Genomic DNA, 144,179 nt, shown 5'->3' with positions numbered 1-144,179 from the left:
AATTATGAAGACAGTAAAAAGGTCAGTGGTTGGCAGAGGTGGGAGTGGGGAGAGGGATGAATAAGTGGAGCTCAGTGAAAATACTATATGATACTGCAACGGTGGGTACATGTCATTATATATTTGTCCAAACCATGGAACGTACAACACTGAGAGTGACCCCTAACGTAAATGATAAAGTTTGTGTGATTATGATGTGTCCATGTAGGTTCATCAGTTGTAATAAATGTGCCATTATGATATATGATGTTGTTACCGGAGAAGCTTGTGGCTGTATGGGGACTGGGGTCTATAGGAACTTGCTGTGAACCTAAAATTGCCCTAAAAATAAAGTTTACTAATTAATTTTTTTAATTATATACAAAGGGGAAGAGGAATACAGGCAAAAACAAAAAATCTCACACAATTATAGAATGGTTTCTGTAAATTTCAAGGCGGTACATAACAATTAAGCTTAGCAAACCAAACTTTAAGATATGTATTAAGCTGTACATAGCACCTACCACAAAAGGACTTACACATACATTACCACTATTTCCAAAAGATGCTTTTAACATCTTTTTTTCAATGTTACATGTTTTAGGCTGGGTGTGGTGGCTCACACCTGTACTCCCAGCACTTTGGGAGGCCAAGGCAGGTGGATCACCTGAGGTCAGGAGTTCGAGACCAGCCTGGCCAACATGGTGAAACCTTGTCTCTACTAAAAATACAAAACTTAGCCGGGCATGGTGGTGGGCGCCTGTAATCCCAGCTACTCAGGAGGCTGAGGCAGGCGAATCGCTTGAACCGGGAGGTGGAGGTTGCAGTGAGCCAAGACCACACCACTGCATTCTAGCCTGGGAAAGAGTGAGACTCCGTCTCAAAAAGAAAAAAAGAAAAAAAAAAAAGGTATATATTTTAATTATGTTAAGTTACTGTAAATGCCTAGCTGAAAGAATAAAATTTAATTACAGGTATTTCTAACGTTATGTATTTACGCAACATCATGTAGCTGGGAAACCTCAAATAACAACTTTTGCTAAAATAAAATTTTAAGTGGTATCAATAATTAAGAAATTATTAGGTTAGCCTTTATTAGTGTTGTCTACAAATTTTAAAAGGTGATAGATAAAATCTGGCAATTCCAATTCTATAAACCCAAATTTCAATTGTTCTTAGGACAAATTCTAAAATGATGTTACATTTTGCGACATCTTTGACAATGTGTAATATTTAGTAATATTCAATTTCCATTATAATCCAGTTAGGTTACAGTGAGACAACAGATTATAAACACATTTCCTACAAACTAACCTCCCCTGATGAAAATCAGGTACAATAAAAATCCCTTTCAATTTAGCATTATTAAGACATTCAAGCAAAAATCACACTATCATTTACATATGATAACCCTACTGTTGCGATGTCTAAACTTATCTTGGTAAGATTCAGAAGTTTCAAAATACCATGGAAGGCAGATTTGGAAGAGACCTACTTCCAAATAAGAGTTCTTATTCTCTAACTATATCTGGAATGCGACTTGTCTAAAAGTAAACTGAGCCCAAATTTAGGAAAAATATTTAATGCTCACAGACTATATATATGTATACATATGATAATGAAATATTTGCTACCACATTTAAGTATTCTTATATTATTTCTCCATCACTGAAATGTTTTATTGCTTAAAATTTCAGTAACTAAATAACTCGTATTCACAGGAGTACCTCATTGTCATGCTGCTTCTTTGAACGAATTTTGTTGCTTGTCAGTACAACTTTTTTCTCTTTCGTTTTACCAAAGAAATTATGTTTATGACAAAAACAAAAATATTCACCATGAGAATCTGATGGGAAAAAATAGAAACAGAAAAAAACAGAAACAAAACTATCTACTTCATTCCTGCTGGTGTGAGGGACTCTCACTTGTAAACCTTTTCTGTCTTTAGTTCTGGTGATAACTTTCCTAACACTCACCTACATTTGCTGTATCACTGGATATCATCTACTAGCTCCCCAGCCTGACAACTCAGGATTTAATTTATACTACTTTCTCCCAACTCCTTCCAATTTTTGATAGAAGAATTAAAAAGAATAAATCACCATTACCTTTGAAACTTAAATAAACGTAAAACCGTATTCATCCACCGGTTTTGTACAGCATCTGTGTTTCTCACCACATAAGGATGACCCTCTAATATGTTCCCTATTTCTAACTCACTTCTGCCTATTCTACCTTTACTTTTATACTGGCAAGGTCAATTTCATTTACTTTCTTGTTTTATCTATCAGTTGATTCTAAACGCTGAAAACCAATAAAGCAACATTTACAATATTTAAAAAAAAAAAAAAAAAACTGGGCCCAAACTATTAAGAGTATGAACCCACTTTGACCCTAAATCATTAAGGGTGAGAACCCACTTCTGAGTTCTCGCTAGCGCTCTTTTTTTGTTTTGGTTTGGTTTTTGTTTTAATAGAGATGGAGGCTATGTTGCCCAGGCTGGTCTCAAACTCCTAAACTCAAGCAATCCTCCCGCCTTGGCCACCCACAGCGCTGGGATTATAGACACGAGCCACTGCGCCCAGCCTCTGAGTTCTCTAATACCTTTTTTTTTTTTTTTTTTTTTTTTGTCTTTTGAGACGGAGTTTCGCTCTTGTTGCCCAGGCTGGAGTGCAATGGCGCGATCTCGGCTCACCACAACCTCCGCCTCCTGGGTTCAAGCGATTCTCCTGCCTCAGCCTCCCGAGTAGCTGGGATTACAGGCATGCGCCACCACGCCCGGCTACTAATTTTGTCTAATGCCTAACTTTAAAGAAAGAAAACTGGGCCAGGCGCCGTGGCTCACGCCTCTAATCCCAGCACTTTGGGAGGCCGAGGTGGGTGGATCACTTGAGGTCAGGAGTTTGAGACCAGCCTGGCCAACATGGTGAAACCCCATCTCTACTAAAAATACAAAAATTAGCTGGACACGGTGGCGGGCACCTGTAATCCCAGCTACTCGGGAGGCTGAGGCAGGAGAATTGCTTGAACCCAGAAGGTGGAGGTTGCAGTGAGCTGAGATCCCGCCACTGCACTCCAGCTTGGGTGACAGAGTGAGACTCCGTCTCCAAAAATAAAAAAATAAAGAAAACTGAATACCACACTATACAGTTAAGAATTTATAGACACACACACATTTTTTAAAAATGTCTGTCTGGATGAATCCAATACGCGATTTTTTAAGTGGTGTGTGCTTATCCAAGAGGACAAATTATACACAAATTCTGGCAGATTTTTTTCAGGATTTTCATTATTTTAACCTGACTGTTGCATTACATTAGGGAAAGATCACATGGCAGATGATAATAGGCATGGTGAAAATCTCCTCTCCATGGAAACCTGACAGGGTTTTAAGTAAATTTCTTCAAGCAAGATAAAGATTAAGAGATGTCATACTCAACACTCAATCATAACTGACAGTATGTTAGAAAGGTCTGAACATTTTGGCTTCAGAAAGAGTATAACAGACCCTTGACATTTCAAGGTGTAAGTTCCAAGATTTTTGCCCAAATTCAAAAGTATTCTTGAATAACTTTACCCAGGTTCCTGGTTTTCTTCAGAATTACACTTTCATCTTGTGCCAAAGATTTTTACACACATTTTCACACCCAAGTTATTAATCTTCTCAATAGTGTCCGCTCAATAATGGCCATTGTGTGTGTTTCCTAGGGCTGCCATAACAAAGTATCAATAACTGGGTGGCTTACACAACAGAAATGTGCTGTCTGGCAGTTCTGAAGGCTAGCAGTCCAAAGTCACAGGATCAGCAAAGTTGGTTCCTTCCGAGGATTATGAGAATCTGTTCCAGGCCTCTCACCTAGCTTCTGGTGGTTGCTGGCAATCTTTGGTATTCCTTGGCTTACAGAAGCATAATCCCAAGCTCTGCCTTAATCTTCACAGGTGTTCTCCCTGTGTGCATGTTATTTGTGTCCCAATTTCCCGGTTTTATAAAGGCATATTGGATTAAGATCCACCCTAATGAATTACATCTACTATGGCCTTATTTCTAAATGAGGATACATTAAGAGGTATTGAGGTTTAGGACTTCCATGTATGAATTTTAGGGGAACATAATTCATGCCATAGAAGCCATTTATCACATGATAAAAAGTTTGACAGCTCCCAACCACTACAACCATGTTTGGATAACTGCTGAATCTCCTATGCCTAAAACAGAACATGGTACACAGGAGTTCAATAAATATTTGTTGAATGAATGAGTGAATAAATGAATGAGACTGCAAGTGAGGGGGAAAAAAAAACTGTGGATGCTAAGAGGTTAGCCAAGCTAAATCATTAGCTGAATAATGCCTTCCTGCATGGAATTTAGCAGGAATTAAGATGATGTCTTGGCAAAATTACAAAATAACTCTATACTCCATGGACCTCTAAAAGTCACTCACAAATAGTAAAAATCACAAGTGTTAAAAATCACAAATGTCAAAACCCACAAAATCCAGCAACTTTTAAATAATTATCTCTTTCTTAAGGGAAAAATAATAAAGTATCAAAACTAGGGAAGCAAATTATTTGTTTAAGTAAGTTAAGGAATGCATTATTAGTGAGATTAAAGGCCATCAAATGAAAAAAATACCAGACACACATTAGAACACGGTCTATAGGCAATCCACTGCTCTAGCACTAAATCAGAGGTGATTCTAATTTTGCTATTTTAATAACTAAAGTTTTTTGTATAAGGTCCAAGATAAATTGTACTCTATAACAAAGTGGGTATAACAAGCTTCTATTCTTTTTACAATAACATTTTTCAACATAGCATCTCAATAGATAATACCTACATAACAAGAAATTGAAGGCATTCTTTCCTATTCCTCCTAATAATCTCATTCAAATCATATCACTATGAATTGCCTGGGTACTTGGCTTTAAAATATTGTATTACTGTAAGCTTGAAATTCAAGCTCTGGATAGGTCTACATTCATTTCAGCAGAAGCATCTTGAAATGCTGAATTATCATCTTCAATTTTCTTCAGTCATTTATTGCAGCTGCCAAACTGAAATGGTACACCTTAAAGGCAACACTAAACTGAAAAGCAAATAAGAATCTCTTAAATGTTTCATTTATAAAAGCTTATTTTTCCCCCATCAAATTTTGTATACTGTCTGAAATATATCACTTTACAAAACTGACATCTTGCATACAGTTATTCTGCTATGATAGATTTGCTAAACTTCAAGGCTAATTGTGGGGAGAGGGAGTAAAAACCAGCATCTCGTTTCAACCTTTTAAGAACAGATGACTAACACAGAGCTGGTGGCTTTCGGTTTCTAGCTGGGCAGGGAGTTGGGAGATATAAAGCTAAAAATTAAACCTCAATTGCCAATAGCTATCACTATAGCTCTCTCTTTTCTGAACACTTTACTAATCTTTCTGGCTGTGTTAAAAATTATGCCATAATCTCAGACTTCTTGAGGGAATAATAAAAAGTTATGCCATAAATAAGCACTTTAAAAAGGCACATCAAGTCAGAGGGTGGCTTTTCTAGAGTAGTCTATGGCTGTGCACCCACTTTGATAGGAAAATGAATATGAAAACCAAAAAACATTCAAATCATTTTCTTGAAAGCCCGCTAACAGGTAATATAATAGCAAATTATTCAAATGAAACAAATCTACAGAATTCCATTATAAAATCCTGTATACTTTCTGCCAACATAATTGTTAATGACAACTATAAAATGCTAATATATGAACAAAATATGGCTTGTATTTCCAAAACTGGAGAGTTTTAGATCAGAATATAGGGAAAGATAAATGTTTATATTTGTAAATTATGTTCACATCACATTGATATAAAATACGTTGCTACCAAGATCATTCAGGAAAACAGCCACTGAATTTATCTGAGCAGGTTTTCTAACTATGCTATGAAGGGAGAAAATGAGACATCAGTGCTTTTTCTTCCCTTTAGATACCAAATTTAGCTATTACATGAGGCTGAGTCACTGTTCACATCTTTCTCAGTTAATGTCACTTTGCAAAGCCAGAATTTCTGGTAACTTATTGAATAAAATTATAATTTAACTGTATGATAAACTGAGTGATTCCTAAAGTATCTTTTCCCCCAGTGACCTACTTAAGAAAAAAGTATTTACATTCAATACACTGTCCATTTTTGAAGTCTTTCCTACACTTCTGGTCAATTTTAAATACCTTATTTAGAAATAATGCCAATCCATTTCTAATCGCTAAGTAGAAGGATTTTTTAATCTACAGGGTATCTTAAAACTAATCAACCTGACATAACTTCCTAATTCCAGGAATGTAACATAATTCAAGCTTCAATTTTTCATTTAACATATTCTGTTTTACTAAAAGGATTTCCCACCTTACAACTATGAACAAGAAAAAATTTGTACTTAAAATAATATTAAAATGCAAGATCTCATTATTTAGTATAAGATTAATAGACTATAATTCTAATCTTAAAAATATCTAGATGCAACTTCTCCAACTTGTTAATTCCCAAAGAGATTAATAAAAGATGTAATTAACATCTAAACTTAGAGCAGACTATCATGTGGAACAAACTATGTTAACAATAACTGCACCATAGTCAAATAGATCACACACATCACCCTTTATGGTTCTGAATAAGGTTAATGAGCACAATTTGTCATAAATTTTCCCATAACTCCGAGAAACTGAATTGAATAAAAAGACTATTTTTTTCTTAACACCTTATAAAAATAGGATAAAGGCCGTAGTTATCGTCTTTGGAACCTTGCACCTAGCACTGTATCTGGCAATATAAATGTCATTAAGTATATTTGTCAAAAGAATAAACAAACAACAAACAAATAAGCAACCCAATGCACTACAGCCATTCAGCTCCTTATTATGTGCTAAGTATTTAAAATTATACATAATAAAATGGAATATACTCAAACTTTTATTTCTACCTAATAAACAATGAAAGAATTGCTCACTTAAAAGTTACACAATTTAACAGAATGTAGAGGTGCACTTTCATAAACCAATAACTTAGCTAAAACCAACAATGATTTTCTGCAATTGTATAACATTTTTCATTTAAGCTGTTTTTCTTTTATGAAATTAGAAAACATACAGAAATCCAAATACATTTCTTTGCAATAAATAACACAAAGACAGGTACACTACACTTGATCTTAACAGTAACACATTTCTCTCACGAAGAGGTTATTTTTAAAAATAGCTAGAAATTTGGAGACAAAGGCAAAAAAAAGGAGTAAAATAACTATAAATGTTCATTAATGTTCTTCCACTTCAAAAACTGTCTGATATCAGAGCCAGAAAAGACCTTCTGCGTCTATCAGTGACTTCCTCTTCATGTGTCATAGAAAGAGTTCAACATGCTTTACAAAATCCATTACATTTTAAGACCATTTCCAATATCTGCTATCATAAATCAAGAAATCCATTTATTCAAGGTTACTTATGGAGAATTAATCACACATAAAATTTTAACAACTCCTTTTTCAAAAATTAAAGTACTTTACTATACTTGGCATTCCTACACATAATGATATGGATTCAAACACTGAAAGCATTAAGGGCATGTAATTAAAATTCATAGGCTTAGACATTTAAAAAAAGGTTTACTATGTAGTACTCTCTGTAACTAATATTCCAGAAAAATAAACCACAATACAAACACAATGTAATCTCCTTTGGACTTCTCATCTGCTTAAGTGGCATTAGGTAACGTAAGAAGTTGTTCCAAAACACTTGTATGTACTTGATACAGCCTCAAAAACATGAAATAAAAAAAATCTGAAAAAAAATGAGATGAAAAGAACTGTGGACACCATGCATCAGGAACAAAAACTCAAGAATTTCTCTATTTGTGATGACTTCTAAAACCTATCTTCCTAATTTGGAAGGCAAATTTACTCAAAAGATAAAAATACACAGGTCAGTTATACAACATTTTCAGTCTTTATTGAGAGTACAGTCATCATGCCAAAATTCATCCATCAACATACAACCTTATTTCCCATCTAAAGTTAATGAGAATGTATTTTATTTTAAATGGGACATAGAGGCAACATGCCAAGAATTAAAGTACAACCATAAAGTTTTAGTTTCACACTTTGAGTATCAACAAAGCAGTAATTCCTAAAACCATGAAAACATGATAAAGTATCTATACAGAAAAAAATGAACATTTAAGTCATTTCATACTTTCTTAATATCATATAGTGAAAACAGATGTACCTATAATTTCAGCCTACAGATAGCATACTTCATAAGGTCATTATTCATTTAAAATAGTACAAATGTTTACAAAGAACATTTCACTTAAATTTCACAGCTGCTTATAAAATGGTACTTGCAAGACTGACCTATATAAAGAAATAAGAGTCTCATCAAAAGAGATGGTAAATTATAAATATATATCACAATGTTAAAATCCTCAGTGCAAATCAATAAAGATAATGATCTTTGGAGAGGAAGTATTTGGCTTTACATATTTACTGTGAATTTACATATTAGTAAGAAACACATTTAAACCTTGCCCTGCCACAGAATTATTTTGCGGGGGGGAAAAAAAGATGTACTTTTTGAATATGTGTACATCAAAACCAAAAAGTTAATTTTTACTTTTTCCTTTATTGGCAACTTTTGATGCATTTTTCGGTTTTGGTTCCCAGAGGGCATTTTTTACAAATCTTGAAGCTGCACCTCTGTCCAGCTTGCCAGCCTTTTTCTTGTCTGTTATTTCCTTGACTCTGTTCATATATACTCTGATTCTTTCCTTAAGGATAAAAAACAAAGGCAATAGATTTACTAAGCTATTCGCCACCACTGAATTTTATTATACTGTACACCTTGGTTAAATTCAACATATATGTATTTATTGCCTATTAAAGTGCATGGTGCTAGGAAATGCAAATGAATAGGATAAATATGCTCCCTGCTTGCCTGGAGTTCATAGTCGGAGGGTGGGGAAAGACAGATGTTAAAAAGTCATTTCAGAAGTCTTCTGTTTCCAAAGAGTTAGAATCACACTAAGACATTACTCCAGAAATAAACATCGAATTGAAAGTTTCTAGGTGGTTATACATTTTTGAAAAACACCATTAACATAAATCTACATATTAACTGCTTTGTATCTAAAGTAAAAAACCGGAGCTTTCATATACTTGCAAAATACAAACTAAATTCTCCTGAAATTTTTCTAAACAGGAAATACATGAGGTAGTACTTAACTATCTTTTCACATTACCATCTAGTGTAACAATTAGGGAGAATGAAAATACAAATTATTCAATTTTATAATTTTGGTAAGTACATGAAATTTTCTAATAAAATATAGAGTTCTAATCAGATTTTACAAGGTGAGAAACATAATATGTTGCTGTACCACTGTGAATCTTCTGAGACAATTAATCAGCATAAATGGCTACCTTACGCTTCAAATGGAGAAATAAAGTTGATGACAGCCATGAAACAGCAGAGTAAAAGACTGATCACTGCTTAAAAACAAGTTTTATTAAAACAACCAACATAGTTAATGCAGAATCTTAAAATGTTTTCATTGTGAAAGACTGGCAACTCTGCTCCACGCTCTCTAGTGACGCCCCATTTCTGTCTGAATAAAAAAGCACAGTGCTTATGATGGTGGATACTAGCTGCAGCACACACACACCAACCTGCCTTGGGGTCTTTGCCCTGCTTATTCCTCTGCCTAGAAGGATATTTCCTCAATTACCCATACGGCCACTTCCTCTCTTCCTTCCAGTCTACTCAAATGTTAACCTTGTCATTGAGGCCCTGACTTCAGCATTTAAAACTGCAGTCCTATCCAAGCACTCCAGTCCCCCTTACCCTACTCTTTTTCTTTGTTCCCATAACTTTCCAACATACTACATATTCATATATATTTCTTAATTGTTTACTTTATTATTTGTCTCCCTCCATTAGATACAGTCTGGTGTCTGCCACAAGGGCAGGGATCAGCATTACTCACAGAGGAATCATCTCTCACTTGGAAACAATGCCTAGCTCCCAGTAAGCACTCAAATATTTGTTGAATGAGTAAACTGACTTTTCCCATTTGTGATACATACGGCAAATAAGTTTCCTATCATACACTAAGTCTGTGATCAATTAGTAACATCTACACAAGGTCAGAAAAGGGGAACAGGTTCTGTAATCCCAGCACTTCGGGAGGCCGAGGCGGGCAGATCACGAGGTCAGGAGATCGAGACCATCCTGGCTAACATAGTGAAACCCCGTCTCTACTAAAAATACAAAAAATTAGCCGGGCGTGGTGGCACGTGCCTGTAATTCCAGCTACTCGGGAGGCTGAGGCAGGAGAATGGTGTGAACCCGGGAGGTGGAGCTTGCAGTGAGCCAAGATCACGACACTGCACTCCAGCCTGGGTGACAGAGCAAGACTCCATCTCAAAAAAAGAAAAAGAAAAGGGGAAGAGGTTTATGCATGCTTTTTATTCACCAACCCTTATCTACAATATGAATGTACTACTTCAAAAGTAGATTCTGAGGTAGAAAGAAAACAAATGACCTTGTCCTTTCACAAAGACTGTATCAAGTACTCCAAATAACTTCATGTTAATGGAAAAAAGAGAAATTGTATGTAAAGTCTATATTAGGAAGTTGAAAACAGATGATACAAGCCATCATTTTAAAGGTTTAAAGCCGTATCACTGGTCAAACCAAGATCTGCATATCATATTGCTTTATACTTTTGCTTTAAATATTTTTCACAATTGTTTTATTTAAAAACAAATTTATTTGCCCCCCCAAGAACTTTAAAATAAGGAAATGTCTTAGAATACATGTTGAAAAACTGAAGACAACAGATCTGGCTTACTCATTTTTAAAAAGTAAAGGACCAAGTGCTTTACTAAGTTGTAAATAACATACATATCAACTACCCTAAAACTTGAGAACAAGAATACAATGTCAAGTGTATTTCATATCTATATTTGCCTTGTATTTTATAAACACAAAGAATCAATTTATTAATATTCTTATTCATAAAACCAAGTCAAGAAGGTAACCTTAAGTTTGATTTCTAACTTTTCTCTTCAAATTGAATGATTTAATTTTTGAAGTCAGCAAAAACTCCAAGATACCAGACCTTATATACTGTACTTATACATCTAAATGGAATACAAAGACAAACCTAGAAGATTTATTACAGGTTGTAAATATGTCTAATGCAGAATTACTGGACAGTACACATACAGCTGGTGCCAAAAAAGCTTTTAGCTTTGTTGCTGAACTGGATTCTTTACTGCTGAGAAAATGAATTAACGGAGGAATTGAAAAGGTGGGAGGGAGAAACTTTCCCGTCTTTGCTAGTAAATCAACTAGAATATACTTTTAAGAACTGTACAGAAGTTTAAAAAAAAAAAAGTAGTTCTAGAGATAAACAGGATTTCAAGAATTTATAAGAAAAATAATATGTAAGTTATAAATAATTACTAGAATCGTAACATTTTCCCATTCCGAGATTTATATAATATATGGAATACCAATTATCTGAAAAAGGTAAGAGAAAAAAAACCCCAAAGATAATAAGGTCTGGCTCACTTTCATAATTTCAACTCGAATTCTGTTCTCCCTAATTTGTGTGACAAAGGTAGTGTGACAAACCTCAGGAATACAACAACAAACACATAAAATAAAAAGAAATTAAAATCTTACCAATTCCTGTTTTACTGGATGTTCCTTAGGATTAACTCCTTGGGTTGCCAAATAAACTACAAGAGAAAAATTTCATGGAATAAAATGGTGAATGTATTAATTTAAAACATTCCAATTAAACTAGTTATTCACAAAAAAGGAAAGTCCTACAAACAATTAAACTTTAAATTATTCAATTTCCATATAATACTAAATCTATGTGTGGCTCACTGGCATCCAGATTTAAAAATAAGTATCTATTAAAAGTGTTATGAAGTATAATTGTATATAAATTGTTAGCATTTTAAAAATAAATCATCTTTCACACAATAAGTAATTTGCTTTCTAATTAATTCCAAAGTAACACACATACCCCAAAACATTGAATTTAATGTGTATGCAGAAACCAAATCCACTTTTGCTTGTTCAAGTGGATCCAACTGTTAAAAAAGAAAGAGAGAGGGAAAGAGAGAAAGTGAGACAGAAAAAAAATACACAAACTTTGAACACCATCTGATAACATTTTAGACTTTTATCAAGTACAATGTATCAAAGAAGTTTTTTTCACTTCATATAATCCAATAACCAAATGATCTGAAAATAATTTGTAAAAAGAAGTTTTCTTAATGAGTGACTTTTGTCCACAAATTTTCACCTCAGGGTATCATCTTTAGTTAGACAAGGAAAGTGTATAACCCAAGAAAAATTCTTTTGAATTATTTTAATTTCGGGAGTTACGATCTGGGCTTTGTAAGTCAAAAGTAATTTATCAATATAAACATTGTACATGATGCATTTATGTATAAGAAGCAGGCTTAGGCAATACCAAAGACAGAAGAAACATAATGAGATTTGTTTTAGACTGTCAAAGTCAATTTACTGTTTTTGTCCTATGAGTTTCCAGAAACCCTGATAACATCATTGTAATACTTAAAAGGTCAAAGATAGAGTCTGTCAAAAAGAATACTGTGAGTGCTCCTTTTTTTTCCAAAACCAAGTTAAAAACATAGTTAGGAAGTATTTCCTAAGGCTGGAGTTTTGTTTTGTTTTGTTTCCCCCCTAAAAATATCCAAACACTAATAAAATTGAAATAAAGGGGAAAGGGGGCATAGGTCATTAATCTGTTTCTTCTTCCACATGTTTCATAAAATAGCATTCTGTTTTATGAAATTCATTTTTAGGAAATTACATTTTTAAAATACCTTCTGCAACAACTCATTTCTAGAAACAGACATCATGGTCTTCAGCATCTCATCCACAGCACCAATGGAATTCTCAAACGCTGACAAATACTCGTGAATTTCTACTGGATAGTCTTCATTAATTTCTTCACCTGCCATTATGGCTGACTGGAAAAAATTAAATTCTTTGAATTCGTATTAGAGACAGAGCTTGTTCTTTAGTTTACAACAAAAAAAATCAATAGGTCATATCATGTATTTCAAAGGCACTAGGAGTTAAAACCTGAAGACAAATCTTTTTAAAATTTAATTCTAGATTAACTACATCCCAATTTGTCCCCTTCTTAAGTTTCTTGGGGGGCTGTGGAAGAAGAACCAACTGAAGCCCACTAATGCTATGCACACCAAACCCTCAACATTTTTGTTTTGTTTTGTTTTGAGATGGGGTCTCCCTCTGTCGCCCAGGATAGTGCAATCACCACTCGCTGCAACTTCCGCCTGCTGGGCCCAAGCGATCCTCCCACCTCAGCCTCCTGGGTAGCTGGGACTACAGGCCCATTGCCACCATGCCCAGGTAATTTTTTTGTATTTTTAAAGAACTTTTACAGAACTAAAGACATGATGACCAAACATGAGATAGCAATAATCAAAATCCTACATTTTAAAAACTGTTGAATTAGCAAAGCAATTAAAGTTTGATAAATAGATCCCCTAATGATTGCTGAAGAAATGGTAAGCAAAGCACTTTTTTTAAAAAAACATGTATTTTAGTCCTTCTAAATATAGGTGTTGATCTAGGAGCATGTTATATTCAACTAAAAAAGTAAAAATCTTAGGTCTAAAATACGTATCACAGAAATCATTTTTCAAGCCTATATATATTTATATTCCTTAAGCTTCTTTAAAATATTAATAAGAAATCCAAAGAGTCTATAAATCATATAAAGCCCATAAGCAGAAAAGAGGAAACTTGGGGGAAATAAACAATGTGGTTTTCATTTGTGCTAGTGCATACTCTGACAGCCCATGCTTTAAAAATTCACCTATATCAATGTATTATTAAAGTATCTAAGTCCAAATTTTAGAAGCAATTCCAAGCCATAGGTAACATCTCTAGAATAAAAAAATTTTTTTTTGTATTAACAGAAATACCTCCTTTATCACATAGGTAAGGAGAACAGCATGAATGTGTATGACAGCAAATAGCATTGCAGAATGGAAGTAAAGAGACTTGGGCTTTCTGTCTTGATCACTGACTTTGTCACCTGAGATAAATCATTGAATCTCTCTTGGCCTCAAAGTCCTCATCCATAAAATAAGGCAGCTGGTCTAATGATCTGTAAAGTTCCTTATAGTCCTAAATGTTATGATTACTTTTAAGTTTGAAAAGTACTATTTAAATATTTAGTGACAACATATCAACATTTTTTCTGAATGAGTATATTCCACTGAGACATTTGGTTACATTAAAAAAATAAAGTGAAGTCTATCTATTACTACTTGAGTTGTGAAGTTACTATCCAACTACTGTACAACCAGCAATTAAGGCAATAAGAAAACAAAACTACACGGAAAAGAACTGTTTTCCAATTTCAAAAGGTTAACTGAAAATATGCATTTGCCGCTCATCCCTCCCCAAATCCCTACAATATGACAGATGAAATAGAAAACCATGAAAATAAAAATGCTGGAAACCAAGAAAAGGACAGATCTACCAGCATACTTCAACAGTAGAAGCTGTGTAAGCTAAAGAGCAAATTGGGCTGGACACGGTGGCTCACGCTATAATCCCAGCACTTTTGGGAGGCTGAGGCAGGCGGATCACCAGAGGTCAGGAGTTCGAGACCAGCCTGGCCAACATAGTGAAACCCCATCTCTACTAAAAATACAAAAATTAGCCAGGCGTGGTGGCGCACGCCTGTAATCCCAGCTACTTGGGAGTCTGAGGCAGGAGAACTGCTTGAACCTGGGAGGTGGAGGTTGCAGTGAGCCAAGATTGTGCCACTACACTTCAGCCTGGGCAACAGAGTTAGACTGTCTCTCAAAAAAAAAAAAAAAAAAAAGAGCAAATGGGATCAGACTGCAAACAGGAAACAAAGCCAAGAAACCTTACAAACAAAAGAGAATAAGAATTTAGAAATAACTCCAAGAACAGAGCCATAAGCGCTGAAAATAGCTAACCTAATCTCCAGATCTGTGAAAGGACAGCTCCAGCATTTATTGCCTAGATAAAGGTATAAGTATAGGGATATACTGCAAAGAAGACTTGGTTATTTTCTCACTTTATGTAGAATTTTGAACCAATAAATTTGAAAATGTAAATGAAAAGAATGATGTTCTTGGGAAGATATCAATTACCAAAACTAAAAAGAAGTACATAAACCATACAGATCATTAACCACAGAAAAAGAATTACACAGTAGCCAAAGACCTACCCTACAAAGAGGCTCTAGTCCTAGATTTTACAGGTAATTTCTTTCAAACCTTCAAGAAACAGTTAACTCCTATGGTATTTAGCTGTTTAAGAATACAGAGAAAGATGGAAAACCTTTTTTATAACATACACAAAAATAAACTCCAAATGAATTAAAAATGTAAACGTATAAACATATTAGATTATATCAAATATTTACATCATCTAAATGAAACCCAAATGCTATAAAAGGAAATGGCTGACAAACTTAACTACATAAAAACATTTTTGAAAAGTCATACATGGTAAAAGGATACCATAAGCAAAGTTAAAAGGCAAGAGACAGCCAGGAGAAAGTATCTGACAAAATATCACAAAGAATTAGACAGACTAAATAAACAGTTCCTAGAAAGCAGTAAAACAAATTAAAATAATGAAGATATCATCACCTATCAGACTGGCAATAATTTTAAAGATTAAGAATGTTCAGTGTTAGAAAGGGTATACACTGAAAGTGGAATATAAATTGGTACAGGTTTTTAAAATGCACATACCCTTTGACTCAGGAAATCCTTTTAAGAATCTAGCCTATAAAAATCCTTGCACATGTGCATATAAATTAAAATGTCCCCCTCAAACTTCTCTCTAAACTTCCTCCAGTTTGTCATGTATCAAACTGTCCCTCTGCTGGACTATTACCCATAAGTTTAAATGTTTTATTTCTCCATCTAAGAAAGAAACCAAAAAAAAAAAAAATTTCTTGACTTCATATCACCCCCCAGCTAAGGCCCCATTTTCTCTCTTTTACAACAAACTCCTCAAAAGAGGTGCTTATACTAACAGTCTCTAATTCCTTTCCTTCCATCCTTTCTCAAATCTCCTACAAACATACCTTACTTTTCTCTCAAAATTGCACTTGGCAAGGTCACCCACACTACCACATGGTTAAATTCAATGGTCAATTCTCAGTTCTCCTTGAGTGACACTGTTGACTCCCTTCTCTTGGTTTTCTCCGTTTCCTTTCTATCTCACTGGCTCCTTTCTTGGTCTCTTCGATGCATCCTTCTCACATCCTCAGCCCCTTAACCAAGTTTGAAGTGCCCAGAGGCTGTTCCTGACTCTCTTCTCTAATTTACTCCCAGGTGAACTGAGGGTTTTAAATTGCTTTAGTAAACTGAAGACTCCAACATTTGTTTCTCCAAACCTGACCTCTCCACTGAACTTCATATTTACATTTCCAGCTGCATACTCAATATCTCTGGTTGGATGTCTAATAAATTCTCAAACAGAACGTGCCCAAAGCCAAATTCCTAACCTTGCCTACTGCAGTTTTCATCATTTCATTTCACGGCAACTTCAACTTTCCAATTGTTCAGTCCCAAAATTTCAGAGTGATCCTTGACTACTCTCTCTCACTTCATCTTTAATACACACCCAGAATCTAGCCATGTCCTACCACCTCTACTGCTACTATCCTGGTCCAAACCACCAAACCACTATCCTGGTCCAAACCATGCCTGAATGCCCTCCTAAATAGCCTTCTTGCTTCTGGCCAAAGTCTATTATCAAGAATACAGAGAGACCATTCAAAATGTAAATAAGATTATGCCATGCTTCTGCTCAGAAACTTCCAAAGGCTTGCCACCTCATTCAACATAAGACAAAAATCCTTACAGTGGGCCTGGCATGGTGGCTCATGCCTGTAAACCCAGCACTTTGGGAGGCCAATGCAGGAGGACAGCTTGAGCCCAGGAGTTCGAGACCAACCTGAGCAACACGGCAAGACCCCATATCTATAATTAAAATACATATTTATAGGCTGGGTGCAGTGGCTTATGCCTGTAATCCCAGCACTCTGGGAGGTCAAGATGGAAGGACTGTTTGAGCCTAGGAGTTCAAGACCAACTTGGGCAACACAGCGAGACCCCAACTCTATTTTTAAAATCTAAAAATAATAAATATTTATCTTTTAAAAATCCTTACAGTGGGTTCAAAAAGCTCAACACAATCTGCCCTGACTCCCTGTCACCTTCTGTGACTTCATCTCCCACTCTCCCTTGCTTATTTCATTCCAGCCACATTGTTCTTCCCCCATGACATCAGGCACATGCCTACCTCCCTTTGGGCTTCTCTCCTTCCTAGAATACTCTATTCCTCTCTTCCTCCCTTACCAACACCTTCAGAGCTCATTATGTTACCTTCACCAGATCTCCACTCAAATGTCATCTATTGGTATCTCACTCTTAATCACCCCATTTTAAAATGCACACCCCTCTCCCTCACTCCCTATCTCCTCCCCAACTTACATTCCTCAATATCAACTAACATATATTTATTTGTTGCCGGTCTACCGCCAAAAGGCAACTGCATGGGAGCAGGAATTTTTGTGATCTGTTCACAAGCACTGCCTGACAGTCAATACATTTGTTGAAATAAACTATAACAAGATATTGGAAATAATCTAGATATTCATCGACAGGGAAACAGTTAAATGAATTACACCATATTCATCCTTGAGAATATTACATGTCTTCTAAAAATAAAGAAGTAAATCTATATATAGTGACACACAATGAGAAGGAAAAAGTCAGAGAACAGAGAACATTGTATATAACACATAATGTGCCTAATATATGCCATTTGGTTTTTTAAAAAAAAATTGTATATACATACATGTAGAAAAAGGTCTGGAAAGAGCATACAAAAAATAGACATTTTCTCTGAAAAGAGACAAGGATTAGGGAATAGGTTCAAAGCAGACTCATTTTTTTAACTCTTCATTCTTCATTGTTTACATTTCAAAAAGCACATATTAAATTTTTAATAAAAACACTTAAATAAAGGCACTTAATAAAGTATTTTGGCTCTTAACAAATACTGTATGTATTTTTAAAAAACACAAAAAGGTCTTTATTTAAATGTGAATTTTTTCATCAAATTTTCCTATTAGAAAATATTTCCTTTCTTCAGAAGAACATAGTAGAGATTTTTCCTGCAATTATTCCCTGTCCCTAAGCCCCAATAAACAAGCAGTTATTTATTGTTAGAACAGGTTAGGGTGAACACTGAAAGCAAGGTAGTAAGTAAGAATAACTGCCCTCATTAAATCTGAACTGAGCCACTTGCCTTTTCCCTAACTAAAAAAATAAAGGCAAGGGGGACTAAAAAATAAAGGCTCTTCTATTATGAGAAATTCCTCCTAATTCAATTGATTTCTACTAACATTTTATATAGGCAGTTGCTGAGTATTTATTCCTTCCACAGAAAAAGCGCAGAAATTTCCCTCTGTCCCCTTAGCTACTCTGACCCCATGATCAAGCAGTGACTCTACGTTATCAGCAGCAAACTCTTGAATAGCACTGATTATGTGCCAGGCACTACTCTAAGCATTCCACATGCACTTGTTCATCTAAACCTCACAGATGAATAAACTGAGCCAAATGAAGTTAAAGAACATGCCTAAAGTTGTACATGTTAAAATTTCCAAAGAAGAAAAGAACTCACCCAGCTCTGCTCCTCACCCTCCTCCCGGGTTCTATAGGTACTCCTTGCCCTTCCACATACTCCTTCTAAAACACTGGCTGCAGAGGTAGAGACAGACGGAGAGGGCATGAGAAAACTTGCTTCTCTTCACCACTCAGTAAGGTGTGGCTGAGACTGAGTACCTGGGTTGCGGGGATGCTGCCCAGTAACCCCAACAGATGTTACTGCCACTCAGTCCCTCCTCTCACTGGTTATACAGAAGCCAAAGTACCGATAGGAGAAAACAAGAGTGCATAGCATCACATACAGAACTGAAGTCATCAGCTACCTCTTTCCTTTAATTCTCCACTTCAGGGTGGCCAATCCAGGCAGAAACCTGAGAGGCACCCCAAATCCAATCAGTCCTGTCAATATGGCTCCCTTAATCTCCTTACACCACAAGCTTTCCTCTATTCTCACTGACTAGATTATTTGAACAGCCTTTGAGTAGTGTCCCTATTATCAATTTTTCTCCACTCCCAGTTTTAGAATATTACAAAATATGCTTTAAACAGTCTGGTCATGGTACTCCTCTGTTTAAAATTCTGCAACAGTTCCCTACCACATGGAAGACAGTTCTAAACCCCTCAGCATAGATGCAAGGCCCATTATGATGTGGCCCTTGCTTGTCTGCCTAACCTCATCTTTCATGGCTCCCCTCTTCCAATCCTAGAGCTGTGGCCATGATGGCAGTTTTCCAAATGTGCCATGCTCTCTCACTCTCAACTTTCACCTGTGTGATTCTCTAAGCCTGAAATGCCCTTCCAACTCCACGTTTTTCAAACGCTGCTTATCTTTAGAGGTAAAAAATAGGTTCCAGTTCGGCCAGTGAAGACTTCTATGCATGCTCTCCTTCTATGCTCTCTGTCTGGACAAATACAACAACTATAAGCTGTCATGTCACTTAAAACACTATCTCTTAATGTATTTTTATTTACTTGACTTCTCCTTTGACTATATACTCCTTGAGGGGCTGTGTCATATTCATGTTGTATCCCCAGTGGCTGACACACAAGGTGACTATAACTCTCAATTTGCCCAAGACAGTTCCACCTTATGCCTGTTGTTTCAGCTTGCCATCAACTCAGCTCCTTTCTTTCTCAGAAGTCCCAGTTTGAACAAAAAATTATATGGCTACCCTAAACAATGCAAGTTCTCTGACCCTTACTACCGCTTCCCATCCCATTTAGCTGGAGAACAGAAGCATCAGAGGAGTTACCCTTTGCACCAGTCAGGTTTCAACTAGAGAAGCAGAACCAGTAGGAGATATATATTAAGAGAGTTATGGCAAGAAACTGGTTTACATAGGGCAGGCTATCAAGGGAGGAACTCATGCTGGAACTCTTGGCAACTAGCTGAAATTGCTGTCTACAAGTGGAATTTCTTCTTTTTTGGCAGGGAAACCTCAGCTCTGCTTCTAAAGCCTTTCAACTGATTGAATCAGGCCCACCCAGATGATCTAGAATAATCTCCCTTACTTAATTGATTATGGATTTTAATCATAGCTTCAAAATACTTTCACAGCAACACCTACATTCATGTTTGACTGAATATCTGGGGGCTACAGCCAAACCAAGTTGAAACATTAAAAAGACAATCACAGCCAGGCACCACAGCTCACATCTGTAATTCCAACACTTTGGGAGACTGACAGGAGGATCACTTGAGCCCAGGAGTTCAAGATCAACCTGGGAAACACAGACAGACCCATCTCTAAAAAAAAAAAAATATTTTTAATTAGCTGGGCATGATGGCATACACCAGTAGTCCTAGCTACTCAGGAGGCTGAGGTGAGAGAATCACTTGAGTCTAGGAGTTCGAGGCTGCAGTAAGTTATGATTACACTACTGCACTCCAGCCTGGGCAACAGAGCAAGGCCCACATCCTTTCTTTTTTTTAAAAAAGAATAAGACTATTGCACTAAGATGCATTCCTAGCATCACAAATATTGTTGCTCTGGCAATACTTTCCCACAACAAGCTTGTTATTTTGATTATCAGGTTCCCAAGTAACAGAACTAGACTTCAAATTCTAGCTAACAAATGTAGAAGAAATGACAACTTAAAAAAGAATCACGACTGCAACGCCTAATGAAATTGTAGGTTTAGTCAATGACCACCAACAGATCACTAAAAGTAGGTTAAATGCACATATTATGTATGAACCTCCTGATGTGAGGCAATATAACATACACAGCACCATCTGCAAAGCATTCCCAACTCCCAAAAAAGCTGAATCTGAACAATTACGCCTACAGAGCTAACTTCCATTTTATAGGAAATACAAAGGATAGAGGAACAAATTACCACCACAAGAAAGCAAACAAATATGGAGTGAGAAATACAGTATTCTACAGGACAACTGACCAGGTTTCTATAACAAGTCAACGGCATGAAGCAAAAAAAAAAAAAGTGGGGGAAGAAAGACAGAGGAAGAAGAGATTTAAGAGATGTAACAACCAAATGAAATACACAGACCTTGTTTGGATCTTGATTCAAATAAACTAAGTGTAAAAAGATAGTTCTGTGAGAAAGAAATCTGAACATGGACAAAGTATTAGATGACACCAACAAATTATTGATAATTCTGTCATCTATGATAATAGCAATACAGTTATATAAGAAAATTTCCCTGTCTTTTGAGGATGCACACTGAAGTATAGAGGGGTAAAATTATGTAACATTTTGAATTTGCTTAAAAAAAAGTAGCCTCCACAAATTATTACAACTTTGAGAGCAAAGATAAGAACCTATGTACATTATTTCTATAGTGAAATTAGATGGCTAACTCACAAACTAGCTTTTAGAATACAACTCCGTTCATATATAGGAGAATAACTAAAGAGAAGGTGTCGTCTAGAATATTTAAGCAGCTCCATTACATCTCATTTCAATTCCAAATATAACTGGGGTGAGGGAGAGGAAGGTTACTGGGTGCTCACTACATCTGTGATAGTTGCTGAACATATAGTCTCAAATGAAGTTTGTATTACTAACATTTCCAACAAAAGGCTCACATTCTAGAGTGACTATTTATTTCAAGAGTATCACAAAAATCCTTTTTTTTTTTTTTTTTTTTTTTTTTTTGAGACAGATTCTTGCTCTCTCGCCCAAGCTGGAGTACAGTGGCTCAATCTCAGCTCAACGCGACCTCTGCCTCCCAAGTTCAAGCAATTCTCCTGCCTTTTACAGGTGCGTGCCACCATGCCCAGCTAATTTTTGTATTTTTTTAGGAGAGACGGGGTTTCACCATGTTGGCCAGGCTGTCTCAAAATCCTGACCTTGTGATCTGCCCACCTCAGCCTCCCAAAGTGCTGGGATTACAGGTGTGAGCCATCGAGCCCAGCAAATTCCCTTCTTTAAAAAAAAATCCTAATTTCTTGTATTTTTACCTGGCCCTTAAAAATGTAGGCAAAATAAACAAATAAACAAACACCCAAGACTAATGTCAAATAAAAAACTAAAAAAAGACATATGCAACACAGATTTTTTAAAGCCTCTATGAATCAATTTAACAATAACAAAAAAAGTACACACAACCCAAAAGAAAAATAAGAAAGAAAATCAACAGTTCACAAATAATCCAGATGACCAATAAGCAAAAGAAAGCTACTCAGCCTTACTGATAATTAAGGAAACATAAATCGCTAAAATACGATGCCATTTTCATCTGTCAAATAGGGAAAAATTAAAAAGATTAATAGTACTAAAATGGACAAAGGTGAGCTGAGAACAGCCTCCCATTCACTATTAGTCAGGGTATAAATTAGTTTAGCATTTTTGTGAGGTAATCTGCACTACGCTTCAAAATCACATATGTACACGTGCTCTGACCTAGCAATTTTATTTCTCAAAGTATATTTTAACGCAAGATAATGTTCAAGGACTTCCACTGCAATGATCTTTAAAACAGTAAACTTTAAAACAGAACAACCCACACATCCATTATTAGAACCTGGTTAAATAAATTATGATATGCCCACCTATTAAAATACTCTGCAGTAGTGAAAAGGTACGAGGTACAGCTTAGAAAGATTCCTAAGATATATTAAGTGAACAAAAGTTGAAGAACAGCATGTATAATACATCCTATTTATTTATTTATTTATTTGAGTCAAAGTTTCATTCTTGTTGCCCAGGCTGGAGTGCAGTGGTGCGATCTCAACTCACTGCAACCTCCCCTACTGGGTTCAAGTGATTCTCCTGCCTCAGCCTCCCAAGTAGCTGGGATTACAGGCGTCCACCACACCTCACTATTTTTTTTTTTTTTTTTTTTGTATTTTTAGTAGAGATGAGGTTTCACCATGTTGGCCAGGCTGGTCTCAAACTCCTGATCTCAGGTGATCTGCCTGCCTCAGCCTCCCACAGTGCTGGGATTAGAGGCGTGAGCCACCACGCCCAGCTCATCCCATTTATTTTGAAGAAAAAAAGATATATGAGTGTGGAGGCATATTTGTATGGTATATGCATGTAAGTTTTCTTAAAGGATCCAAAAGAAGCTGTTAACTGTGGTCACTTCTGGGAAACAAAAAGCAAGAAAGTGAGGAAGTACATTTTGTTACACTCTCTGAATTACAATTTTTAAAGAATAAAATATGTAACATATTATAATAATACTTAAGTTTATAAATAAAAACTTCAATCATCTCAAATTTTGAAATTTACTTTATTCTCAAACATACCAATAAAAATGTCATTTCCCCCTACTTAGCAGCAACAACTAAACCTATATTCTTTACCACTGTTACATTCAAAGAACCATATAAATGTGTTTTCTACACCTAAATTGTCTAGCCACCAGGCAGCTATTTTCCTCTATTCTCATGGTACAAAAGCCTCCTCTGGCGTGCTTGCTACATGGCCATACCTCCCAGTCAACTGGTTTAAAGATGCTTTTGCAAGTTCTCATCTTCTCTTTCTGCCCCCAGCCAACCATTCTAGCTCTAGGCCTACTGAACATTCATTCCTAACGAAATTCACAAAAGACATAAATTAATGCTACCCAACCTCAACAGGTCCTCTGTCAGTTGCCTGACAGTTCCTTTATTTATCCCTGATACCTCCTCAGCACTTATTGCAAAATGTCATGTAAATGAGTAATATTTACTGAGCATTTACCACATGCCAGACACTAAGGACTCTCTTATTCAATAGATATTTAATTAGCCTCTATGATAGGCAGCCCTGATACTTGGAAGATAATAGTAAGTAAAAACTTGCCTGCTCTGCACTTACTGTTTAGTGTGGATGATAGACATTAATCAAAGAATCACAGAAATATAAAATTACAACACTAATATGAAGAAATAAATCATGCTATGAGACTATAAACTAGTGTACATGACAATCTGAGGGAAGACAGAATGCTTCCTCAAGAAAGCACTCGATGACAGAGATGAATTAAGCAGACAAAAACTGTAGCGCGGGCGGAGAGAGTTCTCACAACTCTACGACTGGGCACTAATATTAGCTTCACTTTACAGATGGCACAACAGAAACAGGTCACAGGGCTGGTAAGTGGTAAAGCTCGGCAGAATGGAACTCAAATCGAATGGAGGAGGAACATCCCTCACAAATCCCATCAGTGGATTTGTGTGGGATGCTCTCTGGACAAAATCTTCAATACAACATATAAGGTTTGTTCCTCCCTGAAAATCTATTCCTCTAACCCTTCCAGCCTTAACTCCCATCTTTACCCTATTCCCCAACATCACACTCAACTTCTGTTCCTGTCACTACTCCACGTGACTAGAATCTCCAATTTCCTTAGCAACGTTCAGCAGGCCTGGAGCTACCGAACATGGGGCATTAGCAAGTGGCCACAGAGGAAAGAGGACTGACAAAAGCATCTTTAAAACAGCTAACTGGGAGATGTGACCATGAAGGAAGGGAACTGAGGTCCTGTCATAGTCCTTTCCCTCTACTTGGAATACCCGTGTTCCTCCGTTTTGCACTGCCATGCAGGAATACCTGAGGCTGGGTAATTTATAAAGAAAAGAGGTTAGATTTGGCTCCCAGTTCTGCAGGCTACACAAGAAGCATAGTGTCAGCATCTGCTTTTGGTGAGATAAAGGGGGAGCAGACATGTGACAGGGCAGGAGAAGTGGCAAGAGAAAGAGGAGCTTCCATGTTCTTTTAAACAACCGGCTCTAGGAGTGAACTAATAGAGTGAGAACTCAACTCATTACCTCAAGGACAAACCAAGACATTCAATCTGCCTCCATGACCCAAATATCTCCCACTAGGCCTACCTCCAACACTGGAAGTGACATTTCAACAAGAGATTTGGAGGAGACACACACCCAAATCATATCAACCTCCTCTTCATAACAGTCTCCATTTTCTTGGCCTAGTGAAACTTATCAATCCTTTAAAACCCACCTCAAATGCTCCCTCCTCTATAAAGGTGTCCATACCTCCCAAACAAAAGTGGTCTCTTCTTCCTCTTTGCTCCCAAGGTTCTCTGAATATAACTGTAATACAGTTATCACACTAGTGTGCAACTATCTGCTTGACTTAACATTATCACATATCTATCAATAACACTCCTTAAGTTCTTGATAAATCCAAAGGTGTCAATCTTCATTTCACCTGATCCATCAGCTGCACCTGACAAAACTGAACATACTACTCTACTGTAAATTCTACAACACCAGGCTCAAAATTGTCCTTGTCCCTCACTGGCTGCTCAGTCTGTCTCATTTGGTGGTTATTCCTCATTTTCCCAACTTGTTAATGTTAAAATGCCTAAGGACTCAGGCCTTGTGCCCCTTCTCTTTTCTGTCTACATTTACTCCTTTAACGACTGTCTCCGGTCTCACAACTTTAAATACCATCTGTTCACTGACAACTCCCAAACGTCTGTTTCCAGCAATGACCACTCTGAAGTCCATAATGAACATATTCAACTGCCTACTCAACATCTCCACTTAGATGACTAACAGACATCACAAACTTATCATGTCCTTAACTGAACCCCGAATCTTCCCACAAACCTGCCCCTCCCACAGTTTTCTACTTCTCAGTTAATGGCAATTCCCTTCTTCTAGTTGCTCAAGCCCCAAACTTTGACAATAACCTTATTCTCACAATTCACTTTCAATCTGTAAGCAATTCTGTTTGCTTTTCCTAGAAAATACATCTAAAATTAAACTGCTTCTCCACCTTCACTTCTTTCCAGCCAGTTAAGATGTTATCATCTCATCTGAACTACAACACCTCCGTGATTAGTCTCCTGGTTTTCACCTACCCCACCCCACAACAAACTGTTCTTAAACACAGCAGCCAGAGAAGATTCTATTAAAACGTGAGTCAGGCTGGGCGCAGTGACTGACGCCTGTAATTCCAGCACTTAAGGAGGCTGAGACAGGCGGATCACCTGAGGTCAGGAGTTCGAGACCAGCCTGGCCAACATGGTGAAACCCTAGCTCTACTAAAAATACAAAAAATTAGCTGGGCATGGCGACGGGTGCCTGTAATCCCAGCTACTCCGGAGGCTGAGGCAGGAGAATCGTTGGAACCCAGGAGGCGGAGGTTGCAGTGAGCCGAGATTGTGCCACTGCACTCCAGCCTGAGCAACAGAGTGAGACTCCGAAAGAAAAGAGGAGCGAGATGGGGTGGGGCAGGGCGGGCAAGGGCAGGGCAGGGCAGGAAATGAAACAAAAGAAAACAAAAGACAATAAAGTAAAATAAAGTAAAATAAAAATAAAATAAAACAAACCTGTCAGATCATGTCACTCCTCTGCTCCTACCTTTCCATTGGTTATTTACTCACTGGGCTATTGCTCAAGGCAAGATTCATGTCGAGGCACATTTTGAACTCCACATCACTAACATAATGTCTTGTCATGTATTAATTAGTTAGCAACTATTTGTTTACTAACTAAAACCAATCAGAGTAACCTAAGACCTAATTTTGGAAACTCTTAATATCAGATTACAGTTTGAGCTTACAGATACTAGAAAGTCACCACATGGATCCAAACAAACATACGATAATGTACATTCCAGGGCTCTTCCCATCTCTACACCAAATAATTATACACAGTTATGAACTAAGCCAAAGAACAAATCCAACATGATTGTTTTTTGGAATTTGAGAGCCATTTGCTGTTGTTGCACCAGAATTCTATTACTGTAATGAATTACTGTAATGACTTTTTCGCACTGCATTATCTTAGGAGAAAATAACAATGAAATGTACACACAAGTTCTCAATAAATATTGCTGTCTTGGGCAAACAGTGACTCCATGTTAGTGTTGTCTGTAACTCTCCTTCAGTCCCACAGTACAATTCCTGAGTAAATATAGACTTCTTCCTTTTCTAAAAAAATATATTAACATCTAAAAATAAATTTATCCCAAAGTCTAATAGGAGAGTATATAAATTACGAGGATATTGCTCAAGATTGAGATGAACAATTACATTAAATTAAATTTACTTCTATTCAAAGTTTAATTCAAAGCATTTCCAAAATTACAGCAATCAAGCAGCAAAATTACCTTCCAAAACATATGGAAGTTGATTATTACAATTATCTTATTTCTGAAATAACAGTATATAGGGTTGTTGCATAGATTAAATAAACTAGATAAAAGCCATTAGAACGGGGCCTGGCTCAGTTAGCACTCAATACATTAGATAGTATTTTACTAAAAGTGAAAATTATCAAATACTCTAATCCAGTGTGAACTATTTAGAGCCATGCTTGAAGGGTCAACTCTTTGGAAACAGTAGCTGAGATAATACATATGAAGAGCCATTTGAAAAGGTAAAAGCAGTTAAGAAAAAAATTACATTACTTTTGAACTGTGATACATACAACACAGCTAACTGAAGGCAGCTGTAGTTATATTTTGACTGAGAATTTTATTTTGAAAAACCGTTATTCACACTTGTCACTATCTTTCAACAAAACAATGAGTTCTATCATTTCCACCAAACACAAACATTTCTCTGTACTTCAATAGGGCTAATCTGTTGTTTTTGAATCAAAAATACAGGGTTAAATAACTAAAAGTATAACTGGATTGTTTGTAACACAAAGGATAAGTGCCTGAAGGGATGGATACCCCATTTTCCATGTGATTCTTACACATTGCATGCCTGTATCAAAACATCTCGTGTACCCCATAAATATATACACCTATGTACCCACAAAATTTTTAAATTTAATTTTTTAAAAAATCACGGTTAAGTCTTGGTTCAGTCTACCATCAGACAGTCCTAATAGGTTAATAAGTGGATAGCAAACATCTCATTGCGACAAATACATCTTTATCAAGCCAAAACTGAACTGTAGTCAGCAAACATGAGGACATTAAAGCTATTCTGAAACAAGTTTGAGTCACACTGAACTTATCCGGGTCATCAAGAAAAACTGCTCTCTTGGATTACCCACTACAGATTTCAGCTAAAGGTCGAAATTAGCCCACTATCTCAGATGAGCTAATACTGCAGCAGCAGGCAGTCTGTGAATGTGAATGATAAACGGAGCTAACACAGTAAAGTTACTCCCCTAGACGTTCCACTTTAGCCTCTCTCCCTAAGCAAGATTGAAAACAGCTGAAAATTGTGAAGACTTCAATGTTTTTTGATTTTTGTTTTTAATTTCTTCGTCTTCCAAGATTTAAGAAGGGGGTGGTTAACAAACGAAGAAAAAGAGAGAGACCGGAGCAAAAGAGAGAAATGAGGGGCCGGGATAAGCCAAAGCCTGCAAGCAGCCCCAAAACAAGCGGAAGTGGGGGACCTGCAACAATGCTGCCCCAACGAAGAGCTGTGAGAGACTGCATTCCTGGAAGGCTACGCAGCCAAACTCAGATTCTCTCAGTCTGCCCAGAGGATGACAGGGGAATCCCAGGAGAGGAAAAGCGGAGTTAAACAGGAGCAGGAGAAAAACTGAAACTACACCTTTCAAAAATACCTCACGGCCATCGACTCCACTCTCCCGGAAAGCGGTCGGGCAACGATGACGACAATGACGCGCCGGCTCTGCCCCCGCCACGAGCGGCGCTTGCCGATGATCTCATGCTGCTCGCCACGCCCCCTGCTCCTGCACTCTTCTCCAAAGGCAAATCTCATTTTGAGTAGCTCAGACCCATGTTGTGGGAGACGATTGCGGCGGCACTCGGAACCCTTGTCTACCTTTGTACCCGGCTAACACTTACCCCAAATACAGGTTGAGTGTATTTAACCAGGAAAAAAATCTTAGTTATCGAAACTTTGTTCGGGTTTTTACTTTCCCAGAAGCTTTTTTCAGGGCCTTCATTCTTTCTACCCTTTTATTGTCTGCCTCTAGATGAGCCTCTTAGAGCAGCTTCCCAGATTATCCATGGGGAAGAACAGGTTCTTTATTAGATTATCCATGGGGAAGAACGGGTTCTTTATTTTTCCAATCTGTCAGTAAAAGGTACTTCTATAAAATACAGTAAAAATGAATTAGTAGAAAAATGGGGAAAATATGTGCAAAATACAAGCCCAAATTTTTATTAGTTTCAAATAAATGTAAAATTGAATTTCAATGTATGCAATCAGAACAAACATAATAGAAAATAAAGGCATTAACAGAAACTGTACATACTGTTCATTGAAAGTGTAGTATAAGCGATTGAGCATTGTCTTAACATTTGTAACTTGTCATTCCACGGCTGTAATTTGATAAAAAGTTATGCATGAAACAGTTGTCCATATATTAAATGCATGTAAAAGCATTTTGAACAAGCATCATGTATGTAATATTTAAAGTTTTGGGGGAGGTTCCAAAATGGCCGAATAGGAACAGCTCCAGTCTACAGCTCCCAGCATGAGCAACGCAGAAGATGGGTGATTTCTGCATTTCCAACTGAGGTACCAGGTTCATCTCACTGGGGCTTCTCAGACACTGGGTGCAGCCCACAGAGCAGGGCAAGGCATGACCTCACCCAGGAAGCACAAGGGATCAGGGAATTCCCTTTCTTAGCAAAGGGAAGCCATGATAGACGGTACCTGGAAAATTGGGACACTCCCACCCTAATACTGTGCTTTTCCAATGGTCTTAGCAAACGGCACACCAGAAGATTACATCCCGTGACTGGCTCAGAGGGTCCCACGCCCACGGAGCCTGGCTCACTGCTACCACAGCAGTCTGAGATCAAACTGCAAGGCAGCAGCGAGGCTGGGGGAGGGGCGTCCGCCATTGCTGAGGCTTAAGTAGATAAACAAAGTGGCCAGGAAGCTTGAACTGGGTGGAGCCCATCGCAGCTCAAGGAGGCCTGCCTGCCTCTGTAGACCCCACCTCTGGGGGCAAGGCATAGCTGAACAAAAGGCAGCAGAAACTTCTGCAGACTTAAATGTCCCTGTCTGACAGCTTTGAAGAGAGTAGTGCTTCTCCCAGCACGGAGGTTGAGATCTGAGAACGGACAGACTGTCTCCTCAAGTGGGTCCCTGACCCCCGAGTAGCCTAACTGGGAGACACCTCCCAGTAGGGTCCAACTGACACCTCATACAGCTGGGTGCCCCTCTGAGATGAAGCTTCCAGAGGAAGGATCAGGCAGCAATATTTGCCATTCTGCAATATTTGCTGTTCTGCAGCCTCCGATGGTGACATCCAGGCAAACAGGGTCTGGAGTGGACCTCCAGCAAACTCCAACAGACCTGCAGCTGAGGGTCCTGACTGTTAGAAGGAAAACTAACAAAAAGAAAAGACATCCACACCAAAAACCCATCTGTACGTCACCATGATCAAAGACCAAAGGTAGATAAAACCACAAAGCTGGGGATAAATCAGAGCAGAAAAGCCAAAAATTCTAAAAATCAGAGCGCCTCTTCTCCTCCAAAGGAACGCAGCTCCTCACCAGCAACGGAACAAAGCTGGATGGAGAATGACTTTGACAAATTGAGAGAAGAAAGCTTCAGACGATTGGTAATAACAAACTTCTCCGAGCTAAAGGAGGATGTTTGAACCCATTACAAAGAAGCTAAAAACCTTAAAAAAGATTAGACGAATGGCTAACTAGAATAAACAGTGTAGAGAAGTCCTTAAATGACTGATGGAACTGAAAATCATGGCACGAGAAGAACGTGACGCATGCACAAGCTTCAGTAGCCGATTTGATCAAGTGGAAGAAAGAGTATCAGTTATTGAAGATCAAATGAATGAAATGAAGCAAGAAGATAAGTTTAGAGAAAAAAGAGTCAAAAGAAATGAACAAAGCCTCCAAGAAATATGAGACTTTGTGAAAAGACCAAATCTGCATCTGAATTGTGTACCTGAAAGTGACTGGGAGAATGGAACCAAGTTGGAAAACACTCTTCAGGATATCATCCAGGAGAACTTCCCCAACCTAGTGAAGCTGGCCAACATGCAAATTCAGGAAATACAGAGAACGTCACAAAGATACTCCTTGAGAAGAGCAACTCCAAGACACATAATTGTCAGATTCACCAAAGTTGAAATGAAGGAAAAAATGTTACGGGCAGCCAGAAAGGTCAGGTTACCCACAAAGGGAAGCCCATCAGAGTAACAGCTGATCTCTTGGCAGAAACTCTACAAGCCAGAAGAGAGTGGGGGCCAATATTCAACATTCTTAAAGGAAAGAATTTTCAACCCAGAATATCATATCCAGCCAAACTAAGCTTCATAAGTGAAGGAGAAATAAAATCCTTTACAGACAAACAAATGCTGAGAGATTTTGTCACCACCAGGCCTGCCTTACAAGAACTCCTGAAGGAAGCACTAAACATGGAAAGGAGCAACTGGTACCAGCCACTGCAAAAACATGCCAATTGTAAAGACCATCAATGCTAGGAAGAAACTGTATCAACTAACGAGCAAAATAACCAGCTAACATCATAATGACAGGATCAAATTCACACATAACAATATTAACCTGAAATGTAAATGGGCTAAATGCTCCAATTAAAAGACACAGACTGGCAGATTGGATAAAGAGTCAAGACCCATCAGTGTGCTGTATTCAGGAGACCCATCTCACATTCAGAGACACACATAGGCTAAAATAAAGGGCTGGAGGAAGATCTACCAAGCAAATGGAAAACAAAAAAAAGCAGGGGTTGCAATCCTAATCTCTGATAAACCAGACTTTAAACCAACAAAGATCAAAAGAGACAAAGAAGGCCATTACATAATGGTAAATGGATCAATTCAATAAGAAGAGCTAACTATACTAACTATACATGCACCCAATACAGGAGCACCCAGATTCATAAAGCAAGTCCTTAGAGACCTATAAAGAGACTTAGACTCCCACACAATAATAATGGGAGATTTTAACACCCCACTGTCAATATTAGACAGATCAATGAGACAGAAAGTTAACAAGGATATCCAGGAATTGAACTCAGCTCTGCACCAAGCGGACCTAGTAGACATCTACAGAAATCTCCACCCCAAATTAACAGAATATACATTCTTCTCAGCACCACATCACACTTATTCCAAAATTGACCACATAGTTAGAAGTAAAGCACTCCTCAGCAAATGTAAAAGAACAGAAATTATAACAAACTGTCTCTCAGGCCACAGCACAATCAAACTAGAACTCAGGATTAAGAGACTCACTCAAAACCACTTACCTACATGGAAACAGAACAACCTGCTCCTGAATGACTACTGAGTACATAACGAAATGAAGGCAGAAATAAAGATTTTCTTTGAAACCAATGAGAACAAAGACACAACATACCAGAATCTCTGGGACACATTTAAAGCAGTGTGTAGAGGGAAATTTATAGCACTAAATGCCCACAGGAGAAAGCAGGAAAGATCTAAAATTGACACCCTAACATCACAATTAAAAGAACTAGAGAAGCAAGAGCAAACACATTCAAAAGCTAGCAGAAGGCAAGAAATAACTAAGATCAGAGCAGAACTGAAGGAGATAGAGAAACAAAAAGCCCTTCAAAAAATCAATGAATCCAGGAGCTGGTTTTTTGAAAAGATCAACAAAACTGATAGGCCACTAGCAAGACTAATAAAGAAGAAAAGAGAGAAGAATCAAATAGACACAATAAAAAATGATAAAGGGGATATCACCACCGATCCCACAGAAATACAAACTACCATCAGAGAATACTATAAACATCTCTACGCAAATAAACTAGAAAATCTAGAAGAAATGGATAAATTCCTGGACAAATACACCCTCCCAAGACTAAACCAGGAAGAAGTTGAATCCCTGAATAGACCAATAACAGTTTCTGAAACTGAGGCAATAATAGCCAACCAAAAAAAGTCCAGGACCAGACGGATTCACAGCCAAATTCTACCAGAGGTACAAAGAGGAGCTGGTACCATTCCTTCTGAAACTATTCCTATCAATAGAAAAAGAGGGAATCTTCCTTAATTCATTTTATGAGGCCAGCATCATCCTGATACCAAAGGCTGGCAGAGACACAACAAAAAAAGAGAATTTTAGACCAATATCCCTGATGAACATTGATGCAAAAATCCTCAATAAAATACTGGCAAACCAGATCCAGCAGCACATTGAAAAGCTTATCCACCAGGATCAAGGTGGCTTCATCCCTGGGATGCAAGGATGGTTCAACATACACAAATCAGTAAATGTAATCCATCATATAAACAGAACCAAAGACAAAAACCACATGATTATCTCAACAGATGCAGAAAAGGCCTTCAACAAAATTCAACAACACTTCATGCTAAAAACTCTCAATAAACTAGGTATTGATGGGATGTATCTCAAAATAATAAGAGCTATTTATGACAAACCCACAGCCAATATCATACTGAATGGACAAAAACTCAAAGCATTCTCTTTGAAAACTGGCACAAGACAGGGATGCCATCTCTCACCACTCCTATTCAACATAGTGTTGGAAGTTCTGGCCAGGGCAATCAGGCAAGAGAAAGAAATAAAGGGTATTCAATTACGAAAATAGGAAGTCAAATTGTCTCTGTTTGCAGATGAAATGATTGTATATTTAGAAAACCCCATAGTCTCAGCCCAAAATCTCCTTAAGCTGATAAGCAACTTTAGCAAAGTCTCTGGATACAAAATCAATGTGCAAAAATCACAAGCATTCCTATACACCAATAACAGACAAACAGAGAGTCAAATCATGAGTGAACTCCCATTCACAATTGCTTCAAAGAGAATAAAATACCTAGGAATCCAACTTACAAGGGATGTGAAGGACCTCTTCAAGGAGAACTACAAACCACTGCTCAATGAAATAAAAGAGGATACAAACAAATGGAAGAATATTCCATGCTCATGGATAGGAAGAATCAATAATGTGAAAATGGCCATACTGCCCAAGGTAATTTATAGATTCAATGCCATCCCCATCAAGCTACCAATGACTTTCTTCACAGAATTGGAAAAAACTACTCTAAAGTTCATATGGAACCAAAAAAGAGCCCACATTGCCAAGACAATCCTAAGCCAAAAAAACAAAGCTGGAGGCATCACGCTACCTGACTTCAAACTATACTGCAAGGCTACAGTAACCAAAACAGCATGGTACTGGTACCAAAACAGATATATAGACCAATGGAACAGAATAGGGCCCCTAGAAATAATACCACACATCTACAACCATCCGATCTTTGACAAACCTGAGACAAACAAGAAATGGGGAAAGGATTCTCTATTTAATAAATGGTGCTGGGAAAACTGGCTAGCCATATGTAGAAAGCTGAAACTGGATCCCTTCCTTACACCGTCTACAAAAATTAATTCAAGATGGATTAAAGACTTAAATGTTAGACCTAAAACCATAAAAACCCTAGAAGAAAACCTAGGCAATACCATTCAGGCCATAGGCATGGGCAAGGACTTCATGACTAAAACACCAAAAGCAATGGCAACAAAAGCCAAAATTGACAAATGGGATCTAATTAAACTAAAGAGCTTCTGCACAGCAAAAGAAATTATCATCAGAGTGAACAGGCAACCTACAGAATGGGAGAAAAATTTTACAATCTACCCATCTGACAAAAGGCTACTATCCAGAATCTACAAAGAACTTAAACAAATTTACAAGAAAAAATGAAACAACCCCACCAAAAAGTGGGCAAAGGATATGAACAGACACTTCTCAAAAGAAGACATCTATGCAGCCAACAGACACATGAAAAAATGCTCATCATCACTGGCCATCAGAGAAATGCAAATCAAAACCACAATTAGATACCATCTCACAGCAGTTAGAATGGTGATAATTAAAAAGTCAGGAAACAACAGGTGCTGGAGAGGATGTGGAGAAATAGGAACACTTTCACACTGTTGGTGGGACTGTAAACTAGTCCAACCATTGTGGAAGACAGTGTGGCGATTCCTCAAGGATCTAGAACTAGAAATACCATTTGACCCAGCCATCCCATTACTGGGTATATACCCAAAGGATGATAAATCATGCTGCTATAAAGACACATGCACACGTATGTTTACTGCAGCACTATTCACAATAGCAAAGACTTGGAACCAACCCAAATGTCCGTCAATGATAGACTGGATTAAGAAAATGTGGCACATATACACCATGGAATACTATGCAGCCATAAGAGGATAGGTTCATGTCCTTTGTAGGGACATGGATGAAGCTGGAAACCATCATTCTGAGCAATCTATCACAAGGACAGAAAACCAAACACCGCATGTTCTCACTCATAGGTGGGAACTGAGCAATGAGAACACTTGGACACAGGGCAAGGAACATCACACACTGGGGCCTGTCGTGGGGTTGGGGGGCTGGGGGAGGGAAAGCATTAGGAGATATACCTAATGTAAATGACGAGTTAACAAATGCAGCACACCAACATGGCACAAGTATACCTATGTAACAAACCTGCATGTTGTGCACATGTACCCTAGAACTTAAAGTATAATAATAAAAAAAAAATAAAAAATAAAAATAAAGAAAGAAAGAAAGAAAAAATGTGGTCATATCTGTAGATCTTCTGATTGGCCTTAGATAAATATATATTAAAAACAAAAATTAAAAATATGCCCAAGATTTAAACTCAGAGTTATTAATTGTGGTTTTATTGATTAGGAAGAAAAATAGAGTGTTAAATGCAGTTTAATGATCTATAGAGTGGATGCCTTAATAAGCTATGGTTTCATCGATGAGAATCTATGCAGCCATTCATAATTATTAAAAGAAAATAGAACAGCATAAAAGAAAAATCCTATAGTATGTTGTTAAAGAAAAAGCAAGTTATAAAGTACAATGATTTCATTTTGTTTTTTTAAGCATAAATATATCAATGTAAAAAGGTATTTATATTTAATCCTCATCAAATGCTAGTTAAATTCCTGGTACTCTAATGAATGACAAAACTATAATTATATCAAGTGTTCACAGAAAATAAGGATTTACTGGAAAATTTTAAAAATGTACTACACTTGGAAAAAAAAGGAAGGCAAAGAGCTTTAAATTGCTAATTTGTTGGGAAAAATAATTAAGTTTTCACATTCATGTCACCATAAAAGAGAAAATATATTTCATGATTATGTTGAATAATACCTTTCAATTGTATGGTAACTAAACTATTTATTATATATTAAAATCAACACTGTTATTTTGGCTATTTACTTTTCAATTCTTAAAATCAGATAATAAAATGAAATATAAACTTCACAATAAAATTTCTAAAAGGCAAAAAAAAAAATAAAGTTTTTGAGTGGCAAATGAGCTCGTTCCTGATTACTGTATAGTTGGATTAAAGACAGCGCTTCTTGCAGAGCTTGCAGAGAATAGCATATATTTTAAATATCTCCTCTATTTTAACACTGTAGTAGGCACCAGTCTCCCATCACTACATTGATAGGAATAAAAGGAAACATTTTAAAGCTGTTTTAGCAAGCCAAGGATGTTCATTTTTAAATAAAATGAAACAAATCATGTCATATTTTCAGAATTCATATTTAGTCCTTCATCAGTTGCTATTTCCAACAATTTATCCTTTAAAGTTGTCATTACATTTAAATTGTATTTTGATAAAATAAATCAATTCCAGATTTTATACATTGTTAGGATCATGATTACTAAACTAAGCTGAAAATATCACAAATTTTAATGTAGTCCTACTGCACATGACTGGTACACAGTTCATACAACATGGGACTCACCATATGAGTTCAGCAACATCCAAACTAATTTTTGTCGTATTCAAGATAACCGGTTCACTGATCACCATTGTTTCAGCAATGTACAATCGCTATAAAATTCTCTAAGTGATTCTTCTCAATTTCTGCACTCATCTTGTGGAGAGGTAATAACAAATAGCTCACGGACTGACACTTATCCATAGACCATACTTTGAGTAGTGCTGTTGTCCTAAGGAGTTAGGTACAAACTTCACCACAAAGACTAAAGACCTGGGAAGACTTAAATATCACTCAGAATAACTCAGAACCTGACAGTTTGTCCTAATAATGAGGCTTTAATGCAAATTGTCACACCTGGTGTCATTTGAGTCCTTCAGGAACCAAACACTGAAATGGTGTTAGGAGTACAAAAGGTTGGGGGCAGGGGGCACTGCTCTGAAAAATAAAATGTTACTTCTATGATCCTCAGTTTCCTCTTCTGGAAAATAAAATAGAAACAATAATGGTATCTATCTCTTAGGTACTATGAGGACCAAATGAGACAATGTGTTTGAGTGTTAATCCTAGTGCAAGGCACAGAGTAAACACTTAATAAATGTTAATAAACATTATTAGTAACAGTAGTAGTAGTACTATGTTATCACTATAAAGGAAGAAATTAGAAACTTCTGATGTTGAATTTAGGAAGTTTGTTAAATCTTAGTGTTCAAATTATGAGTAACAAAATTGGCTCCCAAACAATATCAGAATAAAATATTAGAATTCTTTTTATTTTCTGAGTGATAGCATAAGAAAATCACCATCTTACAGATGTCATAACAATAATTGACTTAGGTGAGACTCATTAATAGATTCTGAAATTATTGTGTGAAAGTTTGATGGAGAACAGGATATTTATACCACCTTAAATCATCACAGATTATTTTTGAATTAACTTTATAGTAGATAAATCTGCTAGACATTGAACCAAGTTAACATAGACAGAGAACCAAGTTCTAACTTAGACATAGAACCAACTAGACATAGAACCAAGTTCTGTGTTAACATCACTCATAATGGGGCAAACTGATGTCATGTGCCTCCTTTTGTGATATGCCAGGAAAGACTATAACATTGCTTATGTATTATTCCTGCCAAAAAGGTATTACCTGAATCTAATCCTCAGGAAATATCAAACATACTCAAATTAAGGAATAATATTTTGTTGTTTTTTTTTAAGAGATGAATCTCACTGTGTCATCCAGGCTGGAGGGCAGTGGCGTGATCATAGCTCATTACAGCCTCCAACTCCTTGACTAAAGTGCTCCTTCAGTTTCAGCCTCCTGAGGAGCTGGGACCACAGGGGTGTGCCGCCATGCCCAGCTTTTTTTGTTGTTTTTTTAATTTGTTTTTCGTTTGTTTGTTTTTGGAGGGCCGGAGTCTCACTATGTTGCCCAGGATGGTTTTGAACTCCTGGTACTATGAGTGATCCTCCTGCCTCAGCCTCTCAAAGTGCTGGAATTGCAGGTATGTGCCATCATGGCCAGCTGAATATTCTTTAAACAACAACAACAAAAAACTGGAATGTATTTCAGAATGTTAATGTCATGAAAGAAAAAGAAAAGGCTGAAGAACTAGATTTAAAAAGTAAGAGACATGACAGCTAAAGACAATGTGTGATCCTGGATTGGTTCCCAAATCAATAAAAAAAAAACGTTATAAAGAATATTATTGGAGCAATTGAAGAAAATTGTAGATAGATTGCATATTGAATAATAGTTTCAAATCAGTATTTTCTGAATTTCATCATTGTACTGTGGTTATGTTAGAGAATAGTCTTGCTCCTAGGAGATGCAAACTGAAGTATTTAGATTGGTGATAGAGAGGTATTGTCTACAATTTACTCCCAAATAGTTCAGGAAAATTTTTAATAGTAATATTAATGATAGTAATAATATGTGGAGAGAGATACCAAATGTGGCAAAATCTTTGGTTCATAATTGGCAAATCCAGGTGAAGAGTATATCAGAGTTCATTATATTAGTTTGCCATTAAACTTACCAAAATCTCAATTACTTTTGTGCCAACCTATTATTCTTGCAACTTGTCTATAAATTTGAAATACAAAATAAAAGAAAAAAGCATGAGGAGTCAGGAGATGAGAGGCAGAGTGAGCCTCGGCTGACAGGCAGTTGTTTAGCTTTATGGATAGTTTGCGTACAAGACTTCTTCTGGTCTTGTTTTTTGACCTTGAGGACCTGGGGTGAAAAAAGTGCCACAGGTTACAGCCTGTGTATTCATAATATTACTTTGCAGAATGTTTTCCATGGTCACTGTCCATAATCCTCCCCAATTTTAAAAAGAAAAGCACAGGCCATACTAATGTTAAGAATTCTAATATCAAGCTTTGTTCCTATATAACATGAATTCAAAGATAACTCTGAATTGGTCCACTTGACCCTGTTGGAAGCATGTACTCATTAATTAATTTCACTTATTAATTGTTGAGCCAAATGTGGCTGAATCACTCTCCCCCACCCTTCTCTGGTTGGGTATTAAGAGCAAATAGGCAAGTGAAACCTGGTTTAACACTCAACCTCACCTCACCCCCTTCCATCTTCTATCCTTGCAGGAGAGCAGGCTTTTCTCACACAGTCAGGAGCTGAGGGATGGAAATCCCTGTATGAAGGCTTAGCCCCACTGAGTGTCATGACCTGCTTATTCAGAAGACAATTGTCAATCCACTCTATCTGATTTGACTTTTCCTCTAAGAATTAGCAAATTTCCAGAGAACAACAGTTTAGCAGCAAATAAGTTCAACGGAAGCGATTAAAGTTCCATGACATCCTTAGGAAGATAGCCCAATAATGAGAATTGTCTATCTTGAAACCAAGAATGAGAGGAGCAATTGATGCTGTTACCATCTCTTTGGTTTGTCTAAATAATCTCAATAAGGAGAATGAATGGGTGATATGGTTTGGCTGTGTCCCCACCCAAATCTCATCTTGAACTGTAGCTCCCACAATTCCCGCGTGTTGTGGAAGGTAATTGAATCATGGGATAGGTCTTTCCCATGCTGTTCTCGTGATAGTGAATAAGTTTCATGAGATCTGATGGTTTTATAAGGTTGAGTTTCCCTGCACAAGCTCTCTCTTTGCCTATGGCCATCCATGTAAGACGTGCCTTTTGCCTTCTGCCATGATTGTGGGGCCTCCCCAGCCACGTGGAACTGTGAGTCGATGAAACCTCTTTTTCTTTATAAATCACCCACTCTCAGGTATGTCTTTATCAGCAACATGAAAACAGACTAATACAATGGGCTTCTTCATCTTTTTCCTGCTTTTTGTTTGTTTGTTTGTTAGTCTGGGTGTTCATGACTATTTGATTCATTTGAAACATGCAGGTGGAGTAGGAAAATTTAAGATAGGTTGTCAGCTCAAAAGTTATTCTAAAAACTCTGTGAAGTTGTATTTGTTCACTCATCTTCACCTCCCTGTGCTTTATTTTCCCAAATGGTTTACATCAAAAAGTGGACTAAAGACAAGATTTCAAAACCTTTCTAGAATTAGCCATTTCAAAAGATAATTGTGAAGAGGCAATGCTTATTTAAGAAATTGGTTTGCCATACTCCTTTAAAAACCCCTTGAAGCCTTGCCACACAATAACATCCCTTAAAAAAATCAATGTTTATAGGCATAATGAAAATAAATATATTTATTTATTACTCCAAGTAAACTCTTCCTGTAAACTACATGTGCTGTAATTCCAAAACTGCCTCCTACCATTCCCACATCAAGACTAACCTGAAGTCCTGGCATGGTGTTTCACACTTATAATTCCAGCACTTTGGGAGGCCAAGGCAGGCAGATCACCTGAGCTCAGGACGTCAAGACCAGCCTGAGCAACATGGCAAAACCCCATCTCTACAAAAGATAGAAAAATTAGCAGGGCATGGTGGCACACACCTGTAGTCCCAGCTACTTGGGCGGGGTATGGGGAGGTGCCTGAAGCAGAAGGATCTCTTGAGCCTGGGAGGTCAAAGCTGCAGTGAACCGTGTTCATGCCACTGCATTCCAAGCCCTGGGCGACAAAGTGAGACCCTGTTTCAAAAAACAAAAACAAACAAAAAAAACACCCGAGTTTTCTGGACTGACTCTTAAGAGTATTCAGGGAAAGAGCTTTGATCCAGTTGATCCAGGGTCCAGAGACTGGATCTTACCAAAAATGTGGGGGTGTGTGGTTCAATGAAGTGCACTGAACCTATATCAATCTATAAAATGGTTGATTTCTGACCTACTAATTATAAGGAAAAGTGAGACTTTTGTTTCTTGTTAGTGAAGAGAGCACCTGGTGGCCATCAAGCTGACCATGCAAAGACTGTGACCTTATCTGAGGAATTTAGAAGTAATTAGACTTCCCCATTATCCAAAGCAGGCATCTGGTTCCAGGCTTCTTTCCCAAAAATTTATAAGTAATGAGAATTTCTATACATCTCCAGAATGCATGCATGTAGAAACTCGTTGTACAACCCTTGCTGACATTAAGGCACCAAAATATCTACAAATGTAATCATTTATCATGACCTACATGGCTTACGTGGTCCAGACTACCCTTATGCTCCCGCTTTAAGGTCCATAGGTACCCCTAAAGAAAAATCCACCATGGCACTCTCAGTCCTCTCTTGCTGAGACAGCCTGCTCCACCCTTCTGCAGCATCCTTTCTATTTAATAAAATTCCTTTTCAAACCTATACTGTTGTCGATAAATCCTTTTACCAACCCATGAGTCAACCACTTTCTGATGCCAGGCCTCTGACACCTCGCCTAGCAGTTGGGAGAATTGTTGGAGGAAAAAAGAAAAGGAATGTGGGAGTACACTGAAAAGTATAAAAATATAAGGTGTTTTAACACTCTCAGTTGATCCTTAGCTACTGCATGTTGCTAAAGATCATATGGACAATAACTCTTACTTTTAAACTATTCAACTTGGAAATGTTCCGGAAGTTCTCGGCATATTTGAATTTAATTTTCAAATGCTTGAATCTTGTAAATTATTATTATTATTTAGCAGAGTCTTGCACTGTCACCCATGCTGGAGTGCAATGGTGCAATCTCGGCTCCCTGCAGCCTCTGTCTCCTGGGTTCAGGCGATTCTCCCTCAGCCTCCCAAGTAGCTGGGATTACAGGTATGTGCCACCATACCCAGCTAATTCTTGTATTTTTAGTAGAGATAGGGTTTCACCATGTTGGCCAGGCTGGTCTCGAACTGTTGACCTCAAGTGATTCACCCACCTTGGCCTCTCAGAGTGCTGTGAGTACAGGTATGAGCCAAATATGTACTATTTCTAAAATATGAATGGAAAACTATTTTTCAGAGCTACTTAGACAGAAAGTGTACCTAGATTGCCAACTAGCATCTCCTTTTTATCAGGTTTCTGTTCTTCTCTATGCATCTCATATGTTGTAGCTCTAGAAAAATATAAATATTGTTTTGTGTGTGTGTGTGTGTAAACAATGACCCCAAAAAGAAATCTAGCTGCTGGTGCAAGTAGTAAAAGTGAACAGATCAAATGGAAAATGTAATTAAAGGATAAATCTTAGTATGAAAATATGATTTGTAGATAAATCAGAAAATGTAATGTAGAATTCCATATTAGCTAAATCTAAGACATAAATGAGTTCACATATACAGAAGAATTATCTACTGATGATTCTAGCTAGTGCCAAAATTGTTTATCACATGAATAATTTCACAAAAAAAGTTTGTACAAGTCTGAATTGCTGTTGAATCCTTTCTAAAACGTCGTGTGTTTCCTATGCAAAGTTTCACACCACATATTAACCTTTTTTTTTAAACTCCCACCAGTGTAGGAGTTATAAAACAATTAAAAGGCTGAAGTCAGGGTGGAGGGATTACAGTTCTCAGTAATGTTTTTCCTAAATTTTATGCCAATAATTAGGTGATATATCTTATAAATTTAAGGATTTGAAAATGTTTTTATATGATTTCTTATAAGGCCAGGCTCTACTGAATTTTCAGCATTGTAGGTAAGCTAGGCCACTGTTATGAAAAAATTGAATAGTTTAAACAAACAGCTCATTGACTGATGAGCTTTCAGCCCTCTCTTTGACTATGTCTTTTGCCATATGACTTCACTGTTCCTCCCATCAGCGGGAAGAGTATATTTTCCCACCCCTTGATTCCAAGTTTGATCACTTCACTTGTTTTGGCCAGTGGGGTAATAGTAGATGTGATACAAGAAGAGGCTTAAAAATGTGGACTTGCCGTGTTGTGCTTCTGCCATCCCAGTAAGAAGGATAAGCCCAGCTAGCGCAGTGTCCCAGCAGGAGGATGAGGGACCCATGGAACAAACCTGAGTTGTCCAGCCAAGATGACCCTCAACTCACAGCTGACTCATGGCCCATTCTCTAGGTACATGAGTGAACCCAGCCAAGATCAGCAGGTAGTACAACTTAGCTGAACCCTTCAGGCTCCGGAGAAATAAACATATATTGCTGTATTCACCTGCTCAGGCTGCCATAACAGAATACCACAGGCTGGGTGGTTTAAACGACAAAAATTTGTTTTCTCACAGTTCTGTAGGATAGAAGTTCAAGATCTAGTTGCCGTCATGTTGGTTTCTGATGAGGCCTCTCTTCCTGACTTGCAGATGGCCACCTTCCCACCATGTCCTCCTCACATGGCCTCTCCTCTGCACATGCACAGAGTAAGTGAGATCTCGGTGTTTTTCTTCCTCTTCTCATAAGGACACCAGTCCTACTGGATGAGGGCCCCAGCTTTATATGCCATATAACCTCAATTACCTCCTAAAGGCCCTATCTCCAAATGCAGTCACATTGAGGGTTAGGGCCTCAACATAGGAATTTTGGGGGCATTCAATTGAATCCGTAACAATTGTATGCCACACAACAATTTGATGGTACTAACTGCCACGTTCAGTAAAAATATATAATGGAGAAGTGAGTTTGGCTTCTTGGAAAAAGTTAATTCTGTAAGACATAATGAGAATATTTTATCAAAGTAAAAAATTTAGATTTGCTTTACTTCCAATATATAAGCTACCTATCCACTGGAGCACATTTCAGAACGGTCTAAAAGTGACATTGTTGAAGTACAAGGAATTATTTCTACAGGATAAGTTTGTTTTCCTTTTTTGGGTGTATGTAAGTCCTACTGGGGAATTTATCTTTAAATAATATTATAGATCCTGTATAAAATGAATTTTTTAAATTCTGAAAATGACTGCATTTAGAAGACACAAACACTTGTAAAGAAAAAATATCCTGCTCAAAGAACAATATAATATTAATCTTGGTCCAAAAGAACATAAGAATATAATCTTATTAAAATGTCAAAAGAGGCTTCTGCTTATTAGTGGAAAAATCCTATCAGTACTTACAATCTTTAAGGACATGCTGTTTTTAGTGAAGTCAAGAGCAAGTCTTTCTTTCACTTTTTAATACATTAAAAGTCACAGGCTTTTTATAAATTTAACTCTCAAGCTTACTAGCAGTCATTTGCAGCTCATTTCTGTTAGATTCAATTTATCTTTTAATTAGGAAACCAGAGCCATTTCTGAATACTCCTGAAATTAATGAAAGACTCTTTTTTTCTATAATGCTGCATACGTGTTTGAAGGTATACATTTGTGCAACAAGAGAGTAATGAACATCTGATAATGCAGTACTATCGGGGTATTCATCTGAGGCTTCTATAATGCATCAAAACTATTTTGCTTTATTAAATTATTTTGTATATCTCAAAGACTGCATATTACAGAGTTTCACTGACTATGCAGAAATCAAACTCACTTATTCTTTTCATCCATAGATCCTCATAACATGTTGTTTTAAATAGTTTAATAAAGCACTTCTAACAATTTTTGTAGTTGTCCGAGGTGAGTTAGTATGATGGAAGTCAATTAAAGTGTTTTTTTTTACAAATGGGAAGCAAAATTTCATAGTGGCTTGTATAAGAAATGATTTGATTTGTACTCCAATTTGAAAATTGAAATTTAAGATATTACTAAAAATTTATCATTTAACAAAATTCTGGTTATAACTGCAACTCTTTAATTATTAAAATAAATAAAGACTGAATCAAATGTTGATTGGGATTTTTGTTATATAAAATTTTTATGACAAAATTGTTAGGTGCTAAATGCAATGCTGTAGCCTGGATTTGATCCTAGAAGAGAAAAAGGACATTCATGGAGAAAAATCAGTGAAATCTGAATAAAATCGGGAGTGTAGTTAATAGTAATATACCAATGTCAGTTTCTTAGTTTTGACAAATATACCATGGGAATTTAAGATGTTAACATTGGAGAAAACTAGATAAGGGATAGGCAGGAACTCTGTATTATCTTTGCACTATAAATCTAAAATTATTCTAAAATAAAATTTATTAAAAATTATTAGATGACCTGATATGATATTCTTCATTCAGTTTAGCAGCACAGCCATAAAGAGATTCATCTTTGCAGAAATATGTGAAGGCTGTACCAATTTTCCCAAGAGCCTCTCTTAATCCCTTGAAACACAAATCTTCCTTTCTTGAAAGCACACAATCCTTGTCATAATCCTTGTAGATTTTCTCTTCTTTAACAGTAACTGCTCTTGAGTCTGCCATATCCTCATTGTCTATGACTTTCCATTTTATCCATCACTTTGCTCAATTAAATGAAGTCTAACAACCTTTGCAATATTTATGATTGCACTTTGTAGTCAATATGTGCTCCCCACCCCTTCTCATAGCACTTGAAAGGAAAATGCCTGTTAAAAGATGACAGACTCTAGAGTGAAGAGGGGAGAGAAGTTGGAGGGCAGACTAATTTTCTAAGTAGTCAGTTTTTTTTTTTTTTTTAACAAAATGGCCTACATAACCTTATAACTATAGGAATACCGGTAATATTTGGAAGGCAAAGAACCTTATGTTTCTACTTTTCCTGTAATGTAAATATATAAAGAATTGAAGAAATAAAGCAGCTAATGAGAATTGGCAGCCAATTAAAAAAGAAAAAAAGACTCAAGAAAGATGCAAACAAGAGGCACAAACTATGTACAGAGATTTTCTTCCTTCTGTGGAGCACTGTGTCATAAGAAAGGCTCCCAGAAACAGATGACAAAAATAGCCAACTTTCAATCTTCCCATAGTTATGTTTCCATAGAAGGTAGGGATGTACATAAACCTATACTCAGGCCTAAGGGAAGTTCAACACAGGCCCTTACCCAGTTATAATGTGATCATCCTGATACCTTTATGTTAGTTTTTTCAGGCTATCCAAAAGGGAAGAACACAGAAACCCGGGCTAAAGTGCTGGGATTACAGGCGTGAGCCATTATGCTTGCCCCTGGCAATCTTTAAGTGGAGACATTTGTAGTAATTTATACAATGTAGTGTGCTGTGGTGCAGTGTATGCTGTGATCTTTATTAACTGGAAAATAAATAGCTATTAATGAAGAAGGCCCCATCCTTTGGTAGATTTTCTGTAAAGCCCCTATCCCTAGAGTAAAATACTTGCATCTGTGTATAAGAGATAATGGGTTTGAAAACCTAAATTACCAAAAATTGGCTTAATCTCATTGATAACATAGTTAATTCTCTGCAGTCAGAAACAAAATATTTTATGTAAAGGAAAAGTAGAGTGTTCTATGGTTTTATTTGCTTATTTTGCTTTGTTTTATAAGGTTGGTAGTGGAAACTTATTTTTATTAGCAACCATTATTGATGAGTGTTTCTTGAATTCCAAATGAGGGAGAAACCTCTGTTTTTATGTCTTATGTCAATAACATATTTTATTCCCTTCATATCAGGTAATAAATGATAACTCACTAACTTATTAGTGTTATGTTCACTTCATTCCCCAAGTACCTATTAGCCCTAGGGACAAAAATCTTGAAAGGATCAAGTCACACTGAATCTCTCCCATGGTGGCCAACATACAACTGCCCTGGGGGACCCTCCCCAGGGTGATTTCTCTATTACTCACTTTTCACTCTCACTTTTATCAGTGTCCTTGGCCATAGCTGCAGTCATCTAATAGCAATTCAAAGGAGGTGGCATAAAAATATAATGTGCAGATAAATGCAGCAGGGAATCCAATCTGTGTCCAGATCTGGCACTTCCTTTGTAAATTACTCAACTAGATTTTGAAGTTCTTAAGGATGATGACCTCTTTTCTGCCTCTCTCATGTCTTTTTCTGTGCCTGGTATGTTTCTATAATTCTATCTAGTTTTTGACCGGTTAGTTGATTGATCAGATTCATCTTTTTGGCTATCATACAAAAAAAGTCTATAAAATGTATATAAACTAGTTAGTATATAAAGAATTCTGACATCATTTTCTCAGGATGAACAAAAATATAGTAGAAATGTTATTATAACACAATTGTTGGCCAGAAGAAATACATCTGTATTTTGAAGGAAAAAGAATATGTTCTGTTCAATCAGTACAACTAAATGTAACGTGTAGAGAAACTCAGAAAAAAAATATAGTTATATAAGGTAATTATATTTGAGGGATGTTTTTAAATTCTATTTCTCAAATATTCCATGAAAAATTTATATTATGTTAAATGTAAGAAATACAAAGGAAGAAGCATGGCAGACACAATTTCATTGATTAAAAATGTTTCTGCTCTTTCATTAGAAAATTTTAGAATGAATAAATATTTCATTTAAAAATAGGTACACAGAGTCTGGGTGTGGTGGCTCATGCCTGTAATCCCAGCACTTTGGGAGGCCAAGGCGGACAGATTTCCTGAGGTCAGGAGATCGCAACCAGCCTGGCCAACATAGGGAAACTACATTGCTACTAAAAATACAAAAATTAGCTGTGTGTGGTGGCATGTGCCTGTAATCCCATCTACCCGGGAGGCTGAGGCAGGAGAATCACTTGAGGCAGAGGTTGCAGTGAGCCAAGATCACACCACTGCACTGCTGCCTGGGCAACAGAGTAAGACTCCATCTAAAAATTTAAAAAAATAAAAATAAAAATGTACACAAAAAAAAGTTAGCCTTGAGAAACTTTCCATTGTGAAAGAGGAAGTAAAATTATATTGATTTAAAAAATTGTCATCAGTTTATTGGTAGAGCTATGGCTACTATAGCTTCGGAGATCTTAAAAATAGACTTTGCCAAAGCAACTACAGCCACCATAGTGTTTCAGATAAAGGATCCTTTCTAAATAGGTGGTATTTACTTTATGTCCTTAATTGTAAACCAATCAATGAATGAACAGTATAGCTGAACATTGAGTACGTAACATTTGTCTTTATCTAAACATTTGCCTTAAACCCTAATCAATTTATTAATTATGCTTACATAATAAACCTTGACCTAGATCAAAATAACATAGTAGGCAGGAAAAACAGGAGAGAATTCCAAAGACTTGTGGCTTGAAAGACAGTGGGACTTGTTGAGATCACCACATTTATAAGTCCAAACCCCATATCCCTACATTAATTTGTAAACAACTCCTAGAATTGTGTCCCCACAAAAGATGTTGAAGTCTTAACATCCAGTACTTGTGCATGTGACCTTATTTGGAAATAGGGTCTTCACAGAGGTAATCAAGTCAAATAAGGTCATTAGGGTAGACTCTAACCCAATATGACTGGTATTCTTATTAAAAGAGCAAATTTGGACACAGAGACAGACATGAACATGGGGAGAATGCCATTGAACATGAAGGCAGAGATTGGGGTGATGATTCTACAAGTGAAAGAACACCAAAGATTGCCAGCAAACCACAAGTTATGAGAAAGGCATGAACAGATTCTCTCTCAGCCCTCAGAAAGAACCAATCCTGCTGACACCTTAATATTAGATTTTGGGCCTCCAGAACTGTGAGACCACAAATTTCTGTTGCTTAAGCCAGGGGTCCCCAACTCCTGAAACTAGTCCGTGGCCTGTTAGGAACTAAACTGCACAGCAGGAGGTGAGCAACAGGTGAGTAAGTGAAGCTTCTTCTGTATTTACAGCTGCTCCTCACCACTTTCATTACCACCTGAACTCCACCTCCTGTCAGATCAGCAGCACCATTAGATTCTTATAGGAGCACGGACCCTATTGTGAAATGTGCATGCAAGGGATCTAGGTTGCATGCTCCTTATGGGAATCTAATGCCTGATGATCTGTCAATGTCTCCCATCACCTGCAGATGGGACCATCTAGTTACAGGAAAACAATCTCAGGGCTCTCACTGATTCTACATTATGGTGAGTTGTGTAATTATTTTATTATATATTACAATGTAATAATGATAGAAATAAAGTACACAATAAATGTAATGCACTTGAATCATCCCAAAACCATCCCCCACCAACCCAGTCCATGGAAAAATTGTCTTCCATGTAACCTGTCCCTGGTGCCAAAAAGGTTGGGGACTGCTGTTATAGACTACACAGGTGACTGAAAGAGGAAGTTTAGGCTAAAAACCAGTGCAGTGTGTATACACACCAAATGTATTGAAAGCTGAGAATATATCATGAGGAACCAAGGAGGAAAGTGCTTTAGGTCATCAGATTCTTTAAAAATAGTTTTTTCAAGATTAATTTACATACAATAAATTGCATACATTTCAACTGTGCAATTCAATGAGTTTTGACAAACATGTAGACCATCCCAATCAAGCTATAAAACATTTCCCAGAAAGTTCACTTATGCGTTTTCCAGCCAATCCCCTCTACAGCTATGGTTGCCAACCACTACGCTTCTATTACTGTAGATTGATACTGCCAGTTCTAGAACTTCACGTAAATAGATTTACACAATAGGCACTATTTTGTCTGTCTTCTTTCACACAGAATGACGGTTTTTTTTTTGTTTTCTTTCTTTTCCAAGACTATTTCTTAGTGTGAACAGCATGATTTTTTTGAGTGAATAAATGAGTCGAAAAGCTATGAACATTCAGGTACAAGTCTTTGTATGAACATATATTTTCCTTTCTCTTTGGTAAATACCTGAGAGTAGAATAGCTGGGCCACATGGTAAGTGTATGTTTATTTTTATAAGAAACTGTCAAACTGTTTTCTAAAGTAGCCATACCATTTTATACAACTACCTTTCCTACATCAAGGGTCAACAAACTTTTCCTGTAAAAGGCCAAAGAGTAAATAAACATGTCAGGCTTTGTGGGCCACGTATGGTGTCAGTTACATGTCCTTCTTTATTTTACAACATTTTAAAACTGTAAAAATAATTCTTAACTCAAGTGCCATACAAAAGCAGGCCATGGGTTAGACTTGGCTCCGATGAAAATTCTGTATCAAGTCAGGGTTCAACCAGAAAAACAGGACCACCAGAAGATATATCTAGAATTAGGGATTCGTTACAAGAGTTTGGCAGTATGTAATTGTTAGAAGCTGGTTAAAAGTTTTGCTGTTTTGTAAGGTTGTTGTCTCTATATCTTGCCCTGGAGTTTGAAATTCACAGGGCAGGCCATCAGGAGGGAAGATGGATGTACAGTGGGGGAGGTTAGGAATAGACTGGACTTCACACATCAGTTGAAGACCATGAGGAGAGACTGACACCTGTGTCAGTTCTTGTTGCCACTGACCTTGGTAGTGTGGGTATCTGATAGAAATCAGAACCTTCAACCACACCCTCACCAACGCTTGGCATGGTCAGTTTGTAGATTTTAGCCATTGTATTGAGTGTATACTGATATCTCATTTTGGCTTTAATTTGCATTTCCATGATAAGTAATGATGCTGAGAATATTTTCATGTGTTATTGGCCATTTGTAGGTCATCAGATTTTAAGGGTTCTTTTCTTTTCTTTTTGATAAAGCAATGTGAGGTCAAGAATAGCTCTACATGGCTGGGTACAGTGGCTCAGGCCCGCAATCGCAGCACTTTGGGAGGCTGAGCCGGGCAAATTGCTTGAGCTCAGGAGGTCAAGACCAGCTTGGACTACATAGCAAAACATAGTCTCTACAAAAAATAAAAATTAAAAATTAGCCCAGTGTGGTGGTGGGCACCTGTAGTCCCAGCTACTTGGGAGGCTAAGGCAGAAGGATCACTTGAGCTTGGGAGGTTGAGGCTACAGTGAGCCGAGACTGAACCACTGCACTGTAGCCTGGGAGACAGAGCAAGACCCTGACTCAAAAAAAATAAATAAGTAAAAATAGAAGAGCTCTACAGCTTATTTCAAAAAGCTACTTAGCATTTGGAGTCTTAGTTATCTTTGACATTGCTAGACTGACAGTTAAACACCTGAGCAATATCATCAGGTAGGCCTGGGTCAAACCCTGACCCTGCTGCCTCCTGGCTGTGTGATCTTGGGCCAGTTCCTTAACTTCTCTCAGCTTCAGCTTCCAAATATATAAAACAATACCTACGACATAGGTTGATTATGAAGCATGAATGAGATAAGATCAAGTCACTATTTGGGGATTCACACAATATGTTCACATAGATATCACAATCCTTTACAGCCTGGTACAGAGTAGATGCTCAGTCAATGGTAGCACATTGTTCTGTGTCTGAAATTTAAACTTCCACCATTGGGATTGTGGAGAGAAATTTAAGAAGGGAAAGACAGTTGTCTCTCCAAAAATGCTGTAGCTGTGGTAGTACACATTTGTTGTTGTTGTTATTGCTGTTGTTATGCTTTCTTTTATCCCCTTTCTTCCTTCTGGATTCAGTGTCCTTCATAAAGTACATCCTTTAGAAGCTCTTTCAGAGAGGGTGTATGAATGGCACACTCTCAAAGCCTTTATTTGAAAGTGTCTTCATTACACTCTGTCATACAAGAGTGAGGACATAATAAAGACCCTTTTACATTTTTATTCTATATCATACTGTGATTCCAAGAAGAGACTCAGCTCATTAAAAATGACTGCTTCAGCTTCAAGAAACCACATATGTTTTAGTTAGGTGAAGCAAGTACTTTCAATTGTTGTTGGCACTGTCATTTACACCCTTTTAAGTGGATCTACCATCTCAAGGAATAAATTTGTTCAAATTTCTGTTAAGGAAATTCATCCTTAGTAAGCAAGTATTGAATAATGATGGAAAATATGACCTGTATGCCAGAAATATTCTGCAGGTTGCAGGTTTCAGGTTTCCACTGCCCATCAGAGGCAGCATTGGGCAAGGTGTATTCAGCCTTTGCAGAATAGATGAACTTCCTAGAATACAGCTGACCTGGTTTGTACACCTTATCCATGCAGTGAAACAACGTGGTTAGAAAATAAAACCACCACTGAGAATACACAAATGCAGTGGTTCTCAAACTCGAGCACGCACCAGAACACGGAGGGCTTGCTGCAACACAGCTTGCTGCCCTGTCACCCCAGAGTTTCTGATTCATCAGGTGTGGGGCAGGTTGCTGAGAATTTTCACTTCTGACAAGTTCCCAGGTGACAGTGTCACCTGGTTCAGGACAACACTTTGAGACCCAAAGATCTATGGTATTTAAATAAACCGTGGCCATCTATGCTGATCATCAGAATTTAACAGACCTAAGTTCTTTTTGGTTTCAGGATGTAGATAAGTTCTCTCCCTGATATTGATCACTACTGAAAATAATGGAGGAAATGTTTTCAGTAAGAAAAATCATTGCCTATTTGGAAAATTATTTGAAATCAGTTATTAAGGCTTGAAGATCAACTTACTATTTGGGTTTCACATAGTATGAACAATCGTAATGAAAATGACACATTGAGCTAATGTTGAAAAAGCTACTAGAAAATATGTCTTTAAAATGAGACTATAGGCCGAGTGCAGTGGCTTACACCTGTAATCTCAGCACTTTAGGAGGCTGAGGCATGCAAATTGCTTGAACTCAGTTCAAGACCAGCCTGGGCAACATGGTAAAACTTTTGTCTCTACAAAGGAAAAAAAAAAATTAGCCAGGCGTGGTAGCTCATGCCTGTAGTCCTGTAGTCCCAGCTACTGGGGAGGCTGAGGTGGGAGGATCACTTGAGCCCAGGAGGTCCAGAGGTTGCAATGAGCTGAGATCTGCCACTGCACTCCAGCCTGGGCAACTGAGCCAGACCCCATCACAAAAAAAAAAAAAAAAAGACAGAGAGAGACTATATAAATAAGTCAATCTTACTCGTTTATCTTTGGAATAAATATTCTGGGCTATAGCAGAACTTCAGGCCTGAAGTAGGTTAAAAATATAAATTAACAAATTTAAACAGAAATTTTTTTACTTTCTCCTACTTTTTGTCCTTGTCTTTACCTTTTTTATCATGGTGCACCTTTTGTTTTCTGCTCTTTCTCTTTTGGCTCCCCTTTACTAAATACTTCCAATGTTTTTTTTTTCCTTTTCTAGGGTTTGATATGTAGTACTACATACCAAATAAACAAACAGGATAGACTCCTTAAAGGAATCTGTTTCAAACAGCCAGACTTACTGGGTTTGAATGAAGTCCATGTGTCCTCTGCATGGATCTGAATAACTTTTCCAATCTAATGCTATTATGATGTCAAGTGGAAATGGCTTCTCCAACCCACCCCATCTTAATGAGATCCTGACCCTCTGTGCTTATCTAATAGTGTGTATCACACACAGTTAAGCTGCATGTGTTTAGCCTACACATTCATTCGAAGGGGAATAGTGAAGTCATCGGAGCGGGGCTGAACTATGAAAAGAACAATTCCTTGTGTTTAAAGGAGCACAGAGATTACATTGATTAGCTGGCTCAACCTCTGGCAATTGCATTTTACCACTGTCAAAGCAAACTTATGGAAGCTTAATCTATGTTTTAGGAAAAGAGTCATTGTAAACACAACACCTTACTTCCTTTACATGTCTATCCAGTGAGTTGATCTATTTTATGAAACTCACATCAGTATGGTTTGTCAGACCCAAACATCTAACTTTTACAGAACCTTGTTTGAACCCAGCCATCTCACTTTGCAGGGACCTGGGGGATGCAGGTTATTCTAATGAATCTAGCACATGTGGGTGCTAAGGCATCGCTTCTGATGGTAATGATCCATTTCTACGGGGCTCTCAGCCCCCACCAAAGGGCATGCCATTTGTGTGAAACCCAGAGTCCTTGAATAACAAAGGCAGCTTCTAGCCCTGGGTGGGCCAAACTGAGCGCTCCAGGGTCACAAGCGTTCTCTCAGAGCAGGTGACTCCTGTCATCCTGTCGCCTGTCATAAGTATACTGCTGTCTATCTCCTCACAAAGCTTTTAACCATATTTTGGTTTCTCTGTGGTGCTCTTTACCAGAACTGATAGGGTTAAAACTTCAGCTGCCTCACTTCTCTCTTGTAAGGTGGGGCTGATAATACCAACCACCCCAGGTTGCCACGTAGAGTAACGAGGTGATGAATGAAAGCACCTGGAACTATGCCCCGTCCATGGCTCCACAGCTGTTTTGCAAACGTGAGTATCACCCCCAACTTTGATTTTCTACCCATACCTATAAAAAAGAAAAAAGTGAGTTCATTATAACAAGCAACCTCTAACTCATTTTTTAGAGCCCAATTTTTTTGTGTGAGCTGCTTGAAATAGCTGCGCCCCCCAAACCGAAAAAAATGCTTCTCATGGAAGCATTCTATGAGAACACTGCAAGTGAAATTGTCTATTCAGAAGGTGCTGGCTTACTACATATGTTAATGAATTGTTTTCCATCCTATAGACATAATCTGAATCAGAGACCTGAACAGAAGACGCAACTTCAGGCGCAGACCTCTGGGAGCCCTGAGATGGTCCAGATTCTGTTTAAAGGGTTTGTCTTAAAGAGTTAGAGGTAAAGATGAGCCTCTCCCTGATTTCTTTACATAAACAAAAATATAGGACAGTGGGGTAAGAGGTTTTCAAAACATTTTTATTATAAAAAATTCAAATACACACAAGAGCAAACAAAATAGTACAATGGAGGGGGTTGTTTTTAAATAGCTGAAATTATATTTCAATGCAGGGAGTAGAATGATAAAAAGAAAATATTTAAATGCTATGTTTATGCCTTCTGTGATGAATAGCTTATTTAAGTAATTATATGTTTCTATTCAAATTGTTATATGACACTCTCATCAGCAGTGACTAGCAGAAACCACAGTAAGATATACACGTGGCCTAGACTTTATGTATGACTAAGACCAAAGTTTTATGAAATGATTCTTAGTATTTGCAGTGCTCTCTTGATTTATTCACTGACTTCTTCATTTGTTCAGTATATGTTTGTAAGATTAAATAAAATAGGTGTTATAACATTTGTTTAGAGAACATCAATATAGAAAAGAGAATACACACCCCATTTACTTTCAATTTTCCATCCATTCTTTCTGAAGATCTAACTAAAATTCTCCAGGGTACATAATTTCTTTTCTGCCATAGAACAAAAGGTAGCTCACAAATCTATTATTCATGTGGACAGGTTATTGCAAAGGAACTTCTAAGCATTTTTATCATCATTTTGTGAAAAAGAAAACCTAGGAACATAGAACTCATATTCTATGACCTGTCCTTGGTCAAAATGCATAATCCCAAAGGAACGGCAGGACTTCTACCCCAGGGCAACACTCTTTCCACTTCATACTCAACACTGGCCTGTCCTGGTGGATTTGAATTTTCCACTGCAAGGTAATTATGGCCTTGTACATCCAAGCAGCTCAGAAAAGTCCTAAATCTGAAAGAATCAAGTGTACTTTTTGCTTAAGCATTAAGCAGACTCCCATTCACCTCTGTACCAAAAGAGAGAGAGAGAACATTTGGATATGTCTAGCTTTGGTAATATAAATTAAATTAGAATTACTCTTTATCTACCCATCTAACACTTTTTCCCTCCCTCTTCTTTTTAAGAAATAAGCACAAATTAGCTCATCAAGATAGCAATGACTATGCGGTTTGAAAGAAGCAGCCCATGTTTGATGTTGCTTTGTTTCTAACAGAATTTTAAAAAAATGCTAAACTCAAACCCTATAATTCAGCCCAACCTGTTGCTATTCTTTGATGAAAGCATTTTTTAAAATAGCAGATAGGAAGCTGAGATTTGCATTGAGATAAAGATAGCATAGATCAAAAGCAATCATACATATGTCAGTTAGATTCAGTGATAAGATGTGGTAAGTGGTAGGTCCCATATCTAGTTACTTTATGTACAACCACATTTGCTGAATGCAGGCACTCTAATAGGCTAGACACTCATAGATGGAAATTAATGGAAGGCAATCTATGATGGTTAGACTGTTTGTTCTGGTATAGATCCAAGACTACATTTCTCCTAATTAGTAATATTACCATAATTTTTTATAACTGTCTATGCTGCCCTGCCCAGAATAGTAAATTATCTTTGAAACTTTTATCTGGCATTTCTGAGGGGGTCAGCATTATTTTATAAGTACTCTATATCCCCCATACAGAAACTTAGAACTTAGGCAATTTCCCCAATTTATTAGAAGGAAAAATATTTTAAGTTAAATTTTAAGGGGAGGAAAAATCCTCCCCTTAAAAATCCATATAAGGCATTTTAAGGGGGAGGGTGCAAGTAATATAAAATAATGTCAATATCAATAGGACCCAGAAAAGAATGCTAAATTGGTTTTGAGGTGAAGTGGGATTGTGGAGAGGAGAGGATGAGAAGTAATGGTTTACTTGGTAAGTAAAATGGAAGAGTCATACAGTGGTTATTTTTCTGGAAGGCTGAGTTGTAGCAGAAACGTATTGATAAAGACCACGGTTAATGCCACATGTTTCTTTGGGATGCCAGCCATACATTACCACTCATAATGAAGATAATCTTGGATAATCAAAGCCAGGCTATAAATCGCAGAGATTAAAAACCCGTATTAGGGAATTTCTATGCAGCTCAACATGGGGGTTGCTTCCTTACTTAATATATTCACTAAAGTCTAAAATTCTACAGCTGAATCTTCTCATTTACTTTCACCAGGCTTGAACACCCCTCATTTGTAATAATCAAGCCAAATTACCTTTTAGCTAAAATGGTGTTCTGCCATTGATGATCCAACAGGCCAGGGCTAGTGTGAAGCAGCTGAGGCACTTACCTCGAGCACAAAATTTAAGGTAGGGGGTGTCCACAGCTTCAGTAATCAAGATAAATAACATTTTAACTTCCCTACCATAATCCTATCTCTGTTGAATCCTGTCTTTATTTAAAATTTTGATAGATTGTCCACCATGGATTTTTTTGCATTGAATTCGAGTTTTTAAATATTATTTTTCTTTATTACTGAGATGTGGGGCACTCTTTCAAATTTTGTTCCCTGAAGCAGGTGTTTCATGTGGTCCATAGTAGTCCTGGGCCTATAACCTTATTCTTATATTTACATCACTTCAGATTCAAAAAGTTATTTCTTACTTCTAGCCCAGAGTTTCCCAGCCTCAGCACTTTTGACATTTGGGGCCAGATAATTCTTTAGTTATAGGGGTGTCCTGTGCATGGCAGGATGTTCAGCAGCAACCCTGGCATCTCCCCACTCAATGCCAGTAGCAATGCCAGATGCCTCCCCACCCCCACAGTTGTAATAGACCAAAAATGTCTCCACATATTGCCAAATCATCCCCAGTTGAGAACCACTGATCAAACCAACATCCCTCATGCTGCAACCACTCATTTGCTTCCCATTGCTTTCCCAAGAGAGATGGGAAGCAGCTTTTCTTCATCTTCTAAATAACAACCCCATGAGATTCTTTGCTTTGTAGAGCGTGTGTTTACTTTATAATCTGATTAGAGTGATGATAATTACATTAGCATGTCTAGACTTACTAAGGTCAAACCCTTGGCCTCTGCAAAGTTTGTTCCTGTCTAATATCTGACATCTCAGTAGACCACTTGACCATCTGAAGCAGTGGCCTCTCCCGCAATTCAGAAATGCCTTGTAATCATAATCCCCTGTCAAACTGTAAACTCAACTCCTTCATTGCATTATGCCACAGGGATTAGTTACTCCCAGCAACATTCTACTCCCTTTAAAGTGAATTTCATCTTGGAATTTATCAGTAACCTTTATGTAAACTATCATATTTTCTTCCATCTCAGAAGCTAAGGCTCTAATGAGTCAGCTTATATTAAATAATTCAGCAATTCAACTTCCTCTGTGATCTTATTTTTTAACTACTACAATTTCAGGAAGCCATTTTGCCTATAATGAGCCAGAAAGATATTTAGCATTTTTCTTTCTGATCATTCAAAGGAAAAATTTATTATGAAATTTATAAAGCCCAGAGTCAGATTATACTGGAAGGTAAAAGTCCTTTTTTGGACGTGAGTTTTGTAAGAATATACTAAAAAGTCCTATAACCATCCATGCAAATTGCCATATGAATCATAAGTAAGTAGTCAGATGGATAAACTAGAAATTGTTCCTAATGATACACAATCTGTCACATTCACCCTCTGCTCTGTTGAACATTCACAAAATTCTGGTTACTTGTGTGTTTTTTTCTTCCAGGTAAGAATAATGTATGTGAGAGTCTTATATTCAAGATAATGAGTTTGGATATTATACCAGTCAGAGTTGTTTACTGCAAGCAACAGAAAATAACTCTAGCTGATTTAAGCAGAGAAAAGCATGTGTTGCTGTGTTGTTCAATAGCTCAAGGCATTTCAACAGTGTTGGAACCAGGCTTACAAAAGGAGGCCAGACAAGGAAAGCTAGGCAGCAGGTGGACAACTAAAATCACACCACTTAACCCATCTAATGGGGAAACCACCATCACTCCCCTCACGCTAAACACAGATATCACAGGTTGACTAGCAGCCACAGACACAGGACTTTGAATGTGCTGCTCCACCTCCGTGCCTCTGGATTTGCTGCTGTCTCTGACTCTATCTGTCACCAGCTCCCAGTTCAAAGGCAATAGCAGGTACATCCATTTAGTCAAGCCTGGGTCAGATACCTGCATCCTAGCTGCAAGGGAGGCTAAAAAATGTGTGGAGTTTTCAGCTCCTAAAGTGGGAGTCAAGCAGCTAAAAAAAGAGAGACGGTTTCCACTGAGATGCGACAAACGGAGGTAATTAATAATAACAGATGAAGTCTTGGGCTCTGGAGTTAGACTGAATTTGAATCGATGCTATGTGACCTATGTGACCTTGGATAATAAATCACTTAAACCCTTACTTGTTTCTATTTCCTCACTTCTAAAATAGAGATAATACCATTGTCTGCATTAGAGACCCTTGTGAGGATTAAATACAAACATCCATGTACAATTTCTTAGCACAGTAACTGGCACATAGTAATATTAATACTTCTATATTTCTGTGTGTGTGTGTTTAAATGAACACACGTTTATACCAACACATAACACTGATAGCAGAGACAGAGCTTCTCTACTCCCATTCTCTTTCCCTTTTAGAAACACCTACCAAATACTGAGAGAGTACCGCATATCTCAGACATTCATTTAGTTTAATGCTAGGCAAGGCAACTCGATTTAACTTTGGTCTCCTCCCTTAAAGCATACATGATCTAGCAGAGAGACACCAAGGATGAAAGAGTTATAATTCTACATACGTTATAATAAAAACAAAAGTTCAGAGAGGGATAAGATTAATTTTATCTAGAGAGCTAGAAAAGATCATATAAAAGGAACTCAAAAGGGAATGCGAAGAATAGATAATAAGAATTTTCCAGAGAATAGAGAGAAATGGTTGTCTACCAAGCAGTGAGAATACTCCCAGCACAGCGGTATAAATGCAGGGTGTCTGGCAATGGGCAAGAATTCAGAAAGACAAGAGCATGGGTTGATGGGAAAGTAAACAAAGATGAATTGAGAAAGACAGATTAGGGCCAGATTGTCAAAACCCTCTGGGGTCACGGTGGTTATCCTGTCATCTGCTAACATGCATGCTAGCAAAACTGCTAGGAACTGACCCAAGGCCCTAGCAATGTGCCACATCATTGGCATCAGTATCTTCATATATTATTTGTTCTTTTTAAACTCATTATTCAGAAGTTAAATCCCAGGGATTAAGGTTGGCCTAAACAAAACAGTGGAATAGGCAAAGTTTCTCCTACTCGTTCCTTTTGTTGGGTCTTCCTTTCTCCCTTAACCTCCATCCCAGCTCCCCAATGCCACCTGAAAGCCTCTGGCTGTGCATCACACCCACTGCAATGCTGCCAAAGCTTCAGGCCCTCATGTGTATTGCCAGCTCCAGATCCTCCCACTCTTCTTCCTCCACCAACACACCAGAGCCCTGATTTCTGTTTAGCTGACAAGACTGAGAATGGGCTAAACAGATAAACCAGACTTAACTTCCGTTCCTGTCAGTGGCCCTCTTAATAACAGTATCCTGATAGTGACAGTGGCCTCCCCAGAACAGCTCCCCAACATCAGTTTCTGTCAGTTGCTACACCTACATCTTCCCCAACCTCTCCACCTCCCCATGCCCACCCTGCCACCGTTAGAACACATGCTCTAATACGGACAAAATAATTCTTGTAGACCACAAAATAAGAATGCTCAAAAGCAGGATTGCTCCAGAAAATCTGAGGCTAGCCACTGCTTCCTGGTTTCTTCTCAGGAAACTGAATCTACTCTCCCCTCTGGACCAGAATCTGATCTCAAGTTCTCTAAGACCATCAACCCAGGGCTAGGAGCCCAGTAGCTCCAGCATCTGCGTGACCAGAAATGGGATGATGTGGCTCCTTGCTGGAGATGTTTCAGCACATTGATTGCAAAACCCAGTGAGTTTCTCTCAGGTTTTGTTTCAGCTGCCAAGAGCCCAGGGCCTCAAGCCTTGTGAGCAGCTCCAGGAATCTCAGGGAATCGAGAAGAGACCCAGGACACTGGCATTGGCAAAATGTTGCTGGTGTGGCCGCGTGTAGCACTGAAGTGGCCTGGAGGGTGCGGCCCATTCGGAAGAGCTGTGGCTGGAAGGAGTTTGTACATAAGGGACAGGTAAAAATGAGCAATTATATTTGAGACAGATCCATTCATTCAGTGGCAATATATTTTTCTTCACATGCTTTTCTTTTCACAGCAAGCAAATGCACATGAAGCCAGTGACTATGAAGTCGGTCAAATTGAATTGACTCAGTTTTTCTCAAGTCTTCAAGCGTGAAGCATTGCAAACCTTCGAGTGTACACTGGGGAAAGAAAGGAAGGGAAAAATAGGACTCCACGGCAAAACCTAAGGAAAAGCCTGTGAAAAGAAAACGGCAAGATAGAGCAACACGATTTCAAATCTTAATCTCCTGAAATGGTGCTTCTAAAGCTGCACTTTCCACATTTCTAAGTGAGACTCTTCAAAACTCCGTGTCAAATCATGTTATAACCTTGCTTCTTATCTGTCTGCGATGGCTTTCAAGGGCCAGTAATTCCCCACATGCGGCAGAAAAGTTCACAGTAGAGATTTGTGCACTTGGCTAAGCTTCCCGCCTTGCTTTTTGTGGAGTGCTGGTGAAGGAGAGAGATTTGTTTTCCCTTTCAGAACTAATGCAACTGCCAAGGACACAGGCTAGAAGCAAATCGAATCACTCACTTGGACACATAATCTGCAGGACAACTTAATATTAGACTCTCTGCTTTTGTCCAGTAAAACACATGGCCTGGTAGAATGCCCCTGCAATTTTTTAAATTAAAAACTGGCAGACAAGACCACAACTACAGGGGAGACTTTTTTGCTGCCTTCTTGCTAGACACCCTCCCTTGCCCCATCACCAGAGATGACCTGGAGTCTTGGGCGCTGGCTGCTGGGGTGACAGTGGTACAGGGGGCTGAGGAAAGAAGAGTCATGGAAATCTTAATAAACTGCAGAGAGAGGGTGTCATCTGCCATAGGAAGGGTGGAGGCCACCTCGCCATCTCTTTCTCTACCTGCCTTCTGGCCCTTGGACCGGCCTGAGGGTTTGCACAGCAAGAGGCAGGCGTGAAGAGCTCTGAACAGCATTCCCTGCATCAGGGGCCATAAATGCAAGTGTCAGCCAGGGTCTGGCAGGTAACATCAGCAAGTAAAATGGGTGAGGTCTAAGAAAAGAAAAGGAAGGAAGACATTATCTACCATGTTATTTGTTTTTGTTTTTTTTAATAAAGACAGTTTTATTTCTTTAAAAAAAAATTAAGATGGCCAAGGCAGGTGGATCACTTGAGGTCAGAAGTTTGAGACCAGCCTGAGCAATATGATGAAGCCCCATCTCTACTAAAAATGCAAAAATTAGCCGGGCGTGGTGGTGGGCACCTGTAATCCCAGCTACTCGGGAGGCTGAAGCAGGAGAATTGCTTGAACCCAGGAGGCAGAGGTTGCAATGGGCCAAGATTGCACCACTGCACTCCAGCCTGGGAGACAGAGCGAGACTCTACTTCAAAAAATAATAATAATAAAAATTAAAATAAAGATGACATTCTGAAACAAAAACAAAATTAATTCCTCTTGGCAAGCTGATACACTTTCTTGTATTAGGCACGAGATCTATTGTTCCCATTTTCCCTTGACTTCCAAGAGGCTCAAAGCTATATTTTGTGCTTCCCTTTGATTTTTTTTTGGACCCATCTGTCTTTTTCTCATTCTCACCTGTCTCCTCTCCCAATGTGCACACACATTTTATACACATATATCATATACACACATATATTTGCCACATACTCATATACGAGCATCATGGGCTCTTCTATTTTTACCTCTGGCATTTTTCCCTTTATTGTAAGTTTTATCACAAATCCTTATGACAGTATGCAGTGTAAAGTAATAAATTAATAAAACGAGTGCTTTCTACCTTCAGGAGGCTGATGTTTCCAATTCTTTAATCAGACTACCACACCATTAGCTGCCAAGGAATCCAGACAACCTGGAAACACAGATCAGATTCCACCCTTGGTTCCTAGAGTGGTACAGAGGACAAGACCTACAGGGTTCTGCCCACTCTTGGGTGAAAAAGGACCAAAATAGCAGAACCCAGAGCCCTATTTTTTAACCACCTTGAAGCACCCTTTCCTGTTCCTCCCACTCTCTCACTCTCTTTGTCTCTTTCTCTCTCTTTCTCTCTCTCTCTCTCTCACACACACACACACACCTGGTAGTCTACACAGATGTGGCATAGATAACGGAAGTATAATACTAGTTTAAACATTCCAGAGTTCTTAATTCCTTACTATCAAGCCCTGTATTAATATGTGCCAAATTGGCCAGGCATGGTGGGTTACGCTTGTAATCCCAGCACTTTGGGAGACTGAGGCAGGAGGATCATTTGAGCCCAGGAGTTGGAGATCAGCCTAGTCAACATAGCAAGACCACCATTTCTACAAAAAAAAAAAAAAAAAATTATAATTAGCCAGGCTGATGCATGCCTGTAGTCCTCACTACTTGGGAGGCTGAGGAAGGAGGATCGCTTGAGCGCAGGAGTTCAAGGCTGTAGTGAGCTGTGATCGTGCCACTGCACTCCAGCCTAGGCAACAGAGAAAAACATTGTTTCTAAAATACACACACACGCATATATATAGAGAGATACCTATAAATAAATGCCAATGTCTTATTTTTTATTTTCTTCTGTTTTAGGGTTTTGTTTTTGTTTTTGTTTTTATTCTGGAGATGGAGTCTCACTGTCACCTAGACTGGAGTACAGTGGCGCGATCTCATCTTACTGCAACCTCTGCGTCCTGGGTTCAAGCAATTCTCCTGCCTCAGCCTCCCGAGTAGCTGGGATTATAGGCGCCTGCCACCACTCCTGGCTAATTTTTGTATTTTTAGTAGAGATGAGGTTTCACCATGTTGGCCAGGCTGGTTCAAACTCCTGACCTCAAATGATCCACCTGCCTCGGCCTCCCAAAGTGCTGAGATTACAGGTGTGAGCCACTGTACCCAACCCATTTTAGGTATTTCCATATAAAACTCTGTACCAAATGTCCAAATTCAATGGAAAGGACCATTAAATTAATTCCAAATTCTAACTCCAAAAGTATTCTGATTTTTAAAACATCTTTTTATTTTCATTTTAAGGATTCGAAGGATTTCTCTTTGGAAGTTTTTTGCTTTTGTTTCTATTTTTACTCACTATTTTCTCTGTCTGCAAGCCAAATAGAGATGATATACATTAGGAAGGAGCTACAGATTCAAAATTAATCTCCACCAAAGTTAATTCCTGCATAAATTAAGCTGAATTTGTTTTTTCAACACCATGAATCAAGTTTAATAGCTATAAATAAAACATGAATTTGAGTTTCCTCATTTATAACTTCAAATCCATGATACTTTAGCATAGGAAGGGTAATGTTTTCTTTTTTCTTCCTTTTTAGAGCTCTGAGGCTAGTCATCTGAGAGATTGTAGTAAATATTGTTGATTCAAATAAATTCCTCTCTATGGCTGAAAAAGCTAATACTAAGAAGCCCACAGAAAAATTATCTCTGCATTCCTTTGTATGCTTATGCAAAACATCATGATCCTCCTCTTGGGACCAGCAAACCAGTAGAAAAATTGCCAGAGATGTGAGCTTTGGGGGTTGGGAAGGCTGTTCTGCTGCATGAAGCGCATGGCTGGTTGTTGGCCTCAGGTTATTCTATGGCTATAATTAATTCTTGGAGAAATCGTGAACTCGGATTAAAACAGGATGTCAGGATGACCCTGTTGAGACCTAACCTGTAGTAGGCACTGTGGTGCACCCCTACCCCCTTTGCTTGGCCCAGTGCACCCTCCCCAGCTGTGTGAATGTCTGGTGCCAACACACTTACCACAGAAATTATGCCCCACCCCATCCTCCTACCAAGGCCAAGGCAGCCCACAACCATTGAGAGCACAAGAGGACAATCCCCTTCCCTCAATTTTGTCTTGAGGTTTACACTCCATAACTACATTGTTTGATGTGGTAGCCATTAGCCATATTAACTATTTAAATTTACATCTAATTTAATTAAACATTTAGTTCCTCAGTTATACTAGCCACATTGCAAGTGCTCAATGGCCATAGGTAGCCAGTGACAACTCTACTGGACAGTGCAGATTCTATAGAACATTTCCATTATCATGGTAAGTTCTACTGGCCAACACTGCTTTAGAGTCTACCCCTATGGATCAGACCAACGTGAGGCTTCCCCTGAGGCAACGTCCTTGCTCTCTTTCCCTCTCCCTATCCTGCTTTCATGCCGCCCCTTTAAGTTTTTTAATTCTGTTTCTGAAGAACACTCCCTCAATAAATCTTCTGCATTTGAATCCCTATTTTGGACTCTGCTTCTAGGGAATTCTATCCAAGACACCATCTCTATTGCTTTCAGCTTATCGTAAACCAAGGAGTAAGCGTTTATGCATGGAAGCCTTGGATTTCCTTACTCTAGAGATAACATGTAGTCATGCTTTCTGAAGTATAGCCTCGAAGAATCAGTGGGCCTAAATTTCATAAAAGGAAAGGGGTTCTGAGAACGTAATGGAAAGTTTCATTTTCACACCTGAGAGGAAGTGACTGAGGGGTGCAAGTCTCTGCAAGAGGCCGGGTCCTGTGCTCCACTTGCATGCAATGGCCAGATGGGGGCACTAGCTGAGGCGTGCTGGGAGAGTCCACAGTAAGAGCCACAGGTGTGAAAGCAGAATACATGGTCCACAGTGGGAGACAAGCTGTTGACGGTAGAACCAAGCAGAGGAAAGGGGCAGTGGTAATGATGTGGCCAACAAGGACTAAGCGGTAGGCCCCCACCACATTTGTATCTGGAAGTAAGGTATGCTCTAATGACAGAGGGGAGGGAGCCCCAATACTAATACTGAATAACCAGCCTGGTGAGTGGACTTTCAGAACTGGATAAAATGTGTTATAAACACACATGTGTAGCCATCAGGGAAATGTAAATCAAAACCACAAGGGGATTTCACTTTACACCCATGAGGATGGCTATGCTCAAGAGGAAAAAAACAAATGTTGGCGAGCACGTGGAGAAATTGGAACCCTCAAGCATTGCTTGTAGGAATGTAAAATGGTACAATCACTTTGAAAAACAGTCCAGCAGTTCCTCAACAAACGACACATAGAGTTACCATACGACCCAGCGATTCCACTCCTAGGCATGTACCCAAAAGAAATGAAACATATGAAATGATACAAAAAAAAAAGTGTGTAGGTGAATGTTCATAGCAGCATTGTTCATAATAGCCACATAATAGAAACAACCCAAAAGTCCATCAACTGGTGAATGGATAAATTAAATGTGGTATAACCACACAATATTATGCAATGACAAAAAAGAATGGAGTATTGACATGTGCTACAACGTCAATGAACCTTTAAAGGACACAACATGAATGGATCTTGAAATGTCAAGAATTATCTATGGAGACATAAAGCAGAATAGTGGTTGCCAGGGGCTGGGGAGGTTTGGAGGAAGTGTGGAGTGACAGATAATAGTTACAAAGTTTCTTTTTGGGGTGATGACAATGTTCTAAATGTGATTGTAGTGATGGTTGCACAACTCTGAAAATACTAAAAAAACACTTCAAATGGGTGAATTGTATGGGATATGAATTACATCTCAATAAAGCTGTTAGAAACACACACAGACACACACAAGCAATGTGAGTTTTTTGCACTGTAGCTGTGTGACAAAATCATTTACATTGCAATATTTGTTTATCTTTAAATTTATACCTGGGGACCCCTCCTGTACTTTTTCAGATGAGCCTGTGACTCAGGCTGAATGACTGGCAAAGGCACAATAACCTCTCAATTTCTTGAACATGTTCTATTTTATCTCTCTCTTCTGAAGTAACTGGTCAGATAAATATTAAATCAGACATATTGTCTGATGAATCGATCACCAAGAGATTCATGCAAGGAATGTAAAAGCTAGTGTGAAAATAAGGGCATGCCACATTCATCCTCAAACAGGAACACATACTGGTAAGATTATGAAATGTAATAGCCTCAAAATAAGCTTTCTCATCCTAAACAGGAAATAGATGTTAAATAGAGAAAATCGATTTATTCCCTATCCTGACCTAAGTCTTCCCTTTGAGTCTTCAAATAAGTAGGTTTCCCCTTCCCAAATAGTCCAATCTGGAACTGTTCAATAGAAATAAAATGCAAGCCATATATGTAATTTTAAATTTTCTGAAAGTCACATTTTAAAAAATCAAAATAAAGCTGTGAAATTAATTTTAAGAGTATATTTTATTTAACCAAATAGATCCAAAATATTAACAATTCAACATGCAACCAATATAAACAATTATTGAGACATTACTTTTTCTAGTATTAAGTCTTCAAAATCCTGTTTATAGTTTACACTATTAGTGTGATCTAATAATAGATCTCAACTTAAACTACATTTCAAGTGCTTGTGGCTGCTGTATTGGACAGTGCAGTTCCAACTACCACCTTAAACTTAAAATCTATCCATCACTCTGCCAGGTGCAGTGGCTCACACCTGTAATCCCAGCACTTTGGGAGACCAAGGTGGGTGGATCACCTGAGGTCAGGAGTTCAAGACCAGCCTGGCCAACATGGTGAAACCCTGTCTCTACTAAAAATAAAAATAAAAATAAAAAAAATAAAAAATTAGCTAGGCATGGTGCCAGGCACCTATAATCCCAGCTACTTGAGAGGGTGAGGCAGGAAAATCACTTGAACCAGGAGGCAGAGGTTGCAGTGAGCTGAGATCACTCCATTGCACTCTAGCCTGGGCAATAAAACTGAAACTCCACCTCAAAAAAAAAAAAAAAAAAAATCTATCCATCAGTCAGTAGACCAGTGATTATTTTCAGTGATCAAGCACAGATAAGTTTGTCTTCCAGGGCCTCATCTAAAACTACCTGAAACTTAAGATCCCTTTAAGCTATAAAATTCTGAGGCTCTGGGATTTCTCATTCTAAAATCTCCTCCAGCATATCTAACCAGTCTGATTTTTAGTCATGCCTCCTACCAATCAACCAAGATTTGAAATACTTTTGTATGTGTTTGGGCCTGTGTAAAAATTGGCCCATTTTCAGATGATGTCGTCCATCTGCAAATTAAGGAATGAGACAGGCCGAGGAAAAGAGAATATTTTGGTTCATGGCTTAAGGATAATTAAATCAATTTTTAAACCATTTTTTATTTAGTTTAAAAGCAATGAGCTTTACCTACATGTGTGTGAAATGTAATAATATATCCACTAAGTAAATACAAACATATAGGCTGGGTGTGGTGACTCACACCTGTAATCCCAGCACTTTGGGAGGCCAAGGCAGGCAGATCACCTGCGGTCAGGAGTTTGAGACCAGCCTGGCCAACACGGTAAAACCCCGCCTCTACTAAAAATACAAAAATTAGCTGGGCGTGTTGGCAGGTGCCTGTAATCCCAGTGACTCGGGAGGCTGAGGCAGGAGAATCGATTGAATCCAGGAGGCGGAGGTTGCAGTGAGCCGAGATGGTGCCACTGCACTCCAGCTTGAGTTACAGAGTGAGACTCCGTCTCAAAAAAACAAAAACAAAAACAAAAACAAAAAACAAACAAACAAAAAAACTAACAAACATACACACAAGGATATTTATTGCTGTGCTTTTATTATAGTAAAATACCAAAAATTAATTAAATGTTCACCCAAAGACAGTTTTTTTTTTAAATGAGTGATGCAATTCCAGACTAAGGTTGAAAGATCCCCAAGATATTTTGTAAACTGAAAAAAGCTAGATCCGGGACAATGGATATCTTTATGTGCATGAGGAAAAAAAATGTGTTTTTATAACATATTTTATCCAGTTCTGAGCCAATTTCTTACAATTTCTTATAATAATTTCTTACAATTTCTTACAAATTCTTATAATAAATTTATACACATACACACACATTTAGCTATTGATTCTATTTTTCTAGGGAACCCTGACTAATATAGGTAGTTCATACAAAAGCCCATCACACAGTGGTATTAACAAGTGTTCAATAAGTGGTTCTGCGGTTAAGGCTAGCTTCTTGTAACCTCAGGCATTCCTTGATTTGTACATTCATCGCTCCAATCTTCCATCTTTACATGGGTATTTTCTCCCTGTGTGTCTTCACATTATCTTCCTTCTGTGCATGTCTATCTCTATGTCTGAATTTCCCTTTTTTATGAGGACATCAGTCACGTTGAATAGGGCCTAGCCTAATGCCCTCATTTTAAATGGACTGCCCTTTTCCTATTAAGTTGCATGACCCTATTTCCAAGCAGTTACCACATTCTGAGGTAACTGTGGGTTTGAACTTCAACATCTATTTAGGGGGACACAAATCAATCTATTACATGATCCAATGACAGCATCCAGGGAAGACAAAAACCTGAGAAAGGGTTGGGAGCCAGCAGCCACAGGCAGAATTACTACATTAGTCATCATGCTGTAGATTGCATTTCATTAGAGAGTTAGGGTTTGGCGGGGAATGGAGGCAGCTAGATATGAGCATCTCCTTTCATCTTTGTTTCTAGCCAAGGAAACCAACTGCAATTCTGAAGAACACAAAGGGAAGCACTCCAAAACATACTGCAAAATACCTATTCTCTAAGGCCAATGCAGTTGGCCTGTGCTGTACTGAAACTAAAATGAAAAGAAAAAGTAGGGGAAAATGCAACTTTGTACTTATTTTTCTCCAGTCCCAAGGATATAATAAAAACAGACACTTTCAGCTCAAGATTTTGCTGCCAGGATTCTAGCTGGATTTGTCACAATGCCCTAGCCAACTATACATTCATTATGTATTGGGAATCCAAGTTCCAAAGGAGGCATTTTCACAACCCATTCAGATCCCATCAGCACCCAAATCTTCCTAGAGGGGATATTTGCTGATTTTATTTCATCCAATTGAGTATCCTGGTTGGAGCCCTTAAGTATGCATCGCTTAGATATTACTCACTCAGAGTTTCATTAAGGACCAAAGAAAGCCATCCAAACACATTCTGAAGCAATAGCCAGATCTGCTGAGCCCTAAAGCAAGGAAAATTCTGGCCTTTCATGCTTAAGATTCTCTTCTTGGCAACCATCTTTAAAGACAGAGCATCTTTAAATGGTCTGTCAGACAAGCCCTTGATGCTGTTCATGTTTATATTTGTGAGATTACTTGTGAGGTGGAAGTGGAAGGAAGAAAGTAAAGATGAAGGCAAAAAGGGTGAGAAACACTGGGGAGGTGAAGGTGGAGATGAGTGGATTGACACCCTGACAGATGGTAATCAATGGCCTTGATTACACACAATGACCACTGTGAGGGTAAATTCAGAAGTAAAAATAATAATAATAATTTCTCCTTACATTTACTGAACACTTATTAAGTGCTCTGAGTATTATCTTATATAAGCCTCATAATAACTACGAAGTGGGAACTATTATTGCTCCCATTTTAAGGATGAGAATACTGAGACTTAAAAAGATTAAGTGATTTACCCAAGGTTGCACAACCACTTAAGCAGTAGTGCCCGGACTGAAAACCAGACACTCTGACTTGGAAGCCAGCCTCGCAACTCCCACTATGTATTATTTTTTATGTAATACTTGATATATACAATGTATATATAAGACACATATGTTATCGTCTTAGTCTGTTTTGTGTTGCTATAAAATAATACCTAAGGCTGACTACAAGAAGCATGGCACTGGCACCTGCTTGGCTTCTGGTGAAAGCCTTGGACTGCTTCCACTTATGGCAGAAGGTGAAAGGGATCCAGCATGTGCAGAGATCACATGGAAAAAGAGGAGGAAGCAGTGGCAGGCTGAAGTGAGTGGCAGGGAGGAGAGGTGCCAGGCTCTTTTTAACAATCGGCTCTCTTGGAAACTAATGGAGTGAGAGCTCACTCACTCTCAAGGGAGGGCATTAACCTTTTCATGAGAGATCCACTCCTATGACCCAAACACTTCCTATTAGACCCCACCTCTCAACAGTACCACACTGGGCATGAGGTTTGGTGGGAACAAACAAACCATATCTAAACCATAGCAGTTATAAAGCACAGTAATAACATAAACACCTGTGAACCTATCATGCAACTTAAGAACTGTCCCTCTTTGTCTGATACCTTTAAGTCACCTATGTGCCTCTACTCATCCCCTCTCCTCTCTACCCCAGCAGGATCCATCATTTTGAATTTTGTGTTTATCATTCTCTTGGTTTTATAAAATAGCTTTACCACATAGGTAAATATCCTTAAAATTTTAGTTTTAGTTTGTTTTTTGAGCTTCCATAAAATGGGGTCAATCTTCTATATACAATTTCTGTCACTTTTTTTTTTAACTCAATGTTATTTACTTAAAATTTGTTAATGTTGTATCAGTTAGCTGTACTTTAATCATTTTCACAGAGTCCATTTGTATAAATAGACCACAATTTATTTATACATTCTCCCACTGAGGAGCATTTGGGTTATTTCCAGTTTTTGCTGTTACAAGCAATGATGCTATAAACATTCTTGAACTTGCTAATGGGTGCACATGTGTAAGAATTTCCCTGGGGTATTGCATGGTGGTAAAGCATGCTTAATTTTATGAGATAATGTCAAATTATTTTCCAAAGTTTTTATACCCATTTACGCTTCTCACTCATGTTGTAAGAGTCCTTGTTGCTCCACATACTCACCAAAAATAGATATTGTCAGGCTTCCTAGTGTTTGCTAAGTTAGTGGGAGTAAAATGATATCTCATTTGGTTTCAGTTTGTATTTGTACATTATTATTGTTATTATTGTTATTATAAGTCATATCCAGACAATATTTGTTTGCATTTACCTCAGTTTAACCCTCATGTTTACTGGGTATTTCTGAAACTGGCCCAATATCCCCATATAACTGATGCTTATGGTCTTTGGATAGACATAGAAATTGACCCTCTTGGTCTTAAAGCTTGAAATTTACATTTGTCTTATCTGAGTTCCTTTCTCAGGAAACTGATCCTCAGGCCTCCTAGATAGTATCAAGGAAATGAAACTTACCAGATCACCACATCCAGACAATAAGACACCAGACCCCTCATCTGTCATGATTGCTTCCTTACTGCTCCCTAATTCCTGTTTTCCCACACATAGTTACATTTCTTCCCTGCTATATAAATCCCTAATTTTAGTCAGTTGAGAAGACAGATTTAAGACTTACCTCCCCTTCTCCTTGGCTGCAGCACCTTGATGAAACTTTCTTCCCTCGCAGTGCTTGTTGTCTCAGTGATTGGCTTTCTGTGCAGTGAGCAACAGGACCCAGATTGAACCCCTAGCATTTCAGTAACATTTCTGTTCTGTTCCTCATTTTTGCTTATATTTCTGAACTCCCTACTGGAATAATTTTTCTTCTTCCTGAATTACATCCTTTAGAACTTCATTTAATTAAGAACCTTTGGTTGTAAATTATCCCATTCTTTGCTACTCTGAAGATGTCTTTATTTAGCCCCTTTTCCTGGGAAAGTACGTTTCCTGGAACACAGTAAGTTAATCAGTTTGAAGATATCATTCTATTGTTGTCTAGTTTCCCTTGTCAAGGAGTCTCCTGTCAGCCAACTTGTTTTTATTTTGTAGGTGATCCTTTTCTCTGGCTTTTTTTTAAGATCTTCTTTTGGCCTTTAGTATTTTGTTCTATTATACAAAAATGTGTCTAGGTGTGGAATTTTAGTCTGCTTAGTATATGTTGGTCTTCCTATAGTTGTGGATTCATGGCTGTCATCATATTTGGAAAATTATAATCCATGATATGTCAAATGTTGTCTCTCCTCTATTTCTTCATTCTATCTTTTGTATTGCTTAACTTCTCTGTCATACTTTTTATCTCCCTATCTAGCCCTTATCTAGCACTAACAATAATTTCTTATATTTTTTTGATAGCTCACCAATTTTAACCAATCCATTGTGTTATTAATATCTAGGTTATGGCTGGGTGTGGTGGCTCATACCTGTAATCCCAGCACTTTGGGAGACCAAGGCAGGAAGATCACTTGAGCCCAGGAGTTTGAACCTAGCATGGGCAAGATGGCAAAACCTCATCTCTACAAAAAATTTAAAAATTAGCCAGGTGTGGTAGTGTGTGCCTGTAGTCCCAACTAGGAAGGCTAGTATGGGAGGATCCCTTGAGCCCAAGAGTTCAAGGCAGCAGAGAGCTGTGATCACACCACTGCACTCCAGCCTCGGTGACAAAGTGAGACCTCGTCTCTATTTTTTTAATTACAAAATTTTTATATATATATAATATATATATATATACTTATATATATCTACTTACCACTCAATGCTATGTATACATATATATATATAGAGAGAGAGAGAGATGTTATAATTTTTCATTTCTTCATTTTATTTCAAATGAGAAAATGAATGCCATTTCTGATTTTCCAGGTCACTTTATAGTCTCTTCCATGCACATTTTCTAAGTAAATTTTTTTTATCTTTAAATTTTCTTTAAAATGCTAGGTGTCTAATAATTACAATGTCTGAAATCTGTGGGGTGTGGGTCTATATCTGTTTTTAGTTTCAGCTGACATTCAATATGTATTCATTTCCTAGTGAGTTCTATAACAAATTATGACCAAATTGGTGACTTAAGACAACACAAACTCTTTCTCATACAGTTTGGGGTCAGAAGTCCAAAAGCGCTAAGCTAAAGTCAAGGCTGATTCTTCTGGAGGCTATAGGAATGATGTTCCCTTGCCTTTTCTAGCTTCTGGGGCTTCCATCATTCCATGGCCAATGACCCCTTCCTTGCATCATTCCATACTCCAACCTCTTGCATCTTCTACTTTATTTATTTATTTATTTATTTTTGTAAAATGAGATGAGGTCTTGCTATGTTGCCTAGGCTGGTCTTGAACTCCTGAGCTCATGCGGTCCTCCCACCTCAGCCTCCCAAAGTGCTGGGACTACATGCATGAGCCACCTTGCTTAGCCAACATCCTCTACTTCTGTAGTCACGCTTTCCTCTGCCTCCCTCTTATAAGAACACTTGTGATTACATCTAGGACCCATTTGGATAATACAGAATAATCTCTTCATTCAAGATCCTTAACTTAATCACACCTGCAAAGTCCTTTTTGCCATGTAAGGTGATACTAACTAACAGTGCAGTGTGACAGGTTGCCCTACCAGGTTACTTAAAAGTATATGCCCGCTGCCTGAACCCTGAAGGCCAGATAGTAAGCCACGGCCATGGTACCCAGCTGAGGAGCAGGTGTCCCTAAGAGCCTAAACATCCCAGGGAGTATGTGAGAACCTACCAAAGAAAACAGTACCATCACACAAACACAGTAGGCAAAGAGCCCGAAAATTAGCTTAAAAGCAGCTTAGAGAAGGAAGGTGGCACAGATATCTTGAGCTGTGCTGCTGCCACTCAGGAGTGCCCTGCCCTGTATGTCTCAATAAACTCATCTACTTGCCAAGTGGAACTTCTCTAAATCATTCTTTGGTCTTTCGGCACCTTCCCAACTTGGGAGGGAAGGGGATGTTACAGTCTCAAGTTTTTCTCATAACACACGGATTCAGGGCTTAGGACCGAGATATTCAGGGGTGCCATTATCTAGCTCATTACACACTTACTGTGTCAGAGACTCAGTTGAAACCAGCAACCATTCCCCGACTCCCTTGCTAGTAACGAAAATACTAATTTTTAGTCAAGCTTATTGTTGGCCAGTTAAAACTCCCTAGTTTTTGTTCACATCAAGATGTGATCATTGTGGTTAAATTTTTGACAATAAATTTTAAGTGGCAGTACTGTGTGCAAACTTCAGAATGTTTTCTTTTTTTTTTTTTTTTAAATAGGCCTGCCCTTCATCCCTTTCCTTCCACAATTGGCCTGGAATGTGCGCATCTGGAGCTCTAGCTGCCATCTTGGGTCACAAGAACAAGGAGCATAACGTAGATCTGGGATGATTCATAAACTGTGAAGAAACAGGTCCCTAATGAATTTCTGATGAATCTGTCCTGGACACCTACCTCATGACGTCTTTTAGATGAAAACAAATAAAACTGTGTGTGTCTAAGCCACCATTATTTGTTTGCTCTGCTGTGCGAGGCTAAACTTACTCCTAACTCATATCATCATTGTCTTTTGTTTCTTTGTATATTTGGGGATTTTTTCATTGTAATTATCCATTTGGTTTCACATAGTCTATACGAATCCTGAAATCCTGAATTAATGACACCTTCCTCCAAAAGGGATTTGAATTTATATATTTCTGGAATTACGTATGCTAACAACAGGGGACAGCTTTAGCCTCCTTAATTAGGACACAGGGCCTGGCAGCAGCCTCAGAGCTTAGCTTTCAATCCCTCATTTGTGACTGACATTGGCATTTCTCCTCCAAGTTTTGCAGTTTGCTTACCACCCAATGCTCGTTTTAGCTTACTATGCATGTTTGCATGTTGTTTTATTCTGTTTTGTTGACATTGGAAAGTTCCCTTTGTTTCTTGTAAGAGCTCAACGTATTTTTTAAAATGTTATAATCTGATTATGTTGCCATTGTAGTGGAATATTACTTCAGAGGCCTGTTCACCATTCACCCAGAAGCGGCACTGACACCCTTCCCATGCCAGTTTCACCATTAGATGTGCTACAAAGGCTTTATGTCAGATTGACCCATCCAATACTTTGATGCAAGCTTGGTACAAGCAGAGCTCTTCTGAAAACAATATTGTTACCACTTTCTATGTGGTAACAATTCACTCATTTATTTGTATTGGGGATTCGGTTTGCACTCATTGCTATTATTTTCTTTTAGAGTTTCTGGGACCTCTTTCAAATTACACGAGTTCATTCCTCTGCCTGCAAAGATTCTGACCCATCCTCAGGGATGTGTATAATACAATTCTACTAAGGGAAATACACTATTACTCTGCAACTTGCTTTTTAAATTAATAATATGTCATTTTGCCTTTCAGTACTTATAGTCACCTCATTCTTCCTTCATAGCCGAATAGTATTCTGTGGTACATACCACAATTTATTAAACAATTTTACCACTGATAGACCTTTAGGTTGTTTCCAATATTTTGATATTATTAATACTGCTGTGCTATAATAAGCATATATATACTTGTATATGTGCACATATTTCTGAGTAAATTTATAGAAAGGCTCTGTAAACATATACTTATTGGTTCAAGGGGTATGAATATTTAACATTTTGATGGATGTTGCCAATTTGTCTCCACCAAAAGCCATGCTAATGTAATGTGTTTGTGACAGACACTACTAATGCCAACTTAATATTAATTTTCCCAAATTCTATACTGAAAGAATCCCTGTTTTGTTTCAGAGAGGTGGTATGCCTAGCCAAAGGCAACATTTCACAGTCTCACTCTGAGCTAAGTGTGGTCACAGGACTAACTTCTGTCCGCTGAACTATGAATGAAAGTGTCGTGTGGGGTGTGCTGCAGTGCCACTTACTGGAAGATGTGTCACTTTCCACCCTTCTACCTTTATTCCTTCTTCAAACCTTCTCAGTGGTTTGATGGCAAGGTCCTTGCAGTCATCATGAACCATGAAATCATCTTGAGGATAGGGGTAGTGGAGAAAAAAGAATGGAGCCTGAATCATGGAGAGCCACTATGCAACTTTAGACTACCTACAGCTTGACTTTCATTATATGGGAGAATTAACCCATTATTTTCCAGGTCTTTGCTACATGCAGGTAAATACTATTTCTAAATAACACAGCGCCCCTTTCAATCATGTAAACAATACAACAGTCCCATTGAGTACTTGCTGTGGTCCCCATCATGTGCTGTAGACTGTCACCGCAGAGCCCTTGCTCACTACCACAGTGGCTGTCCTTTCTGCATGGGTCAGTGCAACCAGGTAGGTGGGCTTGTACATTGACTCCTCATCCTTTCTTTCCCAATTGGTGACCTCAGTTCACAGGACTAGTAGAACAAACTTTAAATTTTCATTTTTGGCTCAGATCATCTAGGGAAATTAGTCTACACAAATACACATACACACACATACACACACACACACACTCACATCCAGTACATACAGAAAACCAAATGGCTTTTCAGATTCCACAAATCTTCCCATACTTGAAGCAATCCTTACTTCAGTCTGAAGAGTTTTCCAAAATAACCCCAGCCCCTTTTAAGAGAAGGCCTATCTAATGAAAAATATAAACGTTCTATGGAATAAAACATTGCAGACTTAATAATTCAAAACTGCTACTAAATCAATGTACTGCTTGTTGGTTTGTCAATATAGCTTTTTCAATTAGACAATTTTATTACAGTGATGAATACCAATGGCACAATTAAGAGACTGCCGTTCTAAATTACGGTGTGTTTAGCCTAACAATCCATATTTGCTACTGAATAAATGTGATTACTATAGCCTCCTAAAGATGAATGGGCCTCTATTGGCAGCTGCACCTGTCCCTGGTGAGGACTGGGCAGGAATGACTCTCATCATATTCCTTCATGGGATCCTTCTGGCTGACCATTGTAATGGCATGTCACCTCCCTTCACAGTGCCCTCTCCTACACCAGAACACCTACACTGCTGGTGATGGGTGTTGTAGATAGTGCCTGACAAGTAAGTTCCGAGTTCCACACCAAATCCCACTTTTCCTGGTAAATGAAAACAGCACATGAGGTGAGGCACATTGGCTCTTTTTCCCAGCACTTAGGGAGGTCAAGGCAGGAGGATCGCTTGAGGCCAGGAGTAACAGAGCCTGGGCCGGGCGTGGTGGCTCACGTCTGTAATCCCAGCACTTTGGGAGGCCAAGGCGGGTGGATCATCTGAGGTCAAGGGTTCAAGACTAGCCTGGCTAATGTGGCAAAACCCCGTCTCTACTAAAAATACATAAATTAGCCAGGTGTGGTGATGAGTGTCTGTAGTCCCAGCTACTTGGGAGGCTGAGGCAGGAGAATCACTTGAACGTGGGAGGTGGAGGTTGCAGTGAACCAAGATGGCGCCATTGTACTCCTGGTACAGCCTGAGTGACAGAGTGAGGCCCTGTCTCAAAAAGAAAAAACAAAACAAAACAAAACAAACAAAACAGAGCCTGGTTTCCTTTTCAGCAGAATGAGGATAATAATCTCTACTTTTTAGAGTTGTAATAATTACATTATAAGTGTATGTACATTCCTCTGACACATAGCAGATACTCAGAAAAGGTTAGTTGACTTTGAATCTATCAAACATATGGATACAGCAAGCCCTATTCCTCGAGGAAGGGGCAAGAGCCTCCACTTCTCCATGGCAACACTGTGTTATTGCTTTCCTCCTCATCCTTATTAGAAGTACCTGCTTTGGGGCCCATAAATATCAGTGGGCAGCATTTTTGCTTCTTCCCTGACTTTGCTGCAGGCTCTTAGCTTCCAAGTCTTCCATGTTTAATGCCAAAACAGGGTCACCTGCATTTAAGTGAATGACAAAGCACCAGAAGGCAGACAACTTGGCTTCTTTCCTTGTTTTATGCCCCCAAAGCATGGGCAGGCAAGGTCCGAGTTGTCTCTGTTTGCCCTCCGTACCCACCCTCCCCGACACACTTCTGGGCCTCTCCTGGGAGGCTCTACAGAGGACAATTCAATTCAGCTCATAAAGGTGGGGTAGGGCAACCAACTCATCTTGCTTTTCCCGGGAATTTCTGTTTTTCACATTAAAAGGCCAGCAGCATCCCAGGACAGATGGTCACCTGAGGTGGGGGGCACCACGGGCATGTGGATCTGAACGGCTTCTTTTGGGGGGCTTTGCCTACTGGGTGTGAAGCAGGCCTCGTGAGTCAGTGCCTGACCCTCTGGGTTTCCACTGGCTTCTGTCTTGACTTCAGAGACTCCTCCCTAAGGACCAGCACCAGGGTCACCGCCTCTGGTCTTGCTAGGCCTTGTAAATAACAACCCAGCCCGAGGGAGCAGCCCTTCTCGGCGTGCCCTTTCCTCATGGCAGATTGGCCGTTAGACGTGAGCTGCAGTACTTAACAACCCCCATTTTCCCCTCACTTTCCCAGGTTGCTCATAACAGAACCATGAGGAGAGGGAGTTCCTGGGGCCCCAAACTGAAGCCTGGTCTCCCCTGCTGGTAACTAATGAGAGTCTCCAAGGGCTGAGGCCTGCATTTGTTACTGTGTTGACTCTTTTGTGAGCTATTTATCCTTTGGTAACATATGCCCTCATATAACTATATAACTATATATATATATATATATTTTTTTTTTAAAGGTGTAGTCTCACTCTGTCTCCCAGGCTGGAGTGCAGTGGCGCGATCTCAGCTCACTACAACATCCGCCTCCCAGGTTCCAGCAATTCTTCTGCCTCAGCCTCCCAAGTAGCTGGGACTACAGGCACGTGCCACCACACCTGGCTAATTTTTTGTATTTTTAGTAGAGAAAGGGTTTCATCATGTTAGCCGGACTGGTCTCGATCGCCTGACCTCATGATCCGCCTGCTTCGGCCTCCCAAAGTGCTGGGATTGTAAGTATGAGCCACCGCACCTGGCCTATACCCTCATATTTAACATCAAATAGTTACTCAGCACCCACGCTAGCTGCCCAGCATGGCACCATGGGCATATTCCCCTGCCCTTGAGGAGTCCCTTGTCTTTGTTCCTATGTCCTCTTCAGGGTTCTGTGACACCCATCCTAGGCACTTTATTTCTCACATACTTGCTCTGGCTGGGCGCCATGGCTCAGGACTGTAACCCCAACACTTTGGGAGGCCAAGGCAGGAGGATTGCTTGAGTCCAGGAGTTCAACACCAGCCTGGGCAACATAGGGAGACCCTGTCTATACAAAAAATAAAAAATTAGCTGTGCATGGTGGCACATGTCTGTAGTCCCAGCTACTCAGGAAGCTGAGTTGGAAGGATTGCTTGAGCCTAAGAGGAGCTGCAGTGAGCCATGATTGCACCACTGCACTCCAGCGTGGGTGACAGAGTGAGACCCTGTCTCAAAAAACAAAACAAGGCCAGGTGCAGTGGCTCACGCCTGTAATCCCAACACTTTGGGAGGCTGAGGCAGGCAGATCACTTGAGGTCAGGAGTTCAAGACCACGCTGGCCAACATAGTGAAACCCCATCTCTACTAAAAACACACACACACACACACACACAAAATAGCTGCATGTAGTGGCACGTGCCTGTAGTCCCAGCTACTCGGGAGGCTGAGGTAGAAGAATTGCTTGAAGCCGGGAGGCGGAGGTTGCAGCGAGTGGAGATCCAGTCACTGCACTCCAGCCTGGGTGACAGAGCAAGACTCCATCTCAAAAAACAAAACAAAATAAACACACACACATATACTTGCTCTAAGTGTTCTTTCTTGTCTGATCAGGCTGGTCTCTTAGCAATGGCTCTTAAGATTTGCAGGCGGCTCTATCTCTTCAGAGAGCCTATGCAGACCTTATCCTGTTTGATTGGCAGACTCTCTACAGCCCGTTTTTCGGGTTACAGGTAGAGGCCTGCAAAGGCGGAATGACTTGTCCAAAGATCTAGAGTTCATGAAGAGCCAGGCTGGAACTGAGCCCTCTAAAGGCATCTGCTGTTCTTGCCTGCCCAGTGTCAGTTCCCCTTCTCATGGTGGCAGCCTGACTTTGCTGTGGGAACTACCGCAATACCCTCTCTGTTGTTTGAAATTTGTGGGCTCATGATTGGGCCTGAATAATGAGAGCACCCATTCTCCTTAACTGTCACAATTAGCTCAAGGATGGGCCAGTAACCCAGCCAGGCCAATGAGCCTCAATCCCAAGGCTTTTGCAGGAACTGATGGAGGGGAAATTGTTCTCTGCCCACTGGGGTTGCTCAGCTGGGATGATATACACCCAGTCATTTTTGCCACCATGGAGGGAAAGCCTGCCTGAGAATACAGTCAACCCAGAGGGAAGAGATCCAAGACTCTAATAGACACTGCCCTGGCAGCATGATTTGAGCTTTGCACATTTCACTCAGCCATGCCAGAAGATAATTTATCCCTGCACTTCATGGTTTCACACCTCCTCTTTTTGTATTAACTCAATGTGAGTTGGGTTCCTGCATCTTGAAGCCAAAAAGTCATTACTAACACAACCACAGCCTCTTTCTCTGTGATCAGTGTCTCTCTTTCTCCCAACATGCCACATGCATTCCCATCATTAACATCTTCACTCCAGCTGATCTCCCCTGGCCTGTCCCACCATCCCTCCACCCCAGGCCAAGTCTTCTTCCCCTCTGTCCAGCCTTCCTTAGCTTCCGCGTCCTTCACTGCTCTGACCCCTTCTCAATTTCTGTACATGCTGGCACCACACAATTTCACACTTAATGCCACAGTTGTTGGCTCTTGTTTCCATATGTTGCTCTTGTCTCTTCAATTAAATTTTAAGTTCTTCAAAATCAGAGATTGTGTCCCACCCTTCCACAGATCCTGAAGCAATGCTGGGAAATAGTAACTAAATTTGTGTTGAGCACATACCGTAGGCCAGTCACAGCCCTAAGACCATTACATGCACTAATCATTAAATCCTCACAACAAACCTGTAAGGTAACTATGATCATTACCCCTATTTTACAGATGAGGAAAGCAAGGCATAAAAAGGTTAAGGAACTTCCTCAATTGGCTAGGAAGGGGTAGAATTAGGATTTTAACTCAGGCATTCTGGGCTCCAGAGCCCAGACTTAATTACTACACTACACAGCTTCTTAATGCATCTTTGATAAATATCAATTGATTCAACATACAGAATTGCAGAGTTACACCAAACCTAAAGCAGTAGGTGGTAACCTCTAGGGAGTCACTCTGATCATCTGAAAGGTTTCGTACCCTTCTAGAAAGTGCATGTTTACACACACACACACACACCACATGCACACCACACGCACCCCTGACAGAAAGAAGAGTGGTAACCAGAAGCCCTGATTCTGGGGCTGCTTTGCTATCTTCACCCTAAACTTCAGTCCTTTGTTATGATTAGGTATTGGGAAGAGTATGAGAAAGATGTTGTCTCCACTCTCCAAAAGTTTGACCTCAGAGTAAGGCTAGAAGCTGACATGAGCAGCAAAGAAATTGGTTTTCAATGCCTCCTGCCTCCTTATTCTGTAGCATTCATGGGGCAGTGAGCATTCACCACGTCTGCCCGCCCAGCATCCACTTCCCTCACTCTCATGACAGTGCTTTGATTTCCCTTTGGGGGACCACCACTCCCCCATTGCATGCAACAATATTGGACAGTCAACCAACTGTCCACCCTCCTCCGGCCAAGGAGTAAGTACATGACCCACATGAGCCAGCTGGACTCTGCCCTGGGAATTTGAGCAATACAAGGAGGAAATTCAGCTGGAGGCAATTCAAAGACTTAGAGCATGAGTGCCCATCTGCCACACCAAACCCCTGAGCTCCTTTGCTTTCTTTCCTGTCCAAAACCTGATTCTTGAGCTTTCCCCTCAGTTCCACATGCTACCTGAGGTGGCTTTATAAATGCCAACCTGGGGAGGCTAAATTACATTTCCCAGAATTCGCTTTCCTGTATGTTTCCAGTTAGGGTGGGCCATGTAGAAGCTCCTGGTGTGAGATTTGCAGGGTGGAAGTGAAGCAGCAGCAGTTTTTGTAGCTTGCACACATTGTCACTTTCCGCTGGCTCACCGCGTCAGCAGGAGGCAGGGGCTGGGCCTGTAGCTGCTCTACCCTTCCCATGATACTCCTTCAGCTTTCCCGACTTCTGAGCCAGACAGGTCTGCTTAGCACTGTGATGAAGTATCCTGACTTCCGCAGAAGACCCATGCCACCCAAATCAGAGGCATGGTTTCCGTCCCTCCTCATGGTCTCCAGCAGGTGGTTTCCAGCTTTTTCTTGTTCACCCCCACCTTACACCCATCTCCCTGGCCCAGCTGCCTGCCCTGCGGACTGCAAGCTTCAGCATCAGACCTGAGGGCAAGAGCCTTAAGAGACTGTGTCAGCAGCTCCCATGGGTAGGTAAGATCAAATCCTGGTAAGAAATCTCTAGTGCTGCTTCCTGTTATGGCTGCTTCCTGGAAGGCAGTGTCACGTGGAACCTCTAAATTGCAGCATTCGGAGCTCCAGGAAGGGAAAATTTCAAGTTAAATAGAATTCTATATACCATGTCTTTGGAACCTTCAGCCCTCAAGATTCCAACACCATGACCTCAGTTTCAACACCTTTGTCCTTAGTCCTCATGTCATGCCTTTGATGCTGCCTGTTGTCGAAGCAGTAGAAGCCTGCGATGCAATCACTCTCTTGTTAGGTGTGGTTCTCACCATTACAGGCATTTGTGCTTGCTTGAAGGTATATGCAGAAAAGAGATAGGGCAGATGTGACTTTGAAGGGCTTACTGAATCAAACCTCACCCTGAAAACCTTTGTGCTATTGAGGCTAAACCTGAGCTTTGGTATCTGACAGTTTCCAAGAATCAGTAAATAAGGGAGTTTTACATTCTTCATGGTTTCCATGAAATGGGAGCAAACAGATACATACATAAACACTAAAAAAAGTTTTCTTTACAACAAATAATGCGCTGAAAAATGCAGCCTATAATTTGTATTTGCTGTTTAGAAAGGAAGTCAAAGAGGTAAGATGGCTGAAATTGACACAAGTAATATTTCAGTTTTAGAATTCTCAAAGCATGTGAAATAGGAAGAAGGAAGTTCTTGCCTAGAATCTTAGGAAACCATCACTGTTCAGTTATAATCACTGCCTCCTGAATCACTGAGGAGTCTTTTCTCCATATTTTTATTAGATTTTTGTTTTGTTGTCTTTCAAGGTAATATTGTATTTAGATATCAGATAGCCAAAAATGGAAACTTTTATCTCTGGGGGAAAAATGTTTAGAAAAATGTATTCAGTGTATCTAATATTGAAGTGAAATGCAGAAAAGATTTAATATTAAAAAAACACTATAGACTGGGCACCGGTGGCTCATGCCTGTAATCCCAGCACTTTGGGAGGCCGAAGAGGGCAGATCACCTGAGGTCAGGAGTTCAAGACCAGCCTGGCCAACATGGTGAAACCCCGTCTCTACTAAAAATACAAAAATTACCTGGGCATGGTGACGCGTGCCTGTAATCCCAGCTACTCAGGAGGCTGAGGCAGGAGAATTGCTTGAACTGGGACCCAGACCCGGGAGGAGGAGGTTGCAGTGAGCTAAGATTGTGCCACTGCACCACTCCAGCTTGTGCTACAGAGCAAGACTCTGTCTCGAAATAAATAAATAAATAAATAAATAAATAAATAAATAAATAAATAAATAAAAATAAAAAACAGAAAAAACAATATAGACATTGACATAGAAAAGAGATTTAATGTTAAGAAACAACTTTATATTAACTGAGTACATCCTCCTGATGAGAAGTACTATAGTAAATATAAACCCATTATGTTATTAAAAAAAAAAAAAGAAAGAAAGAGTCCGGGTGCGGTGGCTCACATCTGTAATCCCAGCACTTTGGGAGGCTGAGCTGGGCAGATCACTTGAGGTCAGGAGTTCAAGACCAGCCTGGCCAACATGATGAAACCCTGTCTCTACTAAAAATACAAAAATTAGCCAGGGGTGCTGGCACGTGCCTGTAATCACAGCTACTTGGGAGGCTGAGGCAGGAGAATTGCCTGAACCTGGGAGGCAGAGGTTGCAGTGAGCCAAGATGGTGCCATTGCATTCCAGCCTGGGCAAAGAAGGGAGACTATCTAAAAAAAAAAAAAAAAGAAAGAAAAAAGAAAGAAAGAAATCCCTAGTGCTTTGCTTCTCTAATTGATCTCTGTCTAATTTACTACCCTAAATCTTCCTAAGAGTCCTCTTTCATATAAGTTATTCAGAGTCTATTTCTGTTGCTTGCAGCCAAAAAATTCCAAACTGTAGTCACTGCATAACATATAAGAAAATATTTGCAAATTATAAAGCACCACATACACACATGTCCAATTACATTTGTTAGTATAGACTATGCTGGAAAGATGAAGTCTTGGATCAGACAGATTCAAAACCGAATTCTGCCAGGTAATATTTGCATGTCTTTGGACAAAGTTACTTACTTTCACTGAGCCTGTTTCCCCTCTGTAAAATTTTTTAGAAGTTAGTAGCTAGTAGTTAGGATTAGGTCTCTGCTGTGGTTTAGATATGGTTGGTTTGTCACCACTAAAGCTCATGTTGCAATTTGAGCCCCAATGTGGTGCTCTTGGGGCATGGGGTCTAGTGGGAAGTGTTTGGGTGATAGCGGTGGATCCCTCATAAATGGCTTGGTGCTGTTCTCCCAGTAGTGAGCTCTGTCTCTTGTGAGACTGAATTAGTTCTCGTGGGGATGGATTCATTCCCCTGAGAGTGGGTTGTTATAAAGTCAGAAGCCCTTCGGCTTTCCCTCTCTTCTCACATGTCTGCTTCCGCTCTGACCTTCTCCACCATCTTGTGAGGCAGCATGAGTGAGGGCCCTCACCAGAAGCCAGGGCTGTGCCCTCGAACTTCTCAGCCTGCAGCACTGTGAGCTAAATAAACGTCTTTCTTTTATAAATTACCCAGCCTCAGGTATTCTTTTATAGCATCACAAAATGTACGAAGACATTCATTCATGAATACAAGGGAAAGCCCTAACCTCTTATTGGCTTAAACAAGAAACAAGTATTTTTGTCTATTGTCAAAGTCATCAAGGTAAACAGCCTAGGGCAGGTATGGTGGCTCCCAAATCACCAGGGCCAGACTCCTTATGCTTTTGTTTTTACCCCCTCTGGACGACAGGCCCATCCTCATGCTCCACAGTGTCCACACCTTGCTGATAGGGAGACTGGGAGATACAGTCTTTATTATGTGCTGTGATTAAAACGGGCTCCTGTTGTTGAGGTGGGAGGGGAGAGTGGGCATGGGGAGGCAACCTGCTGCTCTGCTGCCGTGGAGACGGTAACAGGCTGTGGCGAGAGTGTATGGAAATCCCTTCCCCCTCCTCCCCTTTCAGGCTCCTGTGCTCTTTCCCTGTTCTCCCTAGCACCCTTCCCAATGCCAACATTCACTGTGACAACAGTTTGTAATAGGACTTTCATCCTTAAGTCCAAGTAGCAAAATGGATGAAAAAAGTGCTCTGACAACCTCCACTTATATATAAAAATGGTGAGGTTAAGAGTTTATTATCACGCCTGTAATCCCAGCACTTTGGGAGGCCAAGGCGTGTGGATCACCTGAGGTTAGGAGTTCAAGACCAGCCTGGCCAACATGGTGAAACCCCATCTCTACTAAAAATACAAAAATTAGCCAGACATGGTGGCTCACGCCTGTAATCTCAGCTACTTGGGAGGCTGAGGCAGGAGAATCGCTTGAACCTGGGTGGTGGAGGTTGCAGTGAGCCGAGATCATGCCACTGCACTCCAGCCTGGGCAACAGAGTGACTCCATCTCAAAACAACAACAACAACAACAACAAACAATAGTATTTACCCCAGAGTTCTGTGGTGGGGATTTAAAAATACAACATGTGAGAAACAATATAGTAAGCACTCCACAAATATTAGCAGCTATTATTATTATTATTATTGTCAACATTATCATCTTTATAAATGTGATCCTGATCAAGACTCTAGAGACAGGCCACTGGTTTCCCTCCAAGTTTACTCTTCATTCACTGTCTTTCTTTCTTTCTTTCTTTTTGGAGATGGAGTCTCACTCTGTCACCCAGGCTGGAGTGCAGTGGCGTGATCTCGGCTCACTGCAACCTCTGCCTCCCAGGTTCAAGCGATTCTCCTGCCTCAGCCTCCTGAGTAGCTGGGACTACAGGTGCCTGCCACCACATGCAACTAATTTTTTGTATTTTTATAGAGATGGGGTTTCACCATGTTGGCCAGGCTGGTCTCAAACTTCTGGCCTCAATTGATCCACCTGCCTTGGCCTCCCAAAGTGATGGGATTACAGGTGTGAGCCACCTCGCCTGGCATATGCTGCTTTCTTTAGCTTCCATAGCCTCAACAGTGAGGAAGAGAATAAGGCTTCTGACATTCTTCCTAGGAAGCTTTATGGAACAGATTGGAAAATTCATAACAAGCCCTAAGTGGCCCATAGAGGATTAGTGGGGACTGTGGCCGTCAGGACTCCCCCTAGCTGAGGCTTCTGTGTCTTCTGTGTCTGCTTTCTTAGGGCCCTTTAGCCTGTGAGCTCTTAGGAATGCAGGAAGACCCTCTCTTTCCCCCTGGGTGGTAACCAAAATTTGCCCTGGTCCATCATTCCTGAGACCTAGTTCAGTCTGTGTGCGGCCAAGTCAGCGCTCAATAGGGTTCCAAACCTGTTGGCTGCAAGCACAGACTCCCTCTGAGTGTGAATGTTATCTCTCACCAGATAAGGGATGTGCTCAGCCCAGAGCAAACACTTGTTTATCTACAGGGTGGTGAGAGCCAAAACTCTGCTTCTGTTTCTCCCTGGTGGTTTATTTGCTTACCCTTATCACCTCTGAGCAGTGGTGTTGTTTGCATAGAGTTCTCGGTTTCTGGCATGTTAAATTTAGAAGTACCCCGGGCTTCTCGGAGGGATCAGAGTGTTGAGCAACTCCTCAGGGAGGTGCAGGAGAATAGCACTGGATGAGGGGTCAGGAGATGAGGGCCTGGGCCTGTCTTCAAATGCAGAAATTGAGTGCAGAGGTCTCGAAGGCCTCTTCTGGCACTGACATTCTGACTGGCCATGAAAGCCTTGGGTGTCATAAAGAAGAAAAGTTGAAGACTTAAAAGGAGGAAGTGTGAGTGTCTTCAGCCTCCGGTGTGAGGGAGAACTGTGAGTCTCTTTTGACCACAGTTTATTTTGTGTTGCTTCTTTTAGCTGCATGGTCCATACGCCAAAGGTGGGCAGGTGGAGGGCTGCTACTCACTAACTTGGTAGTGCAGAAATGGCTTTTAAAAACAGTGGCTATATGGCTGCGCACGGTGGTTCATGCCTGTAATCCCAGCACTTTGGGAGGCCGAGGCAGGCGGATCACTTGAGGTCAGGAGTTCGAGACCAGCCTGATCAACATGGAGAAACCCCGTCTCTACTAAAAATACAAACATTAGCCGGGCGTGGTGGCGGGCGCCTGTAATCTCAGCTACTTGGGAGGCTGAGTCAGGAGAATCGCTTGAACCCAGGAGGCGGAGGTTGCAGTGAGTTGAGATCATGCCATTGCACTCCAGCCTGGGCAACAAGAGCAAAACCCTGTCTCAAACAAAACAAAACAAAACAAAACAAAACAGTGGATCTGGTGCAAAGAAGATGGAGAGAAATTCTAGAACTCCTGCAGGAAGTTAAGTGATGGTATAAAGAAGTCCTTACTCTGAGAAATGCTTCATTAAAATCAGAATTTACAGAATAAACGGTTGGTAGGAGATAGAGGCATGTACTATTTACTTTACAAAATAATTTCTCACTTTATAAAAAGCCAAACATTTTCTCTTGGAAGTTAGCCTTGTGATGCTACCAGTAAGACTGAATCTATAATAAAGCTAATGATCCAACTTTTGGTTAAAAACCCCATTCTGTAAAAACAAGCATAGGCATGGTATGCAGTGTTGTTATATACAAAGTGGGTTTTCTTCATAAACACAATCATATTTTTGGAAGACATTTCTGTAAGATAATGTCTTTCTCAAGGTCCAGTTTGGCTTGCGTGCCTCCTGGGAATTAAACAGGATAGATTTTTCCAGCTGCATTTGAAAGACAAATTCCGTTTTCTTGTGTTGAAAGGTCTGCAATGCCCAAATCTCCCACAAGGGGGCAGCGCACCACTGGGTCTTCAGTTAAAAGGACGGCCTGGGATTCGGAACGTGCGGCTGAGGGGCCTCCTTCCCAGGGGAAGAAAATCCACTGAAAGTCGTGAAGAGGCGGACCTTATGTACCACGACATAATTGAATTTCATATCTCACGAACCCTGCGTATTTGCCAGAAACTTTCGGGCTGTTCTCATTCAGAAAAGGATGAAATCATTTTGTGTGTTGGATAGTCCTTAGACATTCCCAGAAAAAAAATTATTTTTCATGTATATATGCAAAGTGTATCCAGCTAAATCACAAGCAAAAGTGATTTTAAGCAGGTACCAAGACACGCCGGATCATAAAGACACTGTTCTCCCTTCAAGCTCCCTTGGTGAGTTTATGGACACGCATGAGGTAAGCTGCGCCGTTCATGTTCTACTGCGCGTGACTTTGTACTGCCCCTGAGTGGAAAAGGTATTTGGGATTCGAAAGAAGTTATTATCAAGTACAAACAAATTCCCAAGAAAAGAAATGTAGTATGAAGATCAATTTGAGTGTGTAGGGGGAGTTTTCCTTTCCTGTTTTTGTACTGGGCTGGGCTTGCATTGGTGCACATAAAGGATAATAAAAGTAACTTAAAAAACCAAGGGAGGCCGGGCGCGGTGGCTCACGCCTGTAATCCCAGCACTTTGGGAGGCCGAGGCGGGCGGATCACGAGGTCAGGAGATCGAGACCAAGGTGAAACCCCGTCTCTACTAAAAATACAAAAAGTTAGCCGGGCGTAGTGGCGGGCGCCTGTAGTCCCAGCTACTCGGGAGGCTGAGGCAGGAGAATGGCGTGAACCCGGGAGGCGGAGCTTGCAGTGAGCCGAGATCGCGCCACTGCAGTCCAGCCTGGGTGACAGAGCGAGACTCCGTCTCAAAAAAAAAAAAAAAAAAAAAAAAAAACCAAGGGATTCCATGGTGTCTGGTTTACAACAGCTGATGGAGAAGGTACAATTGCCAAAAGGGAGTATTGGGTGCCAAGACCCCGATCTGGCCTAAGGAAGCACGCATTGGTAGCGCCCTAGTTTTCACCTCATGGGAGGACGCAGCCAGGGAGGCCGTGCTTGACAGCTCTGTCAGGGCGGCAGAATCCAGTTACACCTCCCAACATCCATTTCCCTGCTTCCTCATGACCAGAACTCCCAAATGGTAGCCGGGTATAACACTGCACACAATCAGGTTTATCCTTCTTGGTCTCACTGTGATAGGTGAGACCGAGACACAGGACCAAATCATGACCAATGGATACAAGCAAAAGTGCTCTTCAAAGTGGCAAGATGTTCTTTTTCTTACTTTTCCTACTTTTCTGATGTCTGGAATGTGGATGTGATGGTTCAACTGGAACAGGCACACTGGATGATGCGTAATCTTTATTTTGGGTTTTCAGTTACCTGCAGCTGAACCTAACCCTAATCAACAACAATGCCTTCAAAAAACAGGCCAGAGGTAAGATGGACTTTTTTTTTCTGATTACTTGTTTTATCATTATTTTATCATTTTAATCACCAACCAACATTTGCTTTTATTTATTTATTTATTTTTGAGACAGGGTCTCTCATTTTGCCCAGGCTGGAGTGCAGTAACATAGTCACCACTCACTGCAGCTTCAACCTCCTTGGCTCAAGTGATCCTCCTGCCTCAGCCTCCCAAGCAGCTGGGACTATAAGCTGTGCTACCACACCCAGCTAATTTAAAAAAAAATTTTTCTGTAGAGACAGTGTCTCACTATGTTGCCCAGGCTGGTCTTGAACTCCTGGCCTCCCAAAGTGCTAGGATTACAAGCGTAAGCCACTGCGCCTGGCCCAACATTTATTAAATGTTGTATTAAGGGGCCAGGGGCAGTGGCTCATGCCTATAATCCCAGCACTTTGGGAGGCCGAGGCAGGCAGATCACTTGAGGTGAGGAGTTCGAGACCAGCCTGGCCAACATGGCGAAACCCCATCCCTACTAAAAATAAAAAAAATTAGCTGCACGTGGTGGCACATGCCTGTAATCCCAGCTACTTGGGAGGCTGAGGTGGGAGAAGTGCTTGAACCCAGGAGGTGGAGGTTGCAGTGAGCCAAGATCACGCCACTGCACTCTTCCTGGGTGACAGAGCAAGACTCAGTCTCAATTAAAATAAAAAAGTGTTGTATAAAGGGTATTGCTGAGTGATCTGGTTTTAAGTTGGCTTAGGGATAGAGTTGGATCAGAACACCATAAGCAAAGTTCAGTTGTTAAAGAATCCTTCATAAAATTCCTCCACCATGACTGTATAAATGCAGCTGTATTTGGTCACAGCCCTTTTACCTAGAATCTCCTCTTAGCTTTAAGTTAAAAACACAAAGTCAAAATCCTGTTCCTTCATTCAAGCTTCATGTCTGATGTAAAATATACAAAACCTATGGACAACTGCATTAATGGCCATGCACTGTGAGGATAATCTGCATCTGCTTTCACTGTGCTGTCCTGATTAATAACCATTTTTCTGGTTCTGGGGTTGAGGACAAGGGTTTAGCCTCTTGATCCCTACACAGTAACAAAGATTCACAGAGTTTTCATACTGCCATTTGTTCATCCTAGACCCAGTAGGGAAAATGGATGAGTGAAGAATTTCTCACCACTCCAGGCAATATGCAGGTACTTAGGGTGGAATAATAGAGGACATTGTCCTAGCAGCCCTGAGTCCTCAGCTAGTTGGACAAGGCACAGGACTTCTGTCAGCAGGTCCTGATAAGTCTGAGTGCAGCATGGGCCCAGTGCCCCCAAGCTCTCAGAGCAGCATTAAGCACCGTTTTATTGGGACTGCTGGGTATGGCCCTGAGAATGGCGCCTGGCAGTCTAGTCTCATCCAAAGCAGGGAGGTGGGGCTCCACAACACAGTGAGAGTGGCCAGACATTCAGAGATAGAGGTTTCCTCGGTAAGCGTAACCAACCCGCCTTTTAAAAAAACATAGCTAGCAGATGCCAACGCCACCGGAAGCCCTGTACTACCAGCGTGGTCAACTCCACCGTGTTCTTAGAAATTGCCATCGACAGTGAGCCCTTGGGCCGCATGTCCATCGAGCTGTTTGCAGACAAGATTCCAAAGACAGCAGAAAACTTCTGTGCTCTGAGCACTGGAGAGAAAGGATTTGGGTATAAGGGTTCCTGCTTTCACACAATTATTCCAGGGTTTATGTGTCAGGATGGTGACTTCACACGCCATAATGGCACTGGTCCATCTATGGGGAGAAATTTGATGACGAGAACTTCATCCTGAAGCATACAGGTCCTGGCATCTTGTCCATAGCAAATGCTGGACCCAACACAGATGGCTCCCAGTTTTTCATCTGCACTGCCAAGACTGAGTGGTTGGATGGCAACCATGTAGTCTATGGCAAGGTGAACGAAGGCATGAATATTGTGGAGGCCATGGAGCGCTTTGGGTCCAGGAATGGCAGGACCAGCAAGATCACCATCGCTGACTGTGGACAACTCTAATCAGTTTGACTTGTGTTTTGTCTTAACCACCAGACCATTCCTTCTGTAGCTCAGGAGAGCACCCCTCCACGCCATTTGCTCGTAGTATCCTAGAATCTTTGTACTCTCGCTGCAGTTCCATGCTTTCCTTATTCCCTTCCACGCCTAGCTGGATTGCAGAGTTAAGTTCATGATTATGAAATAAAAACTAAATAATAACAACAGCAACAAAAACATAGCTAAAAGCCAATTGCCCACATATTTTTCAAACGAGCCACAGCGCCTGATTGCAGATTGCTATGTTATAATCAGGTTGCACAACCCAGCTTCATATCCGAAGCCTGCATGTTTCACTTACTTTAGAGGACAGTCTGGTGGCCAAAGGAAAAAAGAAAAACTAATTACAAAGTAGCATTTCCCTGGAAGGTTCCAGGCCACCCCATGAGAATTATTCCAGAAATCCCTTACTAAAACACTCTATAATTTACCACCACACTTAGCAAAGTGCTGTAAGTTAAAGAATGGAAACATATTTGCAGTAAAAATTGCACAATAGCCTAGAGCTTCAGGGTTCTGAGCCGGTTTTTTTTTTTTCAGGCTTCGCTAAGGTCTGGATGCATTATTTTAAATACTGTCAACACCTGTCTCTAATTCCACTCTCACAGAAAGACTTTAAAACAATTACACAGAATCTCAGATAAATGGAGATGAACAAGGTTCTCATTTGGCAAACCTAGGCATTTTGGAACCTAAGGGTTCATCCCTCACTACATATGAATGATGCGCCATTTTGGTTTTTGCATCAGTTTGGTTTACATGGTCTAGTGCTGGAGAGCCTCATCATTTCTTGGCATACTGAAACACAAAGCCACGGATTAGGGTAGAGGAGTGTCCAATGACTCCTGGTCCAGGAGGCTACCTGTTTTTCACAGGGCATCACTCTCTAGATTCAGGAGAGTAAACGCATTTTATCTCAGTTGCCAGCAGTTGGTAGTGGCTCCTAGCAGAGTGTGATAAAGCTTGTGAGGCTCAGGGAGAATGAGTGGCATGATTGATTAGTCATGTCTGCAATAAATTAGGGGAAGGGAAGGGTGTACGTAGATGGGATAGGAGTATCTGCATTTGAAGCAATGTATTTCATCAATTCAAATGAGCACATCCTTCTGCCCATTTATGCGTCTTTGAAATTAGGATGCATCTTATAATCACTGCACCAGATTGTCTTTTCCAAAACTAGCCACAGTATTTCAAGTCTCACATGCTTTTTTTTTTTTTTTCTGTTTTTTGAGACGGGGGTCTCACTCTGTCGCACAGGTTGGAGTCCAGTGGCACAATCTCAGCTCACTGCACACTCCGCCTCCCAGGTTCAAGCAATTCTCCCACCTCAGCCTCCCAAGTAACTGGGATTACAGGGGTGTATGACCACGCCCGGATAATTTTTGTATTTTTAGTAGAGACAGGGTTTCACCATGTTGGCCAGGCTGGTCTCAAACTCCTGACCTCAGGTGATCCACCTGCCTTGGCCTCCCAAAGTGCTGGGATTACAGGCGTAAGCCACCACGCCCAGCTCACATGCTCTTTCAGAACCTAGCCAAGACCCCATCAAAAAGTAGAATTTACTTCATCTCCACAAGGAATTTTAAACATTTAGCTGGGTGTGGCAGCATACACCTGTAGTCCTAGCTATTCTGGTAGCTGAGGTGGGAAGATTCTTTAAGCCCAGGAGGTTGAGGCTGCAGTGAGCAATGATGGTGCCACTGCACTCCAGCCTGGGCAACAGAGCAACAGAGTAAGACCTTGTCTCACACACACACACACACACAGAAAAAGGAAGTAGAATGTATGTCCTCTGCCCTTGAACTTGGGATAGGAGGTTGTGATTGCCTCAACTAATAGTGTGGCAAAGTGATTGCTAAGTAAATTGTGAAGATAGGTCATTAAAAAAACAAGATAGCTTCTGCCTGGTCTTCTCTTGGGATGCTCACCCTTGGAACCTGGCCACCATGCTCAGGAACCCTATGCCATGTGGCGAGCTCAGCCCTTGCTTCTCAGATCTGGTTGAGGTCCCAGCTAACAGCCAGCACCAACTTGCAAGTAATATGAGTGAATGCCATCTTGGAAGCAGGTCCACCAGCCCTTAGTAGAGCTGCCTGCCTCATGCTATATGGAGCATAGATGAGCCTTCCTTGCTGAACCCTGCCCAAATCATAGACTCCTAAGCAAAATAAATGATAGTTAGTGTTTAAGATATGAAGGTCTGCAGTGGTTTGTTATACAGCAATAGGGAACTGAAATAATCATGGTCAGCCAGGCTGCAGTCTTGACAGTTGTCACTGCCTGCATGTATGTATACACAAAAACATGTTGAAGAAGTGTCAGTGAATTGAAAGAAAACCCTGAAGGCAATAGTGGAACATGTTTTAAAGAAATGCTACATCACAAACACTTTTATGCGCAAAGGACAATATTATAAGGAAAACCATGAACACTGATGGCTCTGAATTCAAAAAGTGATTTAGAAGAATTAAACTCTGAATATGAAGGAATCTAAGGAATAGCATACCAAATTTATTTTGTATAAATTTTTCTTTAATTTTTTTATTTCCATAAGTTTGGGGGGAACAGGTGGTATTTGGTTACATGAGTAGGTTCTTTAGTGGTGATCTGTGAGATTTTGGTGCGCCTATCACCCGAGCACTATACACTGAACCTGATTTGTAGTCTTTGATCCCTCACACCCTTCCCATCTTTCCCCCTGAGTCCCCAAAGCTCACTGTGTCATTCTTATGCCTCTGCATCCTCATAGCTTAGCTCCCACTTATGAGAACCTACAATGTTTGGTTTTCCATTCCTGAGTTACCTTACCTAGAATAATAGTCTCCTGTTTATGTTGTTCTTTATAAGGATGCACACAAGTGATACACAATGGAAAAAAAAACTATGTGTAAATAAAATTAAAAGAACACTCAATTAATATAAAGCAAATAGTAAGTGATAAAAAGAAAGGATTTTATCACAGTTTCATCATACCAGCCTAGCATCAGTGATATCAATGACATCTTAGATTTAATGAAATACAGGTGTTTATTGTTGTTGATTGTATTATATTACCAAATACAAGTGTCCTAGGAGAGATTTCCACGAATTTTCCATTTTTTTCTTTGCAAATTAAAAAAAAGTAGATATAAACTTTTTTAAAAGTTCAATTTAATTTTTACTTTCATAATTATATCCCATTGTTCTATAAAACATTGGGGCTGGGTGCGGTGGCTCACGTCTGTAATCCCAACACTTTGGGAGGCTGAGGCGGGCGGATCACCTGAGGTCAGGAGTTCAAGAACAACCTGGCCAACATGGTGAAACCCTATCTCTACTAAAAATACAAAAATTAGCAGGACATGGTGGTGCATGCCTGTAATCCCAGCTACTCGGGAGACTGAGGCAGGAGCATTGCTTGAACCCGGGAGGCAGAGGTTGCAAGTGAGCCAAGATCATGACACTGCACTCCCGCCTGGGTGACAGAGCAAGACTCTGCCTCAAAAAAAAAAAAAAAAAAAAAATTTTGGAAACAACAACAAAAAAAAAGCTTAATTTTCTCAACGTAATATTCCAAATAAGTGACTCTCCATGATCACCTGAAATCACATAAATTTTACATATTATGAATGTTTTAGTTGGCTCCGTTTTCTTGAATGACATAGCATCAGTGATATTGATGACATCTTAGATTTAATAAAATACAGGTATTTATTGTTGTTGACTCTATTACCAAATACAACTGTTCTAAGAGAGACTTCTAAAAATTTTCTAAACTAAAAAAAAAAAAAAAAAACCTTAATTTTCTTAACTTAATATTCCAAATAAGTGACTCTCCATGATCCCCTGAAATCACACATACTTTACATATTGTGAATGTTTTAGGTGGCTGCGTTCTCTTCAATGGAGGTGGGGGAGGGTAGGCTTAATGAAAATGTGGTAAAGTCAATAATTCCAAAAGGCTTAGCTAAAGATATGTTGAACATTAAAGAGACAATGAATTAAAACTACTAATTAAGCATTTATAAAGCAAAATGATGTGACAACGTTAACTTTATTACTACTGTTAAGGTAACAAAATCAAAGCTTCCATAGATCTCAAAAACAGAAGTTTATTCATAAAATGCATTTTTAAAGTATGACCAAAAATAAGACTACAAAACCCCTACAATCTTGTACATTTCACCATCACTTACCACAGTCAATAACCAAAAGTCTCACCAATTCAATTCCTGTATTTTAAGTAAAAAAGAGCTCTTTAAAATCAAAGCATTTTGTTTTATGAATTAAATTGCAGAAAATAGCTACCCAAATCTAGACCAACTGTGCTGTTTTGAGATATATATATATATATATATATTTTTTTTTTTTTTTTTTTTTTTTTTTTTTGAGATGGAGTCTCACTCTGTCGCCAGGGCTGGAGTGCAGTGGCGCAATCTCGGCTCACTGCAATCTCCGCCTCCTGGGTTCAAGCGATTCTCCTGCCTCAGCCTCCCAAGTAGCTGGGATTACAGGCGCCCGCCACTAAGCCCAGCTAATTTTTTGTATTTTTAGTAGAGACGGGTTTTGACCATGTTGGCCAGGCTGGTCTCGAATTCCTGACCTCGTGATTTACCCGCCTCAGCCTCCCAAAGTGCTGGAATTACAGGCGTGAGCTACCACGCCTGGCCCACCATTTTGATATTTTATACAATAATATTATGTCCAGAAAATCACTCACACTGAAATCTCTCAAAATGTATTGATGAAGGTTAATTCAGTTTTTCCAAGGCAAACTCTTTTAAACCAAATGAAATGATTCCCACCACAACATTATAGACACTAAAACATAACACAAGCATAAAGATAAAATATGGAACTTCAGGGACACAGAACAAATCTGAAATATGTTTAATTATAGACAACTATTGACTTAGAAATGGAAGGGAGAGAAAAGAACTGGCCCTGGAGATAGTTTACTTGGTGCTTCTGATACCCACGTGCAGCAGCAAGTCAGCAAACACTCCCCGAGAGAGGCTGGAGGCTGGCCCAGAGGCTTGTGGCTGGGGTCTTTTATCATCAGCCAAATCCAGCTTTGTTCAATGAGGGTCAGAGGACTCCAGAACCTATCTTAAATTGTGTGAGTGTTCCTCTGGAAGGTTTCAAGTCCAAAGTCTCTCTTTTTTTTTTTTTGAGACAGAGTCTTGCTCAGTTGCCCAGGCTGGAGTGCAGTGGCACAATCTCGGCTCACTGCAACCTCCGCCTCCCGGGTTCACGCCATTCTCCTGCCTCAGCCTCCCAAGTAGCTAGGACTACAGATGCCCGCCATGATGCCCGGCAAATTTTTTTTTATATTTTTAGTAGAGACGGGGTTTCACCATGTTAGCCAGGATGGTCTCAATCTCCTGACCTTGTGATCCACCCGCCTCGGCCTCCCAAAGTGCTGGGATTACAGGAGTGAGCCACCGCGCCCAGCCTCAAGTCCAAAGTCTTGAAGTCAAATTTTATTGAGCTTTGTAACGATCAGTACTCTCACCGTTTGGTCAAATGAACTACAGACGCAGAGACCCCTTTTATCTGGACTCCAATCCAAACTTGAAATGGGCTGGGTGGACAATGTAACATTCTGCAGAAGGCTTACAGAACCTGCGACTCCCATTTCTATTCCCTCAGAATCTTTCTTTGACCGCTGAATAGGGTATTCACTGAAAACAAGATCAAAATGGTAAGAGCGCATAAATCTTAGCTTTCACCATTTTATTTTTATACATACACTTCAATGACTCTATTTCTCAGTTGGTTACTGGGACTAATAAATACTTAAAGAATCTTTCTAATACTGAGTTGTTTGCAAATAAAGAGACAATTTCAACCTCAATCCTATCCCCAAAACACATCATAAAAAATGGTTATTAGTTCTACTAAAAACTTCTAAAAGTCATTTCTGCTCAACGTGTATCCGTATTTTCTCTTTTAATATGGAAGTTCTAGGTTGATCTAGGATTCTTTAATACATTTACTTGGTGCTTTTGGCAATCTTTTATTTATTGTAATTTTTCTCCAGATATAGATTGCTGGATATCACAGGCAAACAATGTGCAAAGGCAATGGCTGTAAGTAACATTTGCAGAACTTCATCTAAACACTTCCAGAATGAAAAACTGATGCCAGCTTATAACCCTCGAGCTCCATTACACAGACCCAAACCTAAGGACCTTTTGTGTACCATTTCTATGGGAAGGCGTCACAGGGTGGAGATGTTAGACCTAAATGTAATTGTTTCAAACAAGAAAAAAGTGGTTCTGAGAACATTTTTTTTTCAGCTGAAAATATAAATTTATACAGTAAGAAAAGCAGAAGGTTAAAGTCATAAATCCTATTTGGTCTAGATTTGAAAAGGGGAAAGAGAACACTCCTCCCCAATAGAGAGATGTGTTCCTAATAAAATACAAAAGTATCACTCCTCAGAAGGCCTTTTAAAACCTACTAGTATCAATTATGACAACATCTTTATTTCACACATGCTGGCAAAGGCCAAGAACGTAAGAAGCACAAAGCCAATCAGAAGCAGAATGGAAATGGAAGAAGAATCTACAGGTGGATGATCTACTATTTTCTCTTCCTCTCAAACCCTACAAATCATTTTGATGAAAAAAAAAATTTCAGATGAATAAATCGTTTAAATACAGACATCTTTCACATATCTCTTGGCAAAGGCTGCAGTTATTTAGTATTCAAAAGATAACATAAAAATTTTTTTAAACCCTCCATATTATCTGTTGAAGTTTTAAAAGAATATGTGTATATGATTCAAATACTTGAAAAAAAAATCAGCATGTTGAAGTTTTTCATTCAAAAAACAAGTCGTGAATAACTAGATGATTTCTTCTAGAAGCTGTTGGTTCAGTGGTCAATAAATATTTACAATTTAATTGCATTACTACCAAGACAGACTGGCAAATGAAAATAAAGCTAAATATCATTGTACTTAAACCAATTCCCTTTGCTGGTACAATACTTGACAGTAAAACTCCAAACCGATTTGAAGATTAGACTGGACATCTGTTCTGGTTAGGTGTAAAGTTTACATTGCGCTAAACTTCAAATTTGCATACAGACCTAACTTTACTGACGGAACTAAATCCGCTGTAGTAAAAAATTCCAGTTGCGAAAGTGTTCGTGTGTCTCATGGAATACAAATCCATGTGTAGATTACAAAGAAAACTGGGACTAGTTCTTCAAGTGAGCAGCCTAAAGAGTTTGGTCACCAAGTAAAATAGTGACGTGCCACCACATGGCTTCACTAAGGGGACTGGCAGAGTCTAACGTGGGGAGGAGACCGGGATGGAAGAATCAGGGAAGAACAACAGGCAGAGGTGCTAGAAGAAGGGAAAGTAGCAAGTGATCTCTCTACCCCACATTCTCCCAGAACGCCTCAAACTTTTCCTCTGCTTTTCACTCAGAAACCACACTGGTTGTTTGTTTGTTTGTTTGTTGAGACAGAAAAAGTCTCTGTCGCTCTGTCTCACTCTGTCACCCAGGTTGGAGTGCAGTGGTGCGATCTCGACTCACTGAGACCTCCACCTCCCAGATTCAGGCAATTCTCGTGCCTCAGCCTCCTGAGTAGCTGGGACGTGTGCCACCACGCCCGGCTAGTTCTTGTATTTTTAGTAGAGACAGGGTTTTGCCATAATCATACTGTTTCGATCTAAAGCGTTCACTCTGGCTGGGCGCAGTGGCTCATGCCCATAATTCCAATACTGTGGGAGGCCGAGGCAGGTAAATCACCTGAGGTCAGGAGTTCGAGATCAGCCTGGCCAACATGGTGAAACCCCGTCTCTACTAAAAATACAAAAATTAGCCAGGCGTCGTGGCGGGCACCTGTAATCCTAGTTACTCGGGAGGCTGAGGCAGGAGAACCCCTTGAACCTGGAGGTGGAGTCTGCGGTGAGACGAGATCATGCCACTGCACTCCAGCCTGGGTGACAGAGCAAGACTCTGTCAGAAAATATAAGATAAAGCGTTCAATCTGCTTTTTGTCAGTGGTATCCCTGCACACAGTACTTTAACAAGGACTTTCCAACTGTAGCCCTGTTTTTCAGAACCCCTTCCAGCTTCTCAAAGGAGCTAATAGAGAAGAATTTTATAAATGTGAAAGTCCCAGATATATTGAGGATGATGTTTTTCTTCTTACATTATTAATGAAACTTTATTTTTGAAATATCCTTCATTTATGGGCTTGCTATTTTTTCCCTGAGTGATGTCTAAGAAAGATGTAATTTTTCCCCTCCAAGTACATATTGCTTAGCTAATAAAGTATTCAGAAATACCATTAACTCACAATTTTTATCAGACCTTTAATTTTTGTTTGTTTTGTTTTGTTTTGTTTCCTTTTCACAGGCCAACCCTGAGCAAGGATATGAGACCTTTTAAATGATCTAGTATCTGTGATGTTAGCGCCCTTGGGATTCAGAAAGTGGTGTGCATAGTAAAAGCTTTCCCTGTAACTCACCCTGCCTAGATATGCAGAGAGCAAATTCAGTGATAAGATCTTTCCTGGAGATCAATCAGGAGCCTCAGGCTCTGTTGGGGTCTATCACAATGATGTTATCTAAATTTAGGCAAGGAACCCTTTCCCCATCTTTTAGAGGCAGTGAGTGTTCTAATCACTTCAAGATAGTATCTGATAAAAGTCTTGGGCCAACTTTTTCATACTTAGAAGACACAACTAAAATGACATACTAAAATGTATCAAAAGAAGATTAGTGTACACTCTACTAAGTGTAAAGTATATTCATACAAAATGCTTAGAAAACAAGTTATGTAACACCATGAAATTTTAAATCATATCAAAATGAACTAAGTCAAAGCAGGAAAAAAAAGAAAAAAAAGTTCAATCTAATCCTACTTTACACCCACAGGTAACTTTAAAAGGAGCAGTGCGCACTGGCAGACTTACTACTTCCAGAGGTGAAGGCCGCCGGCGCCTCCAGCTGTCAGAAAGAGCTCCCTGTTCTGCGGCAGGTGTCGGACCTGCCACACAGTAGATTTATGAGCCTAAATAGAACAAGAGGCATACAACTGGTTTATATGCTAAATGGTGCCCTGGAAGAGAAACGCTGCAAATAAAAAACTCTTACAACTATAATTTCAATGGTTATAAAAGTAATTAAGGTTATTTTCTGGCACATCTCTTTATAATGGCTATAGAGATTTATAGGAACACATAAGAAATTAGAAAAAGCATCATTTTTCTTTATTGCTTTATGAAACAAAGTTCTACTGGATTTTAAAAAAGACAGGTATTAAAATCCATTTAAGTTTATAGTATCAGATACATTATGAAAATAGATTTTACATATTTAAATACCTCTAGTTCATTCTGAGGGGGAAAACACTCAAAATATAAAAACATATACTTTTGTTTATATATACGAAAAATGTGGAATTAAAAAAATACACTTTAGTTCTGAGAGCAGTTTGAGGTTCACAGCAAAACTCAGCAATAAGTATATAGACTGAATTTTAACTAAAATTTATAGACCGAAATTTAACTAACAGCTCCCAGAGCCTTATTTTCAATTTATTGCCATTTACCTGTCCAGTCTTCAAAATAAGGACCATGAGGACTTACAGACAATGTTTATAGTCATAATAAGCTAAGGTCTTTATCATTCATATTAGACTAAAAGATTAAAAACCAGCAACTGGAAGGTTAACAGGTTGTTAGCACCTCAATAGGAGCCAGTAAATCCATCCCGGCGCCACTGCATTAACTGGGGGGAACTTAGGAGAGAGAGAGAGACAGAGGGAGAGAGAGAAAGGAGGCGGGAGGGAATGAATGACTGCTGCTTTGTAGAAGCAGTGGGGCTGGCTATCGTGGTACACCACATTTTAGTGAGTGATTAGTCTTAACCTTTGATTTCAATAGTCTTTTGAGAGAATTACCATTAGCAGATAAAGACTCATATCTCAAAACACACATTTTGAGTGTGTAACAGTCTCTCAGTGATTAGGTTCAAGCTGTCAAAACATTTTATTTTGTAGCTTAAGCTTCTCTTCTTCTTCAGGAAGTTGAGAAAAACACAAAAAGCAAGGGGGGAAATGACCTCTTAAAATACACCAGAGTCTTCTATTTGGCAGATTTAGCAATTACTGGATTAACTAAATATAATTTTAAAAAACTGGGCCAGGTATAGTGGCTCACGCCCATAATCCCAGCACTTTGGGAGGCTGAGGCGGGAGGATCACTTGAGGTCAGGTTTCAAGTCCAGACTGGGCAACACAGCAAGACTCTGTCTCTACGAAAAAAAAAAAAAATTCTAATTAGCCAGATATGGTGGCGTGTGCCTGTACTCCCAGCTACTTGGGAGGCTGAGGCAGGAGGATCACTTGAGCCCAGGAGTTTGAGACTGCAGTGAGCCATAATCATGCCACTGCACACCAGCCTGGGTAAGAGGGCAAGATTCTGTCTCCAGAAAAAAAAAAAAAAAAAGCCAAACAAACAAAACAAAAAACCAGAGATGACACTATTATGTATAGATAATGAAATATGTGTTGCAAATTATACATGGAACAGTTTAGTAAAGTGATTTATGTTGTTGATAGATACTTAATATATTCTGAAATGACAAAAGCAAACCAATATTATAATTTATAGCTATCTTGTTAAGAATTTAGTTTTCATAAGGAAGTGACAATAATTTACACACAATAATAATAATGAGACAAAATAGGAAGGTTCAAGAAATCCTACTGAATCCACAGGAGAGAGAGAAGCAAGGGAGTAAGTTCTTACTTCCTGAGCAACTTGTATATTTTAATCTTATGCAAACAAGGAATCTGTAACTGATCTTTCTTTCTTTTTATACTTGAGGAAGTTCAAATCACATTTCCAATCCATTTCTTGTGAATGACAGGACCTTTCTGCATGAATTTTCTGTAATCCCCCCAGTCCAGAAACTATCTTTTTTTAGACCAGTATTTTCCCTTTGCCCTGCTTTCCTCATCTATTGGTCTAATGCTATAATACCGTATTTCCCTCTCAGCTACCTCAAATGCAAGGCAAAATTAAGTAAGTAAATATTTTTGAACATCTACTATAATCACAGTACTCAGTGATTCAAATAATTTCATTTAATATAGCAAACTGGAATATAAAACAAAGTGTAATGAAATGACATCATGTACATATAGTTTATTTTGAAAAATATATAACCAGGTATTAGCACAAATATTATATACTTATTAGGAAACACCAGGCTGGGTTTTGTTGATCAAATTCCTAATATCAGCTAAGTTTCTTCTAATTGCTCCTAAACTACAAAATAAGATTCCTACCTAACTGAGATCTTTATTATAATCAAGAAGTCTAAAGTTGATAAACTTTGGGGAAGTACTCTTTGCACAGAAAAACTTGTCAAGATCTCACAGGAATATATCAAAAATAGCTCCCTTCACATAAAGACCTGGAAGAAACCTTGGTGACTAATTCTACTTATCAGTCTAAACCAAGCTATCATTATTCTTCATAGAAAGACATCTCCCTCATATTTACCTTTTCTGAAACAGAGGCAAAACCTTTGGTTGGATGCTGTGTTCTCATGTCAAAAACATGGAACTTTCCTTCCAGAGATGTGGCTACTAACTTATTCATACTTATGTCTTTTCTGTCAAACTCCAAGCTACACACCTGAAAACAGAGAATACTTATTATTGGTAGTCTCACCAGTATTACTCAGGAGGCTCTTTTATACTAAGTAAAACAGCTTTAAAATGGTCAGATAACGTGAAAGCACTCCAACAATCATTTTATCTTTTAACTTTTCTCATAAAAAATTTTTTCCAGCCAGGCGCGGTGGCTTATGCCTGTAATCCCAGCACTTTGGGAGGCCAAGGCAGGTGGATCACGAAGTCAGGAGATCAAGACCAGCCTGGCCTACATGGTGAAACCCTGTCTCTACTAAAAATACAAAAATTAGCCAGGCGTGGTGGCGTGCACCTGTAGTCCCAGCTACCTGGGAGGCTGAGGCAGGAGAATTGCTTGAACCCGGGAGGCAGAAGCTGCAGTGAGCTAAGATCATGCCACTGCACTCCATCCTGGGCGACAGAGTGAGACTCTGTCTCAAAAAAAAACATTTTTTTTTTTTGGCCAGGCACAGTGGCTCACGCCTGTAATCCCAGCACTTTGGGAGGCCGAGGCAGGCAGATCACGAGGTCAGGAGATTGAGACCATCCTGGCTAACACGATGAAACCCCGTCTCTACTAAAAAACATGAAAAATTAGCCGGGCGTGGTGACAGGCGCCTGTAGTCCCAGTTACTCGGGAGGCTGAGGCAGGAGAATGGCATGAACCTGGGAGGCAGAGCTTGGAGTGAGCCAACATCGCGCCACTGCACTCCAGCCTGGGCGACACAGCAAGACTCCGTCTCAAAACAAACAAACAAACAAACAAACAAAAACCATTTTTTTTTTCCATTAGTAAGATCAACAAAACAATCTTGGGTTCCCATGCTCAGTGAATGCCTTTGGGGAATCATTATTTAACTTTTTACATTATTTAACAGTTAAGTAAAGGCTGACAGTAGAAAACAGGAGGAAACCACATTCTTTGCTAAAGGTGTACAACTAAGGAACCAAAAATCTGAGCTGGGGAGGTGACTACTGTTTCAGGCTTTCTGATATTGGCATAAAAAGCCTTTTACTTGCTTATTTTGAAATCTTACTACACGGCCCACAGGGGTCTGCAGACAGGCTGAAGGGGCTGGTGACTCCCCCAACATTGTGCAAACCACATGTGGGTGTGAGCTCATTTTCTGAAGACAGGATCCAGGATTTTCATTAGATTCTCAAACAGATTTGGCCTCAAAAAGTTAAGAACCATTGGCAGAGGGGTTGACTCAGATGAGTTACTACAGGCGTTCTCCTTTTGTAGTAGTTCAGAGGTGAATGGAAACATGCTCAGAGAAACCAAAAAGCCTCAGAATGTACTTTACCCCATTTTTGATGTTTGTCTCCCACCGTAATGCCATATTTCTGAGATCAAATAGTTTGATATCCCCATTGTCATAGCCAGCACAAACAACACGTTCTTCTTGATTATAAGCATTGCCTGGAAATCAAGATACAACATTTCACATTCTTATAAATGCATCCTTATAAAGGCTGCTTAAAAAAAATCTTACAAAACTACACATAAAACTTATATTAAATCAGATTTTAAAAATCACACTGGGTAGAATCCCATCTTATCAATCCTGAGAGGACATCAAGATTATTAATGTGGTATCCATTAGTTTTTTGTTTTGTTTAAATCTCTGATAGAGTTTGGATATTTGTCCCCCCAAATCTGATGTTGACGTATGATCCCCAATGTTGGAGGTGGGGCCTGATGGGAGGTGCTGGGTCATGGGGCTGGATCCCTCGTGAATGGCTCAGTGCAGTCCTTATAGTAATGAGTTTTCGCTCTTCTAGTTCATGTGAGGTCTGGTTGTTAAAGAGTCTGGCACCTCCCTCCTCCCCTCTCTCTTGCTCCCTCTCTCGCCATGTGACATGCCTGCTCCCCTTTTGCCTTCTGCCATGAGCAGACAATTCCTGAGGTCTCACCAGAAACAGATACTGGCACCGTGCTTCTTGGATACTCTTGCAGAATCATGAGCCAAATAAAACTCTTTTCTTTATAAACTACCCAGTCTCAGGTATTCCTTTATAGCAATAAAGCAATTCAATGCAAAGCAGACTAACTAATATAAGCTCATTCACTGTAATTCCATACTGAAAGGATATGTGAAAGTGTTTATTGAATTCAATTTAAATAAAATGCTTTATAGGAGATCAAGACCATCCTGGCTAACACAGTGAAACCCTGTCTCTACTAAAAAAAAAAAAAAAAAAGAAAAATACAAAAAATTAGCCGGGTGTGGTGGCAGGCGCCTGTAGTCCCAGCTACTCGGGAGGCTGAGGCAGGAAAATGGCATGAACCTGGGAGGCAGAGCTTGCAGTGAACCAAGATCGCGCCAATGCACTCCAGCCTGGGCAACAAAGCAAGACTCTGTCTCAAAAAAAAAAGAAAAGAAAATGCTTTCTACTATATCTGCAAAGGCTAGCAGGCCAACTACAGCTCAAACACAAAGGGGTCTCAGAGAATAAATACAGTTATACTTCTATTGCTTTCTTGGCAGTAACTATATTTGAATGCAAACAGAAACTTTAAAACTAATTTATCTTGAAAAATGTTGTTCTGGTGTGATTCCATCTTTACAAGGAAATCTGAAATAAGTTGTAGCACACTGTGACATATTTTTAGTAGTGTGGATGATCATACCTGAAGTAAGTTTATAATCTGTGGTTAAACTCATCCTCCTGGAATTAATTCAAGGATTTTTTTCCAAGTATCTCTTGCTGAGGAAAGAGTGTTAAGTGAGAAGGAGGCCCCTGTCACTGTGCTAGGCTATCTGGGCATCCTATCCCAGTGCTTTCATTCTCTACTGCCTCTAACTTCGTTTTTCTCATAAACTCCAGCCCTGCATTTCCACTGCAGGCCCCACCTAGATGGTACACCATCATCTTAAACTCATGATGTCCCAAAATGACCTTACCATTTTCCTTTACAAATTATCCCACCCCTTGTATAATTTTTTCAATTAATACCATCATTCACCCCACAATCAGCCTGAAAACTCAGTCATCTTGGACATAATCCTTTTCTTTGTTCTTCATATCCAAAAACATTCCCAAATTCTATGTATTCTGCATAATATTATCTTCTGAATCATCCACTCTGCTCCCTTCTCAGTGCTTGTAACTTAGGTCTTCCCTGGAATACTGCAAAGAGCTCTTGAACTCATATTCTCTGTACCACTCGTCACTCCCGCTAAATACCACTAGTTCATTTTCCTAAAGCTCGGATTTCATCTCTTCCTTGCAAACACCATCAAAAACTTAGAACTATCTTCAGGCCGTTCTAACACCTCTGGCCATTGCCCTGAGCCATCTCTAAGGATATTCCTACTATTACTGTCTTCTACCGTTGGCCCTCCCTATCCATGGGTTCTGCATCTATAGGCAACCAACCATGGATCGAAAATATTTGGAAAAAAATTTGCATCTACACTAAAAACGTACAGACTTCTTGTGCTTGTCATTATTCCCTAAACAATACAACAATGACTGACAGAGCATTTACATTATATTAGGTATTATAAGTAATCTAGAGATGATTTAAAGTATACGGGAGGATGTGTTAAACCATTCATGAGAACTCCGCCCCCATTAATCACCTCCCACCAGGCCCCACCTCCAACCCTGGGGATTACAATTGGACATGAGATTTGGTGGGGACACAGATCCAAACCATATCAGAGGGCAAATGTCAATTAGTCTTCCAAAATCAATATTTATTTTAAGTAAATTAATGAAGGAATACAGTTATCAAAATTTATACGAAATAACTTTGTAATGGCAAACTATTTTCTAGAAAATAAACATACTCCGTATATAGCGTAATGTATGATTTGTTAGGTAACCGTTTGCATTTGAGGCTTGTTTTATCCCCATTAATGGTGTCTGACTTTAAATTAGGTCAATATTATCTAGTTAAACAGGAACACATAATAATAAGCACAATTCTCAGCACTTTACATGTAATTAACTCATTGAATCTTCATGACAACACAACTAAGTAAATTCTATTATTAATTCCATTTTATAAATGAAACAACCAAGAAATGGATAACTTTGGTAACTTGCTCCAGGCCACATGGCCAATAAGTAGCAGGTGAGAATTCAAACTCAGGCCCCAGAGGCTGACATTAACCACCACGTGTATTTGCCTCAGTAAACTATTAGAATAATCCACAAAACAGACCATAAAGAGACTACTGTGAAATTTCTTGCAGCATCGTGCTTTTTACCATCTGATAATTCAAATGCAAGAATTCTTCAATAATTTACCAAATGCCACAGTCCAACAGTCTCTCTTGTTTTCTCCTTGTACAGGCTCCATATTAGCAACAGGATCATCTTTTTGCCTTGGGTCCCACACCTTCACAGTTCCTGCCATGCATAAAAGTGAGTTGGCAAAAATTCAAAAGTAAATGATTATGTTTCTTTTCTACATTCTTCTTCTATGGCGTCCTGTGTACGTGGCAATATGACAGATGTTATGATATCTGAAAATATCCACATTGTTCTGACTTCTAATTGGGTAAGTTGTATTTAATATCAGAGATATCACCCATATGTAACTATCTGACTTGGTTTCCAAATTAATAGACACACAGAAAAGCCAACAAGTGTTCCTAAGTTATCTACGAGTGATGACTGACAAGGCAAATGTGAATGTTACGTAATTCAAATCATGAGCCTAAAATGAATGTGTTATTTTTTTAGGGAAAATACCAGTGTTGTTTTAATTTTTACTTTTTTCCTTATTACCCATTTTAACCATTGGCATGAATACACTCTAATTTTGAATTAATGGTTTCTTATGTGAGTTCTAGAATACTATTTCTTTCTCTTTCTTTCTTTTTTTTGTTTTGAGATGGAATCTCACTCTGTCGCCCAGGAGTGCAATGGCGTGATCTTGGCTCACTGCAACTTCCGCCTCCTGGGTTTAAGCGATTCTCCGTCCTCAGCCTCCCAAGTAGCTGGGACTACAGGCATGCACCACCATGCCCAGCTAAATTTTGTACTTTTTTAGTAGAAACGGGGTATTGCCATGTTGGCCAGGCTGGTCTCAAACTCCTGACCTCAGGTGATCCACCTGCCTTGGCTTCCCAAAGTGCTGGGATTACAGGCGTGAGCCACTGTGCCTGGCCTAGAATACTATTTCATATACAGTTAAGTTTAATTTTCCTGTGGCAATAGTGAAGAGGAAAATGTTAAATAAAATGAACAAATTCTCAATTTAATTTCAACCCCCTTGTTTTAATTCATGTTATGGGACTACTTACTAAAATAGTGTCACTACCTACAAGAAATGCAAATGCATGTAATAAAATGGCTAAAAGGCAAGTACCTGAGAGAGAATAAGAAAAGGGCAAAAAAAAAATAAAAAATCCTTAAAAGGAAAATAACTCAGGAAAGGTGGAGGTACAATATTAGATTTATCTCCAGGGATAAAATAAAGTTGATCATTAAAAGGCTGCTTTACTTTAATATTTATTTATTTAGAGACAGGGTCTTGCTCTGTCACCCAGGATGGAGTGCAGTCGTGCGATCATGGTTCACTGCAGCCTTGACCTCCTGGGTCCAGGTGATCCTCCTACCTCAGCCTCCCAAGTAGCTGGGACAATACCACCATGCCTGGCTAATTTTTAGTTTTTGTAAAGATGGGGTCTCCCTATGTTGCCCAAGCTGGTTTCAAGTGATCTTCCCACCTCAGCCTCCCAAGTGCTGGGATTACAGAGATGAGCCACTGCACCCACCAAAAGCCTGTTTTAAAAAGAAAAAAAAATCCCATATATAGAGATAAGAGATTATCTTTCTCTATAGGATTCATACAAATTGATAAGATTTATAGTAAGTTTGCAAAAGTTAAATGAGCAAAGAACATTGACTATTCATAAAACAAAATTAACCAGTAAACACAGAAAAAAATTAACACAAGTTGGAATGGAATACCATTTTGTCTATAAAATAAGGAAGGAAAAAAAGAAAATCAACGCTGACAGGGTAGACTAGAAATCTATCTCATCTACTGTAGCTGACTATAAACAGGTACTTTGGAATGTTTGCCAATACATTTTAAACTTTTTTTTTTTTTTTTTGAGACGCAGTCCCACTCTGTTGCCCAGGCTGGAGTGCAGTGGTGCGATCTCAGCCCACTTCAACCTCCCACTGCCAGGTTCAAGCAAAACTTGTGTCTCAGCCTCCTGAGTAGCTGGGATTACAGGTGTGTGCCACCACACCTGGCTAATTTTTGTATTTTAGAAGAGACAGGGTTTCGCTATGTTGCCCAGGCTGGTCTCAAACTCCTGGTCTCAAGTTATCCGCCCGCCTCAGCCCCCAAAGTTGTGGGATTATAGGCGTGAGTGATTGTACCTGGCCCAATAAATTTTTTTAAAAATCATAAAACATATTTATTCCAAAAGAGTTACACATATGACAATACTCATTTACTCATTATTTTTAAGCCACTCTCATAAGACAACAAATAAAAAAAGTAAACCGAAGGCTTATAAGGGAATGGTTAAGTATGGCCATATGATGGAATATTATATCATCATTAAAATGATAACTGTGGAAACAGCAACATTTGCATATGACAAAACATTAAATAAAAAGTTTCTAAGATACAAATTCATATTCACTTATAACTATGCAAAATTATATATAAGACCTAAAAGGAAAAGAAAAATCTAATGGTTGTGGTAGTGTGGTAGACTGAACGTTATTTTTCCCTCTATACTCAATATTGCTTTTATGATTAAAAAAAAAATAAGTGATTTCTAAAACACAGCTGCTCTTGAGTACCCACTAGAAAATTATATCTCACTTTTCCTTTAAAGCAATTTCCTCATGGTCTTGAGCAGCCATTAAACAACTAGCCAAATCAATTATAATAGGTACCAAATTTCTCATGTACCCCTCATGAAGCAACAACATTTCTGACTCTATTAAAGTCATGCAGTACCACTTCGGACACCAAAAGACCTGGCCCTTGTTGGTCACTGCAGGGTGGAAGAGCTGAGTTGGTGCCTTTGGAACTCTCTATAATGCTAGTGGATGGATCACAGAACTTCAGTTTTCAACCAGCTGTCAATATGACAATTTTCACAAGTACTAATTCTGCCTTTTAAAAAAAGAAAATGAAAAGCTGCCACCCACATTATATCGTCAGCTGCCTCAAAAACCTGTAAAGACATTTTAAATCCTTCAAGGTTCAGAGGAAACCATCATTGTTAGTAGCTGAACCAGCTCAACACTAAAATAGTGTTAATAAGTGCTATGAATCTATCTCAAAATACCCAAAGGTCTGAAACAATCGAGAGATAAGCAATCAAACTTGCCTATTAAAAAAGTAGCAGCAAGACTGTTAGATTTAGGGAGTCAAGGTGACTGAAGGGGATTTTTTACTCAGAGAAGACGTACTGCTGCATAGAGATTTCCATTAAAATAAATAAACAAAATACATAGAATACAGGGACTCACCATCTCGGCTGCCAGTCACAATTTCAGGTGCTCCTTCTCCAATTCCTAGTCCACCTACACCATCTATGGCATTTATAATTTCTTTATGGCCCTTTACAGAATATACTGGCATCTCTGGAGCTTCTAAATTCCTAAACGACAAACACAGCTTCTTACACCACATATCCCAAACATTTAAGTCTACTACTGAAATTCAAAAAAATATATTATAGATTTTTTCTGTATAGAAATTAAGGTTTTGCTATGAAGATAGTTTATACATTTATTTACACTTCTGAAATTTTCTCTCCATTCAACTTCTTTCAAGCCCCCAATGAGAACTGTCATCATTCAACTTGAAATTCCAATCCTGAGCTCACCATACTTAGTGTTCTTCAAAGACGATCTATGCAAGACCCCCACAGATGAATTACCAGGTTTGCTTGTTGATAAACGTGGACTCATGGGCTCCTCCCCAAACATAATGAATCAGGATTTCAGATGGGTCCCCAAAACAATGACTGTGGTACACTGAAGTCTGAAAAAATACTGCTTCAAATATAGAGTAAAGCCCAGGGAGGTCAAGGCTGCAGTGAGCTGAGATCATGCCACTGGCCTCCAGCCTGGGTGACAGAGCAAGACCCTGTTTCAGAAAAAAAAAAAGAAAAGGAAAAAAACAACCATGTATCTGAGGACGTGGCTCTCAGGACAGTTTTTTTCAATTCTGGGTTTTAGTGGCTGTTACAAAAATATGGGAGGTGAATAGACGATGGACACCATTAGCTGGCCTTACTAAATCATCATACTCATTGTTAAATTCCATCCACCAAATATGCAAAGGTTTTTGTTAAAATGCAGCTAGTATATTTCTATCTAAATATATATATATATGTAAATTCAAAGTGATATAGAATTCTTCCAAAGTAGGCCTCAGTATTGGGATCTTATGACCTTTTTAAAGGATAAAATATGAGTAGTGTTTACTTTGTACACATTTCTTCCTTTATAATGTACTATTTTCCCACTGAAGTCCACACTGATTTTCTACTGACATATTTTTCAGTGTGTCATCATACTGGTAACAATATGTATTACCGCAAGACAGGCTGAAGTTCGTCTAATAGGTCAATTCACAGAAAGGCGTTCAGGAAAGTACTGATTACCACAACTGCACTACTGGGCAATGAATGGCTTGACTAGGTGATCCTCACACATTCCTTTTCTTGCCCATCTCCATTTCTCCCCTTCTTTTGCTTTTCTATGGGAACTTCTATTTACATTTCTCTTAATAATTTAGTTTTCAATAACTTACGGATTTTTTAAATGAATGTGACTATACATGAAATATAATTCCAATTTATTACTGGGCCAAGATTTATTAGTAAAACCTTACTAATAAAAAATCTGTGGCCAGGTGCAGTGGCTCACGCCTGTAATCCCAGAACTTTGGGAGGTCAAGGTGAGTAGATCACCTGAGGTCAGGAGTTCGAGACTAGCCTGGCCAACATGGCGAAACCCCATCTCTACTAAAAACACAAAAAATTGCCAGGCGTGGTGGTGGGCACCTGTAATCCTAGCTACTTGGGAGGCTGAGGCAGGAGAATCACTTGAAACCAGGAGGTGGAGGTTGCAGTGAGCCGAGATCGCATCACTACACCCCAGCCTGGGCAACAGAGCGAGACTCCATCTCAAAGACAAAAAAAATTTTTTGAGATATTTCAACCTAGTTTAGAAATGACATTTATCATCATTATGAACTAATCAAGAGATTAAACAAGATTGTGGTTCTACTTGAAATGACTGTTTTACTATTTTATAGACTTTAAAACATTATTTTTTAACACGAAATTATAAGATTTATCAATGAAAGTAAATTGGTAATATCTGTACTATACTAGGAAACTGTATTAGAAAGATGGTCAATGGTACTATCTAATATTTTGAATACTCTTGTGTTGAAATATATTTATTTTTTAAAATAGCATTCAAACTTGCCTCTCTCCCAGTATCTCTCGAAGCATATGACAAAGCATCTAAGAACTAATGAATACATGCTAATTTAATTATTAAGGAGTTAAAGCAAGGAGAAATTAAAGTAGTTCCATTTTGTTTAATGTTATGATTCTAAGACAGATAAATATGTTATAAGTAATGTAATTATAAAGTAGCAGGTTCTAAGTGAGACTCAAGAAAGGTCATGTTAGAAAACATGATGCAGGGAAGACGGTTTTTCTAGAACACTCTAACTTTCTCCATAATATTTTAGAACACTGCTGTATACTTTAAATGATTAAAATAATAGATTTTCCTGCAAAGTAATTAAAAAGGAATTTCAATTCATTCCACTCTAAATAAGAAACAACTCTAGGTAAAACACGAAAAAGGCATTTGGCAGAATTGTGATTTTGCCCATTCAAAACAAGTATATTTTGATTTGTTCAACAGATATGTTTCTAAAAAGTTGTGCTTAGATGTTAAAGCTTTAAAAAACAAACGTTCTGCAGTGCTAAATCTCTTGCTGAAATATAAATAATTAATATCTACTTTTTCAATGTTATTCATATGCATTTTTATATACTGTATTTTTAAAGTTGGAGGGGGAACAGACCTTTATTTACAAATACATGGCATTAAATGCTAGTACCAAACTGCATGTGTGAAAATAAGCATTGATAATATTATCCAAAATATCTAAAGAAAAATAGGTTAGTATTTTTTAATGGATTTTGAATATGAAATCTAGAAATATATATTAGAGACAATTCTCATACTTTTATAGTTAAAATGGAACATAGAAAGATTTTAAAATTAAAATTCTCTCTTTCAGAGAAAGAGTAATGAAACTATCAAATAAATTGCCTATCTCATCTGTCTGAATACTGACTAAATCATCTTACCATATATGAAGGTTTCCACCAAAATCTCCAGTAGCTAAATATCTCTGCTGTAAAGATGTTGCACCAAATGTTCCACATTTAATAGGTTTGGCCTTTTCAATCTTGATAGAAGGGAGGAAGAGAGGATATATTATTTATGTAAGCAGATATTTATAATCTATTAATATCATATTTATGGCTCTATTATGGCATTTAAATAAGATAATATAAAAGGCAATTAAAACATCTTCTGATGAAAATAATCATGCTTTTTCCTTTAGTCATTTTTCTTTAAAGTATGTAACTGTCAAAAAGAAAAAGTGTTAATTTGCCTTTCCTCTCCTCTCACTAATGAGACATTCAAATGCTGACAGCTCTACAATCTCTATTGCAAATATGAAAGTTGCAGCATTTCATGTGATATTCTTTAAGATCCTCAGCAGAAATGAGAACATAATGAAGATATTATCTTTCCAGATGGTTATGGGAACAAAAATGTTATGTGTCTCTTATAGTTTTCCCTGCAGAACCCTATAAACTAAAGATGTTTATGTCCCACTTTCTCTGGGGCCTTTTCAATGCAGAGAGATTTATAAACTTGTGTGTACCAAGGCGCTACTATTAGTATGGATCAGCCAATCTTTTGAGGTTTCTTTACTTTAAAAGGCTACTGCACCAAGTATCGTATATAGTCACATTAGTAAAACAATCACATACGAATATATTATTTAACGTATGGGGTTTATGGAAATCAGGTGAAGAAGACTATGTAGCCAAAAAGGTCCTTGGAAAGGATCTAACACAATACCCTCCTGTCATAAAAGGAGGCCAAAGCATAGGGCTTTACAGATTTGCCGAACTCATACAACATTCAACATTTAATGGTTTCTACTACATGCAAGTCACTGAAGTAGGCAAAAGAGGATACAAAGATGAATGAGACTGGCCAGTCCCTCAAAAAGCTAACAACTCAAATATCAGTTCCTATCTGGTTCCTCCAAAATATACATATTCGTTATACTACTCCTACGCCTCCCTGGGTCTTCTATTCACCTTCTTTTACTTCCTGATGTTTCTGATTTCTCCATGGCCCCTCCCGCCGCCAACTCTACCTGCCCAGGTCACTGAAGTCCCTCCTACAGTCTAACTGCTTTTCCTTCTGCCTTGGCTCCTGAGATCTCTGGAATCTGGAATTAGATGAGGCCACTGATATCTGTCCCACATCACACTCTTGCCATATAACACTTCCCATTGACTGTCAGCCTCAATGGGGCAAAACTATTCCTCTTGGTCTCTAACAATTTTTACATTTTTAAATTCTTAATGTTTATAAAAGTAATACCTGCTCCCTATAAAAATTCAAACAAAACAAAAGGATGGAAGGAAAAAGTGAGTCCCTTTAACACTCTCCAGAAGTAATCCCCACCCTTCTAGGCCTTCTACGCATTTACAAACACACATGGTTTTGTTTCAATACAAGGCAGATCATGGTACACTGTCCTTTGATTTGTTTCACTTAACAATACATCTGGATAAACTTTATTCCTTTTGCAGTGTTCTCCAGTTTCCAGGACATCTCCCCTTGTAACTCTTCAGTTCTCTTCATCCCTCCCAGGTTGGCCTGTTTCAAATAATTTTAAAAATAATTTCCCTGCCACTTTCAATGTTTATCCAGGCATTTCCATATAGGGTATATTATCCATATAAGGTATACATAGCAATTTTCACGAATAAAATAGAAGTCACTTGACACAAACTATAACAACTTTTTTTCTCTGATTCAAAGGTTACCATTATATGGTATAGGGCTTTGGAAACTCCCAGACTGTTAAACTTTCTTATTGTTTGTGATCTAGATAAATTGGAGTTACTACGTGGCCAAGTCTAAAAGCACTCATACCTTCCTCAGAATTGTCTAGTAAACGAAATCAGCCACGTACAGTAACATGTTTGTAAAAGACCCTATTGATGAGAAGCACAGAACCACAGAATGTTTCTCTTTTTAATGCACAAGTGGACTGAGATGGCATCAGTTATTCACTGCAGCAGAAAATTAACATTCATTTATCCCCATTTTTTCCCAATTTTATGAAAAAGAGTATCTGAAAATGGGGCAACACAGAGGATCAAAATTTTGTCAACAAAGCACACGGTTTCTAACTGCAGGCAATTTATGTTTTCCTCACCATTCCCCTCTCCTCAAATAAAAGTACCTGAAATAATATATTAACAGTGGTAAAGCACTTAATCACTATTAGGGCACGATTTCTATGGTGAAATTAATTCTGAGCTCCAACCTATGCCAATTGATGAGACGGCTATCCACTCTTTCCTCCCCTTGGTCTCACACTGAACCTGGGTCTTGCCAGCTCTAAGCCACTGATAATGGCTTCCATGTTCTGAGGCAGAGGGTGGAAGCAGACCCTCTGAGGTAAGAAGCTAGTGGTCCTCATGCACAGCAATGTGGTTCCAGGAGACAGGGGATTAGAAGCTGTGGAGAACTTGCATCATCTATTGACCCAATTCTCTGGGAACATTTTTCTCAGAGAAGCACTGGGAAGATTGGTCTCCCATTTTCTTCCCACCAACCAGCTAAAGCATTCTGCTTCCCAGAATTCCACTGCTGTCCCCTCAAACCTCTGATGAGGGTTTCTGTGATTCCTAGGCCATGGAAGAGGTAAAAACTAACTAACCTACACTCTTTGGTTCCCTACAGTCTTCTAAAATTTTACTGCTGGATAAAAATAAGAAACTGGAAGCAAAAACTTTCCTCCCTGTTATTCTTTTACCCAACTTTCACTTTTAGACCCTTTAGACTAGAGAATCTCAAACTATACTCCTGGAACACACTGATCTTCTGTTACTAACATAATACATTAATTAGAAAATTCACCAAGAACAAAGCTGATGGATGTGTTGTTTTCAGATTTTAAAGTTTTTTTAAAAATAATTTTCTTAGCTTGCCTGGTAGAAAATACTAGCAAATGAACACCAGTTAAAAAAACTTGGACTGTGTGCAGTGGCTCACGCCTACAATCTCAGCACTTTGGGAGGCTGAGGCAGGCGGATCACTTGAGGTCAGGAGTTCAAGACCAGCCTGGCCAAAATGGTGAAACCCCCTCTCTACTAAAAATACAAAAATTAGCCAGGCATGGTGGTGGATGCCTGTAATTCCAGCTACTGGGGAGGCTGAGGCAGGAGAACTGCTTGAACCCAGAGGGCGGAGGCTGCAGTGAGCCAAGATCACACCACCGCACTCCAGCCTGGGCGACAGAGAGAGAGACTCCGTCTCAAAAAATAAAATAAAATAAAAAAATAAAAATAAAAATAAAACCTTGGAAGTGAAGACTTAAAAACTGTGTGGTTACTTGTGATGTAAAAATCGGAATCTCTATCTATTTATCTATTTCTATATATAGTCAGATTTTTCTGCTGAAAATCTCTTCCCTGTGCAGAGATAGAACTGACTACTCCAATATTTTATGGTGTTCCAAAAACAGCACTGCAATGTGCAGATTCTTTGACACCTGCACATGTCTGAGAATTGCTACCTTCAAAGGAAAGAAACCAAACTGACAACCAGTCTACACAATAAGCTCTATACATTTTCACAGTTGTCACTGCATCCCTTCTAAAAGTATGTCTTTATTACAAATATAAAGGAAAGAAGTAAAATGTATCTACATTGAGAAGCACAGACTCACAAGAGTGGCATGAAGGCCTATGGTATACAAAATGCAAAAAGTCCTTTGGGATCTGGTCTTGCCTGTGTGACTTCATTTCCTGTTTCCTGCCTTCTCTACTAATTCCTGCCACACCAGTCAGCTTGCTTTTTGTTCTTCATACTTGCCAAGGTCTCTTCCACTTGGGCCATTTGAATTTGCTGTTCCCACTGCTTGGACTACTTTTCCCCAGGTCACCATGCCTCTATCCTTCTCTTCATTCAGATTTCAGTTCAAATGCCACATCCCCAAAGAGGTCTTCCTTGTCCCTCCAATCTGAAATACCCCCTAAATTACTGTCACTCACCCTGTTAATCATCTGTTATACTTATCAACAAAATTATTTTATTCATGCAATTATGTCCCCCTTTCTAGAATGTGAGCACCATGAGAGCAGGGCCTTGCCTAATTTTTTTAACGCATAGCAGGCATTCAACATTTGTTGAACGAAGGTATAAATGACCATCCATGAATCTCTCAGCCCTAACACTAGGGACAGACAAACCTGGGCTGGAGTTCACTTTCTTTGCTCTCTCTTTTCTCCTACCATACTTTCATGTGTCAGGGTTCTGACAAACTGTTCAGTTTCTGGTGTCATTGACATGCAATCATGAAAATACCATCTATTGAACACCTACATTTCAGATACATTTTAGATATTCTTCCAGTCTAGAACATCCCTTTTCTAATATATACAACACTGCAAACTAAGTGTTCAAAACACCGCTTTCAAGATGACAAAACAGGTTCAGAGGACTGAGTGACTTCCCTAAGGTCCCAAGAGCCAGATACAATCCAGACCTTTTCTTCTAAACTAGGCTGCCTCCAGGCTTATATGTAAATCAATTAAATAAACATTTTATTATTGGAGTCCTCATTCTGTAAACCTGAGCGTTATTGGAAGTATCAAAGAAATGTTACGATCTTGATTGCTGAGGTAAATGGCACAACGGCATGAATTAAACCTACTTTCAGATCTCTGCCCTTTCGTTTTTATCTTCATTCATGTCTTTACAAGATATAAATATATGATATTATGCTTCCCTCATGTTCTTTGTCCTTTTCTTAAAGAAACACAAAGATATTTACACTCATTAGTGGTCTGCTGTGCAAGAATCAAATTAAACTCAAACTGTATATCTTCAACGTATTAAACGTATTATGAACATATTAAATGTATTAAAACTTATGTGTGTGCACTGAGGACTGCACTTTGCTCAGAAGGGCCGAGCTCTGTTGGCAAACTGACTTACAAAAGTAGCCATGTTTCCTCTTTCCTCAGACATTCATGGAAATAATCATAATAGCTAAATTAAGAGGACACTAGTGAAGCTAATTTTTCATAGTTCACAAACGGGTTCCCTCTCTGCCCCATTAGATAGTTTACAGAAAAGAAAAGATGAAAAGAAGCTGGTGGTAAATCAAAATTTTTCTTGCTGGAAAACTAGCTGGCAAAAAAAAAAAAAAAAAAAAAAAGCAGCTCTATCTTGCAAAAATTGTTCAACAAAGAAAATCAATAATATATACTAACAATTTTTGCTATATGATACTGAAAATGGCCATCAATGATGGTCATAATTGACCTAGCTGTTCATTTTCTTGCTATAAGAAGTTAAAATGATTAAAGAAGCTCAAGATCAGTAATTCCTGTGTGAGCTATTTTTGTTCTGCATGTGGGTGGGTCTAGTACAGCTTGTCAGTATTTCCTCCTCCACATCCTGGCAATACTTAATTAACATTAAAAGATCTAGCCAACCAAATGCTAACAAGCAGTAAATTCGGTAGCACAGGGGCTAAAAAAGCAGAATTTTATTAGCTTATTGCTATTTTTTTTAATATAAACATCTACAACTGTGTTTCCATTTTTCAGGGCCATCCCTAGTCCATATGGTATCTTTGTGCCAATGAGAAAAAAGGTGCCTTTTATAGGCTGATGAAGTCTCACACATTTAAGGCTTGATGAAGGAAAAAGGGCTTTTAGCTCCCACTTGAGCACTCAGCCAGACACCTTTGTGTGGTGCAAAAAACTGCTCAACTGAACACGGAGGCCCTGCCCTCCATTCCCTATCTATCCTTTTAGAACTAAGATAAAGAAGACTTCAACAAAGACTGATATGCTGATATGCTTCCTTTACATCTTTTCTTCTTAGACGCACGGGCTTTGTGAGCTCCAAGTCAGTGATAAATTAAAAAAAAAAAAAAAAAGAACGATGCATGAGTTTTGGAGCACATGACTTAAGTTAAGGGTAGATCTACGATGATACATCAAGTCTGTTTCCTAATATTTTAATAAATGACCCATCTAGCTCAATGGTTCTCAGCCCTGAGACTCATTAGAATCACCTTGCGGAAGTTTAAAAATACTCTGATTTCTAAATCTTACTCCAGATGCAACAAAGTTGTACCACTGTGTCAGAATTTCTAGGGGTGGGACCAAGGCACAAATGTTTTAAAACACACACACACAAGCCACAAAATGCACTCAAATGATCCTGATGCACAGTAAGGAGTGGGAGTTACTGGACCAGTATTTAACCTATATTTAAAAATTTTTTTCCATTGCACCAGAACAGCCAAACACAATGTAAGTTCTTTTTTTTTTTTTTTTTTTTGGAGACAGAGTCTTCCTCTGTCTTCAGGCTGGAGTGCAATGGCACAATCTCGGCTCACTGCAACTTCTGCCTCCCGGGTTCAAGTGATTCTCGTGCCTCAGCCTCCTGAGTAGCTGGGATTACAGGCACGCACCTGACCACGCCCAGCTAATTTTCGTATTTTTAGTACAGATGGGGTTTCACCATGTTGGCCAGGATGGTCTTGCTCTCCTGACCTTGTGATCCGCCCGCCTCGGCCTCTCAAAGTGCTGGGATTACAGGTGTGAGCACCGCGCCCAGGCCAGTGTAAGTTCTTAAAGGTATTTTTGTATTAGTTTTACCCTCTTTTCGGACAGTAGGCTCTTTAGGAGAAAGGACTCAACTTTTAAATCTCTTTGGTCCTTGTTAAACACAGTACCTTGAAATAGTGTGTTCTCAGACAACTCATGGTAGAAAAAAAGAATATCCAAAGGATCCAGGTGAAAATATACTTCTTTTTTCTTTTTTTATTTTTTGAGACGGAGTCTTGCTCTGTTACCCACGCTGGAGTGCAGTGGCGCGATCTCGGCTCACTGCAAGCTCTGCCTCCCAGGTTGAAGCCATTCTCCTGCCTCAGCCTCCTGAGTAGCTGGGACTACAGGCACCCGCCACCACGCCCGGCTAATTTTTTGTATTTTTAGTAGAGACGGGGTTTCACCGCGTTAGCCAGGATGGTCTCGATCTCCTGACCTCGTGATCCGCCCGCCTCGGCCTCCCAAAGTGCTGGGATTACAGGCGTGAGCCACCACACCCGGCGTGAAAATATACTTAGTGGTTATTCCTGGCATTGAGATTATGGGTGATATTTTCTTCATTTTCCTATTTTCTAAATGTTCTATCATGGACACATATTATTTTTGCTACAAAAGAAAATTATCTTTTTAAAATTTGCTGAAATTCCCCAGAGTCGCTACTAAAGACAAACTACTCTATTCCACTTGATGGAGTAAGTGTACTTTTGAAATACATACAAATCATATATTTTCATTTTATTATTTTTTGAGACAGGGTCTCTCTCTGTCACCCAGGATGGAGTGCAGTGGTGCGAACACAGCAGCCTTGACCTCCTGGGCTCAAGAGATCCTCCCACCACAGCCTCCCAAGTAGCTGGGACTACAGGCTCGCATCACTATGCCCAGCTAATTTTTGTATTTTTTTAATACAAAAAGTAGAGACGGGGTTTCCCCATGTTGCCTAGGCTGGTCTTGAACTCCTGGGCTCAAGCAATCCACCCCACTGCCTCCCAAAGTGTTGGAATTGCAGGCGTTAGCCACTGCACCAGGCCTGTTCTTATTTTAAAAAGTCACAGGTCTAAGCCCTGATCCTGCCACTGCACTCCATCGTAGGCAAGAGTGAGACCCTGTCTCAAAAAAAAGAAAAAAAATTTCAATCATGTCCCATTTTTCTTCGAAAAAGGAATAAATGGCCGGGTGCGATGGCTCATGTCTGTAATCCCAGCACTTTGGGAGCCCAAGTCGGGTGGATCACCTAAGGTCAGGAGTTTGAGACCAGCCTGACCAACATGGTGAAACCCCGTCTCTACTAAAAATACAAAAAAATTAGTTGGGCGTGGTGGCATGTGCCTGTAATTCCAGCTACTAGGGAGGCTGAGGCAGAAGAATCGCTTGAACCTGGGAGGCAGAGGTTGCAGTGAGCCAAGATCACACCACTGCACTCAAGCTTGGGTGACAGAGCCAGACTCCGTCTCAAAAAAAAAAAAAAAGAAAGAAAGAAAAGAAAAACGAATAAATCCTTTAAATACCTTTTCTTTTTAATGGTGGCTCACACCTGATCCAGCACTTTGGGAGGGAGAGGCGGGAGGATGGTTTGAGCCCAGGAGTTCCAGGCTGCAATGAGCTATGACAGTAGCACTGCACTCCAGACTGGGACAGAGCTACGCCATCCCTAAACAACAACAAAAAACAAAAACAACCCAAAATGCAATGTAAAGAAATTTTACTTTGTGTAGAAATCAGGAAGGGCATCATACATTAGATAATCTGAACTGAACATTAGAATAGCAACAGGTAGCCAGGCTTGGTGGCTCACGCCTGTAATCCCAGTATTACGGGAGGCCGAGGTAGGCAGACTGCTTGAGCCCAGGAGTTGGAGACCAGCCTAGGCAACACGGTGAAACCCCATCTCTATCAAAATAAAAAATAAAAAAATAAAAAGTACAAAAAAATTAGTTAGGTGTGGTGGCACACACCTGTAGTCCCAGCCACTTGGGAGGCTGAGGTTGGGAGGCAAAGGTTGCAGTGAGCTGTGTTTGCACCACAGCACTCCGGGCTGGGTGACAGATTGAGAACCTGTCTCAAAAAAAAAAAAAAAAAAAAAAAAAGCCACTGGTTACCGGAAGCTAAGTGATGAACAATACAAGGAAAGAAGGAAAGGTAGAAAAAAATAAGCCATGTTTCATGTTTGTCATTCAGGGAAACTTAAAGCGGGATGGGGTCTTACATACTTTCTATTCTAGGCTTAACAGTCCAAATTGTATTCATCCTTTATCTACCAGTTTAATCCCTATCTCCTCCAAGCAGATTCTCTCCATAGATTTTGATCCCCAGAGTTCTTAACCTACCCTGCACTTGTAGTCTATTACAACCCTGATCTGATTATGACTGATAATTTTTTCAGGTAACAAAATCAAGACTTTTTTAAAACTATAAACAGCTATAAAATGCTAGCTATTATCATTATTCTCTAATTCTTTCACTAGTAATCTTCAAAAAAATCTTGCAAACCTAATCTTTCCACACCCTGCTTAAATCCTTTCAATTGTGTCCGTTTTTTCTTAGAAAAAAGGCATAAATCCTTTGAATGCCCTACAGATCTTGCAATGTCTTGGTTCCTGCTTATCCCTCTAGTTTGTTAAGGAGATAAACTTCTTCCCATCACTGAGCTTCTGCATGTGCAGAAGCCCTGGAAACCTTGTCCTTTACTCCTAGTTTGACCTAGTTAGCTTCTGCACATACCAAAATCTGTTTTCATTCATCCCAAATCTGTTTTCACTCTCATTGAACCGTAACCGTGTTCCTTTGTGTGAGACAACTCATCTCGGTTTGTATTTATGTATCGTTGCTTTGATTATTGAATTGAGTATCTCTCCCACTAGAAAATACACTCCATGAGATGGGGGACATTGCCATTCACATGCCTGGGAATACCAGGCACTCAGTTGATACCTGTCGAATGTGTTAGGTTGCCTCTTCCAACCACACTGCAGGCATCCTGGTGCCCGCTTTGGCTGGACTGCACTGGGGGTGGCAGGACGGTTGGGCGCGGAGGAACTACCCCGCGGATGAGAAGAAAGGTTTTAAATAAATAGGAAACATTCCTCAGTCGGCGGTCAGCTTCTCTGGTCTCGCGCGGCTCAAGCCATGCTTTGGGGGACGCTGGACGAAGGCTCTGGCAAAGAGGAATGCAGACCCTAGGATCCGCACTCGCCCCCAACGGCAGTCCGGATCCTCGACCCGGCACCCACCTCCCGAAGCAGCTTCAGGTCCCCGTGCTGGATCTCGTACAGCTGAATGACGCCGGTGCCCCGTGCGAAGTTGCCCATGGTCACAAATTTGGCGCTGCAGGGCACCCACTTACAGTCAAACACCGTGTAGTTGAAGCCCTTCTGGATATGGGCGATGATCTGAGGCTTCTCGAAGGCCGACATGGTGCAGCCAATTTCAGCTACGGCAACCGCCACACCCAGAGCCCCCAAAAACGGCAACCTGGAAACCAGACTCCAAACATTGGTAATTTGTCCCTCCCGCTTTCCGTATTCTGCCCCAGATGCCCTGGCATATTGGCTGTAGTTATCCCCGGATAATGCCAGATGCGCTCCTGCGATCGCGCAGAATGTTCCTTCACAACAGCACTAATTTGTTTATCGCCTTTACCCACTGCCTTTCGTACACATACATACTAGAGATTACAAAATACTTGGGCTGGGAGTTGCGCGGCTGGAATGAGCCCATGAGCATGAGGCATATCTTAGGACAGCCTAACCCCGTTTTCCGTCCCCCGGCCCCAAATCCTGCAGGTCCCCGGCCTGTGACGTTTTAGGAAAGGGGCGGAGCTGCAGGGGTGGTTGGCTGAGGCTGGCTTCTGCTCTGTGCAGCTGCGCACGTGTTTCAGCCGGAAGCGCTTTAAGATTCCCGGGGATGGAATCCGAAATGGAAGCGCAGAGCGCCGGGGCAGAGGAGGGCTTTACCCAGGTCACCCGCAAGGGTGGCCGACGGGCGAAGAAACGACAGGCTGAACAGCTGTCCGCAGCGGGAGAGGGCGGGGATGCGGGCCGCATGGACACAGAGGAGGCCAGGCCGGCGAAGAGGCCCGTCTTCCCACCCCTCTGTGGGGACGGGCTCCTGGTATGTGGCTGGGACCGTAGGACAGCAACGAGGCAAGGGCCAGACGCTGATCAAGCCGGTGGCCTCTGGAGAATGTTGAAGCTGCGGTGGGGCTGTTCTGCCGTGATGCTCAGAGAGAAGTGATTCTTTGAAGTGTAACTAGTTCAGTTAAAGGAGGCCCTTTGTGGATCAGATGTCATTTTAAACTCCATCACCGTCCCTCCATAGCCTTCTGAGTTGTGTGTTCTTTTATTACAGAGTGGGAAAGAAGAAACAAGGAAAATTCCAGTCCCAGCTAACAGATACACACCATTGAAAGAAAACTGGATGAAGATATTTACTCCTATTGTGGAACATCTGGGACTTCAGATACGCTTTAACTTGAAATCAAGGAATGTAGAAATCAGGGTAAGGAAAATCTCAACCATTTCCCAATACACCAGGCTTTCTCTCCTACAGAGATGAAAAGGCATGAATAGGCTTTACTTAATGGGACTTTTCTGTTTTATGGTTTTTGTCCAGTTTAAAAATTTACCATATTGAGTTTGAACTTCCCAAATGCCTTAAAAATCTGCATTTGATATAAATATTAATTGCATTTGTAAATTAGTTCTGAGATCATACCAAAATACTGGCTCTTCTTCTGTGTATCTTTTATAATGTTCTATGTCAAATTGAGAAAAGGTCGAGTAAAGAGATTGTCATAAACAGAAGCAGGTAAATAACGAACATAAGCACTTGCTGCTTTACAAGAAGTATATACAGTCAGCGTCGGGAATATGTTCTGGGATATGTTTTGTCAGATGACTTAGTCCTTGTGCGAACATTATAGAGTGTACTTACACAAACCTACATGGTATGTGTATATTTGTTTATATATTTTTTTCATATGGAAAACCAAATGTCCCAGCACCATTACTGAATATCAGTCATTTCATCTACTTGATCTGCATTGCCGGTATCCAGTGCCATATATCAGGTTTCTGTATATTCTCCATTATACTGTTATGAGGCCACCATGGTATGAGCGGTTGGTCACTGATCAAAATGTCATTATGCAGTGCATGACTGTGTTTTAATGGTGCTCTTTTGATTAAAAAATGTATTATTTTGATAAGAAATATATGCATATATATGTGTGTGTATGTGTGTATATATATATATATATATATATATATATCTTTTTATTTTGCTCTTTCACCCAGGCTGGAGTGAGTGGCATGATCTCGGCTCACTGTTAACAGGTGCCCGCCACCAAACCTGGCTAATTTTTGTATTTTTAGTAGAGACTGGGTTTTAGCATGTTGGCCAGGCTAGTCTCGAACTCCTGACCTCAGGTTATCTGCACATCTCGGCCTCCCAAAGTGCTGGGATTACAGATGTGAGCTGCCCCACCCGGCCTATGTATATATTTTAAATTCCGTGCTATCAATCCGGGAATTAGACATTTAAATTTACTTTGGGCTTTCTTTTCTGGGTGCCAATTTCATACCAGAATTGATAACCGAAATTAATTATATTTTCCTTTTTAAGGATTCTTTTACCATCATCGGGACTGGTATAGTCTCATCTCTGTTAATGGAATATAATAATGGAACAAAGAAAGGCACTATTCTAAATAGTTGATAAAGTGTAAAATATCATAGAACATGATAGAGTAACTCCTCTTTGTCCCTGTTGCCATTCTTTCATTCAGGCTTTTATGGTTTCCTGCCAAGGAGTGGTTTCGTTGTAGGTTTCCCTTGCTTCATTGCTTGACGTCTCTCCTTTCTCCAGTCATCCATCTGCCAGTGCCAGATTAATTTTCCCAGATCACAATGCTTTTATGACATCCTGGCATCTCCAAAAAAAAAAAAAAAATTTTTTTTTTTTTTTTTTGAGATAGAGTCTTGCTCTGTTGTCCAGGCTGGAGTGCAGTGGCGCAATCTCAGTTCACTGCAAGCTCCGCCTCCCAGATTCATGCCATTCTCCTGCCTCAGCCTCCTGAGTAGCTGGGACTACAGGCACCCACCACCACACCCGGCTAATTTTTTGTATTTTTTAGTAGAGACAGGGTTTCACCGTGTTAGCCAGGATGGTCTTGATTTCCTGACCTCATGATCTACCCGCCTCGGCCTCCCAAAGTGCTGGGATTACAGGCGTGAGCATCTTCAATATTTCTAAAGGAAAAAGTTTTGGACTTAACTTGCTTTTCAAGTAGGAGACTCAGTCACAAGTTTGTCTCTCACGGATCATAAAGTTTGTTTATGTCCATACTTTTTGGTGGCTTTGGCCTTTGAAAGAGGTCCTCTCCTCCCTACTCCTTTCTCTTTATACTTCAGTTCCAGTATCTTTCTGGGTCTAGCTCAAGTTCTTTCTCTGTTATGGTATGTCCATTTTTCAGTGATATCTTCAGTGCCTAAACTTTTCATGTGCTTTATTGTCCTATTTATTGCAGGATAATCACTTTGGATTCCACTAACATTTGTTGATGCTGCCATATACCAGACACACAGTGGTATTACACCATGCTCTACATCATTTAGTCTTTAGGATATTCCCATCTTAAAGATGTGAGGAAACTTGGCCATAGTCATCAGGCTAATAAGGGAAATCTTCTATTATACTAGTAGGGAACACTCAGGATCTTCTACTCTGACCTCCTCATTTTACTGATGAGAAAACTCAAGACCTAAAGTATCTATGGGACTTGTCTAAGGTCACATATAGGATTGGAACTAGGGTCTAGTTTTAAATGGGAAAGCCCTGGGGACTCTCCCATTGCACAAGCCCATATGGTTTTAAATTTGTTGAATACGTGGTCTCTTCAACTAGACTGTGAATGTTCATGGGACAGTGGAAATAACAGTTTTGAAATCAGACCTGTGTTTAAATCTTACCTTTTTTGCTTTTTAGTACTTTAGTTTCCTCACATACGAAGGTAGTCGTATCACTTAACATTCAAAGTTGTGAAGGTTAGAGTTATGGTGTGTAAAGCATGTTATTTATAGTACGTGTTATTTACAGTGGTAGGCATTTTATGAATAACAGTTATTTCTGCATTTCTCAAATAAACTTTGAGGACAGGTTCAGTGCTTCATTCATTCTTTATTTCCCCAATCAGTGCGTGCAGGTAGTTAGGCCTGGAGCTGTTGGTTTAAGAAACATCAGCATATAAATGATAACTAAGAAGATTAAGTCAGGAATCCCAGGGAAGACTGCCTTGAGAGAGAAGAGAAGAGGACATTGGGCATTGAAGGGATGGACAGAAGGTAGAGGTTCTTCAGAATGCGAGAGATTGGGTTGTGCCAGAGGAGTCTTGCTGTTAACCCCAAAATCTGATCATATAGTGCGGTTAGTTATTTGACACTCTTTGGGTGGAACAGCCAAGCTTTGGAGCTGGGAACGTTTTGTTTTGCAAATAAAATACAGCACTTATCTGACCAGAACCTGTGTCATACAGAATATATTAGGGAAAGGTGGTGGTGAAGGAAATTCTCCAATAATGGGAAAGGACATTTCTAGTATTTTGTTAGGATATTTTCTGTTTGATTCTCAATGGTATTTTGTACCCTTTTTTGTTTTTTAACAGACTTGTAAAGAAACCAAGGATGTTAGTGCTCTGACAAAAGCAGCTGATTTTGTGAAAGCTTTTATTCTCGGCTTTCAGGTAGAGGTGAGTAATTCCATGATATCTAAAATGGGGACTTTAAAAATATTCAATGTGAACATTTCAATGGATTAGGCATTAAAAAAAAAAAAAAGGCCAGGCACAGTGGCTCAGACCTGTAATCTCAGCACTCTAGGAGGCTGAGGCAGGTGGATCACTTGAGGCCAGGAGTTCAAAATAATCCTGGCCAACATGGCGATACTCTCCATCTCTACTAAAAATACAAAAAAATTAGCTGGGTGTGGTGGTGCATGCCTGCAGTCCCAGCTACTTGGGAGGCTGAGGTGGGAGAATCACTTGAACCAGGGAAGCAGAGATTGCAGTGAGCCAAGATCACGCCACTGCACTCCAGCCTGGGCGACAGCGTAAGACTCTGTCTCCAAGGGAAAAAAAAAAGCTTTCTAGCTCTAGAGTTTGTGGATTTTAGTTCCATAGTGCTTTGCACTTTACTCTTTTTCAGGTATGCAAATGGAAGGGGCTTCACGGTGTTTGTTTTTATATTATAGGATGCACTTGCCCTCATCAGGTTGGATGACCTCTTCCTAGAGTCTTTTGAAATTACAGATGGTGAGTGTGTGTTGGTCTGTGCTCTTGTGTCGCTGACTTTGTATTGTGATGTGACTCTCAGTTTTCTAATAGCATCAATTGAGCTGTATTTTTAGCAACTTTTAAAAATATATATATATATACACTTTGTGTCCTTTAGAGAAATTTAGTTTATGATTAAACTTTATGTGGAATGGGTGGTACACTAGAATGGCTTGCCTCCTGAGATCTTGCTTTTCTTGTTTAGTTAAACCCCTTAAGGGAGACCATCTATCCAGGGCAATAGGAAGAATCGCTGGCAAAGGAGGAAAAACCAAATTCACCATAGAGAATGTGACACGGACAAGGATAGTTTTGGCTGATGTGTAAGTATCTGATCTTGAGAAAATTATTGTCATAATTTATATTTGATCTTTTGTTTTAAGAAAGTCATAACAGTTGTATTTTATGCATAATGTTGCTGCTAAATCTTTGTCAGTACAGATGCTCCTCATAAACCCATCATAAATTGAAAATATCATAAGTCTAAAATGCATTTAATATGCCTGACTTATGGAACATTATAGCTTAGCCTAGCCTATCATAAACGTGGTCAGAACACACATTAGCTTACAGTTGGGCAAAGTCATCCAACACAAATTCTACTTTATGACAGTATTGAATATTGAATACTGTACTAAAAATGAAAAACAGAATGGTTGTATGTGTATTTGAAGTAGAGCATTCTGAATGTGTATCACCTTTGCACCCTTGTAAAGTTGAAAAATCCCAGTTCAAACCATCTTAAGTTGGGAATCATCTGTATACTTTTGGGTGAATAGATGGTCACCAACTTTGAAAGAGGCTTAAGTTGAGAAAATTTAAGAAATTATATATTCTTTTCTCATTTAACAATGAGGAAATGCTATTAAAAGAAATTATTACAGGTGAAGATTTGAGTAATATCTCGGGTTGGGCACAGTGGCTCACGCCTGCAATCCCAGCACTTTGGGAGGCTGAGGCGGGCGGATCACCTAAGGTCAGGAGTTCGAGACCAGTCTGACCAACATGGTGAAACCCTGTCTCTACTAAAAATACAAAAATTAGCCGGGCATGTGGCATGCGCCTTTAGTCCCAGCTACTCAGGAGGCTGAGGCAGGAGAATCACTTGAACCTGGGAGGAGGAGGTTGCAGTGAGCCGAGATCGTGCCACTGCACTCCAACCTGGGCGACAGAGTGAGACTCTGTCTCAAATACATACATACATACATACATACATACATACATACATACTTACTCAAGGGAATCTATTAAATCACTAGGGGAGAACAAGCAATCACTATTTCAGATGCCCTTGTGAGTCTTTAGAAGTATATATCTCCTTTATATATATATACATATATAAAGGCCTTTTATAAAAGGAGGGGAATATCGTACATTAGGCAAAACTAGAGAGCAGTTATATGTGAACATAAATAAGATGATAGGGGCTTAAAATAAAGGTGACAGAAGTGAAGCTGGGATTACCCCTGTCTGAGGTTGAAGCTGCCCAGGCTGGGGATCTTACTGGCAGATGGCTCAGAGATTATATAATGCTATGAAGTTGGGAAACTGAACAATTGACTGAGAGGAGGAGGATTCTGCCTGTGACTAAATACTGAAATAATTTCATTTAATATCTCAATTTTGCTCCATACTGAAGGACTCTTCATTATATAGAATCTAAATTTTGTACATTCTTTACACTTTAAGGATAACTATACTACTGTGTTGGTGGCCCTCTTTACCTGAAGCCAGGCATATAATTATATTGTTTGATCTTTTATGGATTAAGCCTAGAGTCAGAAATATGGAGCCTTGGGAGAAGCTATTTTGAACTGGAAATGTGCAAATGCACACCACATTTAAAAATATGGCCAAGCATGGTGGCTCACATCTGTAATCCCAGCACTTTGGAAGGCTGAGGCAGGTGGATGGCATGATCTCAGGAGTCTGAGACTAGCCTGGGCAACATAGTGAAACCCCTTCTCTACAAAAAAATACAAAAATTAGCCGGGTGTGGCGGCCCACACCTGTAGTCCCAGCTACTTGGGAGGCCGAAGTGGGAGGATCACCTGAGCCCAGAAGGTTGAAGCTGCAGGGAACCACGATCATGCCACTGTACTCAACCCTGGGCGACAGAGTGAGACTCTAACAAAATAAAAATAAAAATACCACATATAGTCTGGGCACAGTGGATCATGCCCATAATCCCAGCACTTTGGGAGGCCAAGGTGGGAGGAAGGAATGCTTGAGCCCCGAAGTTCAAGACCAGCCTGGGCAACATAGGGATCTCCATCTCTACAAAAAAATATAAAAATTAGGCGTGATTGTGCACACCTGTAGCCCTAGCTGCTCAGGAGGCTCAGGTGGGAGGATTGCTTGAACCAAGGATGTCAAGACCACGGTGAACCATGATGGCACCACTGCACTCTAGCCTGGGTGACAGAGTGAAACCTTGTATCCAAAAAATAAAAAATTAATTAATTTAAAAAAATCCATATACAGATGCTCCTCACCGTATGGTGGGGTTACATCCAGATAAACCTGTTGTAAATTAAAGATCTCATAAGTCAGAAGTTCATTTGATACTTCATTTGATATCATAGGATACTTCTCTTTGAAAACTGAAGAGCATTCTGAATGCGTATCACTTTGGTGCATTTATAAAGTAAAAAAAAAATCTTCAGTTAAATCATCATTAAGTCATGGACTGGCTGAGTAGCCCTGAAAGCTTTCATGAATTTAGAAATCCATGGCCCGGCATGGTGGCTCACACCTGTAATCCTAGCACTTTGGGAGGCCGAGGCGGGCGGATCACCTGAGGTCAGGGGTTCAAAACCAGCCTGGCCAACATGGTGAAACCCAGTCTCTACTAAAAAAACTAGCTGGGTGTGGTGGCACATGCCTGTTATCCCAGTTACTTGGGAGACTGAGGCAGGAGAATTGCTTGAACCTGGGAGGCGGAGACTGCAGTGAGTCAAGATTGCACCACTGCATTCCAGCCTGGGCGACAGAGTGAGACTCCATCTCAAAAAAAAAAAAACGGCTGGGCGTGGTGCCTCACACCTGTAATTTCAGCACTTTGAGAGGCTAAGGCAGGTGGATCACCTGAGGTCAGGAATTCAAAACCAGCCTGGGCGACAGTGAGACTCTGTCTCAAAAAAAAAAAAAAAAAAGAATTTAGAAATCTAAAACTAACTGATTTGCCAATGAAATTATATAGTCTGTCATTAAGTTTATTACTGGTAAATTTATAAGTATATTTATAAGTGTTAACCTAAAATTTACTAGTTAAACCAACATTGTAGAAGTTTATTGTGGCATAATTTACATACAATAAAATTCTACTGTTTTAAGTATCCCATTCAATGAGTTTTTGGCAAATGTATATTGTAGTCCCATGACACTCATACAGTTCTCTTACCCTGAAAGTTCCCTTGTGCATCTTTATGGTCAGTTGCCTGCCCCCACCCTTTTCTGGGACAACCATTGCTCTAGTTTCTTTCACTCTTATTTTGCATTTTCTAGAAATTCATATAAATGGAAATACACAGTATGTAGGCTTTGGTGTATGACTTCTCTTAATTAGCATGTTATTTTGGATTTCTCCATTTTGTTGGGTGTATCAGTAGTTCCTTTTTATTGGCAAGTACTATTTCATTGCACAGGTATACTGTTGACCCTTGAATATTGCAGGGATTAGGGATGCTGAACCCCTAACATGGTTGAAAATCCATGTATGTATGACTTGACTCTCCCAAAACTTAACTACTTCTGCTTTTGGCTGGAAGCTATACCAATAACAAACAGTTGATAAACACATATTTTGTATGTTATATGTATTATATACTGTACTCTTTCATAAAGTAAGCTAGAGAAAAGAAAATGTTATTAAGAAAATTATAAGGAAGAGAAAATCTATCTACTCTTCATTAAGTGGAAGTGGATCATCATGAAGGTCTTCATGGTGAATAAGCTAAGGAAGACGAGGAAGGGGTTAATCTTGCTGTCTCATGGGTGGCAGAGGAGGAAGATGTGGAAGGCGAGGCAGGAGAGGCAAGCATACTCTGAACTTTACAGAAATACATTGTAATTTCTGACTTTTTTGCCCTTTCACTTCTCTAAAAATGTTTCTGTAGGGTACCAATCCTCTTCCACAGTTTTTAGTTTCAGTGCCCACGTCAAAAAAGGGTCTATGTCATAAAAGACGTCAAAAGCATCATGATTAATCAGAAACCTTCTGCCAGATTGTCTAATGTCACCTTGTTTTCTGACACTGCTGCTTCTACGTCATCTTCCTCATCGCCCGGCACTGCTTCAGAAGCACTCACCTCCATCAAGTCGTCTTCTGTTAATTCCTCTGGCATAGTGTCTGTTAGCTCTTGATTTCTCCGAGATCCATATCTTGAAACCCTTCACCCTTCACTTTTGGCCATATCCACAGTCTCTTTCATGATTTCTTGTTTGGCTCTGTCATAAATCCTGTACTGTCATGCAAAACCTCTGGACATGGTTTTCTCCAGCAGGAATTTATAGTTGCAGGCATGAGGCTTTCACAGCTTTTTCCATAATAATGACAGTGTCTTCAATGGCATGGTCCTTCCAGACTTTTATGGTGTTCTTTCCATCGAGTTCTCTTCCATAGCATTGACACTATTTTCCATAGAGTAGTGTGTGTAATGAACCTTAAAGGTCTTTATGACTACCTGTTCTGGAGGCTGAATTAGAGAGTGGGTGCAAGGAGACCACTTTGTTGCCTTTCAGTATTGAACACATGGGGTTCTGGGTGGCTGGGACATTGCTCAACATCAAAAGAGCTTTAAAAGGCATTCCTTACTGGCAAGATACTTCTTGACTTCAGGGAAAAAGCATCGATGGAATCAGTCCAGAAAAAGAGCTCTCCTTGTGCAAGCCTTCTTGTACATCCAGAAGACAGGCCACTGGTGTTTACCTTTTCCCTTCAAGGATCGGGGTTAGCAGCTTTATAGATAACGGCAGTCCTGATCGTAAACCTGACTGCATTTGCACAAAACAGTAAAGATAGCCTGTCCTTTCCTGCATTAAATCCTGGTGTTTGCTTCTCTTCTTTACTAATAATTGCCCTTTGTGACATTTTTTTCCAGAACAGGACGTTTTTCATCTGCACAAAAAACCTGTTCAGGCAGATATTATTTCTCCTCAATGATTTTCTTAATGGCATCTGGGAACTTGTCTGCTGCCCTTTGGTGAGCAGAAGCTGCTTCTCCTGTTACCCTGACATTTTTAAAGCCGCCTCTTTCTAACATTATCGAAGCATCCTTTGCTGGCGTTAAGTTCTCCAGCTTTAGATCCTTCACTTTCCTTTTGCTGTAAGTTGTCATATAATGACTTAATTTTTTTCTCCATCATATTAGACTCTATAGATATGTCTTTCTTAGAACAATCCTGCACCCACATAAAAGCTGCATTTCCAATTTGAGATTGTCAAGAAAAGAATCACAAGATCTATAAATTTGGAGAGGAAACTTTATTTCTTAGAAAGGGTTGCAGTCTGCAGGGTGGCCATTCTGACAGGCTGGAAAGTATAGCCTTCAGCAGGGACCAAAAGCAGGCACTTTGAAGGAGGAAAGGATGAGACAGGAATTTATGCTGAATGGGTTGGCCAAGTATACTTATTTAACAGGTTATAGGAGGAGCTCTGAATATAAGAGGGGTCCTAATGCTTGTATACCGAGTAAATGTAACATACAACCCCTGGTTGCTTTGGGGTGGAGACTTAACATTTAAAATACCTGACAATTAGATCCTGTATGTTACAAGATGAAGTAGGGACAGGGACATGACAACTGAATGCACTGCTTCTGGAAGCTGGTAGTACCAGTCCATGGTCAGTGATCTCTTATCAGGAGATGTTACTGGGATCAGTCTCTTGTCCAATCAAAGCTGTAGTTACTGTTTGTGGAACAGTGTGGGAAGAGGGAAGCTGGGGTCAATCTGTATCTAGCTATTGGTGAGCTGTAATTGTTTTAATATTGTTTATCACAAGGCCAGTGCTTGTTAAGCTGCTAGAGAAAAAAAAAATATCCTGTGGCAATTAGAATGTCATTTACTCTTTAAGTGTAGGGTGTATGACTTAACCCTTGCCCAGGTGGTCTTAGGTCTTGTTTACAATTTGATATCTTATTGCCACAGTCTGTTCTGTCTTGCCTGGGCGCCTAGGGGCTTTATTTTTATTTTATAAGATAAAGGGGTATTTGGCAAAACTGCAGGTGTATTCATATCTGCTGTTGTAGCTGCAGTGACAGCTTCATGAATTTCCTTTTCTTTTTTTTACAATGGTCCTATGGTATAGTCATTTATCTTGAAGTGGTGGGCAACTGCAACTGCAGGCCTCAGTCAACAGTACCTATCAAGCAATTCAGCTTTTTTTCTTTTTTTCTTTTTTTTTTTTTTGAGATGGACTCTCCCTCTATCGCCAAGGCTGAAGTGCAGTGGTGCAGTCTCGGCTCACTGCAACCTCCACCTCCCGGGTTCAGTGGATTCTCCTGCCTCAGCCTCCCGAGTAGCTGCGACTATAGGCATTTGCCACCATGCCCAGCTAATTTTTTTGTATTTTTAGTAGAGATGGGGTTTCACCGTGTTAGGCAGGATGGTCTCAATCTCCTGACCTCGCAGTCCACCTGCCTCGGGCTCCCAAAGTGCTGGGATTACAGGTGTGAGCCACTGCGCCTGGCCAGTTCAGCTTTTTCTTGTACTGTCATGACTTTTCTGTGCTTCTTTGGAGCACTCCCAACATCACTAGTGGCACTTTATGTGGGACCCACGTTGGGTGGGTCCCATGGTCCCAAAGCTTACAATATTGCACTAAGATTAAAAATAGGCAAGAACCGTGAGAAATCACTTTCTACTGTGATAGACAGTTTATTGGAGAGTCAAAACTGCTCATGGGAGATAATCAGCATCACATGTGATCAGCATCACATGGCATTCTAAGTGGATACTTGCAACACCTGAGCTCACCACAAGAGCAATAGGTGGTGGCTGTGAAGTTGTCGTACAGTATGCACTACAGTTAATTTTATGGAGTTATGATTTAATACTGCATCTTTGCATTTGTTTCCATTTCTCTTGACTACAAATGGCATCATATATGGCTTGTGTTTGTGTAAGTTTTAATTTCAACTTTTTATAATAGATTTGTGTATATTTTATGGTAGTAAATAAGATAGACTAGTACCTACATACAGTTTATGCATTCATGACGTAGCTTTTTCTTAATTTTTTGGACATTTCTACGATACTTAGCTCCTCTCTGGGTTTTTTCAAATCTCCAAAATATCTTCCAGTATATGTGTTGAAAAAAATTTGTGTGTAACTGGACCTGTGCAGTTCAAACCTATTATTCAAAAGTCAGCTGTATTACATTTTGTTTATCCAGTCACAGTAGATGGACATTTGGGTTGTTTTCAGTTTGTGGCTGTGTGAATAATGTTGCTACTAAATTACTTATATCTTTTGTGTTTTCTTACAAACTGAATTGCAGACTACTTGAAATTAAGAGATGTACTATCTCTTGCTTTTGCTGTAGACAGGCTAGTTGGAAATCCACGTTTAACAGTTTATATTAATTATAATAAAGCTGTTAGATGGGCTGTTGTGTACCTATAAAAGTTATTTTTGATGAATTGCCAATAACCTGGCAAAATACAGTAAGTATAATGTGAGCCAGATAGAAAACTAAAAACAATTGGTTCCAGGTATATTTAATACAGCAGATGGGAAATGATGTTGCCTCTGTGTCTTGAAGCCTCCATTCCTTTCCAACTATTGCCCCATTACTTTGGTTCTTTCTGCAGCAAAACTACTCCCATCTGTTCTTGTCTTTATTTCCTCATCTGTCATGCTCTGTTTTAAATAATTTTAATCAAAGTTAAACATACACATAGTTTTAAAAAGCCAAATATTGGCCGGGCGTGATGGCTCACACCTGTAATCCCAGCACTTTGGGAGGCCGAGGTGGGCGGATCACAATGTCAGGAGATCGAGACCATCCTGGCTAACACGGTGAAACCCCGTCTCTACTAAAAATACGAAAAAATTAGTCGGGCATGGTGGTGGGCACCTGTAGTCCCAGTTACTTGGGAGGCTGAGGCAGGAGAATGGCGAGATTCCGAGAGGCGGAGCTTGCAGTGAGCCGAGATTGCGCCACTGCAATCCAGCCTGGGGGACAGAACAAGACTCCGTCTCAAAAAAAAAAAAAAAAAAAAAGCCAAAAATTTCTACTGCCTACCTCCATTTCACCCTTTTCAGGGGAACCAATTTCAACTCTTTTAGCTTATCTTAAAAAATTATTTGTCTCTGTATTTCCAGAAATTTAGTTCATGTACAGTCTCTTAGTTTTCAGATTCACTGTTGACTTTCTACCATCAAAGATGAAGATTTAGCTGTCTTTCACCCCCTTATTTCCACTGCACACACTCAGCCTTTCTGACACTCCGATTTATTCTTCTCTGTCCTCCTGATGGTCCCCTTGTGGTTTTTGTTAGATTCGTGTTCAGTATTACCTGAAAACAGAAATCAGTGCTCAGTGTACTTATAGCTGAGCCAGGTGAAATACTGTGACTGCCTTATCTTTCTTTTGCAGCATTGTTTTCACTTGAGGAAGTAACTCTTATGTGTCTATGTCCTTTCTTCATTTTCATCGTACTAATTCAGTAAGAAGCTATACGTTGTCTATATCTCCTCTTGATGTATTCGAATGCATCTAATATTTGAGAGATCTCTCCTGGAGATGTCTGTTCCAAAAACGCCCCCATGCTTTCTGCCTGCATTCTGGCTGCACAGCCATCATCCTGGGTTCCCTGTTCCCTGCCTCTTGGAGTCTCTTTCCCAGAGTTCTGCTTCTTGATATTCCCGCTGCTGATTTAGGCATCAGTTGACATGGGTCTGCACAGTCAGTTCCATCTCCTCCATCTGCTTTCCACCTTTTTGGGCTTTGCTACTGTTATTACTCTCTTCTTCCTTTTGGGCTTACATCTTTCCTGTCATTTTAGTGGAGTTTGAGGAAGGAGCATTTGTAAATGTTTGTTTTGTTCATCTGCAGGTGTCTGGAGGAAGAGCATTACAGAGGAAGGGGAAAGCACAAAGATCTTGAGTTGAGGGCACATCTGGCAGTGAGCGAGGAGGCTTGACCAAGGATGAAAGGGAGAGAGCGGAGAGTGATAGATGAGTCAAAAATAATAGGGCCTCACTGAGGTCATCATAAGGACTTTGGCTTTTACTCTGAGTGAATAGGAAGTCATTGGATGCTTTGTGAGCAGAGGAAGGGAGGTGGGATGTGAGGGGGCGAAGGGCAGTGAAGGTGAGTAGGATCCATAGATGGGAGGTCCTGGGGTAGGGGTGAAGGATTATTTGTGTTGATATGAGCTGGAATGACAGAAAGTGGTGAAGGGAGAGTTGGATGTTTGAAATCGAAATTATGGGGGGGTTGCAGTTTTTGGTAATGACCAAGTCCAGGGTGTGACCATGGATGGAAGAGGCTGGAGTAGGGTGGAAAACAAGACCCCATGTTGGCATAAAGGATATCAAGGACCTGAGAGGCTGGCATGTTGGGATTATCATCTTCATGGGTATTGACATGATCGAGCATGGTGATGGGGAATAGCAAGAGAAAGACAGCGAGCCAGGAGCTAACATCTTCACAGGTGATCTGCAGGGGCAGCTGAGGACCGCAGCCAGGCAGGGTGGTGGGTGATGTGGCCTGAGAGCAGATCCAAAGCCAAAGGGTTTTTAGGGAGGCAAGAGGGAGAGCATGTGGTGTGGATGTGGCATGAAGGCACCTGCTCCTCCCCCAGGCCCAGAGGTACCTGGTTTGTGGGGGAAAAACTGGCCACCATTTGAGATCTGGCCTTAGTTGAAGCCAGAAGGTGAAGGGAATATTAACAGGGGTTGAAGATATAGAAGCTTTCAGCTGATTTGTACAGGGCACAGTGAAAACAGTTTGGAAGATGGACTCAAAAAGGCAAAATTGTATCTTGTCAGTTTTGTCATTCAGTAGAGAATGCCCATTAAAAGGGTCTAAATGATCCTCAGAGCCCTGAAGAAATTTAGATAATCTTTAGGAAACTTTGCAGTTGAAAACCAATTATGTTGAAATTGAGTACAGTATTGCATTTATGGGTATTCAGTAACCAGCTCTGCCAGTGTGTCGTCTTGGGCAGGCTTTTTGATTTCTTATAAACTTCTCTCCTCGTCCGTAAAACAGGAAGGTCATGTGAGGATTAATGAGGGCATGCATAGAAAGCCCTGGCACATAAAGCACTCATGGGATGGGAGCCATCATTAACCAAGAATCTTCACAATTTTTTCTTTTTCAAACAATTCTTTGTCTTTTCTAATTTTTTATTGTATTGGGATACAATTCATATACCATAAAATTCACCCTTTTAAAAAGTGGTTTTTAGTATATTCATGGACTTGTGCAGCCATAACCACTGCCCTCATTAAAGAATCTGACTCAAATATCATGATTTTCCAGCATTTTTGGAGTACAGGACTTAGGTAAGGAAATGTTTTGTTTACAATGTCTTTTTTTTTTTTTTTAAGAGAGAGGGTTTTGGTCTGTCACTCAGGTTGGCATGTTGGCACCCTACAGGCACGTGCTACTACACCCAGCTAACTGTTGAATTTTTTTGTAGAGATGGCGTCTCATTATGCTGTCCAGGCTTGTCTCAGACTCCTGGCCACAAATGATCTACCTGCCTTGGCCTTCCAAAGTGCTGGGATTACAGGTGTGAGTCATTGCATCCCAGCCACTAATTTGTCTCATTTTATTTCTTTCAGGAAAGTTCACATCCTTGGCTCCTTCCAAAATATCAAGATGGCAAGAACTGCCATTTGCAACCTAATCTTGGGTAATAGCAGTTTCTTTCTTTGGTGTTTTCTCTCAGAGGGATAGGAAGTTAATTGAGGAAGTCAAAACCACATTTGCAAAGCAATTTAGGGTAATATTAAAGATCACAAGTAGAAACCCTTGGGAGTTGGCAAAGGTGGGCCTAGAGAAGGAAGTAGAATTTTTTTTTTTTTTTCTGAGCCAGAGTCTCGCTGTGTCGCCTAGGTTGGAGTGCAGTAGTGCAATCTCGGCTCACTGCAACCTCTGCCTCCCAAGTTCAAGCGATTCTCCTGCCTCGGACTTGTGAGTAGCTGAGACTAAAGGCGCCCGCCACCTTGCCTGGCTAATTTTTGCATTTTTAGTAGAGATGGGGTTTCACCATATTGGCCCGGCTGGTCTCGAACTCCTGACCTTGTGATCCATCCACCTCAGCCTCCCAAAGTGCTGGGATTACAGGCGTGAGCCACCACGCCCAGCCGGAAGTAGAAATATTTTTGCTTAGATTCCATTTGTCTGCAAGAGAAGAGAAAGTGTTTATTGGGTAATATTGCTTAAATCTTTGCTGCCTTCTTGATAAGGTGCAGAGAAAAACCATTCCAGAATAGCAGGGAACATCACATTAGGTTCAACAAAGGAAGAGCTGCTGAACAGCTTCAGGCAATTTAATTGATCCACTTAACCCATTTTCTTGATCCTGCAGCAAAGTCAGTACTTTCTGATAAGAGTTACAGGATCTTAGCGGCTTGCTCAGAAAATTGGGATTCTCTGGTTCTCAGGCCTCAGTGATTGGCTTCTTTTTGAAATATTTTAACAACTCAGTGCCTTTCGCTCTTAGAAGTTTAAAATATTTTTTGGAGAATATTTGGGTATTATTTCTGTTAAGTTTTTTTTTTTTTTTTGTAATTTCCAATTAAAATGTCTCTGTTCTTTTTAGGGTTCTAGACCCTTTTTCATGTACAGTCTGCCCTCTGTGTCTGCAAGGTCCACATCTGCGGATCGAACCAATGGCAGATCAGATACTCAGAAAAAAAAATATAAAAATGGCAAATTAAAAATAATACAAATTTTAAAACACAATACAGTACTAACTATTTACATAGCATTTACATTGTATTAGGTATTATAAGTAATCTAGAGATGATTTAAAGTATATGGGAGGATGTGGGTAGTTAATGTGAATATTTTTTATATAAGAGACTTGAGCATCCAAGGATTGTGGTGTCTCTGGGAGTCCTGAAACCAGTCTTCCTTAGACACTGAGGGACAACTGTAGGCGCTATAAATGTGAGTTTATTTGTGTATATACCTTTTTTTCCCCTTTGCAGGAAATCCTCCTTCCAAGGTTTATGGCAATATTCGAGCTGTGGCTAGCAGATCAGCAGATCGATTCTGATTTCAAGTCAGAGACTTTTTCTTGCCTTTGGACTCTGGAGAAAAATACTTTACAGTGGTCGGTCACAAGAAACCATCTGAACAGTTTCAGTCATTTGAAGCCTCCGTCCCTTCTTCCATTCTCAGCCAGAAGCATAAACAGAAAAGAAAGATTTAAGAGTATTCACACTCAACAGGTTTTAGGATAATTTAAATATCAAAAATTGATTCTGTTATACTTACACATTAGGTGTAATTTATCATTTATGTGAAATCACATGTAGCAGATTGCATAGTCTGTAATCCTCTCAGAGGGAAACTTCTTGTTTAAACAGCTCTATGTGGATTTATACTTTTATATTTATAAATTTATAACTTCATACAAATTTATAAACATTTCTTTATAAATTATAATTTAATAGATTATCTCAGAAAAACCTCTCTGAATGATGACCCTTCCTTAATACTGGGTGATGTGTGAATATTTGTTTGTTGGCAGACAGGGTCTCACTTTGTCACCCAGGCTAGAGTGCAGTGGTGCAATCTCAGCTCACTGCAGCCTCTGCCTCCTGAGTTCAAGTGATCCTCCTGCTTCAGCCTCCCTAGTAGCTGGGACTACAGGTGTGCACCACCATGCCTGGCTAATTTTTTGTATTTTTTGTAGAGATGGGGTTTCGCCATGTTGACCAGGCTGGTCTTGAACTCCTGGCCTCAAGGGATCCGTCCGCCTCAGCCTCCCAAAGTGCTGGGATTACAGGCATAAGCCACTGCGCCTGGCCTTGATGTGTGAATATTTGAGAGGTCATAAGCAGTGGTTTTGGCTATACCATATTATACCATATACATCAGTAAGAGCTCATCTTGGAACCTGTTTTGCAGTTTCAGAAATTAAAGACCTACATCACAGGGTTGATGTGAAGAAAGCTTTATTTTTCAAATGAGTATTTAATGAAAGTATACATAACCAATGTTGGGTATACAGATGCTTCTCAACTTATGATGGGTTTAGGTCCAGATAAGCCCATTGTGAGCTGAAAATACCAAAAGTCAAACATCATAGCTTAGCCTACCTTAAAAGGGCTCCGAACACTACATTAGCCTACAGTTGGGCAAAATCGTCTAATACAAAGCCTATTTTATAATAAAGTATGTTGAATATCTCACGTAATTTTTGAAGATTACATTGAAAGTGAAAAACAGAATGGTTGGGTACTTGAAATACAGCTTCTACTGAATGAGTAATTCTAAAGTTGAAAAATAATAGTAAGAACGATCATAAGTCTGTTTCTTCTAGTAAAGGTGAAATGATGAAAGAATGCTTTTTTCCCACCCAAAAAACTATGTTCTATAAATGCAGATTAGCTAGTTTCTGCCTGTTTAAATGGTATTATTTTATACATTACAAAATGGAAGGAACTTACTTTATTAAACTTAACTTTGATACTTCTCTTATGCATCTCTAAAACCCTTGATGAAAACATGCAAACTTCAGTAATGGCAGTATTAGAAAGTTCATGTAGGAACTAAAAGAAAAATTGTTAAGCTTGTTTCCTTTATATCAATCAGTTACATATCCCACTGTTCTAAGCTAGTTTGTACAGTATGTGGGATTGGATATACTTAGATATTTTTTAAAATTTCATTCATTAATGCTTTTTTTGCAAAATATTCAACTGGGAATCCAACTGGAAATTGCTGAGTATGTCCCACCTCAAATTATTTTTTTATCCTTTGGCAACAGCAGCATGGAGCAAGGATGTGTACAATGATATCAGATCCTTTTACTCATACCTTTTTGAAAAAGATTTGGGACTTTTTTATTCTGGAGTCTGTACAGGTTTTCAGAGGTACTTGCCTACCTTCATCCTTTCCCCAGGAAGTTAAATTCAAAATTGTGACTATTTCATTTACTTTCCTGGGGAATGGGCCCATGCCTGCAATCAGGTTTTCCAAGCACTTGGACTGAATTGAACCATTGCTAGGTGACCATAAATGTTTTGAATCGACTTTCAAGGAACGGAGGAGGCAGGAAGTTAAAAGCATCATTTCAACTGGGAAAATATGGGTTATCTGTATTAAAGGGAAATAACGTTTTGGTATTATCCAAATTACTTCCTTTCGAAGATTTCCTATGTAATTACAACTGTCAGTAATACAAGAGAGCAAATATATTTCCCTGGCAGCTGCTAATATTTGGAATGCTGAACATTGGTTTAAGGAGTTGCTTTCACCTCCCCCCCTCCGGCCCGCCGCTTAGTTAAGCGTTTGTATCTCCTGTTCCCCAGAAGTAGTAGTAGTACTACTTGGGGCTTTTGAAAGGGAGAGAAAATGTTAGGGGAACCCAATTAATAATTCTTGGGATGGGAAAGTATGAAGAAGGAATAGAGGTAATAAATTTGACTATCATACTGGCAGTTGATCTTAACCTGGGTCAAATAACTTCATTAAACCCTTCTCTAAGGCCAAGACACTAAATGTAATACTTCCAACCTTATCTGTTTCTATGGCGCTTGTCACTCTATATTGTAATTATTGTGTCTGCCTGCCACCCTAAGGCTTATATTTTGTATACTCAGTATCTGGTACGATTTTCTGACATATACTTTACATATGTATTCACTCATACATTGCCTGGGAGATGGGCCTGAGAGAAGAGCATTTTCTTAGGTATTCGTGGCTGGCAAGAGACCCATGGGGTTTCCTCCTAGTCACTCGCTCCTGAAGAGTTGGGCTCCAACTCTCATGCCACCTAGAACTAGGAATGGTATGCAAGAAAGGTCATGCTCCTTGGATAGTCATCTTGTCTACTTTTAAGACTGTTAAAAGTAGGTTTTAAAAAAGGGCCGGGTGTGGTGGCTTAAGCCTGTAATCCCAACACTGGGAGGCCAACATGGGAGGATCGCTTGAGCCCAGGAGTTCAAGACCAGCCTGGCAACATAACAACACCCTGTCTTAACAAAACAAAAACAGCCAGGTACTTGCATGCATCTGTGGTTCCAGCTACTCTGGAGGCTGAGGTGGGAGGATTGCTTGACCCCAGAAGACTGAGACTGCAGTGAGCTGTGATCATCCCACTGCACTCCAGCCCAGAAGAACAGAACAAGACCCTGTCTCAAAAAAAAAGAAAAGGAGCTCTGGGGCTTAAATCCATCTACTTGCTTAGGTCTAACAAACCTTTACTCCTGGGATGTTTTAACAAGTCACAGAACCCAATGTAACTAGTGCACATCTGGTGATACA

General features: G+C 39.5%; 4 protein-coding genes and 1 long non-coding RNA gene across 19 annotated transcripts; 3 read left to right on the top strand and 2 right to left on the bottom strand.

The window, feature by feature from the left end:
• Nucleotides 1-7,937: 7,937 nt before the first annotated feature.
• On the bottom strand, nucleotides 7,938-28,799 carry C1D (C1D nuclear receptor corepressor). Of its 10 annotated transcripts, none has more exons than XM_055378893.2 (7): nucleotides 28,706-28,771; nucleotides 18,779-18,855; nucleotides 12,883-13,029; nucleotides 12,054-12,120; nucleotides 11,702-11,757; nucleotides 10,310-10,431; nucleotides 7,938-8,780 (listed from the first exon to the last, which is right to left on the bottom strand). In XM_055378893.2, exons 3-7 carry the CDS (start codon nucleotides 13,018-13,020, stop codon nucleotides 8,759-8,761), a joined length of 405 nt encoding a protein of 134 aa, XP_055234868.1. In that variant the 5' UTR covers nucleotides 13,021-13,029; nucleotides 18,779-18,855; nucleotides 28,706-28,771; the 3' UTR covers nucleotides 7,938-8,758. The 10 variants fall into 10 exon arrangements, with proteins under 10 accessions (XP_055234868.1, XP_063551915.1, XP_030864214.2 ...); XM_063695845.1 differs by having other exon boundaries at nucleotides 28,719-28,754; XM_031008354.3 differs by lacking the exon at nucleotides 10,310-10,431 and having other exon boundaries at nucleotides 28,719-28,782.
• A 20,837-nt stretch (nucleotides 28,800-49,636) lies between these two features.
• On the top strand, nucleotides 49,637-76,687 carry LOC109025666 (uncharacterized). 3 transcript variants are annotated; one of them, XR_010129960.1, is made up of 4 exons: nucleotides 49,637-49,865; nucleotides 54,116-54,225; nucleotides 54,482-54,592; nucleotides 74,446-76,687. It is a non-coding gene; the product is annotated as an uncharacterized lncRNA (long non-coding RNA). The 3 variants fall into 3 exon arrangements; XR_008677264.2 differs by lacking the exon at nucleotides 74,446-76,687 and adding an exon at nucleotides 58,257-58,945 and having other exon boundaries at nucleotides 49,637-49,789; XR_002004590.4 differs by lacking the exon at nucleotides 74,446-76,687 and adding an exon at nucleotides 58,257-58,945.
• A 10,376-nt stretch (nucleotides 76,688-87,063) lies between these two features.
• On the top strand, nucleotides 87,064-92,020 carry LOC101125151 (peptidyl-prolyl cis-trans isomerase A-like). The gene is made up of 4 exons (XM_055378899.2): nucleotides 87,064-87,293; nucleotides 88,271-88,693; nucleotides 89,711-89,769; nucleotides 91,261-92,020. The coding sequence occupies exons 2-4, from the start codon at nucleotides 88,689-88,691 to the stop codon at nucleotides 91,563-91,565; spliced, it is 369 nt and encodes a 122-aa protein (XP_055234874.1). The 5' UTR covers nucleotides 87,064-87,293; nucleotides 88,271-88,688; the 3' UTR covers nucleotides 91,566-92,020.
• A 3,816-nt stretch (nucleotides 92,021-95,836) lies between these two features.
• On the bottom strand, nucleotides 95,837-124,173 carry DNAAF10 (dynein axonemal assembly factor 10). 3 transcript variants are annotated; one of them, XM_031008001.3, is made up of 8 exons: nucleotides 123,624-124,173; nucleotides 113,809-113,909; nucleotides 110,933-111,063; nucleotides 107,732-107,833; nucleotides 104,776-104,891; nucleotides 103,338-103,472; nucleotides 100,740-100,837; nucleotides 95,837-97,485 (listed from the first exon to the last, which is right to left on the bottom strand). In XM_031008001.3, exons 1-8 carry the CDS (start codon nucleotides 123,804-123,806, stop codon nucleotides 97,278-97,280), a joined length of 1,074 nt encoding a protein of 357 aa, XP_030863861.1. In that variant the 5' UTR covers nucleotides 123,807-124,173; the 3' UTR covers nucleotides 95,837-97,277. The 3 variants fall into 3 exon arrangements, with proteins under 3 accessions (XP_030863861.1, XP_063551908.1, XP_055234869.1); XM_063695838.1 differs by having other exon boundaries at nucleotides 123,737-123,755; XM_055378894.2 differs by lacking the exons at nucleotides 113,809-113,909; nucleotides 123,624-124,173 and adding an exon at nucleotides 111,346-111,549.
• A 24-nt stretch (nucleotides 124,174-124,197) lies between these two features.
• Nucleotides 124,198-142,385, top strand: PNO1 (partner of NOB1 homolog). 2 transcript variants are annotated; one of them, XM_031008002.3, is made up of 7 exons: nucleotides 124,198-124,503; nucleotides 124,741-124,890; nucleotides 128,054-128,137; nucleotides 128,638-128,698; nucleotides 128,925-129,042; nucleotides 139,520-139,590; nucleotides 140,894-142,385. In XM_031008002.3, exons 1-7 carry the CDS (start codon nucleotides 124,297-124,299, stop codon nucleotides 140,959-140,961), a joined length of 759 nt encoding a protein of 252 aa, XP_030863862.1. In that variant the 5' UTR covers nucleotides 124,198-124,296; the 3' UTR covers nucleotides 140,962-142,385. The 2 variants fall into 2 exon arrangements, with proteins under 2 accessions (XP_030863862.1, XP_055234871.1); XM_055378896.2 differs by lacking the exon at nucleotides 139,520-139,590 and having other exon boundaries at nucleotides 124,209-124,503.
• The last annotated feature ends 1,794 nt before the right edge of the window (nucleotides 142,386-144,179 follow it).

This window comes from Gorilla gorilla, chromosome 12 (genome assembly GCF_029281585.2).
Source record: "Gorilla gorilla gorilla isolate KB3781 chromosome 12, NHGRI_mGorGor1-v2.1_pri, whole genome shotgun sequence".
Taxonomy (NCBI): domain Eukaryota; kingdom Metazoa; phylum Chordata; class Mammalia; order Primates; family Hominidae; genus Gorilla; species Gorilla gorilla.
This window is presented reverse-complemented; position numbering and strand designations above follow the sequence as displayed.

Bases quoted from the DNA above. Each gene is read 5' to 3' on its own strand.
- PNO1 (XM_031008002.3), top strand. From the start codon at position 124,297: ATGGAATCCGAAATGGAAGCGCAGAGCGCCGGGGCAGAGGAGGGCTTT. The intron at 124,504-124,740 runs GTATGTGGCTGG...CTTTTATTACAG, and splicing joins TCTGTGGGGACGGGCTCCTG to AGTGGGAAAGAAGAAACAAG. The intron at 129,043-139,519 runs GTAAGTATCTGA...TATTTCTTTCAG, and splicing joins AGGATAGTTTTGGCTGATGT to GAAAGTTCACATCCTTGGCT.
- C1D (XM_019021587.4), bottom strand. From the start codon at position 13,020: ATGGCAGGTGAAGAAATTAATGAAGACTATCCAGTAGAAATTCACGAG. The intron at 12,121-12,882 runs GTATTTTAAAAA...CTTTTTTAACAG, and splicing joins GAAATGAGTTGTTGCAGAAG to TTGGATCCACTTGAACAAGC. The intron at 8,781-11,701 runs GTAAGATTTTAA...TTTATCCTTAAG, and splicing joins ATCCAGTAAAACAGGAATTG to GAAAGAATCAGAGTATATAT.
- DNAAF10 (XM_031008001.3), bottom strand. From the start codon at position 123,806: ATGTCGGCCTTCGAGAAGCCTCAGATCATCGCCCATATCCAGAAGGGC. The intron at 107,834-110,932 runs GTGAGTCCCTGT...TATGCATGGCAG, and splicing joins TGTGACTGGCAGCCGAGATG to GAACTGTGAAGGTGTGGGAC. The intron at 97,486-100,739 runs GTAAGTCTGCCA...TCTTGTTTTCAG, and splicing joins GGCCTTCACCTCTGGAAGTA to TGAATACCCTATTCAGCGGT.
- LOC101125151 (XM_055378899.2), top strand. The intron at 89,770-91,260 runs GTAAGATGGACT...AAAAAAACATAG, and splicing joins CTTCAAAAAACAGGCCAGAG to CTAGCAGATGCCAACGCCAC.